Source organism: Triturus cristatus, chromosome 4_1, assembly GCF_964204655.1.
Source record: "Triturus cristatus chromosome 4_1, aTriCri1.1, whole genome shotgun sequence".
In the NCBI taxonomy this organism is placed as follows: Eukaryota; Metazoa; Chordata; class Amphibia; order Caudata; family Salamandridae; genus Triturus; species Triturus cristatus.
The window spans coordinates 1,240,269,627-1,240,413,805 of record NC_140585.1 but is presented as its reverse complement, the minus strand read 5'-3'; positions in this window follow the sequence as shown (position 1 = coordinate 1,240,413,805).

The following is a 144,179-nucleotide window of genomic DNA, read 5'->3' as shown; positions in this document are numbered from 1 at the left end:
ACCAAGCATAATTCTTTGACAATAACTAGATACTTCGGAATACTTGATATACTGCTAAACAGTACATATACACTGCTAAAACAGTGCAGACCGGATTTGTGTACCCAAACCCGTCTTGACCGGCACAACCTATGTGCACGTCAGAAATGCCTCCCCAGCAATGGTACTCACCGGGTAGCTTCGGAAACGGAAGGCCTCAGAAACTGGACTTGGACCGGACTGGACTCGACTCGACTCGTCGGAAACTGGACTCAACTTCGAACTGGTGGGCCTCTGTATACCTCGGATCTTGCTCTCTCAGCTAGGCTCTGGTCGGGATACTTCGCACTTCTCACCGCCTCGTCTGGGTGTTTGATCGCAGCCTCAGTCGCCCCCGCTTGACCGGAGGGAGATACAGGAAATCCTGCTGGTACGCGTTATTGTCCGTCCAGCTGTGGCAGGAGACCGGGCCTGCAACTCACCGCCGGCGCGTGAGATGAGAAAGTGTCCCTGTTCGGGCGCCATTCATGTGGTAAATAAAATTCCTTTACCGGGACTTAATTTGATACGGAAACATAATAAAATAGCTCAGTAAAATGAGAGGCAGAATCCGTGGTATCAGAGGTTCGGAATGGGCTTTATTCCAATGATCGATTATAATCGGTTGCTCCAAGTTCCGTCACCACGAAGGTTCAGGAAGTGAAGTACATACATTATTGACAAGAAATGACTTTTATAGAACATACATTACAATGAAGCGAATGCAGTAGGCGTAACAATTGATAAGGAAAATGACGATTCATATGCGTAACCGAAAATGGGTGTAATAAGGAGTAAAAAGGAACATAATTGGTTATGATGTCATATAAAGGTGGATCTATAAGATAATACTTGGCATAGATGCGCGCGCAGCAGCATGACGTGTGATTGACGTGCAACTAGGGGGTGAAGGGGACTTGACATTTAGCTCTACATGTGGAGACGAAAAGTCTGGGGGGTCAAGTCAACCTAATCCCAAATCATATCTAACATCCTATGTTTAAAGAACTATGTTATCCACAAAAGAAGGACTCTCGGACAGAATCTATTCTATACTGACTGTGCGTGCGTGTACAAGCGTCTAAGTGTCTACACTAAATGCGAGGGGGTAAGAATATTCCATGGTAACAGGACTATGAATTACTTGCATAAAGACAGAGAAGCCGAGCCCTTTGCTCGGTAGCTGGAAGAATGTTTACTTAAACTACTAGGCAGGAATGCATTGGCTGAGGGGGAAGCAGATAACTCGAAGGTGAAATACAGTTCTTGGCAGAGAATAGGCTGATGTCAGGCTTCGTGAGCCGCGCAGAGAATGAGACAAAGTTCATGGTCACAGATGCAGGCTCAGACTGGAGTTTTCAGAGGCAGAAGGCAAGAAGAGTTTGATGACAGAATCAGGGCCTACTTGCCTGGACTGTAAAATGGCATAAGTGAACCATATAAAGCCGGTGGCCTTTCATACTTAAGAATGGAATATCCGGCCTATTCATGGCGGATCTGACAAAGGACATGTTGACGGTGGACGCACATGTGTTTGCGTCTTCATAACTGGAACTGGAGGGAACATACATGTACTTGTGATTCATACATGGAACCGTTGGGGTCCAAGATAGGGGACATAACTGACCAGAAAAATCCATATTTCCACAGCGTTACTTGTGTTTTAAAATTTGAGTGTCACTTTGTGTAAATTGTGTTCTTAACTTACCTCACTTCGGCTAATTCCTGGGGCAGTAACCCATATCTTGTCAACCCGCGCAGCGGATCTTAACGCTGTCGCGGACTTTGACAAAACAAACATTTGCTGACGCCCTTGCCGGCGTGCACCGAGGCCACGCCCCTTTGAGGCCACGCCCCCCACCCAAGCTTAAAAGGCGCTGAGAACTAGCGCCTGTCCAGAACTGTACTCCTGAGGCGGAAGCCGGGAGCGTTACTTGTGTTTTAAAATTTGAGTGTCACTTTGTGTAAATTGTGTTCTTAACTTACCTCACTTCGGCTAATTCCTGGGGCAGTAACCCATATCTTGTCAACCCGCGCAGCGGATCTTAACGCTGTCGCGGACTTTGACAAAACAAACATTTGCTGACGCCATTGCCGGCGTGCACCGAGGCCACGCCCCTTCGAGGCCACGCCCCCCGCCCAAGCTTAAAAGGCGCTGAGAACTAGCGCCTGTCCAGAACTGTACTCCTGAGGCGGAAGCCGGGAGCGTTACTTGTGTTTTAAAATTTGAGTGTCACTTTGTGTAAATTGTGTTCTTAACTTACCTCACTTCGGCTAATTCCTGGGGCAGTAACCCATATCTTGTCAACCCGCGCAGCGGATCTTAACGCTGTCGCGGACTTTGACAAAACAATCATTTGCTGACGCCATTCCAGGCGTGCACCGAGGCCACGCCCCTTCGAGGCCACACCCCCCCCTAGCGCCTCCCCCACTATAAAATATGTGCAAGTGGCGGAAGCGCAGTGGACGAGCGCAGCGGGCGCGCCGTCAGCGCGCCGAAGGCGCGCCTAAGGCAAGCCCGTCTGCGCCCGTCCGCGCCTGGACGAGCCTAGGGTCAGACACCCTGGAGTTTTCTACTCAATCAAGGCTTTCATACTCCAGAGACTCCCTGTTTCAACTAAACCAGCCCCTCTAGCCTTCTTGTACTCATATCTTTAAAGGTGAGAGCTCTTGTGTCCATTGTCCTCATTGCCCATTTAAACTTACTCCAGCAATGACAAGTCAGGCCCCCCTGACAATCATTAATATGGCCTTGTTAAACTGCAGATCCCTGCCCAAACATGCTCAAGAAATCCATATGCTACTAGAGATTCTGTTTCTTACTGAAACATGGCTCGCTCCAGACTCAGACTCTGATGTTGTTCAGGCGCTTCCTCAGGGCTATCTTGTGCAACGCTTGGACCGAGTGAAGGGAAGGGGAGGAGGGATGGCGATTATTCACAAGGACCAATTTTCATGTAGATTTCATGACAGCCCCCTATTGGACTGTGAAAATGTACACTTTAGCATTCAATTGTCCCCATGTAACTCCCTTTCAGGAGTTCTCATCTACCGTCCACCAGGGGCCCTGGGACAATTCTGTAGCTCCCTCTTGGAATTCTCCACAGCTATGACCAGCACCTTACCCAATTTTCTAATCTTAGGAGATCTTAATATTAATTTCGCTAATAGCAATGACAACACCGTCTCAGAATTGCTTTTAGACCTGGCTACTCAGCACCTCCACCTACAGAGCGACCAACCTACGCATACTCTTGGACATTTACTTGATCCTATTTTATGTAACATTGCTGATCTTAAAATAAATGTCCCGATCCCTCTGCCTTGGTCGGATCACCTGCTTATCCCCTTTAGGTGGGAGATTCCGACCATCTCTTCTCCTAACCAACCTCCCGGCAGACCGGCTCGTCCCTGGGCCAAACTAGACACCGAAAAATGGAAGCAGGTCTTGGAATTTTCCAAACCAATCCATGAAACTGACCCCGTAATAGCGGATGCGGAGTTTTCTTCCTGGATCGAGAACTCTCTCAACACGATCCTCCTAAAAAAATCGTACCTTAAATCTCGCAAAAAAATTTCCTCTCCATGGTTTACCCAGGAGACTCGCCTTCTGAAAAAGCTCTGTAAAAGGGCGGAAAGAGTGTGGCGGAAAGATTTCGACCCTAATAGAAAGAGGGACTACAGACTGGCCATTCTTAATTATAAAAAAGCCCTGAAAAATGCTCAAACAGCCTTTTCCAGGAGAAAAGTAGTGCTGCAACTTGCTCGTCGAGGGAGACTTTCCGTATTGTAAAACAACTTTTAAAAACACCAGAGCCCATATGCTCGACTGACCTCTCGGACAACTATTGTAATGAGCTGGCCACTTATTTTGATCAAAAGATTCAAAATATTCTTCAACAACTGCCCCCGCTCACCCCCACGGACCCCTCATCCATGCCCCTAATGCAAGTCCAGAACCCGAATACGGGACTTGACACATTCACGCCCATCAGTAAGGATACCTTATCCCCCATCTTTCAATCACTTAAAAGTGGTTCACCGTCTGACCCCGCCCCAGTCAATATCTTAAAGCAGGTAGTATCCACCATTCTTGCGCCAATGGTAAACTTAATTAATGCCTCTCTAGCAGATGGAATAGTGCCCCCTATCTGGAAGAAGGCGAAGGTTAGGGCCCTACTTAAAAAACCCAATCTAGACCCCCTCAATCTATCCAATTTTAGGCCTATTTCTCTCCTTCCGTGTATCAGCAAGATGACAGAAAAATTCATCAATGCCCAGCTGTCTAATTATTTGGAATCGAACAAACTACTCAAACCTTCACAGACAGGCTTTCGCCCTGGCCAGGGTACTGAAACAGCGATGGTGACGGTTGTCAAAGAGGCCAGGAAGATCATGGATGCAGGAGGATCAGTGGCAGTGATCCTCCTGGACCTAAGCGCGGCCTTCGACACGGTCAACCACCAGATCCTGGCCCAGCGGCTTAGAGATCTTGGGATCACAGGTGTCGCCCTGTCCTGGTTGAAATCCTTTCTTCATTGCAGCTCATTCCAAGTGATAGAGGGTAGTTACATCTTCAAAGAGACCCCTATACGTTGTGGAGTGCCTCAGGGCTCGTCCTTGAGCCCCACGCTCTTCAAAGTTTATATGTCCCCTCTGGAAAAGATTGTCACACCATATGGTATCAAACTCCTGACGTATGCGGATGACACCCAGCTGGTTGTCTCTCTTAGTCAGCTTGAAAATCCTACCATCGACCTTTATTCCTGCCTGAGAGACATAGCCAGCTGGATGGACAGATCTCACTTGAAACTTAATAGTGACAAGACTGAGATTCTGGTAATGGGGAATCAGTCCCACTTTCGTTTGGACTTCCTCTGGCCCTCATGCATGGGCAGGCCTCCTACCCCCAAATCCGAGATTAAAAGCCTCGGACTATGGCTGGACCAAAATCTCACCATGCATACCCAAGCAAGGAAAACTGCCGGAGTCTGTTATGGTCTCTTGCGCTCTGCCCGGAAGATTTTACCATTGCTCCCTTTCCAATCGAGGAAACTCCTGATCCAAGGACTCATTCTGTCAAGGTTGGATTACGGAAACGCACTCTACCTTGGCGCACCGCGGAAAGTAACAACTAAACTCCAGGTAGTGCAGAATACGGCCGCACGGATTCTTACTAACACCAAGAGTCGTTGCTCGGCCAAGCCGGCCATTAGAGCGCTACACTGGCTGCCCGTCTTGGAAAGAGTGCAGTTTAAGGCGCTCTGTCTAACACACAAAATTCTCAACGGGAAAGCCCCCCCTATCCTCAAAGATCTGGTGACTCCTTACATCACCTCCAGATCCCTCCGATCTTCTGACGCCCACCTAACTCTGCCACCTAAGATCAAGAGAGCACGATCGGGAGGTCGTCGCTTCTCTTACTACGCCTCCAAACGGTGGAACTCCCTCCCCCCTGATCTCCGTGCACAACCTAATCTGCTAACATTCCGAAAATTTCTGAAGACCTGGCTGTTCCCGTAGGCTTCCCCTCTTGATTCCGCCTGTACGGCTGGGACGCTTACGGGCAGCCATGCGCTCTAGAAATCTTCTAACATAACATAACATAATGATGTTTTTTTCCAACAGGTGAAAGGCACTTCAATGGGTGCAATTTTTACCCCGAATCTAGCCATCCTCTGTATGGATTTTTTGGAAAGCACCCTCATTTTGACACCCACTAACCCCTTTTATTCTGGGGTCCAATTATGGCACCGATATATCGACGACATCTTTTTAATCTGGCATGATAATGAGGACATGCTTAAAAATTTCTTGCATTGGCTTAATAATAACTGCCTAGGTCTCCAGTTCACACTTTCCATTGATTCCTCTGCCATTCCTTTTCGTGATCTGGTCATATACCATTCCAATGGTGAACTCCTCACCAAACTATACAGAAAACCAACTGGACGCAATACATTATTGAGATATGAAAGTAACCACCCCAGGGCTCTGAGGGATTCTTTACCATACTCTCAATTTTTGCGAATCAGACGCAATTGTTTTTCTAAAGACGACTACTTCTTAAAGGCATCAGTCCTCTCAGAGAAATTAAAAACCCGTGGCTTCCCTAAACGACTTGTTCGAAATTCCTTGAAACGCGCATGGTATTGTCCAAGAGAAGTCTAGCTGTCACTCAAACCTAAAAAAGACATGAAAAGAATAGTTTGCGTAACCACCTTTTCTGTAATCTCCAACTCCATTCGTAAATCTATTCTTAAACACTGGCCCACATTAAATGTTGGTATACTTAATCTGGAACGGCCTCTGTTCGCTTTTCGCAAGAATCGCAACTTGAAAGACCATCCAGTGAGAGCTGCGATCCCTAAACCAGCACCCCCACTCACACTCAATGCACATTGGGGCTTAACACCTTTGACTGGTCACGCGAAATGTGGTAACTGTAATATGTGCGAATGTACAATGGAAGGTAAAACTTTTTCCTTTGACAACGTTGTTATCAATTCTAACGGTTTTTCTAACTGTAAAACGTGCAATGTAATTTATTTGATTCAATGCCCCTGCAACAAGAACTACGTTGGCCAGACTACTCAGAAAGTCAAAACGAGAATTGGACAGCATCGAAGCAGGATTCGCTGCAATGTCTTGAATGCGCCACTTGTCGAACATTTTAATCGTGTCGGCCATCAGGACAACGAGATCAAGTGGACAGTGTTAAGAACTATTAAGTTGCCACCGAGAGGCGCTGGCTTGGCACAAATCCTAAACAAAGAGGAGTTGAAGCTTATTATCCGCTTGGATACAATTCACAAGGGTCTTAACAAAAGTGAAGATTGGATGAACCTAATTTGAGAATTGTCACGAATGTCCTTGACTTTAATACCTGTTCAAGCACTAAGTTATTTGTCACTGACTTTTTTAGCTCTTACTGCATATTGCTTGATAGGTTTCGTTTAATTATGCGCTGAATTTTGGCATTTATAACCCTTTTGCTTCACTCCTACCGAACCCAATATGGCCGCCACACAACCTCACCTCGTACTAACATGTTATCGCACTATACATCTTGAACACGCCGTATTCTAGTCCCATCACGTGACCAAACACTGCTGCCTTAATCGGGCACTCGCGGATTTCTTCGTACCAGCGATCGCGCTAGTCACCATCACGTAGGTAAGGTCTTGTGCTACTATGCTCCAGCTCCTCCCGCCTTTGCTCTCAAACCACTGCCCTATTCAATTCTCCCCTCCCTTTAATTCTTTAGGCCACCCGCTTGGATCGACAAGCTGCCTCACATACGGACGCCTGAAACTCCCATCGGCGCCGTTCCCTGATTTTTGCTCTCAATTGGAGCCGGCTAATTCCGACACTGATCGGTAAGTTCACAGACATCCCGGGTGGAACCCTCCCCCTCACAACTCGTCAATCCCTATAACTTTTATTTAAATTCCTTCCTTAGAAGCCCGAACACGGACGCCTTGCCACTCCATTGGCGATTTCCTCTGACACTTTCCCTTCCTGGAGTTGTTTATTCCCTTCCTCTGGTGAGTCCTTGTTATCCCGCCCGATTCCTGGCCTCCAACCGGTCATCCATTCCCTACTTATCACCTCTCCTTCATCCCTAGGAACCCCTTCACCGTTCTCTCCGGGTTGCTCCACGCGGTAATTCGCGGCCAGCTCCTCGCCCTGCGAGGTTAGTATTATTCTTCATTGCGGTTGTTTTAATCATCACTCTAATTATCACTTGTCTTCTTTTTCACTCGGCTATTCCTGTTAGGCACCTTTACCACATAATCAATCAGTTTTGCAGCCATGTGCCTTCTTAACATGTTATGATACCTGCGCGCGCCCCTTCACATCACTCGTTTTTCAGAAATAAATTACTCCTTCCTCACTCTGGTTGGCTCCTACAATAGTTTTGCTACGTAAATTGACTATTCGTTGTCTTCTTCTTGGTCTTACAAGAATTCTAATGTAATCTCACTCCAGATGCGACTTGCAACTGCCAAATCGGCATTATTAAGGTTATTGTGTGGGACAGTGTCCTTTTCTTGTTCTTTTTAATCATCCTTAATTGCTGAGAAATGAATGTTTTCTTTTTCCTGCATTTTCTTCTATCTTCTCCAATTTTTTACAGGTAGTGCGCTCTCAGGCTTGTGATTTTGTTTTAGTCCTGATGATGATCTATGTATTCTTGTTATAGATCGAAACGTCATCGACTTGTTGAACAGCATGCATGTTAAACACATGAGTTAAGAATTGTGCATGACTGTTAACTTTCTTCAAAGCTTGCCCTTTCATTTTTTATCGGCGATAATCTTGCTTGATTAGCCTGAAAAAATGCTTTTCTTTTGAATAACTCTGTCTGTCCTTAATTGTTTTGTATGTTGTAGGTTCACAGGATTGTGGCCCACTCTAATTTGTCGGTTGTATATTTCTTAATTTTGTTTATCATTAAATCTACATGTCCGGCTGGACATTTGTATTAATATAGAGCCGATTCTGGTCTATATTTATTGTTCAATCAACCATTTTTGAAGGACCTTGTTGTTTTTCTAAAGCAGTATGTAATGCAGCAGTGTGTAATGCAGCAGTGTGAGCAGCAGTGTGGGGCGTGCGGTAGTGTGCTACATGCAGCAGTGTGCGGCGTGCAGCAGTGTGTGGCGTGCAGCAGTGTGTGGCGTGCAGCAGTGTGTGGCGTGGTTTGTAAACAACAAGAAAAGCGGACATCAAAGGAAGGGTGGGAGGGAACGAGCATATGGGGTGTGAGTTATAACGAAAGTTAATTGTTGTAAGAGGGGATGCAGGAAGTGAGGCCGAGCGCGCGCTGGCGAAAGCAGTCTGCTGCTTTCAAGTCCGATGCTAGATGCCAGCTTTGCGCTTGAATGCCTCACATGCACTGGCCACTGCATTCCTAAGGTCTTGTGCCCCTGCCTAAATCTCTCTGAATGCGTGAGACGGCGCACACGCAGGAAGTAGCTGGTGGCAAATGGAATGCGCGTGGTTGTGCGCGTGACCGCCACCCGATCCGCCTGGGAAGCCTTTGGGAGCATTTTCTGAAGCCCCTACATAAGTCTCGCTGAGCGATACCTTACGCGATAGCCAGGCGAGACCTAAAAACGGAAGGAAAGTTCTGCCTGGGCAAATAAAAAAAACTTCCTGATTCCTATAACTAAATGTGTGTCCGTAGCAAAACACAATCAACAGCCAGTGGTACTAACACAGCATTAATATATGATTTGGAACATTTTGAAATTAACAATTTGGGAAGGGATGGGGTGTCTCAAATAGAGATTCACAATAAACTCGAATTTGCCGCAGTGGTAAATAGGCCATCCTTTGAATTCCAATCCCCACAATGTACGATATCAGTGATAATATAGCTGGCAGTATTATCGCAGGCGATAATTCCACCGATGTGTGAAAGAACAAGCACATTTTAGAGCACTGCCAATCTTTAAACCAGGGCCAAGGTCCTAATGTAGAGGGGTGAGAAGGGTGAGTTGGAGAACCATAACTAGGATCTGCCCAAGGCAAGATGTTGGATTGATTGTTGGAGCCAGAGTCAGTAAGGAAGAATCCTGAATTCTGACAGGAGCGTTGGAGCATGGAAGATAAAGGCTGAAAGGATGCAGTTACCTAAAAGTGCCTGAAATATTCCTTGTCTGTAGGCTCGCTCCCATTGGCCACACATAGACTATATTTACAAGGTAGTGGCAGGACTGGATATTCAGAGCAAAGGGCACCCAACAGTATGCACATGGTTGTAAATCATGCATTTACAATGCCTAATTTGTACACAGTGGCATGCCTTCATCAATTTCCTTATGTAAAAATAAACTGACAGAATATATTTTCCTAGCCAAGGGCTGTTTGATTGTCTGGAGCATTCATAAAAAACAAGTTACTTACCTGTACACTGTGGTTTTCCAGTATTGATATCTTTCATACATTCACATGCTTGTATCTTCCCCGTCGTCATGGTGGGAGTCTCACGGTAAAATAAATTGATAGCAGTACAAAGAAAAAACTGCACCAGTAACATAGGAATGCCTTATACTTAGTAACCCAGTACCATCATTATATGGTCCAAATACCGACCAATGAGAAGCCAGCCCTGAGATCACAATCCCCAGCAGAGCCACCGTACCTCAGATTTCCAGCCCAAGTGTGAGCCAAGAGAATATCAAGAGGTAAAAGTGTTCTACCTTAGAAACGGGGAGGCGGGCGGGTCGCATGTGAATCTATAAAATATATCAATACTGGATAACCACAGTGTACAGGTAAGTAACTTGTTTTTTCTCCAGTATTGAATCTTTCATAGATTCACATGCTTGTATCAGAATAGAAAGCAGTATCTCCTCCATGAAAGGCGTTTCTCAGGTAGACACTCTGGTGCCAATTACGATCCGGTAAAAATGTCCCCGTCCGACTCGTATCCGGTCTTTTTACCGTACGAATCGTACAAGTGCCGTACAAACTGCCAAGTACGATTCGCATGGGAATAAGTCCATACGAATGTCATTGGGAATAATTCCCCACACGTCCTCGGGTCGTAAAATGTGTCCGACATGTCCCCGGACGATTCACCGTACAAATGTGAAAAGTGAAGTCCGACCGCGCAAGTACGATCCATCCCGTGCGTCCGATGTTACAACCGGATGGAAAAAACACCGTCCGCACCGAACTCCCATAGCAACCATGGAGACATGTGCCCGCATACGCGCCGACCCCCCCCAGCCCCCGTATGTACGCGCCGACCCCCCAGCCCCCGTATGTACGTGCCGACCCCCCCCAGCCCCCGTGAGTATGCGCCGACCCCCACCCCAGCCCCTGTATGTACGCGCCGAACCCCCCCAGCCCCCGTGAGTACGCGCCGACCCCCCGTGTATGAATGGAGCGTACCCCCCATGTATGAATGGAGCGTACCCCCCGTGTATGAATGGAGCGTACCACCCCCGGGGGTACGACTCGTACGTACACGGGGGGTACGCTCCATGCATACACGGGGGGGGTACGCTCCATTCATACACGGGGGGTACGCACCGTACATACACGGGGGTACGACTCGTACGTACACGGGGGTACGCTCCATTCATACACGGGGGGTATGCTCCATTCATACACGGGGGGTACGCTCCATTCATACACAAGGGGTACGCACCGTACATACACGGGGGTACGACTCGTACGTACACGGGGGGTACGCTCCATTCATACACGGGGGGTACGCTCCTACGCTCCATTCATACACGGGGGTTATGCTCCATTCATACACGGGGGGTACGCTCCATTCATACATGGGGGGGTACGCTCCATTCATACACGGGGGGTACGCACCGTACATACACGGGGGGGGTCGGCGCGTACATACACGGGGGGTCGGCGCGTACATACACGGGGGGGTCGGCGCATACATACACGGGGGTCGGCGCGTACATACACGGGGGGGTCGGCGCGTACATACACGGGGGGTCGGCGCGTACATACACGGGGGCTAGGGGGTCGGTACGGCATGTACTCACGGGGGCCGGGGGGGTACGGTGCGTACTCACGGGGGCTGGGGGGGGGTACGGCGCATACATACGGGGGCTGGGGGGGGTTCGGCACATACTCACGGGGGCTGGGGGGGTGTTCAGCGCTTACCGGGCCCCCAATTCCACTCGCATCGTGGCGTACTTCGCTTTTCCGGCACTTTTTGGGTGCCGTAAAAATATTGCCGTCCGGATCGCTGTTGGTTCGAATCGTACTTCCTGGTTCGTGAAACGCTGCCTGAGAGCGTCCCGACGTCACGTCGGCGCTTTCCCCGGATCACATTTGTATGTATCTTTTCGTCGGTCGGTGTTTTGTACGACTCGAACGGAAATGGTGTTTCCGTGCGAATCGTACTTGCATGTTTGTAATGTTTTACGACCGGGTACGAGTCGGACGGAAAAAAGTCTCCGTCCGACGGTTCGTACCCGGTTTTTACAGGATCGTAATTGGCACCTCTATGTCAAAAACATTAAATATCGTCTTTACACAATAGTACCAGAACTTATAGATAATATATTGGATTGTGTGTCTCAGCATGTACAATAGTGAATCGTACAATTTAAAAACATAAACATATTATGAGTCTTACGACCACCAAAAACATAAATGAAACATACCTTAAAGAAACAGTCGGCGCAGCACCGCTTGCCTTTGAATCTGTCTTCCACGCTGTGTCGAAACAGTAGTGTTTGGTAAATGTATGGACATGTGACCATGTTGCCGCTCTGCAAATGTCCGGTAGCGATACTCCCGCGAACAATGCGGCAGAAGTCGCCATTTTTCTTGTTGAGTGAGCTCGAACTGCCGAGTATAAAGGCCTTCCAGCCTTTTTGTGACAAAAAGTAATAGCCAAGGCTATCCATCAGAAAATACTCGATCTTGACAGAGCAAAACCTTTCCTAGGAGCAGCATACGCAATCAATAGTTGATTTGTATTTCTAAAGGATTTCGTCCTGTCTATATAGAATTTTAGACATCTTTTAATGTTCAATGTCTGAAGAGATCGTTCTGCTGCAGAAGATGGATCTTTAAAATATGTTGGTAAAACGATAGGTTCATTGAGATGAAAGGACATTGGAACTTTCGGAATGAATTTCGGATTTGTTCTGAGTATTACTCTGTCTGTTTTGAACTGTAAAAAGGGTTCTGCTGTAGAAAAAGCCTGAATCTCACTGACTCTTCTGGCTGACGTCAGTGCCAGGAGTACAGCCACTTTCCAGGAAACGAATTTCATGTCAGCTCTGTGAATTGGTTCGAAAGGTGGCTTCATCAGCTGTGACGGTCGTTTAATTGGAGGGAATTTTCTAAAAAGACCTTTCATGAATTCTTTAATCACTCTCTGCGACCAAAGCGACGTCTGAGATGGCCTTCTGCGATATCCTGAGATTGCCGCAAGCTGCACCTTCACCGATGCGTGAGATAGCCCTGCTTTGGCTAACGCCAGGAGATATGGAAGGATTTTTTATTTATTCTTTATTTTTATTTTAAAAGTTGTATATAGCGCTAGCTTAACCCGTAGGTATCAGAGCGCTTTACATACATACTGTAAAGAAAAATAGACGGAAATTGCATTACATAGTAGGCAGGCAGTAAGAAAGCAAAATCAGGGATAAAAAAAATACAGCATGGAAGATAAGGTGGTTAACACAGTCCGGTCACCAACTATCCTTGAATGTCAAGAGAGAGGAGTAAACTCGGATATTGAAGTCTAGGTTAGTTGACGTTGGTCAGGAAAGTATTTGTTAAGGAGATGGATTTTCAGGTCCCGTTTTAAACAGGAGAAGGAGGGGTTGCATCTGAGGACTCTAGGGAGAGCGTTCCACATCCTGGGAGCGTTGCCAAAGAACGATCGGTATTGTGTCGTTTTCTTTTTCAGTTTCGGAGGAATAAGAAGGAGTGAGTTGGAGCTTCTCAGCGTTCTGGATTGACCTGCTCTTACCAGTTTGTTGTTCAGGTAGTTAGGGGCCGGAGAGTGAAGGGTTTTGTGTGTGATGCATGCCAGTTTGTAAATACACCTCCCTTCCATGGGATGCCAGTTGAGGAAGTTGAGAGCTGGAGTGATGTGATCAAATCTTTTTACTCCAGATACGAGTCGAGCGGCAATGTTCAACACAGCCCTTAGAGGGGCTAGGTGAGCTTTTGGAGTCCCTGTTAGGATGGCGTTCCCGTAGTCGATTTTAGAGAGAACTAGGGATTGGACTACTGTCTTGAGGTCATCATGGGGAAGAAAAGGTTTCAATTTCTTGAGGTGTTTTAGAGAGAAAAGAGCACTTTTTGCAGATTTTTTGATGTGGACCTCCAAAGATAAGTTCTTGTCAAGGGTGATGCCTAGAGACTTAACTGAGTCAGATAGGACGATGGGGCAGTTTAGGGAGAGCAGATTATTGAGCCACTCTTGGATTGGACGATGGTTGTTTATGGAGAGAATAGGATTAGTTCTGTTTTATCTGGATTGAGTTTTAAGTGGTTAGCGTTGAACCAAGTTTGGATCTCGGTTAGAGTGGCATTGAGGTGTTGGATGTCGCTGGGAGACTTGATTTTGAAATAGATTTGGGTGTCATCAGCGTAAAGGTGGTAATTCACTCCAGCTTTTTTCCAAGATGATTGTGAGGGGCTCCATGAAAAGATTGAAGAGGGCCGGGGAGAGGATCGAGCCTTGCGGGACCCCAAGTATGACTTTTGTTGGCTTCGAAAGACAGGAGTTGATTTTAATTTGTTGCGAGCGGTGTTGAAGGAAGGAGATGAACCATTTTAGTACTGTGCCATTGATGCCGGAGCGCTTCGACAAGGTCTCCAGAAGCGCTGTGTCGAATGCCGCAGATAAGTCAATAAGAATGAGTCGGTAGGCATCACCTTCATCTAAAGCCTTGTGAATATCGTCAGAGACGTTGAGCATAGCTGTTTCCGTGCTACAGCCTTTCCTGAATCCTGATTGAAAGGTGTCGAAGAGGTTGAACTCATGAATGTGTTTGTTGAGTTGGTGGAGAACGCATTTCTCCAATGTTTTTGCAAGGAATGGGAGGTTGGAGATAGGTCTGAGGTTATTGAGATCATTAGGGTCGGCCCCTGGGTTTTTGAGAGTGGGTGTGATTTGTCCAAGTTGAAGGGAGTCTGGGACACAGCCTGAGGTGAGAGAGGCTTTGATGATTTTTGTCCATAAAGGGGAAATGGTGTGGTTAAGTTCTTTTATGATTGTAGATGGGATGGGGTCCATAGTGTGGGAGGAAGGTTTTAGGTTAGAAATTATACTGAAAACCTCATTTTCCGACATATGCTCAAAGTCGGACCAATGCGCATTGTTTTTTAGCAGGAGGCAGACCTGATTGTCCTTGGTAAGAACTCTTTCTGAATGATCAGGGGTGGTTAGAGTGGGGCAGGTTAAGAGGGAAGGAGGGTTTGAGGTTTGGATGAAGGATTGATCAATTTTCGAGACTTTATTAGTGAAGAAGGTGGCAATTCCTTCACAACGCTCATTGGTGGCTTTGATTTCTTGAGAGGGAGTGCAGTTAGTTTGGATTTTGACAATGTTGAAGAGTTCTCTCGGTCTGTTTTTCGCCAGATCTAGTTGGCTGTGGAAGAAAGATGCCTTTTCATTGAAATGTGTTTTTTGTATGCTTGCCGAGCAGATCTAAGTTGCGCTAGGTGTAAGGTCGAGGGGTTTAGTCTCCAAGACCTTTCCGTTTGTCTGAGTTGACACCTTTCCTCATTCAGATCCACGTTGAACCAGGGTTTAGATTTGGTTCGCCTCATTGGATTTGATCTGGAGATGATAGCAAGGGATGTACCACTTGATCCAGGAACCATTGACAAAACCTTTTCCACTTTGCGGCATATGTTTTGTTGGTAGACACTGCCCGAGAGTGAGAGAGAATATCGCAGCATTCCTGAGGGATATTTAGAGATTTAAATTCGTACTCATGAGGTTTCAGACTGATAAATTCAGTGAGTCCAATTGAGGATGAAACACCTGACCTTTGTTCACTGAAATCAGATCGTGCCTCAATGGAAATTGCACCCGGGGAGCCACCGACATCTGTAGGAGCTCCGAGAACCAGAACTGCCTTGGCCAAGCCGGGGCTATGAGGATCAAGTTAAAGACACACAATTGATGGACAGAATGCAGAACAAATCAAAACATTCACCCCCAGTCAAGAGATCTGGGTTAAATCCATCATTCTTTTGCTCACCATGCCACCCCAGTTTAGACCTGGCCATATGCAAATCAGTCTTGACCCTGTGCCTCATGGGAACAGTCCAGCCCGAACTGCCAAGCCAGGTCCTCCCTGGACCAGAAACAAGCATCCCAGGACCGGTTTCGGGGTTTGAGGATCAAGTGACATGGTTCCAATCTCATTTTCCTGAGAACCTTTGGGATCAAAGGTAAAGGGGGAAATGCATGCGCAAACATCCCTTTCCAGCGAAGGTGAAGAGCATTCCCCCATGAGCCTTGTTGAGGAAATCTGCTGGCAAACTGTTTGCATTTTTTGTTGGTTCGAGTAGCAAACAGGTCTAATCCTGGGGTGCCCCAGAGTTGAAATATTTGCAATATTTGACTTTGATCCAGTTCCCATTAGTGGCATAGGGCTGTCGATCTGCTTAGTGAATCTGCTCGCGTATTGCAAATCCCTGGGACATGTTGACCTTGTAGAGTGATATTGTGTCTTAGAAGCCACTGCCAGGCTTCTTGTGCTTGTGCAGACAAGGATTTCGATCTTGTCTCTCCTTGCTCTAGCAGATAAAACATAGTCGTTGTACTGTCCGTTCTGACTAGAACTGGGGAATTCTGAATTCTTGGAAGAAATGCTTGTAGGTCTAAAAACACTGCTTTGAGTTCTATCAGATTGATGTGCAACTTTGCTTCCTGGTTGCTCCGATGGCCTTGAATTTCCAGGTCCTGTAGATTTGCTCCCCATCCCTTTAGGGAGGCGTCTGTTGTCATCAAATAACTGGGAGATTGTGGTACGAAGAGAAGTCCTTCTGAAATGTTGTTTCTTATCCCCCACCATGACAGAGCTTTCTTTATCAGAGGATTGATGACTATTAGATCTTCGAACGATCCTTGATGTTGTACCCATTGAAGGTCGAAAATCTCTTGAAGAGGCCTCATGTGGGGACGGCAATTCGGGACTAAAGGGATGCTGGATGAAAGCATCCCCAGCATGGACTTGAATAGCCTTACTGAAGCGAACTTTCTTTTTCTCAACGGAGAAGTTGACTTCTAGATTTTCTGAATGCGCTACTCTGATGGATACGCCTTTGCTTCCCTTGTTTTCAACACAGCCCCCAGAAACTGAAGAGTCTGGTATGGGACTAAAGAGGATTTTTCTAGATTTATCTTTAGACCCAGAGATACAAAAAGGTTCATGCAACTTTCCAATGAGTCTTGAGTGTCCCGATACGAGGGGCCTTTGATCAGCCAATCGTCCAGATATGGATATACCTGGTGACCTTGCTGACGCGAATGTGCTGCCACTGGAGCCATGCACTTTGTGACTACTCTTGGCGCGGAGCTGAGTCCAAAGGGCAACACTCTGAACTGGTAGTGGCGCCCTGTCACCTCGAACCTGAGATACCGTTTGTGCTTGACATGTATTGGAATATGGAAGTATGCATCTAATAGATCTAAAGATGTCATATACTCTCCTCTGTTCAGCGTCAGCAGTATATCTTGCAGGGATAACATCCGGAAAGGCTGTTTCCTGATAAACTTGTTTAGACCTCGCAGATCCATCACCTGTCTCCACTTGGTAGTCTGTTTTTTCCATATCAGGAAAAAATGCGAGTAGAATCCTTTCCCTCATTGAAGATAAGGAACTTCTTCTATTGCCCCTTTTATGAGAAGAGAAAGAATTTCTGTCTTTAGGGCCGACAGGCGCTGCTGTTGTCTGGGAACCGGAGGTCGGTCCGGTGGTCTTTGGACGAAGTCTAGGGTGTGACCATGAATAATAATGTCCAACACCCATCTGTCTGATGTTATTGACAGCCATTGGTGGTGAAAACGAGAGAGGTAATGGGTCCGGTGAGGAGTGGCTAATATCAAGGTGGTTGGCGCCTTGAGATTGTCACTGTCTCCTATCAGACTCCCAAGGTTTTCCTCTTGCCGAGGGCTTTCTTCTGTTCATCTGTTGATACGAGGGACCAGATGAACGAAATTGTTGCGTATTGGAAAACCGACAATACCCCTGCTGTTGGTAAGGCTGGTCCCGATATGATTGAAAGGATGGTCTTTGCTGATAATGACCTTGTTTTCCTCTGCCTCGAAAGGACTGGAACCTGTTCTGTTGCAGAGACCCTAAGGCTCGAGCTGTATCTGTATTCTTTTTAATCCCTTGCAGGGCATCTTCCACATGCTTCCAGAAAAGGTTCTCCCCATCAAAAGGCATATTGACGATTTTTGCTTGCACCTCTGGCCTGAATGAGGTGGCCCTAAGACAGCCCTGCATGCGGAGTGCCACAGCTCCTGTCATGTGTCGAAAAGCCGTTGCAGATATATCCATGGCTATGTTGATCATCTCTGAGGCCGCTCAGACCCCATCTTGAAGGACCTGTACGGCCTCTTGTTTCTTGTCCTCTGGAAGATATGATAATAAGGGTGCCAGATCTGAACACATTTGTCTATCATATCGACTGACTATAACCAGCGCATTGGAGGCCTTCATAGACGCGACCGCCATGACCGCAAAACGTTTTCCTGCGCCATCCAGTTTTCTTCCCTCTTTGTCTGGGGGTGCTGAGAAGGCCGCAGCCGGGTTTCTTGAACGTCTTTGCGCCACCTACATCACAACAGAATCCGGTCTGGGATGACCAATTAGGCAAGCTGGGGATGATTCCGGGGCTTTATACTTCTTTAGAATTCTCGGAATTGAGGCTGAAATGGAGGCTGGATTCCTCATGATTTTTAAACCTTCTTCCCAAATATAATTGACGACAGGGATAGTCCGGATTGATTTCCTGGCAGAATCTTTGAAATCATATAAGAAACATTCTGTTTCTTTTACTGGAAGAGGGAGATCAAAACGTTTTGAGGCTCTTTCCATGAGTTCATGAAATTCCCCGATATCCTGCGGCGGGGAGTTATCTGGAGAAGGTGATGGGGAAGGAGATGATGTAGCTATATATTGGTCCCATTCATCTCCCACAGGTTCGTCCTGTGTTAATTCCCCTTCCTCTGGTTGGTCTTCTACCTCGCTTTCTACATAGTCGTCTCTGATGGTTATGACTTTCGGAGGTGGTATCTTTTGCAAGGTTTGAGGTGTCTGCACTTTCACAGCCTGAGAAGCGCCATGCGTTTTACTCGTGGTATCAGATGCGGGAGCATTGGCTTCCGGAAAGCGGCGAAAGTAATCTGAAAACATATGCCTTAAATCCGTTACCAAAGATATTGGCATGGAAATAGTTTCTTCCCTTGGGGGTACATCTTCATCCTCCTCATATTCATACGTATCTTGAAAAGATTCATATCTTTTCGTGCTTGTCAGAGGGTGATCCTTGAAAGAGAATTCTTCTTGCACCACTTCAGATTGTTCCTGGTACTCCTCCTCATCTGTATCTTGGCTTTTTATTTTAGGTTGAGATGGGCTGTAGGCAACTCCATAAGCATCATCTTCTTCGGACTCCTGCATCTCCAGTAAATTGGATGGAGTAAGCAGCGAAATTCTTGCCCACGACAAAACCTCTGCTGAGGGCTTTCCTGATTTTCTTCCTGTTGACGAGCCCTTTTAATAGATATAGACGTCACCGCTGTTGGAGACATTGGACACTTAAAAGTCGTCGTCGTCGACGGAGCGGTCGTCGACGGAGCGGCCGTCGACGAGGTCATCGTCAGAACCGTCGTCGACAAAGCTGTCGCCGTTGACAGCGTTACCGTCGACGATGCTGTCATCGTCGATGTCGTCTTCGTCGTCGTAAGCACCATTGACACTTTTACTTTCGTCAACGGATACAACTACGGAGCCTTCGTCTCTTTAGTTTTCTTGAGAGGAGTGTGATGCACTGAAGAGGCTGCAGACTCCTTTTCCTTAGATTTGGTAACTTTTGGTCTTTTAGAATCAGACTTGACTCAGAAGGCTTCACCTTCCTTTTTTGAGAGGAATGAGCCTTCTCCTCCTCAGGTTCTGAGTCAGACATGGCCTTCTTCTTTTGAAGCCATAAGAGCAAGCATGCCTCCCTGTCTCTCAGAGTTTTTGCAGGAAAAGTCCTACAATGCTTCCACTCCTTAGGGACATGCTTAGGATGAAGGTAGTATAGGCAATCCTTGTGGGGGTTCTCCGAAAACAGTCTGGCCTTCCCACAAGATTTACAAGGCCTGAACAGCTTCTTTTTATAGCAGTCAGACATTTTAAACTGAAGACAAAAAGGCAATACCTTAGTTCCAGAATAAACTGCTATGAAGTAACAGGTCAAGAGTTCACCAAGGAACAAACCTGAGCAGAGCTCAGGGAGACTCCTGCTCACATGACAGCGGTTGGAAATCTGAAGTATGGGGGCTCTGCTGGGGATTGTGATCTCAGGACTGGCTTCTCATTGGTCGGTATTTGGACCATATAATGATGGTACTGGGTCACTAAATATAAGGCATTCCTATGTTACTGGTGCAGTTTTTTTCTTTGTACTGCTATCTATTTATTTTACCGTGAGACTCCCACCATGACGATGGGGAAGATACAAGCATGTGAATCTATGAAAGATATAAATACTGGAGAATGGCAAAGAGCATAGGGCCTAGGACTAACATAGTCACCATACGTATGATTAGACTCCACAGCGAATACAATAGAAAGGGAGGAAGAAAAGACAGCAATGGGTAGAGCAGACTGGGACAAATTTGTTTCTCCGAACCTCTCCAACAATCTGTGCCTTGCTTCAGGAGGAAGACTCAAGAGACACATGGACACACAATCCTAAGGGGGTTGCAAAGCAGGTTATCTGCCTATTGATGGTACCTCATCATCGGAGGGAAGGGTTTACTGATCAGATGTAGAGTCTGTTCTTCTGTTTTGTCTTCTATCTAGTACTGGCTTAGGATGATTGATGATTAATTCTGCATGATAAAATGAAAGACAGCGATTCAATTTTGTACTTATGTATTCTGGATAAGTAATCACTAATGAAAGAATCAACATTCATTTTAACCTCAGCAGAATAAAACCAAGACTAACTAACCAACAGTATCAGGAAATCTTAATCGACAATTCCATATAATTAACCAGTATTTCAGATTTCCAAAAAAGGCAGAAATCCCCATGGATAGTCCAAAAAAGAAATAACAGCATTTCCCCAAAATATGATTTTAAAAACATAAAGACTGGTGGGAGAGGGCATACCCAGCCATGCTGAAGAAGATGACTGCCTGAGCACATAGCTCCTCTCCAGGAGACATGAAAAACATGACATCCTCCACTATCCAGCATCATCCCTTCTCCACATTAAGATTTATATGTACATCAAAAGTCTGGCCACCACTGGCGATGTCTTCTCAGTCGTCACAGAGTATCTGTGGCATATAAACAACTGTTTTTGCACTGCTGTCTGGAGCATAAGTCATTGGCTACCCCAAGATGGGCTATTGCTGCACGCTAGTTCTCCTGCTGCTGAGGGCAACACATGGGGACTCCACCAGAGTGGCTGGTCCTGTTGTCCACCTGATTGGTTTGCCCTCCCTTGACAAACTGGGCGTTAGGGGTTTGTTGCTGACAGACCTACTTAGGCACTGCCGGTGGGAGTGCTGCACTCAGTGTAAACGACCCCAGCAGGTGGCGGCTGCGCCGACTGCTGTGTAAGCGGGACTTTGGGCCTCCTCTGTACAGGGGACTTGCCCTTAGGCACATTCCCTTGTGGCAGACGGTAGGGTGCTTTGCCTGCTTCTCTCTCACCTTCTGCATTGGGTTATTCGGAGTGATACCGACCTGACACGCTTGTAACACCACTGTCCTGTGTGGATGTGCATAACATCTAAATGGAATTCTATGGTTATCCCATCGCCAGGCCTCTCTAATAAATGTGCTTTTCTGGCACCCATCTACTAATCCTTTGTGGATGAAAAATATTCAGGCTTTAATGTGACAATAGCTTATCTCTCTTGATACCGCATTCCATTCATAAGCTTACTGGGCCCTATATTTTGTGTGTCTGCGTTAGTAGGAGAGGAGATTTATATTCAGCCAAGGGATCCTATGTGCCCCATCAAGGATCAAACAGTCCCTCAAATTGGCTCTGTTAAACTCAGTTTGGCTGTTAATCCAGACAGAGAGCCATCTGTGTATGGGACAAAGGGCGAGAGCATCAGAAATACAGTCCAGACCGAAATCACCATGAGCTTTATATGCATACATTTAGCTTGATAGATATTTAACATAGTTCTCATCGGTTTGTTCCAAATAAGAAAACGCAGAAACCTACTGATTTCATATTCTTGCACAAAATGTCTTCTTGATTTTGTTGATTTGGAGTCTGCCACCACTATGAGTGGTTTCCTGAAGTTGGTACCAAGGTCCAGGGAGTTCATGAAGGTAACAAAAGATTCAAGTAGGTGCTGAAGACTGAGTAATGCTCTTGCTGTCAGGACAGTGTCATCAGCATAAAGAAGTGTCAAAATGGGTCTAGCACCCACTCGAGACAAATCCTTGGCTTCTCTGAGAAAGGTACAATTGGTTAATGAATAATGTAAATAAAAAGAGGGCCAATTTGCATATTTGTCCTACTCCCTCCCCTCTTGATCCCAACACTCTTAGTGCATTTGCCTACTGGACCATAGCTCACTGAGGAGGATATGTCTTTAGGCAAATCTTGTAAAAAATTGACAATATCAAGTCTACCCCCATAGAAATCAATATTAGTATATCCCAATTGACTGTATGGAAGGCAGATGTAAGGTCCATAAAGGCCATGTGTAAACTAGACTTCTTGGCCACAACATATTTATTTATAGGGATGTGTAGATTGAAGCACTGGTCAAGCATTCTAAGGCCGTACCTAAATCCATAATGCTAGTCACTGATTAGATGACTGTGTTCCACCAAAGCTGTATTTACACCCACCCTCCTGACCAATAGGAGAGATAGGCCTGTAGATGCAGGGGTCATTCTTGTCTCCCTTTTAAAGACTGAGATGACAATTAAGCGGGACCAGGAAAGGCCTATTTTTTCTCCTGCAGCAGTATCTAAAATCCGGGTAAGTAAAGGGCCCTAAAATTAAAATCCACTTTATACAGGTCAGTTGGCAACCCTGTCGGGGCCAGGGGCTTTATTTTTAAATAGCCATGCAAGAGCTTCAGCTACTTCCCCCAAATGAAAAATTATGTTGGAGGTATCCTGGGTAACAACTGCGTCCGGCTCCTATGGAGGTAGGTCTACTGAGTTAAAACGTTAGACCCAAACCGCCAGGGAAATCTGAGAGTACACAGTGTTTCTGTCAGCCTGAGTAAAAATTGGGCAATTCTCAATTTCTCAAATACAAAGACACCGGAAACTCAACAATCTTCAGTTGCCTCAGAGCCATTGATCACTGGATGACATGGATGCTTCTCAAATTGGAAACTATAGTCGGACCAGGTTCCCATAGGAAAAGCATTTTTTGACTTGGCTATAACTTTGGTGTCGTTTCACTAATCTTCATGAAGTTTTCCCCAAAAAAGTGTCAAGGTAGGTTCTGTGTGTCATAAAAAGTTTGGGGGTGATCCGTGCCGTGGGGACTGAAAAATTGGGGCGCAAAATAAGGGTGCATTTGTAACCGCTGAACACCAAATTTGGCAGGGGGGTAGATGCTGATTCAAGGAAGTGCCTTTTGATTATTTGTTGTAAATCCATTCAGCATTTTGCTATGGCTTGGTGGGAGCACTCTGTGGTTCCGTGAATTCTGAACCCGTTCAATTAAGGTCGTCATATCCTGATGATCTTGGTATCAGCGAACCGCGAATGACAAGTGCGGTATGCATGAGCATTTTCATCATTCTACACCAAGATTTTGACTGTGTATTGGACGATCTAGTCGGTACCCTTGGGTTTCATTTTGTGCACATCCGCCATTTTGTGGTTGCCCTCACCTAGGCAAATGATTAAGAAATGACTGGCCAAGCAAGCCTCCAGGGACGCATACCCCTTAGCTTGAGTGTGTGTTGACTTCTATTTGACCTGAGTCAACTGACCCTGTTGCCCGAGGCCAAAACTTGTTAAGCCAGGCCCTTGTTAAGCAGCTGGTCAGATAGTGATCAAAGAACAGGACATTATTGACCCTATGGTACACGCACACACCCCTCTATCTTGCCTCTCATCTGTTTCTGCTCTTTCCCTTTTATGGTCTTATGGGCTAATTATTGATTTGGGTTAAGGTCTTTTATGACGGGTTCGTCCAGCCTGTTCGAGCAAGAATGCTGGATTTTTACCCTGTCATTGATGATGGGCTGGTTAACTGAAAGTGGGTTTGTCGTTATCTGATGCCTCTGTAAATGTCATCCTCTGATTGGTCAAACCTGTAAGTAATTGATGCTAGCCAGGAACGTGGTTTGTGACATAAAAGACGATGCTCCACTCCTTTTGGTTGAGCAGTCTCCTGAGAACATACACCGTGTTGTACTTCTAGGATCTCTGTTACTGGCTGCAGCTAATGAATATGATCTCTGATGTCACCAGAAGAATCCCGTGTCTCTGTACTCTAAGACAGGTGAACCCGAAGACTGAGGGCGTGTCCCCTGTGCCGCTGGGATTAAATTCCCAGTTCTTCAGTTGGCGCCCAACGTCGGGCGACTTCAGCGGTACCGGTCCAAGTCTGAAGATCGTGAGGAGCTTCGTGTGAAAATTCTGGAGGGAGGCCTACCACTTCATCGACCCCTGTATGTCGTTGTGGTCCGAAAGTCTTTGCTGCGAAGTTCCCCGCATTCCGACGGCTACGAGGGACTGCTGCCCTGACTGTCGCCCTGTCTTGGAGCCCTTTGATGATTTGTAAAGCGAGACGATAGACGGGTCTTCTGGCGACGTCATCGATATTTCAGTTAGGTATGAGTGGAGCGTCTCCCAGTTTGTTTTGGTATCCTTCGGGATCGCTTTGATTTGGTATCCTTCGGGATCGCTTTGATTTGGTACCTGCAGGCCCCAAAGCCGAGGGACTAGTGTATTCATGAGGCTATCGTTTCTGATACTCCCTTGAAGTTTGAAGCTAGACTAGTGAGCGAAGATGCCTGGTCTTAGCAGACTTGGAAAGATATTTTGTTATGGTTGTAAAAAGGATTCCCGATTGGAGGACTCGTGTCCGGTGCCTCCGATCGGACCTCCGACCTATGAGCTCTATTTGAAACACGGCGTGGGCCCCATCACGTATAATGAGGTATGGATTAGGTATACTAGGAAAGATGGTGTCCTAAAGTGGCCCCAATATAGTAGCTACGACACGGAAATTTTAGATAATTTAGAAGTCAGACTCTTCAAAAAGAAAGCCCGGCCGGCAATGTTCGACTCCTTCCGCCTTTGGCGAAAGGAATCTAAACAAAAGGAAATTAAGTTAGCGATACGAAATAAACGTGCACAAGGTATGTCGATGGTGCAGGCTGCGATACAGTTTAGGGATAATGAGGAAGAGCAGGAAAGCGAACAGATGCTTAGGCAACGTAAATTAGCGGTAGACAAATGTTATCCAGTTTTGCCACCTCAACAGCAAGAAGAAAAGGAAGATCTTGTGAAAGATCCTTTAATGTCGCATCTATTAAGTTCGCCACCCCCTTATGCTCAGAGTGCTACCGCACCTCCGCAACTTGTAGTTGCGCAACCTCCGGTTGTTTTACCTCCAGCGGTTCCTCAACAGCCAGCTCTCCCTTTGCTGGCTACTACTATTGCTTCGGCGCAGCCTTCTCAAGGTCCGCCGTCTTTGCTACCTCCTTCGTCTACTACCTCTATACTTGTGTTGTCTGTCCCTTCTGTCACTATTCCGACGTCGGTTCCTTCTCATTCCGCTTTGTCCTCTGTTCTTTTGTCACCTTCTCCTTCTGCCCGACGGAGAATGACTGATGCGGTTGCTAGTTTTTTCTCTCCTCTAATGGGTTCATTAGGTATGTCTCCTGTTGTAGAGCGTAAGCAATTGCGTAGTCAATTGCCTGGTCCTGATGAACGGACAGTGCTGGATCACTTGGCACGTAAATGGGTTAACTATCCTTCACACTATGATCTGGAGAGTGTTACGAATGTTTTCCATCAATGGGAAGCACCGACCCAAAGATATGTATTTGATGTGATGTGTTCTTTTCTCCGTGAACAGTGGGAAGATAGTGAGGTAGGGCGGGCTCCGCCTGAGTTGTTCTGTGTGCAGTCCGAGTTCGCGAAAGGAACTATAGTGGGTCTCGATGTAAAAAGAGCAGTCGCGACATTGTTGTCATTTAGGAGTGATTTTCCTTCTAAGTCATTATTTGAGCCTGATTCTTCAGTGAGGAGAAAGGCACGTCAATATCCGATGCGTGAGGTTCCTCCCGTTTGGAGACCTGGTGATGCGAATGCTAATCCACCTGTTCTGGCACATTTCCAGCGCGTTTGGGTACATGTTCCATGGAAGCGTGCCGAAGTACTAGCTCTAAAGCAGACTCTGCCTGATCCACGTAAAAATCCTGCAGGGTTTTATAAGGAGCTATCTCAAACTGCGAGTTCCTGTATTATGAATTTGGCTGATAATGTTGTTCCACAGCCTATATGGAGTAAGATCCGTCATACGGATCATGTGCAGGAATTAGGTGATACATGGAATAATCTTAGAACTACAGATGAAAGACAAATAGGTGGTGCTAAACCCGAAAATGTGATTGCTGATCTCCCTGGTAGAATTATTGATTATATGAAGACTTTGATGCCTGTTACACGTGTGAATTGGGACAAATTGTCTGCGTGCAAGCAGAAGAAAGACGAAACTGTGTCCGACTTTTTCACTAGATTTGAAGAGACATTTGTAGACCACAGTGGTCAAGACATGAGTACAGAAGGTGGCCAAAGGTTGTTCGTTGACAAGTTTGTGCATAATTTGCTTCCCGAGTTGTGCAATAGGTTGAAGGATTCTGAAAGTGCTTGGGCTGTTTCTTCATCAGCGCAGATATTGGCTACTGCCCAGTACTATGAGAATAGACATAAAGATGAGATAGAGAAAGCGGACAAAAAGACTAAGGAATTGAAGACTAAGGTTCTTCTGCAGCAAGCATACCCGCCCCGCAATACCCAGCGTGATTATCAGCAACCACAACACTATCAGAGAAGCACGCAAATGCTCGAGTCTTCTCAACCGCGTTTCCCTGTAGGCCCCAATCAGTGTGCGTATTGCAAAGAAGAAGGTCACTTCAAGAATAATTGCCCGAGATTATTACAGCGCACGAATGGTGTTTCTGTTATGAGAGGTCGAGGTGTTCAACAAGCTCCGCGAGGTCGAGGACGTGGTGTGTCTCAGATTGCGCGTTCCTTGCCTCCGCATAATTCGATGAATTGTTTTGATCAACAGAATGGTGCGTCTGGTAGGATGGCTCAGTATTATGCGGACGATTATTACGTTGAAGGAGAGAGTATGGAAGGTAATGTTCGCTAGGACAGCCACAGACAAAGAAAGGGAGTTGTTTCAGTTCCAGTAGATCAGAGTGGACCTTATGTTGAAGTGATTGCATCAGGGGTGTCTGAACCTTTTCTGTTGGATACTGGTGCTGCGAAAAGTTCTATCATGCACACCAAACTCCCTGGCGCACCTTTGTCTGGCTTAACGAATGTTTCAGTAGGTTTTTCTGGCGCCCCGGTTAGCAATCCTATTTCTAGTCCTTTGCCTCTTTCTGTTGGACCTTGTGACTTCGAAGCACCCCTCATTCTGACGACAGGTTGTGGTGAGAACTTGTTGGGCTTGGACTTGTTGAAGAGATTGTATGCGACGCTTTATTGTTCTCCTTCAGGAGTACAGCTTACATTGGGAAAGAGAGTGATCTCTCCGATGTATTTGTCTAAAGACCGACTTCCAGCTGAATTGTCTTCTCTTCCTGATTCTCTTTGGGTTTCTGGTCCTAATGATGTGGGTCTTTTGGAGATTCCACCATATGTTGTGACATTGAAGGCGAATGCTAGATTACCACGCATTCCACAATATCGTATCTCAAGTGATGGTGAAAAAGCACTTTTGGCGATCATCTCTGATCTGATTGAGAAAGATGTGATTGAGGAAACGAGAGGTAATGTGTGCAATAGCCCGGTTTTGCTGGTTCTGAAACGAACTGATTTTTCTCAGCCTCCTGTATATAGGTTTGTGATCGATCTTCGCGAGGTGAATAAGATCGTTGTTCCACAATTCCCTGTTGTGCCTGATATCACCGCTCTACTGACTTTGATTCCGGCTACAGCCACGTGGTTTTCGGTGATTGATTTGAAGAATGCTTTCTTCAGCATCCCGATTGCCGCAGAGAGTAGAGATATTTTTGGCTTCTCTTTAGGAGGCCGAAGCTTCAGGTTTTAACGCGCTCCTCAAGGCTATTGTGAGAGTCCATCGATCTATAGTCAAGCTTTAAAGACGCAACTTGATTTGTTGGTTTTACCCAATGGCGCTGCCCTTATTCAGTATGTTGACGATCTTTTAGTCGCCGCTGAAAATGAAGAGACTTGTAGAGAGGCTACTCTGTCGTTGTTACGTCACTTGTCTGAATTCCACCATAAAGTTTCTCTGTCGAAGTTGCAGTATTGCCGACAAGAAGTTACCTACTTAGGTCACCTCTTATCGAAGGAGGGAAGAAGATTGACCCCAGAGAGAATCCAAGCGATTGCGAAAATGAGTGTGCCTATGACACAGAGAGAAGTGCGTGCATTTCTAGGTATCACATCGTACTGTAGACAGTGGATTGCTAATTTTTCATTGGTTGCAAAACCTTTGATAGCTCTTACTGTTAAGGATACCCCGAATCCTATTCCCTGGACTGACGAATGTCAGAAGAGTTTTTCAGAATTGCATGACGCCCTGTGTTCAGCTCCTGTGTTGGGTACCCCCGATTACAGTAAACATTTCACATTGTATGTCCACGAGAGAGAGGGATGTGCATTGTCAGTTTTGACTCAACAGTTTGGCGATAGGCAACGTCCATGTGCTTATTTTTCGTCGACTTTAGATCCGGTAGCAAGAGCGTTGCCGAGTTGCTTGAGAGCCACAGCGGCAGCGGCTGATTCAATCCGACAGTCTGCTGGTTTGGTGATGAACAATACACTGACTGTGATGGTTCCACATGCAGTGGATACCTTGTTGAACCGTACCAAGACACAGCACTTAACTAGTGCTCGGTTGTCAGGTTACGAATTGACCTTGTTAGCAAGTCATGTACATATAAAAAGATGCAACACGTTGAATCCAGCCACGTTGTTGCCGATTTCAACTGAGACAAATGATACAGAACAGCATGATTGTTTCCTCAGGACTGAGGAAGAAACGAAAGGGAGGATAGACCTTAGGGACACTCCCCTTGCAGAATGTGATGGCACTCTATGGGTTGATGATTCGTGTTTTAAACTTCCGAACGGTGATACGACTGTGGCATATGCGGTTACGACTTTGCATACGATTGTTGAAGCTGCTCGTATCCCACACAACTCTGCACAAGCGGCAGAATTGATTGCATTGTCAAGAGCGTGTGTGTTGTCGAGAGGGAAAAGAGTGACTGTGTACACTGACAGCCAGTATGCGTTCAGTGTTGCTTTTAGCTTTGGACGATTGTGGAGAGAACGTGGGTTTCTGACTTCGCATGGGACCAAGATCCAACATGGTCGATTGGTGAATGAACTTCTTGAATCTCTTACTTTGCCGTTGCAAGTTGCAATCGTGAAATGCAGTGCGCATAAGAAAGTCATGGGCGATGTTGGTCGTGGTAATGCGTTTGCAGATGAAGTCGCGAAAGAGACTGCGAGAGATGTGATGAGTCGAATGTATGTTGCGGGTCCAGCGAGATGGATTCCAGACAGGAGTATGTGTGAAGATACAATTGAGAGTGTGAAATCCATCCAAGCTGAAGCCACAGAGAAAGAGTTGAATGGAGAGAAAGCAAGGGTAAATTGGATTCGAATGGTTGTTGGGTTGAGTTGTCAGAGCATCAGCGATTGTTGTTGCCTGACGTGTATGTACTTCCAGTGGTTACCATGGCACATGGGATGGCTCATATTAGTGTGAAAGGGATTTGTAAGTCATTGGCCCCAGTATGGCAAAATGCTGGCATTCCTAAGTGTGCAGAGAATTTGGTCAAGAACTGTATGGTTTGTTTGATGTACAATCCTGGTAAAGGAACTCCAACTCCAGCTGGTCATTTTGCTCCCCCCACATATCCGTTTGAGGTTTTGCAGCTAGATTTCATCCACATGGAGAGGTGCAACAACCTGAAGTATGTCTTAGCGGTTGTTTGCTCTTTTTCTAGATGGGTGGAAGCCTACCCTCTGAAGGACAACACTGCCTTGTCCACAGCTAAAGCCCTTATTAAGGAATTTTTCCCTAGGTTTGGTTTGCCGAGAGTGGTCTGGAGTGACAATGGGAGTGAATTTGTGGGTCAAGTGATGAAGAGAGTGTGTGATGGGTTGGGTATCCGGCAGAAGTTCCACGCTGCCAATCATCCCCAGTCAGCTGGTCTAGTTGAGTGCTACAATGGCATGTTAAAATTGAAATTGGCCAAAATTCAAGCGAGCTCTGGTCTACAATGGCCTGATGCTTTGCCGTTAGCCCTTCTGTCCACAAGAATGACTGTGCATTCGCGAATGGGTCTGAGTCCTTATGAGGTTGTGTTCGGTCGCCCGGCAAATATTTGGGGAGTGCCGCGGCCGACAAAATTTAGTGAGATAGAACACCCTGTATTGCTTGACTACCTGTACGAATTGACGGCTAAATTGCGTGTTCTGCATCAACAGGTTCATGATACTTTGCCACAGGTTTCTGAAGATCCAGGGCACACCATTGAACCTGGCGCGTGGGTGCTCGTGAAGAACTTTCAGCGAACCCGGAACGAGCAGCCCCGCTGGATAGGACCGTATCTGGTGTTATTGTCCACCCGTTCTGCGGTACGAGTGCACGGTAAAAAGAACTGGATTCACGGCGTACATTGTAAGAGGGTCCCTTTGTCTCTGCCGTACAAGCAGTGGGTCCAAAGAGGACTTCCTGATTCTGAGACTGAGACCGTGCCTCGTTTTCTGCCTTTTAGCGATGCCCGTTTGATTGGAACAAACATTGAGCCAGAGAGCGACGAACTTCTCCAAGAAGTTGTACCTCCATCAAATCATTTGAACACTTTTGAACCTGAGTTACTCTTCCGAGAACAGACATTGCCTGGTAAAGAGCACTATAACTTGCGACCGAGAGTCGCGGGACGAATAACAAACTGAGTCCCTTCTTTGCTATTCTTTTATGGTTGGCTCCCCTCCGAGAAACTTTTTTTTTTGATTTTTGTTTTTCAAACCACCATCTGGGTTCAGCTGTAGGGTCGCGGTGCCAAGTCCTTGGAGTGCAAGCCAAAGACGTTAGGTCGACGGTTCTGGTTGGTCTCAGGGCGTTCCCTGGACCGACAGGCGCATTCCTTAGCACAGAACACCCATCCGCCGCGAGAGGCACGATTAGAGGATGGAGTTTTTTGAGATGGAGAGACCTACTGAAAGAATGAGCTTCAAGAGCAAAATGTGTATAATAATGAGTAGAAAACGTTTTTTGATATTATGTCTGTTTATACTGTTAAGTTTAATAATGTTTTTAATTGGATATGTGACATTCTCTTTTCAAGCGACATTCATGCCCACTACACAACCTATGCCTCCTCCTACTGTTTCTTCGCATTCTTTTCACCCTCTGCCTGAACATGAGTCCATTAGGAGAATGGAATTCACTAATAATTCCTTTCTTCAGCTCCTGCACCAACACCAGCTAGTAGTGAACACAACTAATTGTTGGGTGTGTGGCCTCATGCCCCATACTGCTGAAAAAGGTATTCCTTACCTGGTCCTGCCATTTAGCTACAATGGTTCTGTGTGGGCATACAGAACAATGTTAATTTATGCCCGTGAAGTTAACCCCCTACGTTCTCTGAAAGATAGCCCGAAGAATAGTGCTTTGGTCAAGGGAATAGTCGACATGATTAGAGGAATGAGCTCTTATGAGGCTATCACGAGAGATGAGACACTAGCGTATATTGGATGGAACGTCACTGGATATGGAGTTAGTCTGAGTGGGAACCAGCGAGCGAAGAGATCCTCCCCGATCTGGATAGTACCCCATCGGGGTCATTACTGTCTGCAAGGAAATGGCAAGAATCCTAGAGCTCAGCTAGGGAAGAGTGTTTGCACTGAGACATATGTTTTTGCGTCCCAGACTTCCCCATCGTTTTTAGCAGCTAAGGGTACCTACTTCATTTGCCATGACAGAGCATATACATGGTTGCCCCCTGATTTCTCGGGCACATGTTTTGTCTCGTTCTTGTTGCCTCCTACATTTACAGCTGAGGCAGATTACCACAAAACGAGAGTCGGTCGTTAGAGGTGTCTTCAGTAAGGAAGATACCGCAGGACAAGAATTGGGAGATTCCGTGAAGTGTTTTCTGCCGTTTTGGGGACCTATGGTTAACAGCAGGAACATACGGCAATTGACGAGAGTGGTTGAGTCCACCATAGTCGAAACTGCCGGCGCCCTTAGTAACTTGACTGCTGAGCTCCAGTCGGATCGCCTTATGACTCTTCAGAACAGAGTTGCGTTGGATGTCATACTTGCAGATAGAGGGGGGTCTGTAAATTGATCCAATCGAGCTGTTGTGTTTTCATCCCAGATAACGCTCCGACAGTTTTCCAAGCCATCTCCAAGTTACATAAGATCTCTGAGTCCATACATGTGGATGAAGGAGATTGGTCGTTTATGGAATGGTTCTGGGGATTGTTATCCACTTGGGGATGAAAGATCCTGATGGTCATTGTGATGGTATTAGCTACCCTCTTCCTGTTCTGTCTTTGTGTACAGTGTGCTCCCGTAATATGTGGCCTTTTTGCTACCTCGTGTTCGAGGAGACCTGTCCAGAGAGAGTTACTAAGTACCAGGATGATGTTACAGCAACATCTCAATGATCTGATGAACATAGACCTGGATTCAGAATGACGTGAGTTTAGGTTACTGCCTATGTAAGGGCAAAAGGAGGGTCTGTGGTTCCGTGAATTTTGAACCCGTTCGATTAAGGTCATCATATCCTGATGATCTTGGTATCAGCGAACCGCGAATGACAAGTGCGGTATGCATGAGCATTTTCATCATTCTACACCAAGATTTTGACTGTGTATTGGACGAACTAGTCGGTACCCTTGGGTTTCATTTTGTGCACATCCGCCATTTTGTGGTTTCCCTCACCTAGGCAAATGATTAAGAAATGACTGGCCAAGCAAGCCTCCAGGGACGCATACCCCTTAGCTTGAGTGCGTGTTGACTTCTATTTGACCTGAGTCAACTGACCCTGTTGCCCGAGGCCAAAACTTGTTAAGCCAGGCCCTTGTTAAGCAGCTGGTCAGATAGTGATCAAAGAACAGGACATTATTGACCCTATGGTACACGCACACACCCCTCTATCTTGCCTCTCATCTGTTTCTGCTCTTTCCCTTTTATGGCCTTATGGGCTAATTATTGATTTGGGTTAAGGTCTTTTATGACGGGTTCGTCCAGCCTGTTCGAGCAAGAATGCTGGATTTTTACCCTGTCATTGATGATGGGCTGGTTAACTGAAAGTGGGTTTGTTGTTATCTGATGCCTCTGTAAATGTCATCCTCTGATAGGTCAAACCTGTAAGTAATTGATGCTAGCCAGGAACGTGGTTTTTGACATAAAAGACGATGCTCCACTCCTTTTGGTTGAGCAGTCTCCTGAGAACATACACCGTGTTGTACTTCTAGGATCTCTGTTACTGGCGGCAGCTAAGAAATATGATCTCTGATGTCACCAGAAGAATCCCGTGTCTCTGTACTCTAAGACAGGTGAACCCGAAGACTGAGGGCGTGTCCCTGCGCCGCTGGGATTAAATTCCCGGTTCTTCAACACCTCCCGCCAAGCCATAGCAAACACTCTGCCTTCAGCAAGCAAGAGTAAAAATGCTCTCGCTTGCTGAAAGCACAGCAAGTGTTTTTTTTCTTGCCCACTGTCAAGCGAGCTTTAAAACAGACACATTACTTTGAGATCCAGGGAGCTGCATGTTAGCTCCCTGGTATGGTGCAGTTCCAAATCAATTTAATAGCATCCCAGGCATGGCAAGCAGGTTTACAAAACCCAACGCGTTTCAGTCAACTTTGACCTTGCTCACGGGTAACAGTTATTTTTCACTCTTCTATTTTTATACTGGTCACATGATATTACCATTTGCTTAGCCTTATGGTCCTTGTAGTGTAGCGACCATCGTAGGATTGTTATTAACCATTTTGTCAGGTGTCAATTCATGTGTTAAACACGTTTATATCTCCAATTGAAACAATATAAATATAGGTGCATGTACAAATACAGCCATTTAATAATCAAATCGTCATGTTGACTAATGTTAGTAATCAACTTGTACTTTGCTCCTTCGCCCTCTGGTGGGCCATGAATGAATATATCCATACATGGGGTTGATGGAAATCCTCATTAAACATATAACGTTAGCATTGGAACAAACTACAAAACAACTGAAGGAATTGGAAATAGAGCTGGATAAAGTGGAATTAAATGCAGAATTGCTCAAATTCAAACAAGATCTAGAACATCAAATTGAAAAACATGAAGAAGCCGTACAATTGCGCAAACAGAGCAAATTCCAAAGGGATAAAGAAGATTACGCGGAAGGACGAATCTTCACATACGCGAGAAAATATGATGTCCTAAAACAACAGGACAAACTGGATTTAGCGACCAATACATCCGGCAGTGCATCGTCCCTAACATCAACTGATTTGAGTGAAAATGAAGGAGAAACATCAGGAACACGCCCCAAATGTAATTTTAGATCCCAGAAGGCATTGCTCATTAGAGGGCGGGGAATTAATTATTCAAAGGTGTGTCAGCTTGTGAAACTCAGTGTTGAGCCTTTGAGAAAGGAGCAAGGAGCTCTGAAATGCATCAGGCTGGAACTTTAATTGGAATGCAGGTTGCAGTTTTTGTTGAAATAAAGGCTTTCACAAGCAAGCTGCTGTTCGAGTGCATCCTTGCTCTAGGGGCAACTTGTGGAACTGTGTTTATCTCGGCAGCCCAGCCGTGGAGGATTGCACCACCCTGACATTTAAGGGGGCCACGAGGTTGGAATCATGCCAGAACCTTAAAGTGGAACAGCAGCATTTTAAATTGAAAAACGAACTTGCACTCTGAGGCCCATTGGAGGGCTGAAAATCTGCAACAACCTGAGAGACACAGCACTCATTTGGGCAGGTATTTTTTGGCACACACTACAGATCCCAGAAGGCAATGCTCATTAGAGGGCGGGGAATTAATTATTCAAAGGTGTGTCAGCTTGTGAAACTCAGTGTTGAGCCTTTGAGAAAGGAGCAAGGAGCTCTGAAATGCATCAGGCTGGAACTTTAATTGGAATGCAGGTTGCAGTTTTTGTTGAAATAAAGGCTTTCACAAGCAAGCTGCTGTTCGAGTGCATCCTTGCTCTAGGGGCAACTTGTGGAACTATATATATATATATATATATATATATATATATATATATATATATATATATATATATATATATATTACCTACTGGCGGTCGCCAGTAGGTAGTTATAGTTAGGACCACGTTTCCATAGGAAAACCTCAACATTCTATTTTGAATAACTTTGGCGCCGGTCGACGAATCCTCGCAAATTTCTCAAAATAGGTGGGGCGCTACGCTCCGCTCCTACCCTGAAAGTCTCGGGGGGATTCGTCAAGCGGGGGCTGAGATAAAAGGGGGGTTCCAAAACGCGTTTTTCCCATGCATTTTTCCATAGGACCTTTAGAACGAGCTACAGCCCGAACGGCTGAACAGAATTACTAGAAATTTGGCAGAGAGGTAGTCCCTAGGTCAAGGAAGTGCCTTTTGTAGGTTTGGTGTAAATCTGTTCAGTAGATTCTGAGAAAATAGCCTTTAAATCAATATATATATCTGAGCCCGCTTACGGTACGCTTACCGTACGCTTACCGTACGCTTACCGTAAGCTTACGGTGGCGTGCGCGAGCGCGATTCTGATTGGCTCTTAGATCTTAGTAAACATTCGAATCGGCCGAAACCAGGAAGCGGCGTCCGCCATTTTGTCTCTCGCACTGAGTGTTGTTTATCAAACATGATGGCCAAAAACATGTTACGGGACTGTTTTGACAACTCCCTCCCACATAGTCATGTTGAGGGAGTCCCCAAACATCCCCCAAGAGCAAAAACGGTTTTATTTTTTTTTCTGCAATTTCGCGGGGTACGCTTACCGTACGCTTACCGTACGCTTACCGTACGCTTACGGTAAAAAAATAAAAATAAAAATAAAAAAAACACTATCCACACTTACCCCACCCCCTGTGCTTTTGGTGGCCGCAGGCCACCAAATGTGCAGGGCTTATTAATAGAGAAAAAAAACGTAATTTTGGCAACATGAAATTATAAAATCGAAATAAAAAAAACACTATCCACATTGACCTCACCCCCTGTGCTTTTGGTGGCCGAAGGCCACCAAATGTACAGGGCTTATTAAAGTTGATAAAAACCGTGCACGGAACGAACTGCGTTAAGTGGGCGCGCACGCCACAAATGGCGTAAAGTAACTTAGCATTTAAAAAACCGTACAAATTCACTGAAAAAACCATAGGTTTCACACACGTTATAGTTAGGAAATAGCATTTAAAAAACCTTGCTAATTCACTGAAAAAACCATAGGTTTCACACATGTTATAGTTAGCTGGACATTTTACTGATAAAAAACCAATGAAATTCCCCCGTTATAGTTACTGTAGGCAACTATAACTCACGCGACCGTAATCCTCTGCTGATGACATATGTGTCTTTATGAAAAAAAAATATTTGTAATATATGTATAGCTAAAATTTAATGGAAGAAGATATGGGCAAATAAGTGTCTAAATACAGTATTAGCATCAGCAGAGGATTGCGGTCGCGTGAGTTATAGTTGCCTACAGTAACTATAACGGGGGAATTTCATTGTTTTTTTATCAGTAAAATGTCCAGCTAACTATAACATGTGTGAAACCTATGGTTTTTTCAGTGAATATATATATATATATATATATATATATATATATATATATATATATATATATATATATATATATATATATGTGTGTGTGTGTTCGTGTATATTTTTTTCTCTATTGAGTGACTGGAGCAGTGCATCATTGGAATGCCTGAGAGAGACAGATGAGGATAGAAGGCAGGCTGGATCGCAGACAGTTGGTGAAAGGATGTATGGCTTTACAGACAAACCTTAATTTGAGCTGGTGATTTCCGGTGCTCAGCACCGGCACCTAATTGTCAACATCAGCACTTATGACAGCCTACCACCTGGTGGCGCTGTTTGTCTATTTTTGTGATGAGCACAACAGTTTGTTAATAATTCAAGATACATTACAATGACTAATAACTGCCACCCAAAGCTATAAGAATGGTTTGAGCTGCAGGTATTCGTCATGTTTATTGTATATTAAATGACTGAATTGTCTCACTTGCAGGAATGTGACGGCCAGTAGCTGTGTTGGTAATGTTACTGGCGAAACTGCATACTTTACGGGCTGATCTCTGTCACCGCATGATTCAATTCCAGACTAAACAGGCATTGCGGACACACTCCGTGTCCTCCTTAAAGTCAGATCTTGCTCCGGTCCCATTCTCCAGCGCCCGTTACCTTTACATGCTTACTTATTGCCTACATTCTCGACCTTCATCTAGATTTAGCCCTGGTTGGTTTCCTTATAAAACACATTAAACTACTTGAGGGTGATGAAGTCACTGCTATACTCTCGCAGTTCAGACTTATTAAGGTCAAGGATCATCAAAAGATTTTTGAGAGGTCATCTCACCCTTAACTGATCAAGGCATGCTTCATCATTTGACGACCTCTCACACTGGAATATGTACAATGTCAATCCAGGGGACTCAACCAAGGGAAGCTCTTCTTAGCCCTGGGAGTTCTTAGAAATCTAGTACATTTGGCAAGAAAAGAACATTAAAAATACCTAGAGGTATTCTAGAAAACCCTACTTTATTACAGAGTTCCTCTGGTATGGTTAAAATCATACAACACAGGTCATGGCGTGAAAAATAATGAATCACTTGACCTTAAAGGATACTGCAATTACCAGCATGTTTCAACCCCTTTGTAGCCTATACAGGTCTTTGGTCTTCTTCAGGGTAATATGAAACTCAACAGTGGTATATAATCACACCATGCAGGAAGGGTAATAACTAAAACCCTACCAGTCCATGAACTATATGCACAACCTAAAACACAACCAGAGTTAGAGTTAGGACAATGTTAGTTAATGATGATTCCTTACTTAAAAATGAATAACGATCAGGTAAAAATGGCTAGACTATAGGGCAAACACAAGGGTTGTCATCCATTATAGTTAAAAAAGGTCAAATCTCCTCAACACCCCACTCATATGTAACCTTACTTACATTGACACAATAATCAAGTAGGGCAATCTTGCTAGTGTCATAAAAACCATCCCAAGCCATAACCACTTGCAACAATTTTTTAGTAGTACCAAGATTTCTGTCAATTATTTCTTATTCGTTGTTAGGTTAGGAGGGCCATATATACAAACACCTCCTCCATAGTGGATCTTTTTTCATTCCTTCAAATTCGTGTTGCAACAATAGATGCAAACTGAATTTTTCTCACACTTACCTGAGTTTTATTATACTACAGGTTTCATGGCAGACTGTGGGGGCGTCACCATTGTAGTCACACACTGATGTTATAAAAGCTAGTTGTACACAAAAAGGCGAATGGCCCATGTATCCCCAATTACATTGGTAGCATTCTTTTTGTTAAACAGCAGTACTGTTTGAGGTATCAAATACACTCTCAAGCGGGCCAAAATGAATTGGGAAATCCTTTATGACCCAATCACCAAAACAGGGCGTGTGTAAATGTCGAAATCATGTAGCATGCTGTTAACCCTGAGGGTACGGCGTCCCTGCTTTCGGGTATACCCGATTTTACAATTTCATATTGTTACTGTTCTCTGGTCCCTCTAGGTGCTGCATATTAACATCAAAACAATAATAACAGACCCTGCGCGGACCTACGGGTGGGAATCATGATCTTCCCACCCAACACTCTGTGCTGCTTAATCGCACATGCAATATATATACATTGATACCCATGCACATGACTCATTCTTAACGGTATAGCCATCTCGTGACAAAACGCTGCCCACCGCAACATGCAGGCATTTTTCTCAGGCATTACTTGTGTCCTGATGATGATCCCATTATTATGTTAGGGATCGAAATGTCGTCGACCTCAGTACCTTGACACTGACTTGTTTATCTATTAACTGTAAAAATTGCAGTGGTGCAATTTATGTTTGTGGCCTAATTACTGATTGTATTTCGGCCACACGTTGTTATGCGTTCATATGAGTTGGAAACTCCTTTTCGTGTTGAATACTGTTCCGCTTCTCAAAGTTTCTTTATTTTTGATACATATAAAATTACAATTCCCATTGGGATTTCTATAACATAGATATCTTGGTATCTTTGCGTTCATTACTGTCTATGACTTATGTTGTGAGGGACCATTGTTCCTGTATAATTACTTGCACCTCAGTTCCCTTCCAGATTACTTGGGTTCTCTTGTCTCTTGAAAATATGGTAATGTTATTGGCAGTACTGGCGGGGCAATGGGTGGTGCAAGCTGCAATGAACTCCTGACAGGGGCCATGGCACTTATGTTTTTTTACAAATTATGCACACTTTACAACTTTCCTACAGCATGGCCTGGGCTGTCCGTATCCCTATCTGCCTCAATCTCGTGGCAGTATTATGGCGGGGCAATGGGTGGTGTAAGCTGCAATGAACTCCTGACAGGGGCCATGGCACTTGTAATTTTTACAAATTAAGCACACTTTATAGCTTTCCTACAGCATGGCCTGAGCTTTCCTTATCCCTATCTGCCTCAATCTCGTGGCAGTACCCATGCCTGCCAACTACTGACTGGAAGGTCTGCGCCTTCACTTTAAAATGGAGCTAGTTACACAGCCCGCGCAAGTGCGAGTAGTATGAATTTGGCAGGACATTGCGTGGGGCTGTAGCGTAAGCCTTGGGCTGCTTTGAATCCCCATTCTGGTCCTGCATGTGCGAATGTGACACTCTGCATGGTCATGTTGGTGCCTCTTGCTTTGTCAATCAATCAACTTCTCTGCACTGGGAGTGGGGAAGAAGCAACTGGGCAAAAGAGATGAACATGGTGCATGGCATAGCAGGGAAGAAGCACTCAAGGGAGACAAGGGGAAAACAAATTCCATCTTGTAAAGTATTTAAACAAAAACAAAAAAGTAGCACCTGGAAAAGCAAGTGTGGAAGGACATAGTAATGTGTCCATACTCCAGGGCGGGACAAACACAAGAAGAAGACGGAAAGTCCACTGTTAACAAATAGTAGCAAGCAAATGAGAGTGAGAATGTAGCCAAACAATGGTATCCAATGGTGGGCTATAAGTTCTTGGTGAGCCCACAATATGTCTTTCGCAACCAGACAGCTTGTTTTGTCTGGTGGGCTCGATCTAAAAATGAGTAACATCTGGCCTTCTTGTTAAACATCTGGTTCTCATGTAAAGCACTCTAATGAGCCTGGTTTAAGCTTGCACTATATAGAGCTATATCCCTGTGTGGCATACCACTATACCCTATCACAACTAGCCTGGTTTTCCCTCACCCAGATTATCCAGGTGCGGGAATGACAGGTCTATTAGTACTATCTGGAATATCTGGGTAGTAAACTCACATAAAGGTTGGGCTACAATAGCAACCGGGCCTCGAGCTCGGCTCCCACTGACTTTCTCTTTCAGCATATGGTCCACCTGCTAGCTCACTTTCTCCTTTGCCTTATACCAAACTCTCCGTATTCCTCCCAGCAACCCATGCTCTGCACCTGCCCTCCTACTTCCAATTACTTCTTGCTCATAGCAAGGGGTAAGTTTGAGAATTAATTTCCATAAAAAGGGAATTTCATGCTGTATTTCACCTGAACAAACTGGGGCTGCATGGTTATTCCTCAATCCATGGGGATAAACTTTAATTACATGGTACTGGTGGGGTGTTACCGCACAGTACTGGAGTTTATGGGTGTAATGTTTCTACTTGAACAGTATTATACAACATTTAGACGGGCCCCCAGAGAGCTAATCCTCTTGGCAACAACCCCAGCACACTTGTGTGGTGGAGTTATTCTCGGACAGACCTGGCTGCACCCTTGTGTTGACCGATTGTAGAGATACGCCCATCAACCACTTAGGGTGTATTTATCACCATTACGTTTTGGTGAGCAGGAAGTTCCAGGAGGCAGTTATGATTCAGATTGTGCATTAGTCAATCAAACAAGAGACTGCAGTTTAGGTGAAATAATTCTCCTGAGACAGCTTGTTCAGACCTGGGTATACTCTAACTGGAGACACTACTGAAGCATTTTCATTTGGGAATGAATGCGTGGGATCAGGAGCATGACATGAGAGCCAGGAGAGAAACAACTTGCCTTACTGAAAGCCATCCACTACAGTAAAAAACTCTTGCGTCTTGTATCACTCCAAAGAAAGAAACAGTTTGATTAGCTCCGAGTCCAGGTTGGCCCTCTCAGACTGCACTCATTTCGGTGGACCCAGCAAGGATTTCTTCCCTTTCAGGGAGAACCGAAGCTAGTGGTATCCATCAGTAGTTGTCTGTGGGTCGTCTAGGCCTGACATCTTAAATGGGCTACTACCACTGCCACACATTTGGGAAAACTGTTGGTACAGACTTCAATTTTCAAAGCAGCACATTGAAATGATGATGTGCGGAGACATCCATGAACTAAAGACAATGTATGTGACTGACAGGCTAGAATACACAAAGCACCACTTTTAAGGTCAAAAATGACCATAAAGTTCCCCTCTTTGACGAAGGAAATGACTAACTAAAAAGTGAGCATTTTCAATATCTCATTCATAATGCTTTTATTTGGTCCTGGCTTATTCAAGATGGCCTCGTATTGTCCACATCTTTCTTGTACACGACGAAGAACCTTGCATGGACTTCTTACCCTTGATCTCTAACATCGACTTTCATAATTGTGCCTTTCAGTAGCAGTGTTTGTTCCTCTGGAAGCAACAGGAAAAACTGCTGCCCCATCAGCTTATGCATTCCCAGTGATATCAGAATGAACTGCAGGATATGTGGCTTAGAGCTGACATGAAAGATGTGCCAGCCGACTGATGATAATTTTACTCTGTAACTGTGCTTTGTGTGCTCGAAATAAGAAGAAAAATATATGCCAGTTCTCACGACTGGCCTCCAGGAAATGGAACTGCTTACTTTGTTTTCTGATTACAGAAGTAATTTCGCAGTGTGCTATCTATCAGTCTTTATGATTTTTATGAACTTGGCCAAAAGCCACGGGTTCGGCTACCCAAGCATCTAAAGTATTTTTTTTCAGGAATTCCTGTTGTCCTGCCTCCCACAAAGATGCTATGTGCAGGTTCACCAAAGGGGTCCATTATGTGGACTCAGTAGAGTTTTGTGATTGAGGCAGTTGACCCAATTACCTACCACTAACCTTCCTTACTCCGAGTCCAGTTCTTCCTCGCAGCAGTACTTACATGTGAGTAATTTGTAGGAGTGCGAGGACCAGGTATGTCACTGGGGCCTGCGCAGCGCACTGTACAGATGCACACACAGTCTGGGTGTACTTCCAGCCGAAGGTCACGTGCAAACTCAGGCTCATTTATTTATACCCTCGGACCGCGCCCGGTCACGTGTGGTGATGCACTGATACATTTTTGTGTGTCGGCCGGGTGGCCTCCACATCCCTCCTTTCTTTTAGAATGAACAGAGCAAACAGGAAACAAAAGAAGAAGGAAGGAAAAGGAGGGAGAGAAAGAACAAAGAGCAAAAGTAAACATTGCAGATTAGGTGCATGCTCGGAAAGAGTCACTATCCTGGGCTTGTGGGTGCAACAGCCCATTAGCATGCAAAGTCTTTCGGCCTTTTACTAGGTGCTGGGTTGGGTTGGAGCAAACATTGTTGACTTCGGGTGGGCCTTCCCTGTGGGTTGCCAGTGGTGCCTTTGGGATATTCACCCCAAGCCTCAGACGCTACCGGATCAGTGGGGCAGGTTCCTGACTCATGTGGTCTGGGCGGTGTCGCCAAAGGCACAGGATCTGGGTTGACTTCCATGTGGATTCTCGCTGGCATGTTCTCAAGTTCTACGCTCTCCTCTGGGGGTGAGTGGTCAACGGTTGGTGTACCCCGTGCTTCTGGTTTAAACCATGACACGTTTCTCACCACTGTGTGTCTGCCTCGTTGTGCCGTGACCATAGTGCCATTTATTCGGGTGACAGTCCACACCTCGGGCTCGTAGGGCGTGCAAAGTTTCCAACCTGGGTGACGATCCTTGATGACCACCTTGGACCCCGCACGCACTGTCGGAGCTTTGGCTCACGGTCGCCTTCTTGTTAGTCATCTTCCACTTTTGCTGGGCTCTTTCGACATCCAAACATGGAGGCGCCCACTCTTGGTCCTCTGGAATCAGGTTTTGGGGTGACCACCTGAGCAGGAGCGAGGCCGGAGCGCACCCGGTTGTCGAGTTAGGAGTTTGCTGGTATGCAAGCAGGAATTGGTGTAGGCACGCCTCGGGTCTTGGTGTTGTTCCACTCCAATTTGGGGGCATATTTACAAGGGCTTTATCTCCGCTTTTTTGGCTTACAAAGCCAAAAAAGCAGAGATAAAACCAGCGCCCTATTTATAAGAGGGTGCTAACATGCATAATCGCATGTTAGCACCCTTTTTCCCAACACCTCACTTTGCATCTCCAATGAGATGCAAAGTGGGTGTTACTGGGCGTACCCAAGATGGACTACCTTGCAAATATCACTGATGTTTACATCGCGATATTTACAAGGCAGCCCACATGATTTTAGCACACATTAGATTTTGGCGAAAACTGACGTTTTTGCCAAAACCTAACGTCTGCTAAAATCCTGACTTAGCCATCCCTAACATAGGGGGTGGATTATGCTGATACGACCCTGTGGGTCGTATCAGCAAGGTTATCGCCCTTTTGTAGGGAACATCCCTGGAAAACCAGCGATGTTTCCTGCAAAAGGGTGATAACCTCGCTATCTCTAGAATTTTTATCGCCCTGGAGTAACACGTTGTTAATAACGCTACGATACACCTAGGCTCAGACCTACCACGGCCCTGCACAAGAAAAGCATTATTAGCAACCAGGCACATGGTTACTATGCTGGCCTTTGTATAAATAACTTTGTCCTGTCCCCTGTATATAATCCCTGAACAACTCTGTATATACTGCACAAATTGTTCACTCACTTGAGCACATATGTCACAAGAGCACCATACATTTTCACCCTTTATGTATTTGAATGAATTAATTCTGATATAAATGCAAAGTGGATATGCATTCAATGTCTTCCCGTGATTATTTACAATCGATGTATACATATGTATAGGCGTGGGCGATTTACATGTCTTATGAATAGTTTTATTGTGCGATACTTTGTACGTATATGAAATAACTCTTTGAACACCCTACAGAACCCATTTTTCTTGATAAACTTTAAACCCAGGTTCTGAGGGACACCGGGTCGCCCCTTTTTCTTTAAAAATCCTGATTTAGCCATCCCTAACATAGGGGGTGGATTATGCTGATACGACCCTGTGGGTCGTATCAGTAAGGTTATCGCCCTTTTGCAGGGAACATCGCTGGAAAACCAGTGATGTTCCCTGCAAAAGGGCGATAACCTCGCTATCTCTAGAATTTTTATCGCCCTGGAGTAACGCGTTGTTAATAACGCGCTACCAGGGCGATAAATACCAGAGATAGCCTGCGATAATGTAATTATCGCTAAGCACGGCCAGCGATGATTATCGCTGGCCGTTGTTAATATGCCCTGTGAAGAGCTCTATTCAGTGTCCTCATGAACTGCTCCACCTCGCCGTTAGCTTGAGGACACTGCGGTGTGATTCGGTGGTGTTCGATGGCTTTCCACTCCAGGAAATCGTGGATGTCTTGGCCCTTGAACGGGGGCCCATTTTCGGACTTCACTTCATCAGGCAGTCCGAACATGGCGAATGTTTTCTCCAGGGCTGGCTGAACTTGGGTGAACACCGTGGACAGCACCAGCTCAACTAGCGGGAAGTTCGAGAAGGAGTCCATGACGACCATGGTGTGCAGTCCCTCTGGGAAGCTCCCAAAGTCGATAAAGATTTTCTTCCATGGTGTGCGACACGGTTCCTTGATGATTACAGGCGCGGGGTTCGCCTCCGGTGATGGTACATGGGTGGCAGAGCTTGACTTCCTCCTCCACCATGTCGTCCATGTTGGGGAACTACACCTTCGCCCGTAGTCTGGCCTTGGTTTTGGCAGTGCCTTGATGTCCTTGATGTGCGAGCCCGGCCAGGCACTGGCACAGGTTTTTTGGAATGACAATCCATTGCCCCTGTAATATTAGACCGGACCCACCGACACTGAGTTCATTTCATCCCCTCCAGAGTTGATGTCGGGAGTTCTGTTCTTCTGTGGTGAGTAGGGAGATTCCATTGAGGAAACAATGTCATTGTCCCCTTTCCAGAGTCTCTTTTACTCTTATCAAGGTGTCATCTTTGTCCGTGGCGTCCCGAAGATCTTCTTCACGGCCACGGGGCATAAATTGTCTTCCACCATGTTTACGAAGGCCTTTATGTTGGTGGCTTCGTCCTGTGCCTGCTCACTGTTCTCCACCGTGGGCTGCTTTGACAGAAAATCGGCAGGGTTGTCCGCCCCGGGTCTTTACAGCAGTTAGAACGAGTAGGCCTGCAGCTGGATCGCCCTCCTCTCGATTCGTGGTTGTGCTAGATGTGAGATTCCGCTGAACAGCGGCAGGAGGGGTTTGTGGTCAGTTATCACCCGAAAAGGGTGGCCGCACAGGTACAAATGGAAGTGCTGGTACGCCCATCTTATGGCCAATGCCTCCCGCTCTATTTGAGCATATCTGGCTTCCGTCTGGGATAGCACTCAGCTGGTGTATTTCACAGGGTCACAGACTCCTTTGGTGTCCTCCTGCAGAAGGACTGCCCGAGCCCGACCGGGCTGGCGTCAACCACCAGTTCCGTCTTCTTCTTGGAGTGGAAGTATACCATGGTTGTTTGATCCAGGAGGGCTTTCTTGATGTTCTAAAACTCCGACTCTTCTCGGGTCGTCCGCTTCCATAGTGTGCCGGTCTTTGTCAGCTGTCGTAGTGTCTCCGATATGGTGGCGAGATTCGGGAAAAACCTCCCGCAATATGTCGCCATCCAGAGGAGGCTCCGTATTTCCGTGGGGTTTTGCAGTACAGGGGCGCTCCTGATGGCTTCAGCCTTGCGTGGGTTGACGCAGAGTCCGTCTCGTGAGAAGATATACCCGAAAAATGTCTATTGACCCTTGGTAGAATGTACACTTCTTCTTGTGGAGCGTGAGCCTGCAGTCTGACAGCCTCTGCAGGGTCGCCCTTAGCTGGACATGATGTTCCTCCAAGCTCTGGGCATATATATCAGGATGTCGTCACTCAAATTGATCACTCCGACCAGGCCTGAGAGGGTTTTCTTGATAGCGTTCTGAAACACCTCTGCAGCGGGGGACACACCGAAGCTGAGCCGGGTATACCGTCAGAGTCCGACATGCATGCAGAAAGTAGCGATGTACCTACTTTCTGGCGCCAACTCCAAATGGTGGTATCCGGAGTTCAGATCTAATTTTGAGAACCACTGTGACCCGTTCAGGCCCGCCACGATGTTGTCCATCATCTTGGTTAGGTGTCGTTCCCGCCGGATGGCCTGATTGGGGACCCTCATGTCAACGCACAGTCGAATGGCACCAGGTTGCTTCGGCTTTGGTGCCACGACCAGCGGGGACACCCACGGGGTGGGCCAGACACCTTCTCAATGACCCCTAAGTCTTCGAGGTTGTGCATTTCTTTTTCCACCAAGGGGCGGAGGAGAAAAGGGATACGTCAGTGCCGGAGTGCTCTCAGCTGGACTGCGTTGTCAATATGTAGCCTCACTTGGCGTCCTCAAAGCTTGCCTAAAGCTTGGAAGAGCTGAGGAAACTCACTTAGCATGTCCTCCACATGGGTGTCGTGAACCTGCTTGGCAAACAATACCAGCTCCAGGTTTTCTGTGGTGTGACACCCAAGCAGCATCCCTTTCTTCCCTTTCATCACATGGAATTTGGTTCTTACTGAGTGTTCCGGGCTCGAGACTTCGACCACCATCATCCTGCAGAGAGGCAACGGTTCCGTGCCTCCGTAGGTGTAAATTTTGGCGGAGTTGGGTGCCAGGCGTAGTTTGGGCGACAGCCGTTCAGACTGGTCTGAGTCCATCACGTTTACCAATGCGCATGTGTCTATCAGGGCGTTTACAGAGGTCCCATTGACCGTGATGTCGCACATTGGGGGTGGGCGCCTCTTGCGTCCTGGCCTTCCAGCGAACGAGATGACAAAGGTGTTGTCGTCATCTTCATAGTAAGCAGTGGCGCCGTGTCCTGGTGGTTCCTTGGGGTTGTTGTGTTCCTCGAGCATGAGGTGACGAAGGGTCATTGGGCGCCCTCTTGAAGCGCATCCTTGAGATTGCCCTCTACCACTGCCTGGTGTTGTGGCAGTGGTGGCTCTCCCATGGTGCGCAGCAACTGGTTCCTTTACGTGGCTGGTGTGACGCTGTGTGTAGTGCGTGGAGTATCGATGCGACCCAGTCCCCTGGAATGGTGGATCCACTCCCTGCTGGTATCCAACAAGTACACCTCCAGGATCTTGTGGCACTCCCCCTTAGGCCTTCTGGTTGACTTGCTAGCTGTTGGGCAGGTCCTCTTGCCGGTATTGCTCTGTTGTGGTGCGTGGTGCAGGCTGCCGGTGTCAGCCTGTAGGCACTGGGCTCAGGCTGCGGGTGGTTACCTCCCCACACTGCCACAGCTATTGGAATGTATCTTATCCCTTTCACTGAGGGTATCTGCATGACAGACCCAGCCTCGGCTTACTTGGTTAGTTCTCCCGTTATCAGCAGGGTGAGGTTCGCATCTGTTTCAGGCTACTGGATTCAGGCAGGAGAGGAGCCTTGTTGCAGCCCTCAGGCTCCGCCTCCGAGCTGTGGTGTGTGCACGGGCCGGGTCCCCGGGTATTTCAGCATACGACGAGGAGCTGTTCCGCTCCGACCCAGGGCACAGCACTGCACGGCCTCCGACGGTACAGCTTGCCGTTGTTTGCCACGGTGCACCTTTACAGTGAGTGTGGGCAAGGCAATGCCGGGCCGAAGTGCGTGCCGTCGTGCTGATTCTCCGGCGGCCGTTGGAACCAGATACAGCACACCTGACCAGCGTAGCAGCAGAGCAGGGAAGCTGCGAGGGTTTACACTCCCCTCGTCGCCAGTGTAGGAGTGCGAGGACCAGGTATGTCACTGGGGCCTATGCAGCACACTGTACAGATGCACACACAGTCTGGCTGTACTTCCAGACGAAGGTAACGTGCAACCTCAGGCTCATTTATTTATACCCTCGGACCGCACTAGGCCACGAGGGATGATGCATTGATACATTTTAGTGTATCAGCCGGGTGGCCTCTACATAATTCTCTTGGTCCCACAGACATCGCTTCCCTAGCCCACTTAAAAGAACTTCTACCAATTTGGCCATTACCCAGATGTTGATACAAGAAGCAACTTCATTGGGCTGAAATTCCTGTAATAAGCTAAATATGAAAATAAATCTAGAAAGAGTCAATAATCAATCAGATCTGGTAAATTAAGAAGGCAAGGTTCCAGCACTGTTACGAGGAAGGTTTGAACTCTGGTTACTTAAGTTTACCAGCAAGTAACCGGATCATTATCTCCTTGTCCGTCTTCCTTGTCCAGTCCTTACACATGATATAATAACCAATCAAACATATGATTGATTGATTTTCCTTGATTTCGAATGAAACAAAAGTGCCACAAAAAAGCCAATGCAACACACATGACTTTGTGTTATTTAAATGTCATGTACCGAAGCTAATATATGTGAACCAAAGTCTGCAGAAAGAACACTACCCACCTGCAGATAGTAATGCATCATGAATTTGCGAGACAATGACCATGTTGCAGTACCAGAAATGTTTTTTAGGAATGCGCACTTAAAAGGCACCCAAGATGTAGGCTGCGCTCTCTTGGTGGATCTGCCTTACACCTGTTTAGGAAGTTCTTAACTCGAGATTTTGTAGTACGTGCAATTGCTAGTTTTATTCATTTTGAGAGAGAAGAAAAAGAAGGTTAAAGAACTGTTCTTGAGACACTAAGGGACATATCAGCAACAACCGACGATAATTATCGCTAAGCGCACTTAGCGCTAGAATAATTATCGCCGGCTAGCGTGGATTTTTATCGCTGAGATAGCGTGCTATTAGCAACGCTTATCTCAATAGCGATAAAAATCCTCGCGCTAACTGCCTAATGTGAGATTATTCCCTGAAACAATCTCACGCAATGTGGCGTTAGCTTGTTGATAGGGCCCCACAAACGTAGCCATGATATCCACCTTCCATAGGATATCATGGCTAAGTCAGTCCTGAAGCAGGCGTAAGGAAAGTAGCGATAACAGGGGTTATCGCTACTTTTCTTGCCGCTATGCTTCATAGCGTGGGGCTTGATGATAGGAGAAATGTCGCTTAGCGACATTTCTCCTGTCATGTCAGGTCAGGAACGCCCACTTTGCATCTCATTAGAGATGCAAAGCTGGGCGTTAGGAATTCCTGCGCTAACGCAAGTTTTCACGCGTTAGCGTGAGCTTGCTAATTAGGCGATATAATTATCGCCGCTTTTCGGCCTGAAAACGGCCGCAAAAGCAGCGATAATTCTATCGCCTCGCCTTGCTGATATGCCCCCAAATGTTATGAATGCAATAAAAATCTGAGTAAAAGGGATGCTCTATCTAAGTAAATCGAGAGAACTCTATGAATGTCAAGTCTATGTAATTTGCCTTCATCATCTGTTGCCAGGTTGGGACACAGAACTTGCAGGGCAATATCGTCTGACCAGTAAAATTTGGAGGGGAACATAGGAGGAAAAAAAGGCTCGGTCTAAGGACTATTCTACCTGAAAAAAATCATAGAAAGGGAGGTGAGGAAAGTAACATCCTACTCACTCCTACCCTCATCCCAGAGCAAATGATGACCAAAAAACAGTTTGACTAAAAGGAGCATAAGATCTGAAGTAAACAAAGGCTCAGAATTAGGTGCCTGCAGCGCTTGTACGACCGTTGGCAGATCACACGAAGGCATGGGGCAGTGAATGACAAACATCTTGAGAAAAAAAAACCTTTTTAGTAAACAGGAGGCTGGAGTAGGAATAAAAAGATCATCTTTTCCCCTGAATGCATGGATGATGGCCCACAGGCTTCTAATGGTTGAAATTGCTAAACCTAAAAGGAAATCATCTCTCAAATCCTGAAATTTACTAGAATCACAAGAGAATGGGCAAAACATTCATTCCTACACTGGGACTCAAAATTACTCCAATAAGAGCTATAGGCCTTAAGAGTGGAAGGTTTTCTGGATTGCTGGATATTTTACACTACATCCACTGAACAGCCTTGAGTTAACCTTTCAAGCACTAAACCTCCAGATTCATCTGTTTGAGAGGCTCTTAGGATAGAAGAGGAAGTATCAGAAGAGAATGAATCAAATTGTCAAAAATCAAAGTGGGCGAACTGTTATCAGAAGCACAGATGTTGGTACCATGATCTTCTGGACCACCCTGGCACAATCATCAGCACATCTGCAATTTTCCTTAACATCCAGGGAATTAACTGGAAAGGAGGAAAAGAGTACAGGGGACCTAGAGGCCAATGGACTGAGAAAGCATCTATTGCCCTATCTTGAATGGAAGGAATCAGACTATAGACTGTGTTCGTCTCTGTGGCAAACATATCCATCCAAGGTAGAAGGAATCTCTTTGTGATCTTTTGGAGTAGTAAAGGACACAGGCACAGGGAGACTGAGGAGTGAAACCTCCAACAAAAAAAGGTCTGTAGGCCCATTCTCCTTCCCCGTCAGATAAACTGAATAGAGAGAGAGAGAGAGAGAGAGAGAGAGAGAGAGAGAGAGAGACAAGATTCATCTCTGCCCAGAGGCCTATCTGCTGGGAAAGGAAAAACAGAAATTGATACATTGATCCTAGGCGGTTTGTATAAAACATGACTACCTGATTGTCTGTCTATATACAAATTGCATGATTCTAAATTAAAGCAAAACAATGTAGAAGAGCTCTATGTAGTGCATTGAACTCCTTCCAATTGGAGGAGTTCCTTCTCTCTTGGGGGCTCCACTTGCCCTGTGCTATGAAATTGTTGAGCACTGCTCCCCAACTAGGGGGCATATCAACAAGGGCTTTATCTCTGCTTTTTTGTCTTTAAAAGCCAAAAAAGCAGAGATAAAACTAGCGCCCTATCAGCAACAGGGTGCTAACACGCCAAATCGCATGTTAGCACCCTTTTACTCTACGCTTCTCTTTGCATCTCTAATGAGACTAAAAGGGGGCGTTCCTGAGTAAAATAATAGGAGAAATGTTGCTAAGCGACATTTCTCCTATTATCAAGGATATCGCTTACCCTGTTAGAGATTAAAAAAATGCAGCGCTAACCGTGGTTAACGCTGCTTTTTTTACGTCTGGTATTTTTCTGACTTAGCCATGATATCCTATGTAAGGTGGATATCATGGCTAAGTATGTCTATCCATATCAGCAAGCTATCGCCAAACCTTGTGGGATTATCACTGTATTTCCAGCGATAATCTCACAATTGGCAGCTTGCGCTCTGAATTTTATCGCTTTGGAGATAAGCGTTGCTGATAGCACGCTATCTCCGCGATAAAATTCAGAGTTGGCCGGCTCCGTCCATCATCCCCTTTGGTATCGCTTTGTTCGCCCTAAGTTGGCAGGGTATGCCCAGGCGTGGGTCCCTTGCTCACTTTGCCACTGGATTCAAGATAGCCTGGCTGATGAGGGTTATGAACCCAAAACCGATCCCAGGATGCTTGTTTCCGGTCCAGGGAAGACATGGCTTGGCAGTTCGGGCTGGACTGTTCCCATGAGGCACAGGGTCAGACTGATTTGCATATGGCCATGTCTGAACTGGGGTGGTGGAGTGAGCTAAAGAATGATGATGGGTTAAACCCAGATCAGTTGACTGGGGGTGAGTGTTTGATTTGCTCAAACGCTCCGTCCATCATCCCCTTTGGTATCGCTTTGTTCGCCCTAAGTTGGCAGGGTATGCCCAGACGTGGGTCCCTTGCTCACTTTGCCTCTGGATTCAAGATAGCCTGGCTGATGAGGGTTATGAACCCGAAACCGGTCCCAGGATGCTTGTTTCTGGTCCAGGGAAGACATGGCTTGGCAGTTTGGGCTGGGTTGTTCCCATGAGTCACAGGGTCAGACTGATTTGCATATGGCCATGTCTGAACTGGGGTGATGAAGTGAGTTAACAAATGATGATGGATTAAACCCAGATCAGTTGACTGGGGGTGAGTGTTTGATTTGCTCAAACGCTCCGTCCATCATCCCCTTTGGTATTGCTTTGTACATATACCCACAGCACAGCTATATTTAACACATTTACTGGAAAGACAGGGTTGGCGCCTCTACAACAGAAATAGGTGCCAGCCTGTGTCCCAAACTGACTGCTCAGCAGGCAAGAAATGGAAAACAATTCTAAAGCGAGCCTCAAGGAGGTAAGATAAACATTAAATTAAAAATAAAGTATATAAGACCTTACCTGAAATGCTGAGAAGGTAAGATTCTTCAAGTGACAGAAACAAAAAACAGGAAGTGCCATCCAGAAAGTTCCTTCTTGTAGACACAACTGGGTAATGGCAGCCATATTAGGGGAAGTGTTTTTTAAGTGGACTGGGTAAGTGATGTCTGTGGGACCAAGAGAATTATTCATGTGTAAGGACTGAACAAGGAAGACAGATGAGGAGGTAATGTTTTGACTTTGCTGTCTTCCTGAACTATGGCCTATGTCTTTGAGAAAAAAATGTCTGTCTTCTGCGCTGAATGGTTCTTTCTCACTCACGTGCCACAAAACTGTTGAAAGTCTCATTTTAATGTTTGAATCACGTTGGCTGGATGAGACCCGAGTAAGGATGTTTTATTGAATCCAAATCGAAGCCTCCCATTTACACACGAATGGATGAGCAGGGGATCTCCACTAAACACACGCCTGGCTTCAAACTCAGCTGTGTCTGCCAACGGTCTAATTATCTAATTTGAAATCACCCAGCTTCCTAGCAGAAGGGCTTCTACTTCAAACTGTTTCCCATGGTAAATTTTCCAGGAACGTCTACATCTTGATCCTTCTGCTATGCTTAAGTCTACACTGAATGAAATAGCATTAGCTGCCCTGACACAGACTGCATCAGAAGTACATACATTTATTTTGCTGTTTTCTCTTTCTGGAGGGATGGTGATCCCTTGATTGCCACAATACCTTCTGCAAGAAAAGGCACTACCAGGGAGTCCGTTGACCACAGACTCTCAGAAACAGAAGGTCTAGTACATGGGCTCTATACATTTTCTTATTTGGTGTGTAAGCTGACGTGTTCCCATAGAGTAACAACAAAGCACAGTATCTGGTCTCCAGTAAGCCCTGCCCTGTAGGGTTAACCCCTTCAATGTTGTCTCACATGACTTTGACTGCAGTACTGAATTTTTAATTCATTGGCCTTTTGTACTCAAAAGATATGATAAAGACACTGGTAACAGGTAAGGATTCCTTAGTATGAAAGACATGTTGGGTCATATTATCAAGACAGCCGATAATATTTTTGCCGCTTTAGCGGCAGAAAACTGCAGCTAAAACAGCGACAATGGGCTTGATAATATGCTCTACGGAATTCCAATTGAAGCCCATGTTAGATGTCCTTCACGTCTAACATGGGCTTCAATTGGAATTCCATAGAGCATATTATCAAGCCCATTATCGCCGTTTTAGCGGTAGTTTTCTGCCGCTAAAGCGGCGATAATTTTATCGCCTGTCTTGATAATATGCCCTGTTGTTATGCATTCCATTGGGACGGTAATGTCCCCTGCATGGCGTACAGTCATTTTCCACTCACTTGGCTGCCCCCCTGCTAGTATCTGATATCCTGGTTTTTGATTTTGGTCTCATGTTAAACTAATCTAGTGTCTGCATTAAGGTCTAGGCATGTCTCTTTACAAGTATAAAGTCCTGGACCTGTCTCCTGACCTGAAGGGTTGCACGAAGCATGCCCTCATTTGTTTGACAATAGACTGCTGTCTCTGTCATGCAGTTAGCAGTGACAGAGTTTTGTAAATTACTAACTGTGACCCGAACATTTTATATGTGTCATTGGTTTGGAGACTTACTGGCACACTTCTGAAAATTACTGTTTATATACACTAAGACATATCCTAGTGCATGTGTGTGGCCTGTGGGTTACATGCATTGTATGTATGACTGAACCAGAGTAATAGAGGCCTGCAGTTTCCATTTGGAGAGCTTGTGGCCTATTTCTGTACACAAGATGGAGGTGAGGTGTTTTCCCAGACAATTCTGACATTCCTGAAGATGCAGGGAGGAGACCTAGACACTGAAGGGGGGGAGCGGAAACAGGGCTCCATTAAGAATTCTGTCAGGTACTTTTGCAGAGAGAAACTGCTGATTAGTTCTCCTGCGCACTTCTGTTTGCTAGATGGTGGGGCTGAATGGTGAGATTGCAATCTTTGTTGTTCAAGGTGAAAAGGGCCTTTAGGTGATACCTGCATTTTGTTTCTTTACTGATCACTGTTTAGCGTGGTTGTTCATAGCCAGAAGCAGAAAGCTCACACCTCTTTGTGCCTCGGTTGTGGGTACTCCAGGCTGGAGAGTACCCTGATGAGAGGAGTATCACTCCACACCAGTGGTTATTAACCTTTTTACTTTTGTGGACTACTGGAAGCTGGGGACCCTCACATTACAATTTGTATGGTTTGAACCTGAAAAAATACATAAAAACGTAGAAACAAATATACATCAAGCAAGGACGCAAAATATTAAATATTTATTTAGTTCGCAAACAAAAATATGCAAAAATCTAAATTGTAATTTTAATGAGAAGGTTGGAGCTTATATCTTAAATATGAATTGTTTTTCTAAACTCTACCATACCATTTTATCCCTTCTTCTCCCAATGCATGCATACTGTCTTTTTGACGGTGTTTACCAGTGCTTTAATTGAGGTCACCAATTGTCCATCCGAGATTCTGTTTGCTGTACTTTAGCAGCTCCCATGAATCAAGATAATGATAGCAACTTACTCTGTAGCCTTCAATTTCAAAGTCCTTTATATTTTAGTTGTGCATATCTATCTATCTATCTATCTATCTATCTATCTATCTATCTATCTATCTATCTATCTATCTATCTATCTATCTATCTATCTATCTATCTATCTATCTATCTATCTATCTATCTATCTATCTATCTATCTATCTATCTATCTATCTATCTATCTATCTATCTATCTATCTATCTATCTATCTATCTATCTATCTGTCTGTCTGTCTGTCTGTCTGTCTGTCTGTCTGTCTGTCTGTCTGTCTGTCTGTCTGTCTATCTATCTATCTATCTATCTATCTATCTATCTATCTAGTTATGTATAGCTGCTGAATTCCAGTGTTTTTTTTCCTGAAACAGTAGTTTTTTAAATTATTAGAACGCGTACATATAACTCCACTTTAACCTTAAAATCTTTCTACCTTACTTAAGTAAAACTCTATTTAACCTTTGGGTTTTCTACTGAATTTTTATGTTTTTGTAATGTAAAGTAAGGTTTTCCGATACAGCTGCGGCCAACCAACCCACCGCACTGTGCTCCCACCAGGCCCTGTGGCCTACCCCTGTGGGCGGCCAACCCTCAGCCGCACATAGCCTTTTGGTCGTGCAGGGTGTAGGGTTGGCTGCAGGGCCTAGCTTATGGCCAGGCCCTCACCCATCTCCCCATAGGAGGGCAACCCAAAGCAGGCAGAAAATTACATGATTTCTTTATTTTGCCGGTCTTGTGGGACTCCAGCAGGTGTACACAGGGTGAAGTGGCGGAGGGTGACTTTTCAAGGTGGTGATGCATAGATGCGTCATAAGCGCTTCCATCACAGACAAGAGGACTATTTAAACACAAACTTCTCACAAATTCAAAGAGCTGCCCTTTGTAGAAAAGCTCACACACACACTAAATTACTTTTACAAATTAGCCGATTAGAGTGCCAGTTTGTCAAGCAGGGGAGGTTTGTGACCCTGGCCTTTGTGTCCGGGGGCCTGCTCTGTATGAAAAACAATAAAACATGAGGGGAAGCAAACACCAGCCAGGTCGAACCAGCGGGTTAAGGGGAGTTTATGTATTACATTTCTAGTTAAAGTGCCTGCCCTGAAATAATAAAAATACATTAAAAATGTCCTGACCAATGCTTCTTCGTCCTCTGCTCCTGGCTAACCCAGTACCAGGCCAGGTTCCTAAGTCCCAGTGTAGGCATCCATTGCACACATCAGAGACTGGAGATCACATGACAGAAGTGTCCGCTGCTGGTGCCTGGTTTTACACCCTGTGGCACTTTGCACCATCCTTCTGTCATATAAGACACTTGTGAAGACCCGTCTGTAGCGGGCACTCTGCTATGAGCCTTTGGGGTGTTCGTTCATGTACATAGCGGATGCCCGCACATGGGGATCCTTTTACCACTGTGCCTCCACCCCTCTCAGGAGAAATGCATGGTGCGCACCCCTACAGGGGGTCTCCTGGTCAGAGACCTGCTCTCTCCCCCAGCAGCTCCGCTGTAGTGTTGTTGCCCTGCTAAGGTAGGTGTTCGATGCACTCCTCCACCCGCAGGCTCCTGCCTGCGCCTCATCCCTGGTGGTCCAGTGGGAGAGCCTTGCTCTTCTGCCAGTCCACTGTTGTCTGTATGCCCGTTATTGCCTTTTTGTCTGTCTGATTGTTTTGTACCTTGTATCTGTTTTTGCTGAATCCTGTTATTCTTTGCCTGTTTCTGTATTCCATTTATTTTTTGCCTGTTTTACCTGTGCCATTTGTCGCTGTCCTCCATGCCCATTTTTGCCACTCTTTTTCCAGATGCTGCTGCCCTGCGGCCCTTCCCCCCTGCTGTTTCCTGCTCCCGCCTCGCAGCTGTGCTCCCCTCCCCCTTCCCTATTTAATAGTAGCCTTTGCTCGGGTGTCCAAGCAAGACCTCTGTCCTCCTGGTCAGAGACCTGCTCTCTCCCCCAGCAGCTCCGCTGTAGTGCCGCTGCCACTGCCCTGCTAAGGTAGGTGTTTGAGGACCTCCTCCACCCTCAGGCTTCTGCCTGCGCCTCATCCCTGGTGGTCCGGTAGGAGAGCCTTGCTCTAGTGGTGGGCGGAATTTGCGTAATCTTGTTACGCAAATCTTCGCAAAAACTTCAAAAATCTCCGCGAACACGCGGAAATATCGCGAGGACGCGGAAGTGCTTGTCCCGCCTGTTCGTGATGTTTTTTGCATGATCGCGTTGGAAATGTGTCGACAACTTGTCCATGCGGTCGCTAATGGGCGCGGCCATCTTTACTTGTCCCGCCCGCTCGCGATGCTATTTCCTGTTCCGGGTCGCGCAATGCATGCTCGCACCCGTTCGAGATAAGTATTTCCTGTTCGGGAACGCGTATTACGTGTCCGCGATGCTTTTTGCGTGCTCGGGGGGAAAATATCTCGCAAACTTGCCCATGCGGTCGCAATGGGTGCGGCCATCTTGTTTTCTACTCTAATGCTATGGTTCTGGGGCCTGCTTTTCAATCCTCCCTCTATCTTTTCAATCCTTTGTTTCTGAAAACTTTTTAAAATCTTTTTTATGTATTATCTCTCTCTCTATTTTCCTGATCCTATATTTTTTGGTTTTGACTACTTTTTGCTATGCCCTGCTTTTTTCATTTCTTTTACTTACTTTTTTAATTTTTACCTTTTCTTTTCCGCCCCCCGCCTACCCCAGAACCATGGCAAAGGGCCACAGCAGGGCTCCTCATCACAGCCAGAGCCGCGACCGCCTTACTTGCGGAAGGTGGCGCCCACAAGGGGTGCAGGCACGGGCCTTATTTGGGGAGGTGGAGTTGGCCGCACTGGTTTTTTTTGTGCAGCGCCAGCTCCCCTAAACCCTGGCAGCAGGTGGCAGGCCTGGGTCCGGGTCCGGGCTCCGGGAGCGTCGGCAGTGGTGGGGAAAGGTGCACCAGGCAGTGTTTCGCTGCTCTGGTGTCCGGCGCAGCCAGAACCAGTTGACGCACCGGTGGTCCGATATCGTGGACCGGGAGCAGGACCTGCTGGACCTGCTAGGAGTGGAGGTCCCGGGTCTTGGTGAGTAGCTATCTAATTATTACTACTTTGTGTCTGTTCTTCTGCTCTGTGTTATATATTGCGAAATTATTTGCAACTTTGCATTTGCGCTCGTTTTGCGTGATAATGTAAGAGTTTATTTTAGAAAACTTAAGTTAGGTAATGCTAGAGTGACTCTAGTCCTTCCTTTGTCCTGTCACTAAGAGATAGGGGTGGATTGATACTTAGGATTAGTTACTTATTATGAGTTTGTAATTTTTTAGTGGTCTGCGTGACGCCCCCTCTGCTACGTCACGTGCTGCTGAGTGCTGCTAGTGGTTATCCCAGTCCTTAGTAGAACCTTTTGTAGTTTGTTCAGTGAGTGGTAATAGGCTTAGCACTAGCAGAACATCAGCATCAACCAACCAACAATTTGGTGTATGCAAAAATGCAGGCTTGTGTCCTCCATTTATGCATTTTTGAGGACTAAAAGAATTGAAAATGCTTACTTAATATATAATTGGCACGCCTGGAATAGGTGGGCTAGGTCAGGTGGTACGTACTACTTAGGCTTAGTTAGTATTCTGGAATCAGAATGGAACACTGGATTAGTGTTGATAAATAATAACTAGTCAGTCCGCGAATCCCCCGATACTACTTGTCGACCAGATTAGATAGGTCAATTTTATTGCAATTGTTGTTTACATAAATGTTTTTTTGACAGTCTTTTAAAACTATTTTATTTGTTTCACACCAATCATCAATGTTTGTCTCTTTCTTTCTTATATCTTTCATGATCCGCACCCAGGGGCAAGAAGACGGGGTTAGAGTCGGCGGGAGCAGTTCAACAACACCAAGGACAGGAGGACCAGAACGAGGGCTCTTCTGCTGGCCCCAGTAAGTCTTCCTGTTTTTAAAATTAATACATTTTATTCACTAACTTTTACTGCACCGTATTTTTTCTGAACTATTGTTTCCGTTTCCTATTGCTATTTTTTACCAACAATTATCCTTCGATCTAGACTATCTGTTTCTAAATTCTTGTTATCCCTGCCTCTAACTGCCTCTGCTATGACTCTCTGTACTACTACTATTAGTCTGTCTGTAGCTAAGCTTGCCCAGTTGGCCACTCTTTATTTTAAAGGTTTTAAATAAAACTCAGATTCACCAGTAGCTCTAGCCATTGAGTCCAGTCCTTTCGGTTGTCCTCTTGTACTCCTTCTAGCCTTCTTAATCTTGAGGCTTTATTAATCTTGATGTTTTTCGACAATTCCCACCAACAAAATGCCCAACCAGATTTTACTATTTTGATAGGATAGGACATACTACTACTGTTGTAGGGATTTTGCACATACAGAACTTTGCACAAGAAAATAGGATGTTGGTGATGGGAGGTTGGACCTTCCTCACACCTCAATCAGAACAGAACGCACCACATTCCCCTGCTCGACTAGTTATAGTAGTGTTTCATTACTATTTGCTCTCCCAACCCCCCCCAAGATACCCAATGAGTAGACAACCCAGAACATAACACTCCCGACCTCTCAGTCGTGGAAGCAATGCATATGCACACCCTTCCTTTCGCTCGCTCACTCGTGTACGTCCATCCACATCAAATACCACCGAGTCTATGTAAGTTCAAAAGTTTTATTTGCAACTGACAAACTCTGTACGTTGCTCTATAATGCAGCACCAACAGCAAAATGCATAAGATTAAAACTATACACATTGTTACACTTAGTTACACTTACAACAACTACAAGTCCATAGAACGAAGAAAAAAAAAAGCGAAATCATGATAACTGAACAGTGGTGGAAGCACCACCATCCCCTTTGTAGGAATATAGTTTATATAAAATTATAAATGAAGATCTCTGAGCAAATTCTGTGGACCCCTTACCTTAGAAGAACCTAGTACTGGTTACATCATAAGCTCTGCAAAGCTCTGGTTCGTAGAAGGGAATCTTCCGTCTGTTATGAGAAAAATTGAGCGCGTTAGTATATTGCAAGCATTTCTCAGTCGTGCCAAAAAGTGTAGCATTTTGGATAAGCAATATGGACTAACACCAGAACTCCATAACAAAGTATCTTGTTTTGTTTGACCTTGTACGCAGCGCTTAGACAGTAGCAGTATGAGCTCATGTGGGCTCAAAGGCGTCACTCTTTATACAACAAGCTGCGAGGTAAGGTAACAACGCGTATGCAAAAATAAAAGACACAAAGGTAAAATGTTTGCATGGCTCGGACTAACTAAGCAAAGACTAGAATGACCCTAGGGACCATATAACTACTAGTGTCTACTCTACTACTACCTGATTTGTACTAGTGATGTATGCTGTATATGTATGTATTACTATTAACTAATTTTTCAATCTTGCTAGTGAAAAATAGGGGGAGGTGTATATGACACCTAAAAAATGTGTAATGTTTTTTCAAGGCACACTACCAACCACCAGTGCCGGGGCCAGCGGCAAAGGCGACGCGGCTGCTGATGGAGGAGAGGATGAGGCAGCTGCAGGAGGATCTGCAGGGGGTGAGCCAGCAGCAGTGGCGGGCGGTGGTAAGTTAGATTCCTAATCCTTACTTATTGACATTACACTCACTGCAAGGGTGTACTGCATACTGTACAGTTGAGACTTACTAAGTAAAAAGTTGTGAACGGTTGAAGACTTAGCATTAGTAAAAGCATCAGCGGCGGAAGTGTTGAGTAACCAATGGCTTCTTCTATCTGATTTCAACTCAGCTGTGAAAGTTTTATGGAGAAGACTAAAAGTCAGATCAGATGACCTTGATGGATGGGTTGAACGAAAAGGGAAAGAAGAGTGGAAGGAAGAAGGACAGGCGAGATTTAATATTTATGACTGGCAGAGAAGGATACGTGGGATGCATGCATGCATAGGTGGCTGATAGGAATCAGATGCATGGTTGGTTGAATGCCTTAAACTCCCACAAATGCTAAAGTCCAAGAAAGTGGGAGGATAGATACATACCACAAATGTTATGTACTGTGCTTGCTAGTGCTACCGTGCCACTATGTGTAGAATTAATTTGTCTTACTGCTTTGCTAAGAGTATATTTTACAATAGTCTTGTTTTTTTCAACTTGATATATAGATACTCCTTCCAAGGGGAAACCTGACAGGAAGGAGTTGGCAGCCAAGGTCCGGCGCCGGAAGCTGGAGGCCATACAGAGTGAATACCGTCGGCTGGTTCTGGAAGAGGAGGAGGAGGAGGCAGCAGCAGCTGCAGCCTCCTTCAATGCCCCGGGCCCCAGCCACCGCCCTCCAGTGGTACGGCGCCACCGTCTGGCAGCTGCCCGCTGTCGCCCCTCCATCAGTGCTGCCCCCCCCCCGTGGATGCAAATGCTGCGCATTGAAGAACCGTGTTGCCCGCCTAGAGGAGCAAGTACGTGTCCTCCAGAGTCAATCTCACCGAACAGAAGACCCTGTTCGTTGCCCCTTTTTTATTTATTTTTTTGGTGGGTGGGAAGTGGGCGTTGGGTTTTCTCTTTTCATTGGACAATTGGACATTATGTTGGACTTTTTCTTTATGGACATTGGTTGGGGTTAGGGAGAGGGGTGGGTCAGGTGTTGTGGGATTTTTTTACATAGTTTATTTTTGTTAGGGTATTAAATAATATATTTCTACTTTACATACGATGTTGTTAATGTATTCTGGGTGGGGTTACTGTTTTACATCACACTGTTTCCTTGCTGGTGCAGGGCCGTCCACAGCCAGTGTTTGATTTTAATAATTGGCGGACTTTGTAAGACACAAACAGATAGATGCGGCACCCCTCACTGAGTGACTTGTCCTACTAGTACGGTTAGTCTCTTCTACTCTAGGCATTCTGCAACTGGACTCAAAGGGGTGTGTGAAATTGAAATAATGAAAACATGTCCATTATTAATTATGCCTCCCCCAAACTTCTCTTACCGTTGCTAGATGTTTAACTTAGGCACAGCGATGGCTGCATGGTGATGATGGGTTTCTTTCCTAACATGCCATGGTTGTGGTGGTAGTAGTAGTAGTAGTAGACACTGGCAGCAGCATTTGCAAAAAAAGAAAATGAGACAGTCAGTAGCCTGAGTGAGACTCTTCGAGAGGTAGTAGAATGAAGTACAGTACAGAACTTACTGCCAAACAATAATATGCAAAAATACAACAAAACATAATGGTGGTGGGGATAGCCTAGTAGTACACAGAGTTATAAACTCTAGTTGTGTCGAGTCACTTGACTAGGCCTACAGTACACTGGACACAAGCATAACTGTTAGTGCTGTGTAGGAGGATGACAACAAATCCATTAATCCAATCAATGCCAGCAATTAATGCTGATGTATTAGGTTCCTTTGGTAAAACAATTACCTCACAAATATACTGCTCATGGGTGGGCAAGCAGAAGAAGATGCCTGCCCTGCCTTGAAATTGAAGTACTGTTGCTTTTGCCACATCCGCCCCAGCAAGCGTTTGATAAATTATTGGTGTACATTTAATTTAGTCATACCTCAATAAGTCACACAGCCCGGGGAAAGAGGGTTAGGATTTGTTGAATGGTTGGGAAGGGGGGTTTGGGGAAAGGTTTGAGAAAGAAAAACAGTACGCATGGACAAACAACAAACAACAGAATCTTCGTAGACTACCATATCCATATCAATATGTTAAGGGAGAAAAAGGAAATGCATGCATGATGATGATAAGGAGACCCGGATTATATACAGTTTGTTTTCAGTGTGACCGGGCTTACTTTTACAGATAGCAAAGAAAATTTTAAAATATCTGTAGGGATGAATTATAAACAGAGAGCAAACCTAATGATAATAATAACAACAAGAACACACTGTTGTAATGATTGTAGACAAAAAAATGAATCGAATTATTTAAAAGATGCTGAAAGTTGATGCTGTTACTGTGTTATCCTGGTTAAATGGGGAGTTGAATCTCGGCATTCCTCTTGGTCCTCCCTTAAATGGATGCTCCGTCCATCAATCTTGGGTGACGCCACTGCCTGCCTGGTAGATGTAGATTCATTGGTAAGATAAGTGTGCATTGTTTTCCCAAGTATAGCACAGGGTAAGGCCTGGCCTGTAATTGTAGATGGAAAAATAAAAGGGATATTGAGAAACCAAGTTGAAAAAAATGCACAAGTTATGGTGTGGTGCAACAAGAACACTTTCCGAGGCGGCATGGATGCATCATCTTTGCTCTAGTCTGTTTCCAGCATTAACCTATAACACCAACAGGACAGAGCAGGCCCACGGTGACGGCACCCATTGCACATCCTCCATTTAGCGTAAATTTTTTGAAAGAGTTGGACAAAGCACATATCCAGCAACATAGCATTTTACAATTTAAGTGACTAAATCAATGTACCGCAGTCATCTCCGATCCGTGTACTGAGTGACTGTGAAGATACTATGTCACTGTGGTCATCATGATGGTGTTGTTCAACTCAGTCTGCAGTGTACCGAGTGAGTCCAGATTCCATATTCAAAAATGCAATGGATTGGCCAGCAGTAGAGGTACAATTTAGTTATTAAACAACAAGAGTGGAAATATTGACTTGAGTCACTGTTAGTGTGTAGAGTAAATACTTGTACACTTTGACTTCCCTTCATGCACAACAAAAACACAAACACCAATCACTCAGAGTCGGTGTCCAATGCATGCCATTCATGACCTGTTCCTTCTCATCTTAAGTGAAGTGGCTGTCTCTCTTGCCATCATCATCATGGTGTTGTCCTACTCAGTGTGCAGTGTACAGATTGAGTCCCCTTCCTATATTCAAAATGCAATGTATCGGCCAGCAGTAGAAGTACAAATTTGTTATTAAAAATTCAAGAAGGGAAAAAGTGACTTGAGTTACTTTTAGTGTGTAGATTATTACATAAAGTACACAATTAAGTAACTTCATGCACAACAAACAACAACAAAATCACTCAGTCAGCGTCCAATGCATGGCATCATTCATTACCTGGTCTTTCTCATCTTCAGTTAATGGGCAGTCTCTCTTGGATCAGAAAGGAGGATAGCTATAGTAGTCATCATCAATCATGTTCCACTTCTTTTGGAGGGACTAGGAAAGATTTTCTTTTTTCTTCTATTTTGCATCATCCAATCATCATCTGTCTTCTTGAGGGCAATGGATTTAGGGAGATTCAGGAGGATGGAGGAGCAGGATTCAGAGGCGTGTACTGTGAAATGCAGAGAGCTGAAACTTGTATATGGCAAAAAAACAATTAGAAGACGGTGGTGATGGATTTGTTGTGATTCGAAGTTTCTAACCAGAAAGACAGACACACAAATAAAAGCAAAAAAAGGGAGGAAGACAGTAAGAAGTGCAAGCCTAATTGTCAGGGAAGTATAGCTCGTCCTCAAACTCTGGGGGTTCAACCAGAAGTAGGTAATCATCATCTAACACACCACTTCTGTCACCTGAGCCGCTGTCCTCATCTTCCTCCCTTGATTCTTGTATTGTGTAATTCGGTGGTATAAAGTGCTGATTCATTTTGATCATGGTTAACCTCACCACGTTTTTGGGCGAGAGATTGGTCCTGCACACTGGTTACAATGGAACCAGCAGCACTGAAAACACGTTCAGAAGAGACACTTGCGACAGGGCAAGCCAGATAGTTGATCGCCAGCCTGCTGAGCAGTGGCCATTGGCCCCTTTTCCCATACTTATACCGCAATGGGTTTTGATCAATGTACACCTCTGTTGGGTCGTTTGGATAGGCCTGGACCATCCGCTCAATGTTCAGGGGTGCTAAACTTTTTTCGGGCTCTTTTCTCGTTGCATCAGCACTGGACTTACCAATGCCTTGCTGTAAATACCAATTGTGTAACGATTTTACTGGGCCTAATGATCCAGTTCTTGCTGTTGTCGATAGTGTTGGTGAGTGTTCTGAGCCAAACGCACTGCCCTCAGGCTCCGAAGTTGAGCTTGACGCCAGATGCCCTGCTGCAGTACTTGTTGTGGGTTTATCTAGCGGGCTTTTAATTAGCAGCCGTTAATTTTCCAACTTACTCGCTGACTCAGCTATCCAAGTTTTGTACTGGGCAACATCCATTTCTGAAAAAGGAATTAATGTCTTCAGTGCCCATTTTGTCCGTGGATCCAAAATTGTGGCACAAATGTAATGTTTTTGTGACAAAATCTTATTTTGCACCCTTGTATTGTCAGCTAAGCGACGGGCTAAGCTCTCCACCAACTCATATGCTTCTTTTTTCTCCCCTACACCTTTGTATGCTTCAGACACCTTCTTCAGCTGATACTCTAGCATTTGCGACAATGGGATAGCTTGGCCCATAGTACAGTCCTCCTTGCTGACTTCACGTGTGAAGACCTTGAAAGGAAGAAGCATCTCAGTCAGGCATTTAACTAGGCACCATTGGTCCATCTGAAGGGTCATGCCTTTCACAGTAGCATCCCCTCTTTGCATGACATATTCATTGATTGGCCTGTACTGCTCAAACAGACGGTCAAGCATGTAATAAGTTGAGTTCCAACGTGTTGCCACCTCCTGGATGAGTGCTTTGACTGGCATTCTATAGTCACGTTGAATGATTCTCAGCTGCTTCCGAGCTTTAAAAGAATGGCTGAAATAAGTGCATATTCTTCGGCAGGTGGTCAGTAAGTTGCTGACTATGGCTTCTTTTTTCAGAAAGTCTTGAACAATAATGTTAATGCAGTGCGCCAAACACAGAACCCTGAAATAGGAACCAAGCTCCATGGCCTTAAGTACATTGCTGCCATTATCTGTGGAAACAAAACCAACCTTAAGCCCTCTTGGGCGCTGCCATTCAAAAACCTTGCTGTGAAACTCTTCCAATATGTTTACAGCAGTATGAGATTTCTCCATGGCGAACATGGATACAGTTGCATGTTTCCGAGTAGCTTTAAAAATATCAGCTGTGTCAACAGCACCTACTTCAGATAGCTTATCTCTAACCCCCACAAAAGAGACCCAGTGTGCAGTGATGCACGTGTAATCAGTGGCTTGGCAACTGGTCCACATGTCTGTTGTCAGGTGGATATTGTGAACAGCACTCTGCTGCAAAGCTTGTCCAACCAATTCCAGCACATCATGATGTAGTGCTGGAACAGCAACTCTTGCGAAATAGGACCGGCTGGGAACCTTCCATTTAGGGCAGATGGTTGACACAAATTCAAGGAAACCCACCCCTTCCACAAATGAAAAAGGGAGAAGGTCCAGCGCTAACATTTCAGCCAGCTTCGCATTGTACAACCGTGCCGTTGGGTGGTTGTGTTGGTACTGCCCCTCCTACCTAAGCATGCTGTCAATGGTAGGATGGATTATTTTCCTTTGTGGTGCAGTTGTTTTCTTTAACCCAGTTAGGCTCAACGACACACTTTGTTTCATTGCAGTACTACTCGGTCGCCTTGGTGTCTCAGCCTGACTCTGACTCTTACTGCGGTGCCACTGAGATGTTGCTGAGGATGTGGGCGGTACCACTACATTACTGGGGACAGGGCTAGAAATGTCTCCCTCTTGTTCACCTTCCACCGCGATAATATCGTCCCCTGATTCTTCATGCCCAAAAACAATGGGTTGAGTCTTACTTTGTTCTAAGTGAAGTACGTGAGCCTCCCACACAATAGTGTGGTGTATTTTGAGATGACTTGTTTGGCCTCCGGTACCATAGTTTGTACCAAGCTTACCTCGCCTAACAGCATGTCGACAAATTGAGCATATAGCAATGTTCTCCTCCTTACTGCTAACCGAAAAGAAGTCCCAAACTGGGGAGGTGAACTTTCTGGTGCTGCTGGATGTGCCACTTTCAATACCAGATGAACTGGAGGGTGTGCTTGGAATGTGACTCTGTGCAGCTACACTGTGACTTCTACCACTACCTACTGAGGTGGTGGTTGGGCTGGATGTGGGTCCCTGCCTTTCCTTTTTAAATGAAAATATGGAAGCTGGAGGTCCATCTCCTTTGGGCCGGGAGTGATGTCCGGGATGACTGGCTCGTCATCATCATCATCCCCCTCTTGTACATCTACCTCCATAACTCTACGGCTTTCTGGAACCTTCCTTTTCACTAGCCTTGTCTTGTGGCGTGCATCACTCTCAGACTGAGCTGGTGGCTTCAAAGTGGCATCAAGATCATCAGAAGCGGGCCTTGAAGAAGAAGATGATGGACTAACCCTCCTTTTCCTTGCTGGGGGTCTGGAAGACAATGGATCTTCTGAAACAGTGGTTTGCTCCACTTTGTCTGCAGGAAGCTCGATTTCCTGAAATTCCCCTACTTCAGGAGGAACAAATACAATTGTTGGCTGTTGTTGTGGCTGTTCATGTGGCTGCTGCTGTTCTTGTGGCGGCTGCTGTTCTTGCGGCTGCTGCTGTTCTTGCGGCTGTTCTGTGGCTGCTGCTGTTCTTGCGGCTGTTCTTGCGGCTGCTGCTGTTCTTGAGGCTGCTGCTGTTCTTGCGGCTGCTGCTGTTCTTGTGGCTGCTGCTGTTCTTGCGGCTGCACACTTATCTGCTGAGTTTCCGCCTGCGTTGATTGTGTACTACTTTGCGATAATGACATTTCAACATCGCTGCTTGTTAGTAGACTGGCTACCTCTGCGAAACTTATGGGCTTGGGCCTAGGTTGGTGGGGTTGGCCCGCTGCTGCGGAGGTGCTGCTCCCAGCTTGGTTCCTGGACAACGCTGCTGCAGGCGTAATTTTTTTAGTCCCAAAAAACACATTTGCCGGCACACCAGTCGTGGTTAGTGCCTCTTCCTTTTTCTGTTCCTTCTTCTTCTCACCGGCAACTTTCTTGGTACTGGAGGACCTGGTACCTTTCTTTGGGGCCATCTTCTTCAGATGTCAGACAGGACGCAGGTGTACAAGTTGCAGAGATGTCTGTGGTCACACGTGGACGTGATGTGGTGCGCAGCAGGACTTCTGTCTGGCAGTACTATGGATGATGTTGATAGTTACCTCCTCCTCTCTCTTTTTGTGCACCTAAAAGCAAATAAGTAAGGCCTACAAATAAGCCAGGAGAAGAACATCAGTGAAATGTTGCATTTGTTGTTGTGGTTCAATTACTACTAGTACAAACAAACAAATAAAAGATATAGTGTAGCCATTTGTGAGACTTTGGCAACAAGGGCTATGGTATACTACTTACTGTGTACAGTGTACACACTACACTCTCAGGAAGGATAGGAAAGAATAAGAACAACAACCAAAATACAAATGTAATGGAAGGGAGCTGCTGCTGGCAAAGGGGATGGATGGAAGCAGTAAGCTAATAGGAAAACCATGCAGGCCTATATGGCAAAAGCAGCACACTAATAATAACTCCCACCAGAAAAGGCCACCAGCCACATGGACACTCACAAATCACAAGCAACAAGCAGGAGGCCTGGGAAACAATGAACTGACAAAATGCCTATAAAAGAAGCCAGGCAAAAGGTGCATGCTAAACCACACTGCTTTGCTTTTTTAATGCAATAAAATGCAAAAACGAAAATCCACAGGGCAAAACAAGGTCTGCAGGGTGCATGCCAACACACCAGACACACACAACAAAGGCATTTCTTTAACACACACCCAAAAACAGAAATACCCCTCAAAACACATTTTCCAACCCAATCCAATGCCATCCATGCCCTACATGATGTTTAAATTCAACAGAACACACATAAAGACTTGTTAAATGCACCTGTGGCTACCTGCTCTGAGGCTACTGGATGAAAGCAGGCCCGTGGGAAGACAAGGCCACACAAGCTAGCAGGCCTAGGCTTCAAAATGGTCACCAGCCACATGGCCAGGCCCACCCAACTACAAGAAACAGAAGACAGACAATGCAGGCCTGTTGCAAAAAACACACTGCCTGCCTTCAAAATGGCCGCCAGCTTCATAGCAAGGCCCACAACAACAAGCCTAGGCCACAAAGGAATACCATGCAGGCCTACATATGACAAAAGCAGCACACTAATAACTCCCACCAGAAAAGGCCACCAGCCACATGGACACTCATAAATCACAAGCAACAAGCAGGAGGCCTGGGAAACAATGAACTGACAAATGGCCTATAAAAGAAGCCAGGCAAAAGATGCATGCTAAACCACACTGCTTTGCCTTTTTAATTCAAAAAAATGCAAAAAACGAAAATCCACAGGGCAAAACAAGGTCTGCAGGGTGCACACCAACACACCAGGCACACACAACAAAGGCATTTCTTTAACACACGCCCAAAAACAGAAATACTCCCCAAAAACACATTTTTCAACTCAATCCAATCCCATCCATGCACTAAATGATGTTTAAATTCAACAGAACACACAGAAACACGTGTTTAATGCACCTGTGGCTACATGCTCTGAGCCTACTGGATGAAAGCAGGCCTGTGGGCAGACAAGGCCACACAAGTTTGCAGTCCTAGGTTTCAAAATGGCCACCAGCCACATGACCAGGCCCACCCAACTACAAGAAACACAAGGCAGACAATGCAGGCCTGTTGCAAAAAACACACTGCCTGCCTTCAAAATGGCCGCCAGCCTCATGGCCAGGCCCACAGCAAGTAGCCTAGGCCACAAAGGAATACCATGCAGGCCTATATATGGCAAAAGCAGCACACTAATACTTCCCACCAGAAAAGGCCACCAGCCACATGGACACTCACAAATCACAAGCAACAAGCAGGAGGCCTGGGAAACAATGAACTGACAAACGGCCTATAAAAGAAGCCAGGCAAAAGATGCATGCTAAACCACACTGCTTTGCCTTTTTAATGCAATAAAATGCAAAAACGAAAATCCACAGGGCAAAACAAGGTCTGCAGGGTGCATGCCAACACACCAGGCACACACAACAAAGGCATTTCTTTAACACACACCCAAAAACAGATATACCCCCTAAAACACATTTTCCAACTCAATCCAATGCCATCCATGCCCTACATGATGTTTAAATTCAACAGAACACACAGAAACACTTGTTAAATGCACCTGTGGCTACCTGCTCTGAGCCTACTGGATGAAAGCAGGCCCGTGGGCAGACAAGGCCACACAAGCTAGCAGGCCTAGGCTTCAAAATGGCCACCAGCCACATGGCCAGGCCCACCCAACTACGAGAATCAGAAGACAGACAATGCAGGCCTGTTGCAAAAAACACACTGCCTGCATTCAAAATGGCCGCCAGCTTCATGGCCAGGCCCACAACAAGAAGCCTAGGCCACAAAGGAATACCATGCAGGCCTATATATGGCAAAAGCAGCACACTTATAACTCCCACCAGAAAAGGCCACCAGCCACATGGGCACTCATAAATCACAAGCAACAAGCAGGAGGCCTGGGAAACAATGAACTGACAAAAGGCCTATAAAAGAAGCCAGGCAAAAGATGCATGCTAAACCACACAGCTTTGCTTTTTTAATTCAATAAAATGCAAAAACAAAATTCCACAGGGCAAAACAAGGTCTGCAGGGTGCACACCAACACACCAGGAACACACAACAAAGGCATTTCTTTAACACAGACCAAAAACAGAAATACCCCCCAAAAACACATTGTCCAACTCAATCCAATGCCATCCATGCCCTAAATGATGCTTAAATTCAACAGAACACACAGAAACACTTGTTTAATGCACCTGTGGCTACCTGCTCTGAGCCTACTGGATGAAAGCAGGCCTGTGGGCAGACAAGGCCACACAAGCTTGCAGTCCTAGGTTTCAAAATGGCCACCAGCCACATGGCCAGGCCCACCCAACTACAAGAAACAGAAGGCAGACAATGCAGGCCTGTTGCAAAAAACACACTGCCTGCCTTCAAAATGGCTGCCAGCCTCATGGCCAGGCCCACAGCACGTAGCCAGGCCACAAAGGAATACCATGCAGGCCTATATATGGCAAAAGCAGCACACTAATAATTCCCACCAGAAAAGGCAAGAAGCCACATGGACACTCACAAATCACAAGCAACAAGCAGGAGGCCTGGGTAACAATGAACTGACAAAAGGCCTATAAAAGAAGCCAGGCAAAAGATGCATGCTAAACCACACTGCTTTGCCTTTTTAATGCAATAAAATGCAAAAACGAAAATCCAAAGGGCAAAACAAGGTCTGCAGGGTGCACACCAACACACCAGGCACACACAACAAAGGCATTTCTTTAACACACACCCAAAAACAGAAACACCCCCCAAAAAACACATTTTCCAACTCAATCCAATGCCATCCATGCCCTAAATGATGTTTAAAAAACATTCAACACACACCAAAGAAACAGTTGCTTCATCATGCACCCACCCATGACTAGCTCTGGGCCTACAGGCTATCCCCAACAATTTAAAAAAAAGAATGATAAGTACCAAAATTTTAGTTGCAGCAACTGCAATGCCCCCAATCAAACAGACACAACACCAACTTACTTGTAAAATATCAAATTCAAAAGTCCTCAAATCCAATGATAATGATGCAGCAGACACAAAGAGTGATCCTTCCAGCTCAAATCCAAAGGCAGAATGAACAGGAGATGGACAAAGCACTGGGAGGAGCCTGCTGGACAGGAGCAGGAAGTTGGAGATTCTGTGGCACTTCCTCCCTCTCCCCCCAAAATAATTTTTGTTTAAAAGGACTCCTTGCACAAAAAAGGACAGCCAAATGTCAATATGAGGAGTTTTTTTCATCCAAATCATCATTTACAAAAGGTTTTATGCTGCTAGAGTTAATATTCTTCTCCAGATTGAAAATGTGGCGTGTTCGCGATCGCGAGCTTCACCACACTTCCGCCGGATGTCGATGGTGCGTCCAAAATGACATGTTCGAGATCTCATGCTCTCTGTCGCGGTGGAGATTGACGTGTTCGCGACCTCACGCTCTCTCTCGCGGTGGAAAATGACGTGTTCGCGATCTCAGACTCTCGCGGTGTCTGATGGCGAGGCGAATGACATGATCGAGATCACGTGGATAGCACGACCGCATATCAACATCTCGTGGAGCACGCGAACGGATTGGAAAACTCGTCGGCGAATGCGGGTATCCCGGTAAGGCTATCGCGTGCGCGAGAACGCATTTTCAAACCGCAAAAATGAAAGAAATCTTCGCAACGCTGCAAATCGCGGAAATTTTGGCATTTTCGCGCTCTACGCTGAACGCTAAAATGTCAAAATATCGCAAATTCTGCGAGCGGAACGGAATTTGAAGCCCACCCTTACCTTGCACTTCTGCCGGTCCACTGTTGTCTGTCTGCCCGTTATTGTCTTTTTGTCTGTCTTATTGTTTTGTACCGTGTATCTGTTTTTGCTGTATTCTGTTATTCTTTGCCTGTTTCTGTATTCTGTTTATTTTTTGCCTGTTTTACCCGTGCCCTTGTCTCTGTCCTCCATGCCTGTTTTTGCCGTCCTTTTTCCCACCGCTGCTACCTCTGCACCTGCCCCCTGCTGTTGCCCGCTTCCGCCTCCCAGCTGCGCTTCCCACCCCTCTTCCTATTTAATGCCGGCGGCTGCGCTGCTTGCGTGCCAAAGGCAAGTCTGTTTGCACCTGATCAGCGCCAGGGACCCTGGTTCTCAGACCACCCACCGCTATGACTCAGCTACCCTCTTCGCACTCAACCCCGGAAGGAACAACAACTGCCAGCTGGCTACACCGAACAGCACCCACGGCCAGTTCTCCTGCCAACACTGCCGTCAAACCTTCACCACCCCCGCACCCCCACGGCTGCCCCCCACGCCAGACATCAGCACCCCCAAAGCCCTGAGATGCATCTTCCTAAATGTGCACTCCTTGCACAGACATGCCGTAGAGATCTGGGACCGCCTCAACACCATCTCAATGTAACCGTAGGGAAACAGACCCAATATACCCTTGAGGGCTTGGGCAGACTAGATAAGGAGGTAAAATGCCAACAAGGGATTTTATTTCAAACAAAATCTATAGTTATTGGTTTTGAAAAGCTTACATAGCGGGTGAGTTCAAGAAAAATACCAACCCATATGTCAATTGACTGAACCAATCATCGAATATACAGAACACACACACAGGAAATCTTTTTGTGAAATAATCACAAATCTTTTTATATGTAAATTCAATTAAAAAGGAGTACAAGTGAACAATTGAATGGGCAATGGATCATGAAAAAGGAAAACTAGAATCTTATCCACATTTCATGAAGAAACATCTATTCCAGTGAAAACAACAGAGATGTATAATCAACTGTACATAATTAATGTTGTGGAAATAGATGACAGAGTCGACGTTTCGGTCTTAGATGGCATCAATCCGTCAGACCATCTTCAGGACAGTAGGCATTGCATAAAAAGGACCCTTTGTTGTTGTGATTAACGCGAAAAATCTTTATCGTAACGAGGTAGTTCACGCTGCTTCTGTAACAAATCCTGGTAAAGTTACTGGCGGTGAGTTCATGTAGAGGGGATAGTTCTTCCTCTTTTATTTTCGGAACTACGTGGTGACACTGCGAGGCAACACAATGGATATGGCACTCATATATGTCGAAAAGAGGAGATAGTTCTTCCTCATTTATTTTCTGAACTACGCAGCGACAATTTTTCGCCAGGAGGGAGGAAAGCTAACGTCAATCCACATGAAGGAAAACAAACCGTTTTCCTTCGTGTGGACTGACGTTAGCTTTCCTCTCTCCTGGCGAAAAATTGTCACCATTGTACCGGAGCTACAACGCATCATTAACGCCACCTTCGCAACCGGGACATTCCCCGACAACTGGAACCGAGCATGAATCAAGCCCCATCACCACAGACTCAGCTTCCACGAAGGAATGAAGGATGTCGCATCCTGGATGAGCAGTAGTTGCCTGAAGCTCAACTAGGAGAAGACAGAGGTCCGCGTCCTCGGGCCCTCCCACCTTGGCATGGGTCATCACCTGGTGGCCCACCGGTCTCGGCAGACCCCTCAACCCCACGGACCACCATGGGAACCTTGGCATAATACTCGCCTCCTCCCTCTCCGTGATCCGACAGATCAACGCTGTCACCTCCACCTGTTTCAACATCCTCTGCATCCTTCGGAAGACCTTCAAGTGGATTCCCCGAGTCAAGAAGGACTGTCACCCACACACTTATAACCATGAGACTGGACTACAGAAATGCCCTCTACGCTGGGATCGACAAGTCTCTGCTCCGCAAACTCCAGACCATACAGAACACCACAGCAAGACTTGTCCTCAGCATCCCTCAACACAAACACATCACCCAACACCTGCGAGACCTCCACTGGCTCCCCGTCGAGAAGAGAGTAACCTTCAAGATATTCACCCACGCCTTCAAATGCCTCCACAACACCATTCTCCAATATCTCAATGAAAGAATCTCCTTCCACGTACCCAGACGAAACCTCTGATCAGCCGACCTTGCCGAAACCCCGTGCATCCGCACAGCAAGAACAGGTGGAACATCCTTCTCCTACATCACGGCTAAGACCTGGAACGAGCTCCCGATCGACATCAGATGCACAACCCACTCTGCACATCTTCAGGAAGACCCTCAAGACCTGGCTCTTCAAACTGTCCGGAGCTGCACCTCCCCCCAGCGCCTTGAGACCCTCATGGGTGAGTAGTGCGCTTCAAAATGCCATGATTGATTGACATGGCCCCCAAGAGAGAGGGCCACAAGTGTCCCAGGGTCCCACCAGGCTCCAGATGGGGTGAAGTCACACACACCAGCTGTCTCCAGGGTGGGGGGCTGCTCTGTTCTCAGTGTGCTCCCGCCCCTATGCACAGAAATGCCGAGCGGTGATTTCAACCCCCTGGTCCGTCTTTTAACAGTGCTGGTCCTATGTCTGTGGATTTTTTTGTCACTGCATGCGCTACGTTCACCTAGTAAAGGGGGTGTCCAGTGCAGGCTAAATAGCATTATCTATAGGGCTAACGGCACAGAAAGTGGAGCGCCTGGTGCAGAGAGGCTTTAAGATGGCTTGGAGCATACCTGGGGGGATCAATCACAACTGTTTGAGAGTAACCCTGGGCGTAGTTCGCGAAGTAGCGCTACGCGTAGCTACGCAAAGTGCACTTTGCACTACGCGAGCTATGTGTAGCACTTCGCAAACTGCGTAGTACCCTGTTCGCACTGTGCAAGATGCCGTTTTCAATGATTGCACAGTGCGGACAAGCCTCCGGCACTGTGCAATCATTGAAAATGGCATCTTGCACAGTGCGAGCTGTATTTTTCTGCCACTGGAGTAGATTTTTACTCAAGCGGCAGCTTTCTCAACGCGGACTGGTAGTTTCTCATCGCGAGCGGTCGCAAACATACGCGACCACTCGCAATGAGAAACCTGACCTCCCCGCGTTGAGAATCTCGCCGGGAGGTTTATTTTCCACGCTCGCGATCGCCAACTTGACGTTGAGGACCGCGAGCAAGCAAAAAATGACCACTGCACTACGCTACGCTACGCATGTTTGCACTGTGCTACGTGCAATTTGTGTAGTGCGAAGTTGCGCAAACTACGCGTGCGTAGCGTAGTGCTTTGCCCAGGCTTATTTGAGAGGCAAGTGGGCATTCAAGTGGCCCTTCCACCAGTACATTCAGGATACCTCCCACCTCCTCAGGGTACTATATAGCTAATCAGCTTTGCTTACCTGCCAGGCGTTTTCTTTCGTCCAACGCACAAACATTAATTTGAAAAGCAGAGATAACAAAGGCCAGGCCAGTCTGCTCCGAGAGGCCTTTCTCCATGTTTCTTCTGGAATGCACGAGTCCTTTTGGAGCCTCAATCAACTCCCCTCAACGAATCCAGGTGCTGATCTCATGCTGCTGATAATGTTAGTAGCATGAAATCAGCACCAGTATAAATAGGAACAGGCTGCCTTGACGCTCCATCAGGCACTGGTGTTCTGTGTCTGCTCTCCACCCAGCTGTCTTAGGACCACTTAGTGGAGGAGTTTAAACTGTGCATGTCAGGCTGGCATTCGCAAGACAGCCGGCCAAAGTGACATGCGCAGTTTAAACGAGCAGCAACACTGCACCCTGCTGCCAATCAGAAGCTGTGGCCCCACCCAGCACTGTCACTCAGCTCGGAAAAAATGAGATATAACATGGTAATTAAATCTGTTTCATTACCATTTTATTTTGCATACTTGCTGCACGGTCAGCAGGGGGTGTTGCTCCTTCGCTCCAATGAAGGAACCGCCGCTGACAGGGTGGCTGCGCAGGCTCCCACTGGAATACTGCTAACTGTGTCGAACCAAGAATGTTTTTTTGTCCGCAGGTAGGATCCCTCTGGCACCCCCATCAGAAGAGCTAGGGGATCACAGTATACCTACCCTGCCCCTTATATCCTTTTTTTTACATTCTCTTTTAGACTCGGGACCAAACCCCCAAGTCCTGTAATGGCGGCTGGAACCTTTCTCTTCATGTTCCAGCCAGCCAATCACATTTCCTGTTCACGCAGGACCAGTATCAAAATACTTATTTTGACAGGAATCCCATAGCGGTAGATGTTGTTATCTTTTTAACCTTAATTTCTCTAAAACAGCAGAACAGAATCACACAAAACCATAAAAACACACATTCTGAGTAAAGGTTTAGCTTTCTGCAAAATTTGGTGTAATTCTGTTTAGTCATCTTCTCTGCATCACTGTTCAAAACTCCTGTTAGAAATGGTTGGGGGAAAAACGTATTTTGATAAACCCTTTTTCTTGACAGCTTACCCCAAAACTTTCTAGGACGGAGCAGAGGTGGATCAAATTTGTTTTGGGAATGTTTCGTGAAGATTCGTCAAATGGCGCAAAAATTATTAGCAACACAGATAATGCTCTTCCTATGGGAACTCTGATTTATGAATACCTACACAGCGGCAACAGCCACTGTGCAATATTTATATATAATTATTAAATTGCTGATGTTCGTTAATTATATTAATAGTTGCAGACCCCCTGAGTAACTGTTGTGGATCCCCAGGGGCCCAAAGACCACTGTTTTACACAAAGGCTGTATCTTACGAACAGCGTAGAGAGAACCATTGAAAAAAGAGCTGCTCCAAACTGGTTCTGAAAGTGCAGACAGAGAGTTTCCACATCCTTAGTCTGCTTTCACTATATAAAAGTGGGAGACATTTACCAAATTGTTGTTCCAGTTCTACGTTCTCTGACTAAGACAGGCTCTGGTCCACTGAGTACTCAAATAGACTGCTGTTCAACAACAGATAAGGTCTAGCTTCCCAGATGTGAGGGGATATCACCTAAAGTCTTGCCTGAAAGAATGTAGCTGTTCCCCTGACCTGAAGCAAAAGGATGCTAAATTAGTTGCTGAGAGAGGAAAGGAGCCTGCCAACACTGTAGGAGGTCTGACTGTCCGGGGACAGCCAGAAACAGCTTGACCCCAGTAGTGGGAGTGTCGGTCTGAACAGGAAGGTTGAGAAGAGCGGTCTGAGCCCTCGAGGTAACGTAAGCACAGTCTCTCCAAATGAGAAGTTCCAGTCATGAACTGTCATGCTGCTGCATCGATGAAGTGTACTCGAGTGGACTGTGCCAGCCATCACAAAACGTGCCTGGGTAGACAGTGCCACTGAATCAACAGATTGTACCACAGCATCAATGAACTGTGCTGCTGCAACAATGAAAATACAACAGATGGAGAGGAGTCGGGTAAGACACCATACGTCCCTTCACAAATTCAAAACAATTACAAGCAAGAGTATGGTGGCAATTAGAACAAAGAAATGAGTGTCCTGTGTACCCGAATAGTGGTTCAGTACAAAAATCCAGATATGGATATGTCTGAAATGTTGTCTCCTGTCTAGGGAAAGTCATCCTTTATGGAAGAGGAAATCTCACACACATAATAGTGTCATGCTGTATCATCAGCATCCTCTCACCACACTGGTAGGACAATACTACCAGGGTGGACTCAACCGCCTCGAAGACTGTACCGGAAGGAGGAAGTTCTCAAATAAATTCTACTGGACAAAGCAAAAAGGGGTATCCATATTAAGCTAAAAATACCTTGGTGTTCCTAGGTTATTACCTTTATTCAGCAGGACATGAGGTATGCCTAAAAACCAAACGTGGATGGGTATGTTGAGAGTAATGGCTCAAACCCATCTACTATCTGCCAACATGTTTCTGCCCATATTTATTAACCTAAACGGTCTGGGGCAGTCTTCAGGGCTAACAGCTGCATAAGATTAGATATTGTGACTCTCCTAGTCACTTAACACACAAAGCTAAAAAAGTGTGGGCTACATTTTGAACCCAGGTGAATCCTTCCCTGGATAAGGGTAACTAGAGCCTCTACATTTTTGGGAGATACTGGCATCCTGGTCACAGATGGGCAGTGTCCTTTGTAGTCACACATTTTTCAAAAGGTATTCCACTCGTCGATACCTGTAGTATACCCGCTCTGGACCCCTGGTACTTAAGGATTCCGAACTCTGCATGCCTGCCAAGAGTCCAAACGGTGGCCTCCACTATTGCCTGCTGGGGTCATGGTCTTAGTGGCGGAAATTCTACCAGAGTGTCTCATCCTGGAGGAGACAACGAGCTAAATGTGTGCTGCAGGTTCTCACTGGCTGCCCAGGAAGGAATAAGCAACTCCACTGTGCTGAGAAGCAACATTTGGGGACTGCGGAAGAAATTGACAGCACAAACTAGTTTTGCAGAGCAAGAAGGACTCTGGTCATCAGGGGAAAACGACTGCAGGCTTAATGGTTAAGACGTATTAGCCCTGCATGCCCCATGGCTGCCGCAATAGGATCTGCCACATTCCCTGAAAATCATGCCAGCCAACTAGCAACAAGGATCTTCCAAGTGATCCATTGGAACATCATCATATTTATCTAAAGGGAAAGTGTCCAGTTCAGGCTCAGTAGACTCGTAATACAAATTCCCAGGAACCTCCCACCAAGGTGGCAGCACATCTCTCTTTTTATGAGACAACAGCCCTGTATCTCTTGGTGCCATTCCATATATGCCAATATTTCTGATTGGGGTAGAGTGGGGTAGATTAAAGTGCAGTGCAGAGTAGATAGGGGTAGACTGGAGTGGGGTAGATTGGGGTTGGGTAGATTGGGTTTGAGGTAGATTGGGGAGGGGTAAATTGGAGTAGGAAAGATTGGGGTTGGGTACATTGGAATGGGGTGGATTGGGGTGGAGTTGGTTAGATTGGAGTGGAATGGGGTACATTTGAGTAGACTGTGGTAGACAGGAGTAGGTTAGATTAAAGTGGAGTGGCGTAGATTTGGGTGGAGTGTAGTGTGGTAGAGTGGAGGGGGAGTGCAGGGGGAGAACAGAGAAGCACAGAGGGGGGGGGAATTAAAAAAAAAACATAAGACTTACCTGAAGCTGCCAGCCGCCTCGTTGTTCCTCTGCCTCCTGCTCCCAGCAAACACTGGGACAGCACCATAGACTCCCTCTGCAATTCCCATGCTGCTCTCATGCTATTTAACCAAGCATGATAGCAGCGTGGGGATTGGACTGCGCGATCTGGTTTAATGCTCGGTCAGGTACAGTGTATACAGCTGAGTTGGAGAAACCTAGCTGCACATGTCTGTTTGGCTGCCCAAACAGACATGCACGCTTAGAAGTGCACATACTACTCCATTCCTTCTCCCTCCCATGCCCCGGCCTCGCCCCTACCTACACACGCAGGCTCAGCCAGCAGCTAAAAAATAAAACGATACTAAAATATCGTTTTATTTTTCAGCTGCTGCTCTGAGCCAGTGGCATGACGATCCTCTGCCATTGCGATGAGACATCACTGCCCTACTGTTCAGGCAGGACTTGAGGGACGAAAATAAATGAATATCCCAAAACTCAGGGTGGTGACCCATGAAGGAAAATCACGACACACATGAAGTGGACCCGGGAAGATCTGACATAACATGGAACACTACATTTAGCGGCATGGCAGGGGCGATGAGGGAGGGGGCAGGTGGTAGAGGAGGGTTCTCTTTATGTTGGATAGGGGCATTGGCCCTCTACTGTGACATGATAACTTACGTGCGTCAACTTCCTGTGTTAGGTTACACCAACCTATCTGCTATGTGCCACTGCAATGCATGAAACATTGCACACTCCTGATTTTAATTGCCTTTAGGCTGCTCTGTTCTATAATATGGAAAAAATTAAAATTTGTTTAATAAAAAAAAAAGAAAGCCAGAAATATGAGTTACAAACCACAAAGCCAGTGGTAAACAACGGACGAAATGCATTCCATGGTCAGTTTTCTGAATGTCCCCAACATTTCTTTAGCAAATGCTTCGACATAAAAAGAGGCTATCCTGTCATTCTATCTTGTAAAAAGCATTTAACAGACTATCATAAAATTGAACTGTTCGCAACTGTGACCACTAACTGGAAACCTATCTATAAAAAGCAGTGTTCCACCTCCCAGTAATTCCCGACTGAAACAATAATAAAGAAACGGAGCCAAACTCTTGGCAATACTGTTAAAATGTCATTGGACTGAGTAAGAGGAGGTATTGTGTCTATAAGGTGCCACAGTAATTTTTTTAATGGTAATATAAACACAAACTGGGGAAAAACTTGTTAACAGTTAGCAACTATGGAGCTACGGACTTGCACCAAAAAGGTATTATGACAAGAGCTGAATTGTATTTCAAAAAAACATCAAAACGAATTACCCATCGGAGTTTTTTAACCAAAACTTTCCAGATTTGTGAGCAGTGGATAATATACGAGAGACTGTCAATTATGAAAATATATATTGGATTATAAATACACGGAAATGCAACACTTTAATAAGAAAAGGCATCATTGCTGCTGAACGGATTTCCCCCCACAGAAAATGGCAGTGATTAGATTACGTTGCAACTTGTTAATGGGTTTCTTCCGTTAGGTCTGCTCTTTATTGATGAAGGTCACTTCCTCCAGGGACATCATCATCCAAATTAAGAATCCAGCATCTCTATTTGGGATGACTAACCATCTCCCAACTTCCTCTCACCTATAGTAAGCCCCGACTGTGTGAAACCTCCCATGTATCTGTTGGTATCTCAAATGCTTTCTGAAATTAATCCAGTGGCCAGCTACCGGCAAATGCGGGGACTACAAGGCTAGAGGTGCCAAGCTATTTAGCTATAGAACACCTTCTTTGAGGCATATCGACAGCTAAGGTGTTTTCCAGCCCAGAAGTGCCCTAAGAGGTTGACTCATTACGATATAAGGGGCATATCAACAACAACCGGCGATAATTATCTCTAAGCGCACTTAGCGCTAGGATAATTATCGCCGGCTAGCGTGAATTTTTATCGCTGAGATAGCGTGCTATTAGCAACGCTTATCTCAATAGCGATAAAAATCCTCACGCTAACAGGCTAACGTGAGATTATCTCTGGAAACCCAGCGATAATCTCACGTTACCTTGTTGATAGGGACAGGCAAATTTAGCCATGATATCCTCCTTCCATAGGATATCATGGCTAAGTCAGAAAAATACCAGACGTAAAAAAGCAGCGTTAACCGCGGTTAGCGCTGCTTTTTTTGTCTCTAACAGGGTTAGCGACATTCTTGATAATAGGAGAAATGTCGCTTAGCGACATTTTTCCTATTATTTTACTCTGGAACGCCCCCTTTACATCTCATTAGAGATGCAAGGGGAAGCGTAGAGTAAAAGGGTGCTAACATGCAAATTTGCATGTTAGCACCCTGTTGTTGATAGGGCGCTAGTTTTATCTCTCCTTTTTTGGCTTTTAAAGCCAAAAAAGCAGAGATAAAGCCCTTGTTGATATGCCCCTATGTACGTGAGGTTGCACGGCAAAGTCTATGTAAGCTAGAATAGTGGGTTGATCGGCCTGCTGCACTGAATATCGGATTTGCAGGTGCCCCTGCACTATTTGCAGGAAACAAATGAGGGAATTATGTACTACATGATGAGAGTGCATTAGCTTAACTGTAAATAATGTGCAGTTGTAAAAACGTTGTGTGAGGTGAGAGTCAAGTACAGAGCCCAGTGTTGAAGATTGAGTTTACTGCTCGTATCTGTGTTTTGCCTGCAGCTTCAGGGTTCTAGCAGTAGTACGGGATAGGAGTCGATTGTTCTCTTGCTGCTTAAATTATCTGTAAATTGCATATGATTGGCCTCCTTTCTTTAAGGAGTTTAAGGGATTAATGTGCCTGATGCAGTGTTCTGTTTGTAACCTACACACTTCCGTTGCTGAGTTAATTACATTACTTCTGTAATTAATGGAGTGGTCGAAGAGCTGAATGTAAGAAGCAAATAACATATACTTTCCATAGCTCAGAAGAGTTAATATAGCGCAGAGCAGTGATTTTCGAAATTGTTTTTACTTTGGTGTCCTTGGCAGTAGTTTACAAAACAGCTAATATTTTAGAGATATGTGTATTGTCGCTTCTCCACCCCAGTCTGACTTGGCTTCTCATTAAACAGTGCCCCAACTTCCAGGCCATCTTAATTAACCCTGGGCGTAGTGGGCGTAGTGGGGCTACGTGGAGCATCGCGTAGTGTGGCCAAATCTACGCACACTCCCATGCTCCGCGTAGCCCCACTACGCGCCGCCCGCCTCCCACCCGCCCTCATTTTAAAATAAGTTAAACTATGTTAAAAATAAGATAAAATGCCTTACCTGCGGTGCGGCGTCCCGGGGCTCCCTCTTCCTCGTTGCCGGCAACTTCTTTTTACAACTGCGCTTGCGCGGACGCCCGCGCATGCGCATTTCGCACGAGGCATTTCGTAAGGCATTTTATCTTATCTTTAACAAAGTTTAACTTATTTTAAAATGAGGGCGGGCGGGAGGCTGGCGGCGGGCGGCGGGCAGCTCTGCTTCGCCCTGGCGCGTGCGTAGCGCTGCCTGCTACACCTACTTCGTAAACCGCGAAGCAGGCAGCGCTACTTACACTACGTGGGCGGAGCAGAGCACTACGCCCGGGTTTAATCTTAATGCAGCAGAAATCTGATGTCTCCCCACCCACCCTTCAACAAACCTCCAAGCTCTGAAACTCACTACCAGCCAGTATTAGACACACCAGGAGATATACACTTCTGAAAGTTGAAAACTTGCCCATTTCCTAGATAACTATACAGCCAGCATCCTGAAAACAAAGCTCATAAAACAGTCACACCCATGAGCTCAGTCCTCAGCTTACAACCCACGAACTGTGTTGGACAGGCCACCTAAAGGGCTTGCTCCCTCCCCGCATGACAGGGCCCGAGCCCCGGCTCTCCAGGTGTTACCCACAGAAGCCACCCGCACCCCGTCTCATACGGGACTCCTGCCCCCGGACATCTCGGTATCATGGGGCCGAACCACTACCGGCTCCCTCGCCCGGCCCGGCCGCCATCTTGGACACTGCACCACGAGGCCGCGTGGCCTCAGCTCAACCCTAACCCTGGGCCCGGCCAGGCCCCGACATCCCGGCACCACCATCCACCCAGGAGGTGAACGGACCACTTGGCAGGTCAATGGGAGAAAGAAGTGTCGATGGCTCTCCCCCGCCAGGTGCCGATCGCCCCCCAGCTCCCCCGGGCGCTGGCTCCACCCCCCTGCTGGGTGTCTGGACTCCCTCATCCCGGACCTCCCAACCTCCAAGTGCGAGGGTCCGGACATCAAAGGGCGCCAGACCTATAACTGGGGCAGCTCCAGAGCAGGAAGTCAGTTGTATCTTGGAGTCGAGAGACACCGTGAAGAACTCATCCTTGACGGACTACTGGCGCTGCCGTAGCCCTGCCTTGCGAACTATCGTCCTGCCTGCTGGCGCTGCCGCAACCTTCTGCATCCTTCATCCTCGTCGGGACCTGCTGGCGCTGCCGTGGACCGTTGTAACTACCACCTTCACCGGGACCTGCTGGCGCTGCCGCGGACCATTGTAACTTCCACCGGCACCGGGACCTGCTGGCGCTGCCGCAAACCGTTGTAACTACCACCTTCAACGGGACCTGCTGGCGCTGCCGCGGCCCGTCCATCTAGAACGCCGAGCTCGAGGATTGTGAGCCATCCATCATATCATCGCATCTACCAGATTGGTAACAAGACTGTCCCGCTACCCCCTTTCCCAACCAAGAGACTAGAATTGAGGGGACCCCTGAGTCCTGACCTCCTTGTACCATTCTATCGTACCTAAAGAGTGCTTATAAAGAACGTTAAACCTTATCTTCGTGTGGTGTACATCTGTGGGGGGGAAGTTACTCGTCTGTACGATCGCTGGAGACGGCTCTCCCCGGAGACCTCTCCCCTTGTCCTCGGCCGACCCTCCCGGTCCATCTAACATTGGTGGCCAGCGGCGCGATCCGAATCAACGCGTAATCGTACAGAGAGTAGCTCACCCCATGACGAAACCACAATGACAACCAAAGAGAGTGGATCCACCGAGAAATTCCAGATGGAGAAATTGGAAGAGTACAGCCATCGTGAGTTGAAACAATTCTGCATTGAACTAGGCATTGCTACCACCAGTCTGAGTACCAAAGACGATTTCAAGCACGCCATTGAGTCATGGCCAGAAACCGGGGCCGCCAGACCCCTGGACCTAAACATTGCAGCATCAGAGAGGAACACCACGGCTCCCGAGGAGCGAAGAACGGGTCTCTCGCAGGAAGAGATCCAAGAGAGAGAAAAAAACAGACTACATGAGTTAGAAATGGCACGGCTCAAAATGGACGGTGAACTAAAATTAGCCGAACAAAAACTGAACCTAGAACATCTGCGGCTCCGAGAAGAACGGGAAGAAAAACAGAGGCAGAGAGAGCTCGAAGAAAAGAGATTAGCGTACGAACACGAGCGCAAACTGGCAGAAATAGACCTACGGAAGCAGAACAAAGAACTGGGGGTGCCCGAGCAACCGCGCACCCCAGGAGCGACAGAAAAGAAAGTACACATCCCCAAGGATGTCGTTCGAGAGTATGTCCGAGACGACGACATACAACAGTGGTTCAAGGCCTACGAGATCGCCATGACCTCCCACCGGATCGATCGAAGTGACTGGGGAGCCGGTCTATGGGGGAGGTTCGTCAATGAAGGCCGCGATGCCCTGTTACAGCTCCCAGACCATCTGATGACATCCTACGACCACATGAAGGCTGCCCTCCTCACCCGATATGGGCTCACACCCGAAATGTACCGCCAGAGGTTCCGAGACTGCACCCGGATCCCGGGTACAACTTGGGTGGAATATGTAAACTATTTCAGCCGAGCCTTCGAGGGGTGGATCAAGGGAAGCCACGTAACGACCTACGAGCAACTTTTTAATCTCATGGTGTGGGAGCACCTCTCTAACAACTGCTTCGTCGAGCTCCGGCAGCACCTCCTCGACAGTAAATTGACTGACCCACGGCAGCTCGCCGCCGAAGCTGTCCGGTGGGAAAGCACCCGAGTAGGCCGGAGGGGGCCGCACGAACAGAACCGGAACAACCAAGGTCAGCACCGTCCCCGAGGAGGAGGAGGAGGCCAGGGACGAGGAAGAGACACCGTCCCGGCCGCCCCCGCTGCCAGCACCACGCCCCCGGCCAGCCGGGGCAACCCCCCGATGCGCCCGGGGTTCCGAGCCAATATCACGTGTCACCGATGCCAGCGAGTCGGCCACTACGCCAATGACCCGAACTGTCCACAGAACCAAACTCCGAGACCCCGCCAGGTAGCTGCCGCCGCCCTGGGGGGAGAACAAATCTCCGAAGAACAGGAAGAATGCGAACAAGAACAACAAGAGTGGGAACCGGCCGCCATGATTCTAGCGTGCCTAGGGGGAAGAGACATGGTCCAGCGGGCTCCCCTACCCGCCAACACCAGAAAGTATAGTCAGTGGGTGAACATTAATGGACGCAGGGCCGAAGCCCTACGTGACACGGGGGCCAGTGTGACGGCCGTCCGCTGTCACCTGGTGACCCCAGAACAGATCCTGCCGAACATTCTCTGCCCCGTCCGTTCAGCCGACAATTCGGAGAGTCTATGTCGGATGGCCTGCGTCCCCTTCGAATGGGGAGGGGTCTCCGGCATGTTGAAGGTGACGGTCCGAGATGTTGCCCCCGTGGACTGTCTCCTGGGGAATGATCTTGAGAGTTCCCCGTGGGCCGCCGTAGAAAGAAGAGAGCACTTGGGGATGTTGGGCCTCCCGGACTGGGCGTGCGTAACCACCCGATCCATGGCCGCCCGTGCCATCCCCCGACACGAAGAACCAGAATGGCCAGCACCTCCTCCCCCGATCGCTCCAGTAGAGGACACCGACCATACCGACCCCGCAGAGCAAACCTCCGACGGGCTCGCTCAGCCCCAGGACCTTCCCGACCTGGCTCAGTGGCGTCAAGAAGGGGGGCCCACCCAGGAACAGTTCCGTCAAGACTCCGCCAGCAAGCCCTCGCCCAGAGCGCAGGGGACATCACCGGAGCCCATTGGATCTATTGGGACAACGACCTGTTGTACAGTGAACAGAGAATCGCGGAGTTAGGGGCCAGTCGAGTGCTGGTGGTACCCCTCCGTTTTAGAGACTTCTTGTTAAATTTGGCCCACGATGTCCCTCTGGCTGGACACCTGGGCCAGGACAAAACCTACAGTCGCCTGGTGACCCACTTTTTCTGGCCAAAGATGAGAAACGACGTCCTCAACCACTGCCGGTCCTGCCCCACGTGCCAGGCCAGCGGGAAGAGCGGCCGCAAACTTAAAGCACCTCTGCAACCCTTCCCAGTTGTCACCACCCCGTTCGAGAGGGTGGGAATAGACATTGTGGGGCCCCTGGACCCCCGTACAGCACAAGGACATCGGTTCATCCTGGTACTGGTGGACCACGCCACCCGCTACCCCGAGGCTGTTCCCCTGCGAACTGTAACAGCCCCGGTGGTCGGCCGGGCCTTAATGGGGATCTTCTCCCGGGTGGGCTTCCCCCGAGAAGTCGTCAGCGACAGAGGCACAAACTTTATCTCAAAATATATGAAGTCCCTCTGGCAACAGTGCGGGGTCACCTACCGATTCACGACCCCCTATCACCCTCAAGGAAACGGGCTAGTCGAGCGGTTCAACCGCACACTCAAGGGAATGATTGGGGGGTTGGAAGAGCCCCTCCGTCGCCAGTGGGATGTACTACTTCCGTGCCTCCTCTTCGCGTATCGAGAAGTCCCCCAGAAGTCCCTCGGCTTCAGCCCTTTCGAACTCTTGTACGGGCACCCGGTGCGAGGGCCCCTCAGCCTAATCAAAGAAGGTTCGGAGATGGCCCCGCTAAAGACCCCTCCAGACGTCTTCAAGTACCTCCTGACCCTACGCAATCAGACCAGGCGATTCAGAGAAATGGCGAAAGCGAACCTCGAGGCCAGTCAGGAGGACATGAAAAGATGGTACGATCAAAATGCCTCCTCCATCGAATTCGAACCTGGCCAACAAGTGTGGGTGATGTCCCCCACCGAACCATGTGCCTTGCAGGACAAGTGGACGGGGCCCTTCAAAGTGGTCGAACGCAAGAGCCCCGTCACCTATCTCATCGATATGGAATCTCCACGGAACCCCCTCCGGGTCCTCCACGCCAACAGACTCAAACCCCACTTTGTGCGCTCGGAGCTCAGCCTCCTGATGGCTACAGACAGTGGAGCGGAAGAAGACTCCGAGCCTCTCCCTGATCTCCTAAAGACTTGTGAGAAAGATGGTTCCGTGGACGGGGTCCGACTCTCAGATGCCCTCACCCCGGAACAGCGCCAAGGCTGCCGGGACCTCCTGCTGCAGTTTGCGACCCTGTTTTCCCTCACCCCAGGGGTCACCCCCTGGTGCTTGCACGACGTGGACACTGGGGACAGTCCCCCTATCAGACATCGGGCGTACCGCGTACCAGATCGGGTACGGGCCTGCATCCAAGAGGAGGTGTCAAAGATGCTCACGCTCGGGGTCATCGAGCCCTCGGACAGCCCCTGGGCCAGCCCGGTCGTGCTGGTCCCCAAAGCTGCTGCCCCCGGCACCACTCCTGAGCTCCGATTCTGCGTCGACTATCGGGGCTTGAATGCTGTCACCAGAACCGACGCTCATCCCATCCCCCGAGCGGATGAACTGATCGACCGCATGGGGGCTGCCCGCTACCTCAGCATCTTCGACCTGACAGCGGGCTACTGGCAGATCGGTCTCACACCCCGGGCTCAAGAACGATCCGCCTTTTCCACCCCCGATGGCCACTACCACTTCAAAGTCATGCCATTCGGCATGAAGAATGACCCCGCTACTTTTCAGCGACTGGTGAACCAGGTCTTGGCGGGACTCGAGGAGTTCAGCGCCGCCTACCTGGACGATATCGCTGTGTACAGCCGCCACTGGTCCGACCACCTCCACCACCTCCGAGAGGTCCTGCAGGCCCTCCAACGGGCCGGCCTCACAATCAAGGCCGGCAAGTGCCAAATTGGTCAGGGGTCCGTGACTTGTCTCGGACACCAGGTGGGAAGCGGTCTGGTGGCCCCTCTACAACTCAAGATCGCTGCCATCCAGTCCTGGCAGCCCCCAGTCACGCAGACCGAGGTCCGAGCCTTCTTGGGGCTCACCGGCTACTACCGGCGGTTCGTGAGGGACTATGGCAGCATTGTGGGGCCCCTCACGGAACTCACATCCAAAAACCACCCGAAGAAGGTCAACTGGACCCCAGACTGTCAAGCGGCCTTCGAGAAGCTGAAGACCGCCATGTGCACTGCTCCTGTGCTCCAGGCCCCCGACTACAGTCGGGAATTCATCGTACAAACAGATGCCTCCGACCATGGCATCGGGGCGGTCCTCTCCCAGTTGAACTCCGAGGGACTTGACCAACCCGTGGCCTTCATCAGCAGACGCCTCCTGGCCCGAGAACAGCGCTGGAGCACCATCGAGAGGGAGGCCTTCGCAGTGGTGTGGGCCCTCAAAAAGCTCCGGCCCTATCTCTTCGGTACCCACTTCAGGGTGCAAACAGATCATCGGCCCCTGCAGTGGCTAATGCAGATGCGGGGGGAAAACCCCAAACTATTGCGTTGGTCCATCTCCCTGCAGGGGATGGACTTCACTGTGGAACATCGACCTGGCCAAGACCACGCCAACGCGGATGGCCTGTCACGCTTTTTCCGCCTCGACGAGGAGAGTCCCCAAGAGGATGGGTGACTCTCCCCGCCTTCAGCTGGGGGGGACGCATGTTGGACAGGCCACCTAAAGGGCTTGCTCCCTCCCCGCATGACAGGGCCCGAGCCCCGGCTCTCCAGGTGTTACCCACAGAAGCCACCCGCACCCCGTCTCATACGGGACTCCTGCCCCCGGACATCTCGGTATCATGGGGCCGAACCACTACCGGCTCCCTCGTTCGGCCCGGCCGCCATCTTGGACACTGCACCACGAGGCCGCGTGGCCTCAGCTCAACCCTAACCCTGGGCCCGGCCAGGCCCCGACATCCCGGCACCACCATCCACCCAGGAGGTGAACGGACCACTTGGCAGGTCAATGGGAGAAAGAAGTGTTGATGGCTCTCCCCCGCCAGGTGCCGATCGCCCCCCAGCTCCCCCGGGCGCTGGCTCCACCCCCCTGCTGGGTGTCTGGACTCCCTCATCCCGGACCTCCCAACCTCCAAGTGCGAGGGTCCGGACATCAAAGGGCGCCAGACCTATAACTGGGGCAGCTCCAGAGCAGGAAGTCAGTTGTATCTTGGAGTCGAGAGACACCGTGAAGAACTCATCCTTGACGGACTACTGGCGCTGCCGTAGCCCTGCCTTGCGAACTATCGTCCTGCCTGCTGGCGCTGCCGCAACCTTCTGCATCCTTCATCCTCGTCGGGACCTGCTGGCGCTGCCGCGGACCGTTGTAACTACCACCTTCACCGGGACCTGCTGGCGCTGCCGCGGACCATTGTAACTTCCACCGGCACCGGGACCTGCTGGCGCTGCCGCGGACCGTTGTAACTACCACCTTCACCGGGACCTGCTGGCGCCGCCGCGGCCCGTCCATCTAGAACGCCGAGCTCGAGGATTGTGAGCCATCCATCATATCATCGCATCTACCAGATTGGTAACAAGACTGTCCCGCTACCCCCTTTCCCAACCAAGAGACTAGAATTGAGGGGACCCCTGAGTCCTGACCTCCTTGTACCATTCTATCGTACCTAAAGAGTGCTTATAAAGAACGTTAAACCTTATCTTCGTGTGGTGTACATCTGTGGGGGGGAAGTTACTCGTCTGTACGATCGCTGGAGGCGGCTCTCCCCGGAGACCTCTCCCCTTGTCCTCGGCCGACCCTCCCGGTCCGTCTAACAAACTGCAACCAGCTCAACCAGCAAACTGCTTTCATTATGACCTATGGTGCACCATTATATATGGTGGAATTATATACTTATGTTCTTCAATTTAAAATAGTTATGGCCCACAATAATACTAAAAGCAAATACACAGTAATCAGCAACAAATTGTGACTTATACCTATTAAATTCACATAAGACATATCTGCCAGGAGGGTTGTCCATCACCAGCACTGTGCATCCAAACATCACTAAATAAACAGACATGGAATGACAGAAGAGATCTGTCATACATTACTGGTCACTTTTGGAGGAATTTAATATAGTCCATTCACTGCAGGTACGAAATATCTCTACAAGCTGACCACTCAGAAATTAGATAATAAAAATGTCCACCCCTACAGATCTCTCCACTTCTCTCTTCCTCCAACCATGTAATCTCAGTACCACAACTAGCTACAATATCTCACATTGGAGATCCCAGTGCAGTAACCAGATAAGCATACTGTATAATATGGAATACCATAAAGGGGCTGCAGAGCTGTTCAAAACTACTAGCATGCTGAAAAGCATAAAACTGTGGATCTGTCTCGTACACTAGATCATACAACTTGCTGCACTGTATAACACGATAACCACATCTCTGTGGTTATCACGTATGACATGGAACACTTCCAACATAAGATCCCAAAAAGAGCATATTGAATCTGGAAATATTGGGTGTTATTTGAAGAAACCTGATTTCAGAACCACAATACTGCACAGGAACTTCATATGGAAACAAATGGCGGTCTATCCCACAAAGATATAGGGGCATATTATCAAGGGCTGGCGATGCAATTTTCGCAGCTTTAATGTCTGTTTTCAGGCAAAAAGCGGCGATAATTTCATTGCATTATTTACAAGGACACGTTAGCGCGTGTTTCAATGACTTAGCGCCCGTTTACGGCACGCCTCGCATTGCGTCATTAATGAGATGCAAAGGAGGCGTGCCTCACAAAACATCATGGAATAATGTCGCTAATGGGGCATCGCGATATTTATAACGAGGCCCCGTCCGGCGAAGCGATAATCATATTTGCGCTAACTCGGCATTAACGCTGCTTTCCAACGTCTGCAAAAATCATGACTTACGTATACATTACATGGGGGGTGGATTATGGTGGTACGACCACAGGGTCTTATCAGCAAGGTTATCGCAGTTTTTCATGCAACATCGCTGTTTTTTCAGCGATGTTGGCCCATTACCCCCGCTATAGCTCAAATATTTATCGCCATTGCGTTGTTAATACAGCGCTAGCATGGTGATAAATTCAAGCGATAAGAAAATTCGCGCCTAGCGCGGCCAGCGATAATCATCGCTGCCGCTTGATAATATGCCCCATTGTATTTTTTTAATTGTGTGAGGCCCATTGTTCGGGGTGCAGCCTGGGAATAAGGGTAAAGTTGACCATGTGGTTGCTCCATTACTCCTACTCTGCAGACTGTTTCACATTATGAATGTGCAGCTACCTTCCCTTAAAACAAAGATGTTCTGTTGCTACTAAGACGAAGCTTTGAACGCTGGCACGCCACAACATCAATGAGTAATAGTCAGCACATCCCTACTCTGCACTCAAGACTGCCCTTCAGAGTTCCATTCTTTAAAATAGTTCTGATTGGTTCGTGAGGAGGATGTTGAGAATGGAAACAAGCATTTGCAATGCAATCAGTCTCACGTTTGTGAAAGTTGGAGCTATTGGCATTGGAAGAGTGCATGGTTGAAGGGTGATCCTAATAGCAGGTATAGATGACCCCTAAGTGAGTCATTCACATGAAGACATGCATAGGTGTACTTGTGGTTAGGCATGTGTAACAGATATGGTCTTAGGTAAATATCTGGTGATGGGAGATGGAGGTTTACATGCATAACCGATGTGTACATTCAGGTGCTTTCAAATGAAGCCAGCATTAACGGTGCTTCCAATAGGTGTTGAGTGTTCTAAGAGTGAAAAGATCTGTTGTTAGATGGGATGTTTCTGAATTTGAATTGGATTGTGCCCGATCCCTGATTTGTGTCTTGGGGTAGTGCTGTGTGATACACACCTCCAGGAGCATTTGGGGTTATTAGGAATGGATACACTGCTCAAACTGACATTTTGGAAGAAAAATGTCATTTGAATTTTGTTATTCTAATATGATTTGTTTAGAGACAAATAAGCACAGTGCACGTGCACTGTGCAACATAAACAAAGAGTTCCCAACACAAAGGGAAAAGCACTATGGAGAAAAGATACCCCTTAATAAGGCAATACTCCAGGAGAGGAGTAAGACACGAGAAGGTGGGACATATATTCACAAGAAACCTTAGAGAAAAAACTTTTCGGAACGGCAGACACTTTAACCAATTGGCAGTGAGGGTGTGGCCAAAGCCCCTAGATGTGACTACAGCATGTATCGCAGAGCGGTGACTGTGCGCTGCTATGCTCAACCTAAAAAGCTTATGGGCTAGGAGTAATGTAGTGACCATAACAGAGAAACTGCAGTAGGTACAACTTGGATCTTTTACATCTGAAGCAAAAACCATAAGGTGAGGAGTTCATCGATGTAAGGAAATGTCTCTTTTTCCATGGTTAACCCAAAGATTTAGACTGATGCAACAGGGTTTTCAACTCTAATAGGGCTCAGAGGCCTTCTAACCAGATCTCGGTGCCAGAGTTCTAATCCTTTATAAAATATATGTTAAATTGGCTACCCTCAATTGGCATAAGTTACCTTACTTTTAAGCCCCTCGTACATGGTACCAAGGGTACCCAGGGCCTGTAAGCTAAAGTGTACACTCAGGGCTGCAGCACTGATTGTGTCAACCTGAGTGGGACACAACACAACATGGCTCCCAGCCTGCCACTGCAGACTGGAAGAGTTGTTTTAAAAATGCTAGTTCGAAATTGCCATTTAAACATATGGCAACCCCTCCCCCAAACCTCCCTTAATGGTATGAATAAAGCACCCCCAAAGAGGGCCTTCTGAGCCCTCAGGCAGAGTGCTATATATTATTAAGTCGGACATACATTTTCTCATTTCCTACAATAAAAAACGCAAATTGTTTTTTTGTACTGTGGAGGGGCTAGGAGCCCCACTGGCAAATACTGAGTGTCAGGCTGACACCTCAGCCCTGCTAACTTCTAAATTGGAATTGGTACTTCAAGGTATCAAATTAATTGTGGAACTAAACCAAATTAATGGCCAAGTCCAATTTAATGCTACTTTTCAAGAAAAGCAACTTTTAGAAAGTTGCCACTCTGTTGGCCAGTTTCTCTAGTGGCCATTCCCAGAGGCTGGCCACCAGACAGACTTCTGCCTTCTTGTGGAGGAGTGTGAATGACTCCCAATCACAGTAACAATAGAGGCCCACCGCAGAGAGAGGTGTTACCTCCCCCATTGCAGGAAGCCACACAGGGTGTTGGCTCAAAAGGTGAGCTTAAAAGGGCAAGCTTTTTATGGGCAAATGGCAAATGGTAACCACACTTGAGAGGGGCTGCTCCTTTCTTCAGGTAGATTGGTTGGCGGAGGGAACAGAGAATGGAAACCAGTTTCCAAACCGGCTTTCTCGTGGGCAAGTAGCCCTCAGGTAGCCACACCTCTAGCATAGGCTACCCTGTCCCCCACACCAAGAGAAGAGTTCAAACATTTTGAGTGTAGACAGAATAGTACACGCTGGGATAGTTAAGATGCCACACAAAGCCAGAAGATGTCATAAGAAAGGAAGGGACCCAATAATCAATTGGCTAGTGACCGCTTCATTCCCAAAGGGCATTAATAGGGCACCCCTGGCACCCAGACCTCAGATCACTTCTGGATGGGAGAGAGGACCTTAAAAGGACTACCCTGCTGACCCCTGGACATGGGAACAGAGGCTGCACCTATCACTGGACTGCAGCTGCTGCTCCTTGGGTTAGCAAAGAGAGAACTGTGCCTGTGGTGCCTGGCTTATGGAAAAGTCGCTCCAGAGCCTCAGACCAAAAAGGTGATCTCCAAGACTCAGTTGTCTGACTCCCTGTTCCAGTACCAGGGACATTAAAGCTGAAGCACTCCGTTCTGGCCAGTCAGTAGCCTCAATCAACAAATCACCTCTGACTGCCAACGGGCAGCCAAGGAGACCACTCCTTAATGCTCAAAAGTTGCATCAGAGTTTGCTGAACCCAAGAGAGTCATCAGAGTGCAGACTAGTCACCAAAGACGGACACTAGCCCTCTCCAGAGGAAACCGCTGGACTTGCTGTGACTGGAGACCAGCAGCCCAGTTGTAACTGGACTTCAGCTGGATCATAGAAAACTTTGAGGAAAATCAACGCCTGTGGCCCAAGTGCCCCCCCCCCTTAAACGTGGACCGAGGAATTACCCCAGGAAGCCCCTTATTGACCGCATAGCACCAACCGCCTCCTAGAGTATTCTCAGCATCCCGTATTCTCAGCATCCCGTATCCTCAGCATCAGGACCAATCTATTCAGATCTATGGCGGTCTTTGCATAAAGTGTGAAACTGGTCTTGAAACTGCTTTGATGACCAGATAAATGTCCTAATAATCTTTGTTGGCCCCTCCACTTTGGAACTGGTTGCCCAGTCTGGGCCAGAGTAGTCAAAAACAATTCTTTAAAAGTTTTAGAATGTTTCCAAACTGTACGGTTACCAATGTTTGAGCTTTTGAGTAAAAAGCTGACATTTACGTTATACTTAAAAATCCAGTGGATTTTGCTGCTTTGGGGGTCTAAAAATTCATTAAAATGTGATCTAATCTATTTTTATACATTGTGGTGGATCTCCAGCAATAACCCACAATAATCAATAACCAATTGATTAACCACTAACCTTGGGTTCTGGAATAGTGTGGCACTTACCCCAAAGCGCATTAATGCCTTGTCAGGGGTAGTAAATGCTATATAATTTAAATTACAATATAATATTATACAATATAAGTTCCTTGTCCATATGGGGTGGGAATGAAGATTTTCCCCTCAGTGAAGCAGCGATCAACAGAATAGATTAAACTGGGAAGTTTTTGGAGAACAAAACGGGCAACCTAATGGAAGCCTAATACTTAAAGGTATTGTCCATTGACTGCAACAGCTCGCTCATACAGGTGTCCAAAACCTGCTTTAGGAGCTCTGCAATCTGCTGATTGGGATCTGAATTCTTTAGATTCCTTAAATACTGCTGTCAGGATTCTGCACAGCACCACCATGAAGAAGACTAGACAAGTGGTGTCTAAACTGGGAGCTTTAGGTAACCTGGAATTGAGCAGGGAAACAACAGCACTGAGCCCTGATTTGATCTGTCTGTCTACATGCTGTAGAATTTGGCCCCAGAGCAAAGCTACCACGAACTGAAGCAGGACCTCAGACACTAAACCAGGCATCCCAGAACCAGTCTAAGGGAGTACAGATGGCAGCACCCTGGAGGAGCAATCCAGGTAGACTAGCATGACGATTAACAGCAGTTGAGCAACTCAGTAGTAACTCTGCCTAAAATACCTGAACCGGGCAGATATTTATCACACTCTAAGTTGACAGAACAAACCAGGTACTGGCATAAGGCTAGGTTCTGAACTTCTCCACTACTCAGGTGTCTCGTGATGAGTTCTTAGATAGGCCTGGGCGTAGTTCGCGAAGTAGCACTTCACGAAGCTAAGCAAAGTGAAGTTCGCACTACGCGAGCTATGCGTAGCACTTCGCGAACTGCGTAGTACCTTGTTCGCACTGTGCCAGATGTCGTTTTCAATGATTGCACAGTGCGGAAAAGCAACCGGCACTGTGCAATCATTGAAAATGGCATCTTGCACAGTGCGAGCTGTAGTTTTCTGCTGCTCGAGTAGATTTTTACTCGACCTTCAGCTTTCTCAACGCGAACTGGTAGTTTCTCATCGCGAGTGGTCGCGAGCATACGCGACCACTCGCAATGAGAAACCTGACCTCCTCGCGTTGGGAATCTCGCCGGGAGGTTTATTTTCCATGCTCGCGATCGCCAACTTGCAGTTGCTGATCGCGAACAAGGAAAAAGTCTCGCCGGGATGTCATTTTGCTTGCTCGCGGTCGCCAACTTGACGTTGAGGACCGCGAGCAAGCAAAAAATGACCGCAGCACTACGCAACACTACGCTACGCGTGTTCGCACTGTGCTACGTGCGGTTCGCGTAGTGCGAAGTAGCGCGAACTTCGCAAACTACGCGAGCGTAGCTTAGTGCTTTGCCCAGGCTTACTCTTAGATACTGTTGTGTTCTCCTCTCATTGTGGTCAAGCAACCAGTTTACTAAATCCACACTGAGGGCTTCCTCAATCTCGAAATTATTTTGAGCAATCCCTCACCTTCCAGACTATGGAGAGACAAAAGATTAATGTAGCTTCTTCTTAGCTTCATTTTACATGTCATTATTCGTCTGCATGTAGTTGCGAACTGAACGTTATAAACCAGCCTTCAGTGCATTCCACTAACACCTAACACTTCTGTCACAGTTCTACAGAGCCAAAAGGGTTCCATCATTTCTAACACACAACACACTATATCTACCCCTCTGTTAAATACAAAATTACATTCTTTAATGATATATATAGATAGATAGACATATACAAATAAATCTCCTCGAAAAATCTTCTTAATTGTTTGACCTGATCTTGTTCTTGGAAACTGGGAACTCTCATCACCAAAGTCCAGGATCTGTGTCTGGGGTGTAGAGGTAACAGCAGTCACTGATGTTTAAGATCCAGTCTTTACTTCAACAGTTAGATCTGATGAATGATTAGTTAAGGCCCTAAAGTGAGAAGAGTCTGGTAATAGACTTCCCAAGGTGCTGGGCAATCACCATGTGTCCCTTGTTAGACATCACTTGAAAAGGTACTGCATCGAATGGAGCATCTGATTTTCTTCCCTGCATTTGTCGAGCAAGCACCCGATCTCCTTTCTTAAAGATAATGTTCTTCGCACGTCGTCTTTGGTCAGCATATGTTTTCATCTTTTGTTTTTCAAGATTTCCTCATGAGTTGCTTTCTCATCTTTCTTTCTCTGATTGGTCCATTGAGGTAATTTGGTGTTGCATTGCTCTCCTGAACATCAGTGTCGTAGGACTTTCACCTGTGGTCGAGTGTGGTGTTGAACGATAGTCTCTCAAGGTAGAATTCAACACAGTTTTCAAATCGAGCTTCTCAAGACTAGCACACTGCTGTACTTTCTTTAGTGTACTCATAAAACGCTCAATAAGTCAGTTGGCCTGCAGCCACAAAGATGTGCTCTTCTGATTCTTTATATTTAAATGCACCAAAAAATCTTTAATCTCTGGACTATTGAAAGACGAGCCATTGTCAAACTTCACTATGGCTGGAACATCCCATTTTGCAAAGATGCTGTCTAGTCTTTCAATGACTCGTTCTTGAGTAGTAGATGAAAGATCTTCAATTAATGGAAATCATGAATACTCATCCATAATCACCAGCAGGTGATGTCCATTGTTGAGTGGACCAAAAGACAATTGCTATTTTCTCCCATGCATGCTTTGAGTGTTTTGACATGTTCAAGGTATGGGGAGTAGTTTTTGTAGAAAGGCTGTTGCATAGATGAAAGGCCTTTAATTCCTTTTCAACCCTGTCATCTAGATAAAGAAACCAGACTCTGTCTCAGAGAGATTGTTTTGAGGCAACAATTTCATGATGTTCTTCAAGGGCCACTTCAAATATTTTCTGTCGTAGACTCTCTGGAATCAGAATTCTTGACCCTCCTACGATAACTCCTTCCTGAGTTATGGACAGTTCATCCTTATCATTTTTGTATTTTTGATATTCACCATCACTGGTGAGCGGTCGAGTGAGTTGGTTCCATGACTGATGTGTAGTTAGGTCCTTCAGCTTTAACTTGTCCCTATCATGGCTCGTTGCAGTGATAACCTGGGCTAACGAAATGGCAGTTGGTGTGTTTGATTTTACAGCGAAATTGAGATAGGCCTCAGCCGTCTTGGAAGGAGTACCGTGACCTTGTATAGGTACTCTTGAAAAGTAGTCAGCAGGGTTCTGATTCTGTCCTTGACGATGCACAATAGTATAATTATACTCTTGTAACCACTGTCTCCATCGTTCAATGCGAGGAGGCATTTTGGCCTTTGGATTGCCAAATATTGTCAGTACAGCTCGATGATCAGATACTAGTGTAAAAGGCTTTCCATACAGGAATATATGAAAATGTTTGCAAGCCCATACTGCAGCTAAGCTTTCTTTTTCAGGTTGTGAGTAAGCACGTTCTGTTTGGGACATACTTCTATGTGCATATGCCACAATATGCCTTTGAGCATTCAAGTGTCCACTGTGCTAAGCAAGGATAGTGCCTAACGCGACTGGGCTAGCATCAACAACAACATTTGTAGGAAGTTTCAGATTGAAGTACCCATTTCCGTAGCATTCTCAAATGACTTGTTTGATTCTTTTAAATTTTCTCACATTCATGAACCCAATAAAATGAAGCTTTCATTTTTGCCAAGTCTCTCAATGGAGCCCTTACAGAGGCAAAGTCTTGTATGTATCTAGAACAGCAACTGGCCATGCAAGGAAACAAGCGCTCTATAGAAACATCTTGTGGGGTATCAGCATTTGACAGCACTTGTACTTTAGCAGGATCTGGTGTCATACACACATCAGAAAAGATATGGCCTGTAACCGCACTTAATTTTTGCCCTGTCATCAATAAAAGAGTTTAAAAAAAAAAGAAAATATATGGCCAATTTTTTTTACCTTTGTCTTATGGAACTCACACTTTCTGCATTCAAAGTCAAACCTACTTCAGCAAGTAAACAACATACTTGTGTAAGAGCGTTATCATGTTCTTTTTCTGTAGCTTTGAAAACCAATATGTCATACCTCTAATTGAATGCATTCATGACAGGCTGTATGAGACGTCGAGTGACGTCTTGAAAGAATTCGGCAGCAAACACTGCCAAACTCATCTGCTGACTGCCCACCAGATTAGGAATTTTCTCCTGGTCTGGCGGACTGTGCTTTGGCGGTTCCAAGCGTTGAGCCTTAGAAAGGCACCACAATGGAAACCCCAAAGCAAGTTCCTGCACGGCATGGACTGTTAAGTCCATGCTGTGTAGGAACTGGGAGTGCATGCATACATGGGGACATACCATACATGCATCCCCAAGGCCCTGAGGCAACATGAGGCCCTGCAGGCCCCCCTTAGTTTCTCACGACCAGACTTTTCATGGGGGGCACACCACCATGAAAACTGTGGCCGTGAGGAAACATGTGACATGCTTGGGGGTGTCGCAGCAGCACCACCAGCATATTGCTAGCCTGAGACCGCTGCAAGGCTGCCATGGATCGCGGATCCCTGATGGCAGCAGTGGTCCCATGGCGGTCCAACCACCCAGCTCGCAATACAGTGGGTGAATCGCCGGAGTGGCAGTAGTCGCACCGCCACCTTGGTTTAGTGGTCTATCTGACTGTGAAACTCATAATCAGGCCCTTAGTCTTTAGTGTCAAAACAAACCAACCTGTGTGGAAAAGGTAATGTATCTGCAATTTTCTTCAAGTTCTAACTGATGATAACTTTTATTTAAATCAAGGCGGGAGAAAACCTTTACACCATTTAATTATGTTATCATGTCAGTGAAGTGTGGACCTGGATGTTGTTCTTGTTCAATTGCCTTTTTTGCCTGACGCATGTCAATGCATATGCGTACAGGTCCTTCACTCTCCTTTTTAGGCACTACCACTATGGGAGAAACCCATGGCGTTGGACCAGTTGAATGTTCAATTATGTCGTGCTTAAGTAGCACTCCAAGTTCTTTTTCAACAGCTTCTTGCAAATGAGAAGCCCTTTGTCTATGTCTCTGAGCAGCAGGTCGGACATCCTCATTAAAATGAAACTTTACGTTCATAGTCTTAAGCTTTCCCAAACCATGAAATAACGAAGTGAACTGACTTGCTATTTCGTGGTGAGCATTCATGCTGTAATTCACAGAAATCAGTCCCATACCAGCTGCTGTGCTGAAACTGAGTAGATAGGCACTTGACACTGTGCCTTGAAGCACATGGATGGGTACTTGCACCTTAGTTTTCTTGTGTTTCTTTGTCGCTACAAATGAACCTTGACTTTTTAAGGGTGTTGATGCAGCCCATGTATATACTTTTTTTTGATGGCATAAGTTGTATTTCTCCACAGGGATAATATTAATTGATGCACCACTGTCAATGCTGAAAGGTATAGAACAACCATTTACTTTCAGTGTAATCTTTGGACAATGTTTGAATGACTTTGGTGATTTGGCATGTCAATCTTTTATGAACTGAGATTTTTCTTCACAAGCGGCCAACCCAACATGCACATGCTTTTCTGAGGCAATCATCGATATGGCAAAATAATTTTCATCACTTTCACTTGATACTGATACAGAAGAGCTGTTTGACGATGAGTTAGACGACAATCTACTTCGTTCAGTGTCGTTTTGTCTTAACTGATGTCACTGCTTGGCCTTGTGGGGGTCCTCGTACCGTGACACACTCGCATTCACAAAATGGTTTTCCTTCCCACAGCCTTTGCTTATCTGTCCAACAGTGGGACATCTGCATTCATGTGGAAACAAAAGTCCACATCTGAAACACAACCTCTTTTTACAGGTAGACTTCACCATGTCCTTCAGTCTTTTGTTTCGGCTTACTTTTCACACTCATGACAGATTCATTCTGGGCACCTCGGGCCTCCATGTTAGCAGCTTGTCTATCTGCATGCTCTTCAGCTCTGGCAGTGATTAACACTCGTTCCAGACTAAGAGTTTCTCTTAGTGGATGACTATGGAAGGCAGGGGTGGTCCTTAGGGAACAGGGTGGTGGTTAAACACATGGGACCTGAAAGAGGTTGCCAATGATCTCAGAACAGACTCGGACCTTTATTTTCAATAGAGCCAGGAGACAGTTGAGTCAGCGGTGGTCCTATGGGAGGCCTTTAAAACAGTGCTGAGATACAAGGAGCAAAATATCCTGGCCTGCAGAAACTGAAGGGAAGTTGCAGAGATAGGAAACCTGGAAAAGCAGATTATGGCCATTTAAGGTTCCCCGGAGCCCATATTGATCCCCAGGCTTTGTGTTCCCTGAGGTTCTCCTATGATGCATGAGACAAAGCAGGCAATTTGCTGGCCTGGCTTGGCAGGCGTGAAGCAGTATGCCATGGATTCACACCACAATAGATGAAAGGGGGCCCCCCCCACTCGACCGATGTTGCCATCTCAGAGGCCTTTGCTGTCTATTATGTCTTGTTCTATAAGGCCTGCCATTTGGCGGATGCCCCTAGTATAGCGGACTACCTGGCGGGATTGGACCTTCTGCTGGTCCCCTCCGAGGATTGGGTGGCACCTGCTACTGACATAACCCTATAAGAAGTCATGGCCACCACTGCCAAACTGAAAACGGGAAAGACACCAGACCCAAATTGCCTCCTGGTGGAGTTATATAAAAGATATTCGAACTTACTGGCTCCCCATATGCTTGATTTGTTTAAAGAGGCAAGGGACTGCGGAGCACTGCCTCCAGGTCTACAAAGTGCAACCATTGTCGTGATTCACAAACAGTGTAAGCCTGAAACCAGCTGCGGATCCTACGGGCCCATCTAACTACCAAACAAAGAGGTGAAGGTACTGGCTGCTATACTTGCTTCGTGATTTCTGACAGTGATCATCCCGCTCATCCACAGAGACCAGTCTGGCTTAATGCCACGGAGGTCCACAATGCTTAACCTTTGACGTCTCCACAAGTGGATGGCGGAAGTGGCCTTGAGAGAGGACCCCATATTTTCCTAGGATTAGATGCAGAAACAGCATTTGATGCCTAACACTGGCCTTTTTTTCACCATATGCTGTGCAATTTCAGTTTCAACCCCCGTTTTCTCCAAAAGATCTCCCTACTGTACCAGACCCCTATGGTGGCGGTCCAAGTGAATAGAATCCAGTCCTCTGCATTCTCAATAGAGGGTGGCACCCGACAGGGGTGCCCTCTGTTCCCCATGTTGTTCGCTCTCACCATCGAGCCACTGCGACAATGATTCTCTTACACCATGATATCGGGGGTTCAAGAATTCAGCGATGGCTAGGAAGGAGGAAAAAATCTCCCTAGGCCGACGACATCTTGCTGTATGTCACTGTAGCTGAGACCCCCCTACCTATGATCCTGAACACCTCAGTCGGTGATCAGCCATCCCTACACCCCGTTGGACCCCACCGGTCTCCCTCAGGTGCTCCAGGTGGTGACAGAGGGTTTCCAATATTTGGGTGTGATTGTGATGCCAAATTGGGAGCAAGGTTTCACCAGAAATTTCAGGAGAGTGGTTTGTGCTTTCCAGGAAAATGTGGATTGGTGGTGTGCACTCGCCCTCACATTACTAGGAAGTGCTGCCATGTTGAAAATGATTACACTCCCAAAGCTGCTAAACGCCATGCAAAATACCTACTAATTGGTCCCTGAGCTGTGTTTGTTATGCTAGAAATCGATTTACGCTCCCTGCTGTGGTGTTGTAAACACCCTAGAATAGCCCTCTCCACTCTCCAATGCAATCCCTACAATGGTGGTATTGCACTCCCAGGTGTTAGGGCTTACTAGCACACCTGGTGGAGGTAGATGACTGGCCGTTTGCCCCTCAAGACCATTCCACCTATAAGTTGGAATGCAACCATTTTATTAGCTGGGCCTATGTCCACTTTCTATTTGGGGGGAAAGGGACTTTAACAATTGCTGCCACTTAGGTAGTGCTAGAGGCCTCAGGGAGGCATGTTTTGGCTGGGCAGGCAAACTGACGTGTAAGACGCCACTCTAGGAGGGGGCATTGTTGAAAGAGATTGGGGAACTGATGGCCTTCGGTGCCTGGGACTTAATGGGGATCTCATGTGTAGAGGATCTCCGAAAGTGCTCTATGCATGCCAACCAATATCTGAAATATGTCCAGCTGTGGCATGCCTGGTGGCTTAGGGCTTTAAGATGCTGGACTTACCTGAATTCGCCTCATTGGAAGGATGGATACTGCAGGAGGAACTGTCTTTCAAGGCCATATCCGTCACATGCAAAACACTCAATAACAATATGCCAGACAGATTCCAGATTGAGGGAATCGTGGTGCCAGGAGGTGGGGGACCTAGAGGACGGAGACTGAGAGGCACCTTTGATGCACCCGAGGGAGGTGGAAATAAAATCTTGCCTGAGTTTAAAAATCCTTCACCAGGTGCACTATGACAGGGACTGGTTACCCCTGGATGGGAAAGGTGGCATCACCGGACTGTCTCCGATGTAGGGGCGAGAGAGGTTCCTACATCCATACGCTCTGGAACTGCCCTGCTATTCAGCCATATTGGGAGAACCAGGAGATGTTGACATACCCAGGTTGCAACTTCCTTTTTGCAATTTTGGGTTGGTAGTTGCCAAGCGAGATGTGATGCGACATTGGGGGCGCCTGAAGCCCTGACATTGCTGGAATGGAAAAGAGGAATTAACCTATATATTGCGACCAAAAGGGTCACATACAAAAGCAGGGCATGTCCGCGCAAAGTCCATATAGTGTGGCCAAATATATTCATCTTCATTTAGGAGCTGCGACTCCCTTGACATCATTGAACTATGGTGCTCCATGTGGGAGCGTTACTGTGTTCATTATTGTTATTTCTTGTGTATGTGGACATGTCATGCATTTGCCCTTTGTGCTTGACTGGGTGGGTGTGGATATGTGCTGCCCCCTTCATTGTTTTTGTATTCTATGGTCAGGTGCCTGTTCTGCGCCTTATAGCAATGTTCGCAGTGTTATTTATGAAATGCTGAAAAATCAAAAACCAAATAAAGATATTTCTAAAAAGAAAAAGAGGTTCTCGTAGCATTCGTCTGAATGAATCTGACAAGCATCTGTCAATAACTCCCAGACACAGCTTCTTCATCATTAAATTAATTGATCTCACAATATCTGATGAGTGTGTTGAGTCCATGGGGCATTAAGGACCCTACATTGGGGTAAGGTTTTGAACCGGTCTCACGACTCATGGTGAATTCATGTTTTAATATGTATTTCACATTTGCAGTGTCATGTGATTACCACACTCACATGCAAATATTGCATATGCATGATGTGTATGATGTTACCAATTCCCTATCTATGAAAAAAACACATGAAATATCCACTTAGATCAAATATTTACTTTTTTCACAGGTATTTGAGAACACCAGTGTAAGGTTATAGGTTGACATAGGTCGTCCTAACATAGTGGCAATATCTAAAGTCATACAGGCAAGACAGAAGACCGATTCTTGTCCTGAAGAATGCCGCGGACTCATTAGAGCCAATGGCAGAAACATGATGACGACAATAGTGATGATGGGGTAATAGTTCCCCTAATCCTCACATTCCAGCCTTTAATTCCAAGTAATATCCTATGATTAAATGTAATTTGGGGTAGAACATTGGTTTTTAAATCACTTTTTGCCCGGGCCCTCACTTAAATGATGAGAAGTGCCTCCCTGTCTTCAGGTGTAGTCCCACTCTCTATCAAATCGTGGTTATTAGAGAGTGAGAACTGCCTATGATGAAGCATGACACCTGGTGGTGTGTTTGAATGAACAATCCACACAAAGCAGTTAGCCACTCCAGCGCCTTTAGACCCTCACTCATGATTTGCTGCACGCCATAAATCCCTAATTGATGATTGATTGATTGATTGACCGATATGTAGATTTCTTTGCAAGGCTTTCATTGTTTTCAACTTCTTTACAGCAACTGGTGTAGCGCTTTGACTCCACATGCAATAAGCGTTGATTATGTACTTCGACTGCAATATACACTTGACATGCACGAGCAGTTTCCTTGGACCACAGCAAACTCTCTGGGAGAGCACGGTCGATCTTCGGGTTACTTCTCCCCTAACTTGTCACCAGTTGTATCGTCGTCCCCAGCCTGGGTACCTGCCAATAACTACGCCACACATGGAGCTTAGCTTTAGACATCTTTATTCATCTGCGTGTAACTGTAAACTCTACATTCTAAACCAACCTTCAGTGCATTCCGCTCTAACACTTACATGACAGTTCTACGTAGTCCATCAGGTGCCAAAAGGTTTCCATCATTCCTAACTTGCAAAACACTACACTTACCTTAATGAAGCCCTGCGTCAACAGGGACTACCCGGTGAAAGAATTTCACAAGTGTGACCGGTAGATTCCAACCTATAGCCATTTTAAACTGCCCTAGTGATCCTAACTCTAATTACAGGGCTTAAAGTGCCCCAGAGGTACAGAGACATTTTGACAACAACCACACACTACCAATCAGCACACCTATTAAGCTTGCCTAGCATCCTAAACCGTGTCCACATGATACTAGTCCACCACTTCACCTAGCCATTACTTTAGGTGATGGATCTTTCTTCTACACAATAATCTTAACTGGAAAACCTTGGGCAAAGAGAGGAACTGGAGCACTCAGGTACACAAAAAAACATTAATTGAATCGTCTCAAATTCAGTTTACTTGACCTATATTGGAATTTTGGCCCAAAACACTACGCTGCAGCAAAACCTACTGAGCTGCCTTGGAAATACCTGCCAGACTTTAAAGACAGTTGTGCTAGGTTGGTCAGGCACTTCTGCGCATATTGTATATCCCACAGTACATTGTGTCCTTTGACAGTTTACTGTTTGTAAATGGAAAAGTGGTCTTCCAGAGTAGAGAGTTTGTGACTTGAATGCTTCAGAGTGATTGCATAGCCTGAAAATATAGAAACATCCACTGAATCAAACTATAGACTGTAGCCTCTTTTTGTTTTATGTTTTACTACACCATGAAACACATATTTGAGGTGATAATATTTCTGAAACCATTGGGGTTAGCAGTGGCGACTCCTCCGCCAAGGTGGAAGAGGGTTGCCCAACAGACTTGAAGCTGTAAAAAAAGGAAAAAATTAAATGTTAATAATGTAATGTTATTATCATTTTATTTTGTCCTCCAGGTGCAGCAGTTTTGCGTGAGAGGGAGGAGCGGGCCTGCAGAGCAGTGGAGGAGTGTAGAACCCTCCTAAGTGCACAATGACTGTTTGGTCGGCCCTCTCGGGCCGCCCAAAACAGTAATGCGCACTTTCCCTGTTCTCCATGCAGTATGCATTGCAGCCTGTATGGAGAACATGCCCAGACTCCCAGTACCTGGCTGAGCGCCGAACCACGGCGCTCAGACCAATCAAAACACTGCATTGCAGCATTGTGATTGGTCAGGGGGGCCTGGGTGCTTACCAATCACAACACTGCATTGCAGCGTTGTGATTGGTCAGGGGAGCCTGGCTGTGTTTCCTGGAGAGCAGGAGTGGGGAGGTGGGACCAGCGGCAAGGTAAGTGTATTTTTTTTATTTAAAATTGTGACCCGCGTGCCTTCCCATCCCCCTCCCCGCACCACCACCCGCGAGCCGTGCTGGCTGCCACTGGGAGTTAGGCATTCTCATTTTTGCAGTTGCTTCTATTTTTTAAAGTGCACGCATAATGGTTTTCAAAGAAACACATATGACTGGAGTCTAATCTTCATTAAGTGTTTGGAGGGGGAAATGGCAGGCAGGAGCTAATATGTCGGAACCGTGGTGGTGGTGCTTGTTTTCTTCTGGTGTCCTAAGTCTGTCCTACTGCAACCCTGCAAACTGGGCCAAGTGTGCCTTTTTTCACACTTGACTCTAAGGGTAGTGAAGGAGAGCAGTCAAAGACTACTCAGAGAGATTGGGGCGTAGGGACAGAGATTCAGAACTCAAACAGTTAACCAACAAATGTAATAGCTCACTTTCCAGCCCAGTGCTTGTCTTAATAAAATTGTAATATTACAGCCCTAAAAAATACTAAGCACAGTAACGAGAGGTCTGCTACAGGATTCTACAGGGCTCTACCAAGTACGCCCATTATCGTAACCTTAACAGTGGTGTAACACAGGTCTCAAGTTGTTCACAATTTCTGTGTTCTAGCAGTGATAAAAGTTCACAGGCAAGACTTAGGCACTGGAGCGAGCTCTCTTCTAGGCTAAGTAAGCAACTACTATACTGGTAACTCATAGCTCAGTTTGTTCAGCATCTCGTGCAAATGAGTTCACAATGGCAATTGTTAATCTCCACAGCATGCAGACGTATCTTTTTGCATTCAAGATTCAATCTCTCAATCTTTTATTTCAGGCCTTGGGTTACCTGCTCGCTGTGGCATGATGGAGCGCGGAAACTGGTTGCACGTTTTTTGCAGTTATACAATCAACATCCACATGAATGGGCATGGGATCAAGGGCAGCGGCCCTGACTCTTGGATGTTGTCGCTGTTACTGAACAGCATAGCAGGCCTAGCCACAGTCAATCATATTCAGTATTTGCAGCATCTAGGCCGCAGAGTTGTCCTCTGCTACAGCAGTACGGTCTGGACCCACACATCGCGCTGAGGCAGCAGTAGAAGAGGTCCCTTGGGTCATGTTATATTGATGCCAGATGGCATTTTGTCACTTGAGGGTTGTCAGTGCCTCACAAAGTTCACCTCACGAATCGTGCAGGGAGACTGGGTGAGCTCTCACAGTTCGACTCAGTGCTGTTTACACTCTTGCTATAAGTCGGCTTCTTCAGGTGCTCCACAGGCTGGGAAATTGGGTAGGCTTCTCCTTCTGGATGTCTCGCCTCCTGTCAGGAGATGAACACTCCGCTCCTTTCTGAGCAGGCATGGAGGCTTATAGGCGCTAGGTAGTTCTTCAGCCAGTTGTACAGACTTCAGATGGAATTCACTCGCCACTGGGAGAATAGCTGTGATAATGGCACCTGCCCTGAGTCACAACAGCTCTTCAAGTATTGTGCTTGGTCAAGAACTTGGAACAGGAACACATTTGGATGATTGAGTCCCACCTTTATACTTTTGTTCTAGACCGTAGTGCTGATCCAGTGTTTAAAGTACAGTAACCAGTTACTGCAAAGTTTTTTTTCACTTTGCATTTTTCAGCTGCACTGTAGAAACCGTTTGTAGAAGGAAATGGCTCTAACAGCAGTTAGTGGTGAGTATCCAAAACATGGTCTCAATGAAGTGTAAAGGCTCTGCAGTCTGCACCAGGCTATCGTCACAATATTGAAGTAGCAATCAGAGAAAGATAAAGGAGAAGTTGCTAACTAGAAACTTCTTTAACCTTGACACCAGCATCTGCTGACATACCTCCACTAGCATCAACCAAATGGCAGTGCTAAGGAAAGACTAATCAGTAATCCACTGCTAAAATGTGGTAGAGGTCTGAAGAGTAGCCTTCTTGCCACCCTCCCATACTTTAGTGACTGGGCATCTTCCCTGCAGCTCCACAAATGCAGGTAATACAGTTCCAGAGTCTAAGGAAGCGTATTGCTTTTTCTCCATCTCGTGACATGTCATGCGAGGGGCAATGATGGTCATGATAAAGATGTTATAAGAGTTTTATAAAGCATGTGATTACCCATGGAGAGGGAGTCCTGGCATTTAAATGAGAATGGGTAGCCATGCCTACATCCTATTATTTCAATTAACTTCACAGTCAATCGCATCTTCTCTCTCGAAAATCCCTTCAGCACACTGGCACAAACAACAAACTTTTATCTGTGCCAACTGAAAGTAATTAAACACTTGTGGCCTCATTTATATGTTGGCAGCTGGGGTACTCTGGCACAAACACGGCAGATGTCTCGCCCTCTGTATTACAAGTGCATTATAGTGAAAGGCACTGACTTGTAATATAAGGGAAAGAGAATCCACCACCTTTGTAAAGAGTCCCTGTCCACCAACTCTAAAAAAAAGTCCTAACTCTAAAATGATCACTTAAACACTTCTGCTCAAGCTCTAGCTATATCCAGGCTAGAAGCAGCTAATTCCATACTAAATGGACTTCCAAGTAACACACTTCTACCGACCAACCATGCATTTCACAATGAGACTTCTTACTGACAAAAATTAAATATGACTACATTTCCCTAATCTTGAAGGATCTTTGCTGGTTTCTCCCAGAAGCTAGAATCAAATTCAAACTTTGTTGTTTGACATACAGAGCACGCCTCTTACTCTGGCCCAGATATATATCAGATCTTATGAAACTCTATAGTGGCCTAAAATAATCCAGAAGCAATGAACCCCGAAATTCCGAATTACGCAAACATAAAGGCAATCCTTCTCCAGAACTGAGCATCCAAATTGGAACGCCTTCCCAATTTGTTTAACAATGGCTCCTGAAATTATTTACTTCTGCAAAACACTCTCTAAAACTACCTATTCAAAAATTATCTTAACTAAGAGTTTTCATTGTAAGATGCCCAACCTTAGGGAACAAAGATCTCACAAGACTTTTGTGGGCGACTACCCAACGCAAGTAATAATCACAACCCCTTGTCAGGGTGAAACCTCAGAGTTACTAAATTAACCTAAGCTCAACCCCTGGTTACTACTGCACAAAACAGGCTTAACGTAGGGCAATGTGTAAATTATTTATTCAGTACGAAAACAATAATAAAGTCAAAACGCAAAACAATAAAAACTCAGAATTCATAAAATAGAGTAAAATGGAATGAATAACATTACTTCAAAATGACAAAAAATCCAACAGGGGAACAGGAGATATGATTTTTTTAAGGTTAGATAAGGAAATAGCACAAAAAAAGAACAAAGAGTCAATTATAGTTGATGGACATGGTATACTAGGACCTAGACACAATTCAAGGCTGACCACGATGTAGTGTGGATCAGATACACCAACCAGGTTCATCCTGGTGAAAGATTTTACCTTCTGACTTAGTCTTGTAAGTCCGAATCCACCACAGGAGTACAATTCCTAGCCCCCAGGACATCAGGGTGTCAAGCAGAGGCCAACCACAGTGCTCAGCCCTCCAGCAGTCCTTCACATGGTGGCAAATACTATACCCAACCCACTTTGTAAAATAATGAACAATGTGATCCTATCCGGATCTTACCCTCACAGCTGGAAACAAGCTATCATCAGGCCTCTTTTTAAAAAAATGAATCTGGATATTACGGACTGTAAGAACTATGGCCCAATCTCCCTGCTTCCCATCCCAGCAAAGATCCTGGAGATGCACCTTAATATCCACTTGATGGAAACTGCGGAAATGCAACACTGGTTTGATGACTCCCAGTTCGGCTTTAGGAAACATCATGGGACAGAGACTGCTCTAATCTCAGCCACGGACTGTATTAGGCGTCTAGTTGATGAAGAACAAGGGGTAGCGCTGATACTCCTGGACCTATCAGCAGCATTTGATACAATCTCTCCCACTCTGCTGCTGAATAGACTCCAAGGACTTGGTATCTCTCATCAAGCATTAGCTCTCTTATCCTCTTTATTTAAGGATAGATCCCAAATAGTGAAGCTACAGCACTTCTACTCAGAGGCTTTTTCTTTGCCATGTGGAGTACCGCAGGGCTCATCCTTGAGCCCTACGTTTTTTAATTTCTATGTAGCGCCCTTAGCGGCAATAATCCACTCCTTTGGAATGGAGGTAGTGACATATGCAGATGACACTCATATCATGGTGTCAATCCTCAAGAACTTATGATCAATAGCAGAGAAAGTTTCAAGCTGCATGACCAAAGTGGCAGAATAGGTGTCATGTAATTTTCTAAAAACTTAATGGGGACAAGACGGAAGTAATGATCTTCGGCCCAGGGATATCCAGCTGGAAGAGTAGCTGTTGGCCACACTCCATAGGAACCTGTCCAACCCTGGGAAAAAAGGCCAAGAACCTTGGAATATTGATGGACACTGAAATCGATTTTAATGCCTAAATAAATCGTACCACAGCAACCTGCACCTGGATTAGAAGGATGCTCATGAAAATTCTCCCATTCATCGAGCTTGTCTGCCATCAAGCGGGTCGCTCTTGCCCTGGTAATATCCAGACTTGATTACTGCAACTCATTGTACCTGCACTCAAATAAGAACATGCAGCATAGACTCCAGGTTATGCAGAATGCGTTGGAGAGACAGGTTCTGGACATACCCAGAGGGCAGTCCGAGGCAAAGGGACTGGAGACCCTACACTGGTTCACAATCAATAAATGCATTAGATTTAAATCTCTCTGCATGGTACACAAAGCCCCTTACTTTCCTCACCCTGCCAGATTGAAAACTATGTTTGGCCAGTATCTCCCAGGTAGACCCCTTCGTTCTTCTCTTCAACTACTGCTCATGGTACCGAGAACCAAAGGAAGAAAATGGGGTGACAGAGCATTTTCTACGCCTGCGAGCAAACTCTGGAACACCCTTCCACAAATCATAAGGGCCATTCCTCTTCTACTGCCTTCTGGAAGGTTCTTAAGACATGAATATTCTCCTTGTAGTTATGTTCTATTTATGGACTATGAGCTGGTCCTTTCGGATGGTGATCTATAGCGCCTTGACGCCTCTTGGTAATTGCTGCGCTTTACAAATTTACAATCAAATCCAGTCCAGGTCCAGTTGCCACTGGTCCGCTTCATACTCCCACGAAAAGGCTACTTGTCTGTAGCTTGTTTTCTTCCTGTAGCTTGACCAGCAAGTCAACCTTATGACCCTTGGAGTCCATTTCTTTGTCCTGGGTGCAAGAGGGAGCAGGTCCAGTCCTTTAGTGCTCTTCTAATTTTACAGGGTACCAAGAAACAATGTCTCAACAAGTAACATTTGGAAGACAATTATTCAAGAGTAAAGAATTATGAGAAAGGAAACAAAAGAAGGAAAACAACTCTCCGAATGATTATTGTGGTCAGTATTGGTCATATAGCAGGGACAACATTCATTTTCAGACAGCAACGTATCCTTAATGCAGGTGTAATCAAACAAGTGCACACATAGTGCTCGTGAAGAAGTGAATGGCACAAGTGAGGCACATGGTAAAGAGACAGCGAAGAAGGCGTAATTAAAATTGGTACATAACATGAACAATGATACTACAATTTGTGTGGAACATGTTAGGAGCCAAGGAAGCTGTTAATACACTGTGTTTGCTTGACGGCATTCCGACCTGTTATGGTTTCAAGTCATCATCAGGACGTGATTACACAAATCACTTGAAATTGCTGCAGAAAAGAAGGGGGGGGGGGAGAAAACAAAAATAGGGCATCATAGATGAGGGGTTGGGAGGTGGAACAGTAAGGGGATAGCGTAACCAGGGGATAGCTTCTTGGTGACGTATCGAAAAGGTGTCCAGGAAGGAAAAGAGGTCAAGTCAGGCCAGTCCGGCTAGGGATACATTAATCTTGCCCAGAGGAATCCTGCAAAAATGAGGGATAGTTAAGAGTGTGGCTCACAGGGAGGGTATGAGAAAGTAGAGGAAGGTGGGGGGTGGGCAAAGGAATTTATCAAAGTTGGTAGGGAACCAATGAGGAAGTCAGGAGCCGAATTGAGCAAAAAGCACAGGGAGAGCCTCTATGAATTTTCCACAAAGAAGGAACATCAGGGATTCAATCCACCCAAAATGGCAAGTATTGAAAGATAAAAATTTGCCGCTGCTAAGGGAAGGTGCAGTGGCATATGGACAAGCTAGCCAAGGAACCATCATGTAGAAGATTAAACCCAAGTGCAAACAATCACGAGCACTTGTTTGATTACACCAGCATTAAGGATACATCGCTGTCTGAAAATGAATGTTTTTCCTGCTATATGACCATTATAGACTGCAATAATTATTTGGAGTGTTGTTTTTCTTCCTTTGTTTCTTTTTTCATAATTCCTTTACGCTTGACTAATTGTCATCCAAACATTACCTGTTGAGACATTGTTTCTTGGTACCACATTCACCCAGATCTCAACTGCGTTGACAAGACATCTCCAGTTGTATTTCCCTTCTCATTTTACAGACAGCCCATCCAGTCCTCTTCTGATCTTTCAAAGGTCCAGGACGTCTTCTGAAGTGGGTGCGCAAAGGTGCCACATTTATGCCTGGCACTTGCTAGTTGGTAGGAATGACTCCTGGGCACACCCTAACCAATGTGATGAAAGTTCCCGGATCCAACCATACCCACTTTGGGCACTTTTAAGATGTCAAAAGTCTTCTGTCACTCTAAACTTGGACTATGAGGACTGGGGGTGAGGGTGGGGAGTGTATTAACATAATCCTAATGTCATCCATGACATGCATTTAAAATACACACTTGAGGAAAGTGTCTGGGAATAACATTTAGGCAGACTGGTACACAAGGGGGGCCTGTAGGTACCACATTCCTCCCAAAACAGGAAAAAGTTCTATTCAGTACTATTTATCCACAAGAAAATGCTATCACTTGATGTCAAGAACTCAGGACATGGTTCTATATCAATATAGAGGGCACACTTGGTGCAGTACCTCCACATCACAGACCAGTTTCTAGAACTTGAAATTACCATGGACAGTCCTGGGCCTCAGTGCACGATAGATTAGTATGTTAGATTGGCCAACAAAAATCCAGTTTCACAGGCAGTCGGGTCACTCGATACATTCATAACCATCCGTATACAATTTAGGAAACATTCCAGACCCACACCAGGGCAAACTATAACTTGCTTCCTAGCCATGTACTGCTTATGACTTCACATATTAGATCACTCATGGCATGTTCTATGACATCACTGATGACATGTCAAACACCATCATTGAGGACAATACTGATTACATTGTTCAATGAGTGAGCTAGTTTGTTTTATAGTTTACATATTGGCATGTAGCTACCATATTACTTTACTACCTCATTTTGTCCAGCCTGTGTCCGGGTACTGGGTGTAAGTGTTTGCAAAACGTATGTGCTTTTAATACATCATAGGTGTGTAGAGGTATTGAACAGGTTATAAATCTTTGTATTGAAGAGTAACTCTGAGTGCAGATGATAGTTGATGACTTGTGTCCAGTATGTCCCACACAAGGTTTTTGTCTCTGCAGCAAGAGACTCCAACAGGGCAAAGATTTACATAGTAGAAACAAAGTACTGTAAGCAGCCTTGGGTTATTAGACACAATTGTCTCAGCATGACAATTTCTACACAACATAGAAGTCTGTGTGCACGAGGTACTAACCCATGTACATGTGCTTGTTTAGCTTCAGAAGATGGTGCATCTGTTAAGTTTCCAGCAAGCACAGTATGAAGGCTGCAGGTACTATGACCTTTAGCACCTTCAAACATTGTTTATTTTAAAATGAAAAGTGTCTCTTTGGGCAAGTTGTGTACAGAGTGTACACTGTTCTTAGTAGATACTTTTAATACTCTTTGGTGTATTTCTCATGAGCGTGTCACTGTCTGCAAACAGTGTGGTACCGAGTAAACTCTCCATAGAGTAAACACTGTTTACAGTACCCACTTTTCTACCCATATCAACTTCATTTCTCAATGTAGGTTTGGTGACTGTGAGGGGTGATACAGATAAAAGATGTTGAGTATCTTGAGTAACTTAACTTTGTCTGAACAATTGTATACACATTGAACATCGTGTGCAATGAGGGTTTCCCACATATCTTTGGTTGACTGTTAATGTGAACTATGCTACCCATGAAGTGTATAGTATACAGTCAATGTTGTGCATATCACATACTTGCTACCCCTAAGGGAGTTGTATCTGTGATGGCATTAATAATGCTTCATATTATTTTGAGCTATTTTGTACTTACTTTCAGCACTCTACTGCCATGCTAATTGATACAGTAATGAGTACAAAAGTAGCTTGGATGATGTCACCAGTGATGTCATCAATTATGTAATTTGAGATATCTTCAATGATATCATAAATGATGTCATAGAAAATGTCATGAGTGATGTAATATGTAAGATCATAAGCAGTGCATGGGGGGTGCAAGTTATAGTTGGCTCTGCTAACTATAACTGGTGAATTATTTGTATTTTTTAGTTCAAAATGTTAATCTTGTCACTTACATATTCACCTAAATATAACATTACTTTAACCTTTGTTTTTTTAAGTGATTTTTTTTTTTTTTAAACATAAACAGATCTTTTTATCACACTTAACTATAACGTTACTTTGGGTGTGGCTTCGCCTGGCTGCAAGATGGCCGCACCTTGAGTGGGCTTTGCCGGGCAAAAATATCCTTCAAAATTTGGCAATCTAAGGGTGCACGAATCCACTGCAGCAGAGGATCCGCAGTTCTGGGATATGCTGAGGTGTTGGAAACAAGCAGAAATCCGCAACTAACCCCAGGTGGGCTGTGAAATCGCCCGCAACTGAGGGCAGAGCCGGCCCGACGGGTGCCTGCAGTGAGGGAGGCTGCCGCAATCGCATGCCATGAGGCAGCCGGGGCCTTGTATCTATTTGGACGAGACCTGGTGCTCCCGCCTGCCTGAAGAGCCAGACAGGTCGTGATAGCCATGGTCCTATCGCATCTAGATTACGCCAACGCAGCCTATCTCGGTATGCCACTCTACCTCACAAAAGGTTACAGATGGTACAGAATCAAGCGGCCAGACTGATTTACAAACAGCCCAGATGGCAACATGCCTCCCCCTCCTGAGGAAGCTACACTGGCTTCCTATTCCCCAACGCTGTGCATTCAAAATTGGCTGTCTGGTGTTTAAATCCCTGAATGGCCAGAGCCCTAAATTCATAGCCAGCCTTATATCATGGTACACCTGTGGCTCTCCCTGGACAGTGGTGACGCCGTGTAGTGCAGCGTGATCATGGACACTAAAGCACTCGCTGCCAACAGGCCGAGCAGACCATCTGCGTGGACCTTGTGAGTCCTACATTCAAGAGGCAGACCCCGGAGAAAGACATGAGGGCCCTCGCCTAAAGTGCACTTGGGCCAAACATCACCATTGAGTTAAGAGATATCGACCTCGGGGTGCAAGGTGTCTGAAGCTGACAAACCCCAATCAAAAAGTGCAGCAGAACTGGCACATCACTGTGTGAGATGAACTGGCCGCCACCCCCCACCACATCGCACCCAGTGGGCGTCTGACACCTGGATACTTCAACATTGAAGAGAGGGAAACTGGGCCTGAGCACCTGGTCTGCCATGCTGACCCCTGAACCCCAACTTTAAGCCCCCAATTTGTCTGTAATGCTGAAATCCAGAGACCAACCTGTGACTAGGGCACTGTTAATTGGCGCCGGAAGGGAGAGAACACATTGCCACTAAAAGCCTCCTCTTCGCAAGCTGTCTATTCTACCTTTGGGCGCTTCCAGATGCCATAAGAGAATCTGTGTTCCCCTCATACATTAAGCATAAAAGTGTGCAAACTGCTCGAACACTACCAACAGCAATGGGCAAACCTGATGCTAAGCAGCCCAAGCTTGCATTTGAGGGGCGCCGCCATACCAGGCAGGGCAAGCCCGCCCAAGATTCAGAAGGACAACAGACAGTCGAACCAGAAACACAGGATGAAGACATACACTCGTTTCTAATTGACGTTAAGTCCAGCCTAAAAACAATAAACTCTAAGCTAGACCAACTGGCAGTAAGTCTAGACCAGGTTAAACAACGCGTAGATGCGCACGATGAACGTCTCAACCATGTGGAAACAAGGATATGGGACACAGAGGACAGTTGGACAGTCGACAACCAGAAGATGCTAAAAATGGACAAAGTGCTAGAGGTTATAAAAGCCAAAAAGGAAGACTTAGAATCACGCTCCTGCAGAAATAACCTTGCATAATGGGAATCCTAGAATCCACAGCTATCGCTAAAATAGAAGACTACATTGAGAACCTGCTGCGTGAACTATTCAAAACTGACCTGTCTGCAGTTTTCATTGTGGAGTGGGCACATCGTACTCTTGAGCCGTGGCCGCCTCTAAGAGTACTAACCCACCCTATAATTGCCCAGATATTAAACTATCAAGACCGTGACATGATCCTCCACTGGGCCAGAGAACGCGGAGAAGTGCGCCATCAGGGTAACATCCTCTTATTTTATCCTGATTTCACCCAGGCAGTGCAAGTTGCAAGGTGGGACTTTATGCCTGTCAAACTATCACTCCAGCAACTGGGAGTGAGCTATGCCCTCTTATACCTGGCAACACTAAGAATTTCACTTGATGCTAACACACAATTCTTTACTGACTCTGTAGCTGTGATGAAACCCGTGAAACAAATAAGCAAAACCAAGTGCCTCGCATCTAAATCTCCCCGACCATCTGATGAAGGCTTCACTATCGACAATGATTGATCATACAGACACTTGTGCGGAAATTGCACCCCTCAATGAAGGGAACTATGCACAGGGCAGTTGCGTAGGCTCATCTAGGGTATTGGACCTGGACACTGCTAGCCGACAGCGGTCTAGAACACACCTTACTGCCCTTTGGATACTGCCCGGCCACCCTGGCCCGAGGGACAGGGCAGTCCGCCAGTGAACTCATGGCCCGTGGGATAATTCTTGCATATGTTGTGTTTGAGTTTTGGGAGGGAGGTGGGACAAGGAAGAGAAAGTTATATCAATCTGTTTGGGGGGTTGGAGTAGAGGGTAGGGGAATGTCTACAAGTTTGATTTCATGGTTGGGAATCTTGGGGAGGGTGGCAGGACGCACAGACTCTGGGATCTGCCTGGAAATCACACCATTCACACCCACGTTTGACCCAGATAAGCTGCTGCTACTGAAGATCCTAAGATAAACTGACAGACTAACACCATCAATCAAATGAGTATATTACTACAATGGTTAGCATTAAGTGTCTGACCTGGAATGTCAGGGGCCTAAATGACCACCGCAAGTCCCGGCTGGTGCATGCATACCTAACACGACACCAAATTGACATATGTTTCTTATAAGAAACGCACCTAACTAATAGTACCCTCTCAAGATTACAGGCCTGATGGTGGGATGAAACCCACTCCGCAGTATACTCTAACTACAGCCGGGGCATCTCTGTTCTGATTAGAAGAGGACAGCCATGGCACACTACACGAAGGGCAGGCACGTAATTGTAAACGGAACACTTAATAAACAACCGATGACGTTAGCTGCAGTGTATGGCCCAAACATTGACAGTTCAGATTTCTTCTTGCAACTCTGGAGACAGACAGCTAATTATGGAGTGGGGACGATACTATGGGGTGGGGATTTCAATGTGACATTAGAGTAGGAGCTGGACCGCTCTGGAGTGCAGAAGCAGAGCCCACGCACTGCTGTGGTTCTAAATACACTGATCGCAGATCACCTGTTGATTGACGCGTGGCGGCATACTCACCCGAACACATGGGAGGGTACGGGCTTCTCTTCTTATCACACTACATGGTCCCGATTAGACTATTGGCTTATTACCAGGGACGCACTTGTTAGAACTACACTGACCAAACACCTCCCACGCACGCTTTCTGATCAGGCACCAGTGCTGCTGACACTTCAGATCCCACAGACCATTCCACGTACTTTTACGTGGCGACTCCCCCCAAATGCATTGCACGATGCTGCTTTCAGAGAGGACATCCGTACATCAATCGAGGATTACTTTGTGTGCAACACCGGGTCAGTGCATTCGCCCTTCACGATCCGAGAAGCATTTAAAGTGGTCATACGCCCGGTCTGCATCGCGAAACAGTCCGGAGTTTTACGTGCACTGTGCCGCACACTTGCCACACTGGAAGCAGAAATCAAGGAATTAGAAAAGCAATACTGCATTCACCTGGGTGGGCCGCCAACCTAGAGTGTCACACAAAAGGTTAAGGCTGTCATCCGCACGTGGAGGATTGGGCGCTCCAGACATAAAGCTGTACGTGTTGTGTACCCAGGCACAGTTCCTGCACCACTGGCTACACCCCACCCTGTTCCGGCCGCAATTAGCAATTGAGCGCGATCGGGCCAGACCGTGGCCACTAAACCCTGCAATAGTCAAAAAATTAAAACCCCTAAAGCCAAAATTGACACAGTGGAGTGTGCGCACTGGGCATGGGATGGGCTCCATGAACAAGCTGGCCTTTCAACGCCATACGCACAGACTGCCTCCTTCGTCGACAACTCCGGGTTTCCTCCGCTGCAGGATAGAGAAGAGGCCAGACATGCAGATATGCACGGTATCTAAACATATGGGGGCAGATTTATGAGCCCCTTGCGCCACTTTTGCGTCACTTTTCCCATGTTAAAAGTGACGCAAAAGTGGCGCAAGGGGCTCATAAATCTGCCCCATGGTGACCTATACCCTGACTGCGAGTTCCTTCCTGGCTTAGTCAACACTGACACAAGTACGCCGTCACTCTTGGACATGCTACTATATTATCAAATCAGAGCCACCTGTTGCACATTGTATGACACTTTCCTTGCCCCTCCCCCATTTTTACTGCGCTGGTATACGTCCATACAGCTATCTCACAACGCAAACTTATCACTCGTCTTTACCCACTCACACAGGCAGCCTCGGCCACTGATACCTCGAAAGCCCGAATGTCTTGGGAACGGGACTTACACTTGGAAATTTCAGGGGCACAATGGTATTACTGCTGCGCTCAAACTGAATAACTATCCCCCAATTATCGTCTGAGAATGATACACTTTAATTACTTGAACAGGACATATCGCAAGGCTGAACAACTTCATAGAATAGGACTAACAACTGACTCCACATAAGTCCGATGCCACAGGCCGGAAGCCACTTTCTCACACTAAGCATGGTCCTGCCCTAAAGTAGCTCGGTATTGGGCTGAGGTGTGTGATACATTGAGCACCAATACAGCGGCGCCACTCCTGCTCGATCCCATGGTGTGCCTATTGGGATACGTGAAAAACGTCCTGAAGAGTTGCAGATGCCTCAAGGCGATGCTTCTGCTGCTAGCTAATCGCAGAGTAAAACCAATACACTGGGGGAGACGGCCGACAGCGTCCAAACAAGCCTGGATTGCAGACATTTCCTATTGCCAGGAACAACTAACTACATGTTGGGATCTGATGCCCGTTGCTACACGACCTAAAAATATTTGGGAACCTTTTATATCTTACCTTAGACAGGCAGATGTAGAAGGAATACATTCTCCTGACCCCGGCACAACCATTATGCAACCAAACACAAGACACGCTCCCTCATATCTTCGGGGACCCCCATTGTTGCAAACAGGAGTCTGCTATCACGAACAGGATGCGGGGTGGGTACCTTGAAGATACTTTTGATGTCTGTACCTTTGAATAGATATGTCTGCAGCTTATTGCACTGTATATGATGTGAAATGCGGAATTGTGGAATGTTTCAACGAGTGGCGAAGTTGGGAGGGGATGTAATGCTAATTGAAAAATCAATAAACTAGGGGTGGGCGGAATTTGCGAAAGCGACTTTCGCAAATTATCGCGAAAATGTTAAAAATCTCCGCAAACAAGCGGAAATATCGCGAAGATGCGGAAGTTTTTTTCCCGCCCGTTCGCGATATTTTTTGCATGGTTGCGGGTCGCTAACTTACCCCTGTGGTTGCTCGCGGGCACGGCCATCTTGTTTTCAGTTGTCTCGCGGTGCATGATCGCGAGAAAAAAGACGCGATCGCGCGACGCATGACGTAACTGGGGATAAGAGGGGACAGCCAATCGGTAGTACTCTGCTCACTGTTCTTTCTTCTGTAGTCTCCTTCTATTTTGTTAATCTTCCTTTATGTTTCAAGCTGAAAACGTTATCACAATCTTTTACTTATAACACTCAACTTTTTTTATTATTCATATTTTACCCTTCTTTACTGTTCTTACCTGTACTACTCTTGGCTATTGCCCCTCTTCTGTATTGTATGAGTGCAGAATTTGCCTGTAGTCAATATACTTATTTCTAATTTTTATTAATAGCATAACCTTGTTTCTTCTCTCGCAGGGAGTTCTAGCGACACAGTAGAGATGACCAGAAACAAGCAATTCCAATGGAGTTCCAGGAGGACTAAGGTAAGTGAACACTAGTTTCTACTCTCTTCTTCTCTTAACAGTCTCTAGTCTGTTCCTTGTTAATTAATTGACGGATTGCTACTCTAGTTTCAGAGCATTCTTAATTATTGCTCACTAGTTGGGTAATAGGATAACTACTGAAAACTGAAGTATAGCTGTTATTCACCAATCTCCCATTTACCTCGAGCACTCACTTGAATTTAGGCTGACCTCAATTATGTTAGCCAGCTGAGGAGTTTATTTTCTTTTTTTAAAAGACGCAGAATTTGGTTACGGTAAATCCAGTGTCTTTACTACACCTATATTACTAGACCTGCTCGGACAGCGAGACGCTTCTCCTAACAGACGTTACAAGACCTGCTCAGAGAGCAAGACGCTACACCTAACAGACTAAGCATGCACACATAACTAAACTTCTCACAAGATGCGTCTCGACATGCGCAAAATGAAATGACCTTGTCACAGAAATCAAACTTCAAGGAAGACCGACGGTACTAACACGACAACCGCCGCCTCTACCCTTCACTAAACTTTCACGATGGAGAACAGGTACAAAGCTTCTTCTTCATGAATTTGCTCAGTTGAAGTGCGCGTTGGAATGTTAGCGCGCGCTTCACATTACAATCGTGATTGGAATAAAACCACTAGAACGCTGTTGAGAAAAGCGAATTGGCAGACATCTTTGAATTCCAGCACTGCTAACTCGTGCTTCAGCTTTTCTTCTCTAAAGATTTTACACATCTCTTGGGGTGTTTGTAAGTTAGTATACTGGCCATTGTTGAGTTATGAAGGGGAAACCTCCTGGCGATCCTGACAAAGGGAGAACAATGGACTCTGTTCTCAGTCCAAGCGATGATAAGAAAAAACCCACTCGTCTTGGAATGTTACTACAGAAGAGATTGCGCTCCAATAAATCAACAAAACATTCTCCTCCATCAAGGATTTCACATAGTTTTTCAACGCACAATTGTAGAGAAGCACACTGTCCATCAGCTCAGAAAGTGGCCAGAATGTTGTTGCATACTACGAAATTGGAAGGGGTGGGGAAAACAGGAGGAGCTTGTAGGTGATCTGACACCTTTGCATACTCTACAGCAGTTAAAAGGTAGAATTGCCGACTCTGCCCACAGACCTCAGACCAGGAGACAACAAGAAAAAGCCCACTCATCTTGGACAGTCACTATAGAAGATTGGCATATGCTATAATCAAAGAACTACGAGTATGTCTTCACTTTTCATTGTTGTAGTTTATCATGTGACACGGAATGTATGCACAAGCTTAAATGGTGGCAATAGCTTTATTGGAGTTGTTGGTGAACAAGCCTGCTGGGCAGGCGAAACGCGTCTGACTCTTTTCAGCTGACATTAAAACAACTTTCCAAACGACACGGCGTCGACATTCCGTTTTGATGGAAATCGAATTATATTGTTGGACCGGGCTTCGGAGGTCCGTTAGCGCCAACGCGCCTTGCGTTCAGGAGGTGGTGGGTTGCAGAAGCAAGTTTGGAACCAGTATATATATATATATATATATATATATTCACTGAAAAAACCATAGGTTTCACACATGTTATAGTTAGCGGAAATTTTACTGATAAAAAACCAATGAAATTCCCCCGTTATAGTTAGTGCAGGAAACTATAACTCACGCGACCGCAATCCTCTGCTGATGCTAATACTGTATTTAGACACTTATTTGCCCATGTCTTCTTCCATAAATTTTTAGCTATACATATATTACAAATATTTTTTTTCCATAAAGACACATATGTCATCAGCAGAAGATTGCGGTCGCGTGAGTTATAGTTTCCTGCACTAACTATAACGGGGGAATTTCATTGGTTTTTTATCAGTAAAATTTCCGCTAACTATAACATGTGTGAAACCTATGGTTTTTTCAGTGAATTTGCAAGGTTTTTTAAATGCTAATTCCTAACTATAACGTGTGTGAAACCTATGGTTTTTTCAGTGAATTTGTACGTTTTTTTAAATGCTAAGTTACTTTACGCCATTCGTGGCGTGCGCGCCCACTTAACGCAGTTCGTTCCGTGCGCGCACGGTGCGCTTCGCGCACCGTGCGCGCACAGTGAGCATGCGGTGCGCTTCGCGCACCGCGCGCCCACTTTACGCAGTTAGTGCCGTGCACGCACGGTGGGCACGCGGTGCGCTACGCGCACCGCGTGCCCACGTTACGCTAGATGGTCCATGTACGCACGATACGCTTCGCGCACCGTGCGCACATGGAGGACATATTATGCGCTTCCTTGTGATAGGTAATCTGTTGAAATTTTTGGGGGAAATGCTGTGCTTTTATATGCCATGCACAAATGATGGCCTTCGGCCACCATTTGCACACGGGGTGGAGAGAGTGGGTTTTTTTTTTTTAAATAATTTTTTACCGTACGCGTACGGTAAACGTACGGTAAGCGTAATCGGCGAAATTTTCGAAAAATAAAAAATTACCGTTTTTTGCCTTGGGGGATCTTTGAAGACTCAACTAACATGGTTATGTGCATGGGCGCTGTCTAAACAGCCCCTTTATATGTTTTTTGCATTTGTTTATCAGCTCCCCCCTCAGAGTGCGAGAGAGAAAATGGCGGCCGCCGCTTCCTGGATTCGACCGATTCGAATGTTTACTAAGATCTAAGGGCCAATCAGAATCGCGCTCGCGCACGCCACCGTACGCGTATGGTAAGCGTACCGTAAGCGCACCGTAAGCTGGCTCAGATATATATATTGATTTAAAGGCTATTTTCTCAGAATCTACTGAACAGATTTACACCAAACCTACAAAAGGCACTTCCTTGACCTGAGGACTACCTCTCTGCCAAATTTCAAGTAATTCTGTTCAGCCGTTCGGGCTGTAGCTGTGTCTAAAGGTCCTATGGAAAAATGCATGGGAAAAACGCGTTTTGGGACCCCCCTTTTATCTCAGCCCCCGCTTGACGAATCCCCCCGAGACTTTCAGGGTAGGAGCGGAGCGTAGCGCCCCACCTATTTTGAAAAATTCGCGAGGATTCGTCAACCGGCGCCAAAGTTATTCAAAATAGAATGTTGCGGATTTCCTATGGAAACGTGGTCCTAACTATAACTACCTACTGGCGACCGCCAGTAGGTAATATATATATATATATATATATATATATATATATATATATATATATATATATATATATATATATATATATATATATACACACATACACAATCAAGGTCGTCTTGTAACATCTCAAGAGAACAAGCCTTAGCCCATACTTGCTTCAAACGTGAAATTTATTTTCATGGAGAAAGTCACCCAACGCGTTTCGAAGCGTCCGCTTCTTGTTCACGAGTAGTGGGCAAATGAAACACAATAAAGTTATATACAAAACCATGTGACATTCAAATTCATAAAAAGTGAAGACAGATTGCACACCCAATGTCTCAAAATTCATTAAGTAAATAAGGCTTTTCGCTTCAATCTGCTCTATTTAAACATCATAATTATTTGCTGAATAAACAATCGTTAAAAACAATGAAATTGGCAAGTGTGTTTGCGTCTTTAAAGAATATCGCAACTCATGGCGGAGGACTTCAAAACCCAAAATGCCACGCACAGGTTTCTTGCGTAATAACAAGTTGTACGGGCTGGAACAACATCACCCCGAACTGAATCAAAGGCATAAATAGTCGGAGTTGTGTCCCCAGCACAACACGATATTAGTCAATTACGAATAACATCAAATATAAGACTATACAGCCCCAGTGGGCAAATAGATAGCAATGTAAAAAAGATATATATCAAGCCCAAGTGGGCAGCAAAAACCGTGCTGGCATAAAAAATCATAATTAACAAAAAACTATCGAGCCCAATTGGGCAACGATAACATATCCTCCTCTAACAGACTTTTTACTCGTAGCGGCAAAATGTTAAGTCGGAGCTTGTTAAAAACTGTCCAGATTATAGATTATAGGGGGGAAAAGATCCTTTTTGGTAGTAGATGTAATTTGGTTGAGTAGTTTTAAAGTTATATGGCAGTAACACTTCGAGATATATTAGGCAGCGGGATACCGCAGTAATTTCTTAATATAATGCAGTACATGCCGTTGACAAAGCAGTATATGATTGGCTAAGGACAGCCTTTACAAAAGTAAAAGGCAGCTATGTCGCTTAGCCCAGACTTAGTCTGCGTAGTGGATTTTAATTTGAGATATAGTGCACTAGGTAAGTCTGTAAAGATAAGTAAAAGTAATTGCATTACCTTTTATATTTAAAGAAAACAGTTTACAGAGTGCCGCCGTACTTCATAGAAAGTACTGCTGTACTTCCAAAAATGTAAAAAAATAATTAGCAAAAAAAAATTCAACTACACTGTCTTGCACTATATTTCCCCTTAAAACTCAGCATGCACACTAAGGGCCTGATTATAACTATGACGGTCCCTAGGACCGCCGTACCTGTGGTGCCCACACTGTGGCACCGCCCGCAATGTTACCACTGCAGTGGTCGGACAGCCACAGGACTGCCGGTACCACCGGAATCAAGGATCCCACAGGGCCCGTGGACTTTCACTGGCAGGAATATGATGGCACTGCTAAGCATATTCCGAGTTGCCATTTCACGCCCTTTTCGTGGAGGTGAACCTGCCATGAAATGGGGGGCAGAATGGCAGTAAACTAGATTTTCACCTGGGGATGTATGCCGGTGGGCACATGTAATGTCTCCCTGGATTTGCACCCCCCTTCCTACACGGTGTGGCACATATGCCACACCTTGCAGGAAGATGCAATCAGTGCTCTGTCTGTGGCAGTCTGCATGATAGGCTCATTTTTTAGCCTAGCAGACCGCCGATGTCAGACCACCGCACAACTGCCCGCCAGACCAGGATTTAACTCCTAATCTGCGAGAGGTCAAACCACAGTGCTCTATAGGACCGGCAAAGTCGTAATGAGGCCCTAAGTGTAAACAATTTTTCGCCCTCAAAAAATTTAAAGCCAGCTATATTGTTTAGACCACACTTAGTCTGCGTTCTGAGTTTTCAAGGAAAACATAGTGTACTGCACTGTATTTTTCCTTTTTTAACATATTTCATTATAATTCTTTTCTGTAACTACTGCTGTACTTTCTAGGTATTAGTTCGTTAATCCATAAACATTTTTTTTAAATATACGAAGTAAAAAAACTACTTTTCCCTACCTTTGCAGACTTACCTAAACTACTACATTGCTTCCTATGCACTTATAATACAGTAGTACACTATATTTCTACTTAAAACCCAGAACGCAGACTAAGTGTGGTCTAAACAATATAGCTACTTTTTTATTTTGTAATGGCTTTCATTACCTAATCATATGCTGTTTTGTCATTGTGATATATCGCCGTATACGTTGAAATTACCACTGTATACCGCAGCACAATATATAACTTAGTTTTTGTGCTTTATACCTTTAACAGTATGAACCAATTTAGATCTACTAACTAAAAGGACCCTTTCCACCTCCAAAATGTATATTCCTGCCAAATGTAATTATTATATGTTCACCCATTTTCCTGCTACATCTGTTTAAACTACACACTTCAATACGACACACCACACCACTTTACAGTACAACACGCCACTCCATTTTATGACACGGCACTCCACTGACAGGCCACTCAACTCTACAACAGTACACTTTACTCTATGACACTCCACGACACTCAACTCTGACATGCCACTCCACTCTATGACACTCTACTCCACTCTAACACATGCCACTCCACTCTACACCACCACTTCACTATACGCCACTCCACTCTCCGTTATTCCACTCTATGCCACTTCACTCTACACCACACTAATGTACACCACTCCACTCTACGTTATTCCACTCTACACCACTCCACTCTACATTCCACTCTACGTCACTCCACTTAATGCCACTTCACTGTATGCCACTCCACTCTATGCTCTTCGACTATACGCCACTCCACTCTACACCACTCCACTGTACGATATTCAACTCTATGCCACTCTACTGTATGCCACTCCACTCTATGCCACTCCACTCATGCTATTCCATTCTATGCCACTCCACTTTAAGCTATTCCACACTACGCCACTCCACTCTATGCCCCTCCACTCTACACTAATTCACTCTACTTCACTTCACTCTACACCAATCCCCTATATGCTATTCCACTCTATGCTACTCCACTCTACGCCACTTCACTCTATGCCACTCCACTCTATGCCAATCAATTCTGCGCCACTCCATTCTATGCTATTCTGCTCTATGCCACTCCACTTTATGCTACTCCACTCTATGCCACTCTACTCTACACTATTTCACTCTACTTCATTCCACAATACACAACTCCTCTCTATGCCATTCAACTCTAAGTCACTCCACTCTATACCACTCCACTTTATACTATCCCACTCTACACCAATTGATTCTACACGTTACCCTACACCATTCCACTCCATTCTATGCTACTCCACTCCAATCTATGCTACTCCATTCTACGCCACTCCACTCTACGCCACTCCACTCTATGCTACTCTTCTCTACACCACTCCAATCTATGTCACTCCATTCTTTGCCATTTTATTGTATATCATTCTACTCTACACCAATCTCTGCTACCCCACTCAGCTCTATGCCACTCAACGTCACTCCACTCCTTGCTATTCTACGCTATGCCACTCCATTCTAAGTCACCCCACTGTACATTATTCCACTCTACGCCACTTCGCTCTGTGCTATTCCACTCTACTCCACTCTACTTCACTTCACTCTATGTTACTCCACTCTATGCCACTCCAATCAACACTATTTCACTCTACGCCACTCCACTCAACGCCATTCAACTCTAAGTCATTCCACTCTACACCTCTGCACTCTACATCACCCTACTCTATGCCACTCCACTCTACGCCACTCCACTCTATGCCGCTCCACTCTATATAAATCTACTCTAGGCTGATCCACTCTATGCACCTCCACTCAACACTATACCACTCCATTCTATGCCACTCCACACTACGCCACTCCACTCTAAGCTATTCCACTCTACACCTCTGCACTCTACATCACCCTACTCTATGCCACTCCACTCTACGCCACTCCACTCTATGCCGCTCCACTCTATATACCTCTACTCTAGGCTGATCCACTCTATGCCACTCTACCCTGAATCACCCCACTCTAAGCTTTTCAAGTCTTTGCCACTCCAGTCTCTGCCACTCTATAATAATAAACTCTACACCACTCCACTCTATGCTATTCCACTTTACTCCACTCTACTCCACTCTATGGTATTCCATTCTAAGCCACTCTACTCTATGCCACTCCACTCCACTTTCTGCAACTTCACTCTACGCTATTCCACTCTATGCCACCGCACTCTATGCACTTTATGACCCTCCACTCTATGACACGCCACCCCACTCTACGTCACTACACTTTACGCCACTCCACTCTTAGCTGTTCTATTCTACTCCATTCTACTGTACACCAATCTGCTCTATGTCACTGCACTTTGCACCAGCCCACTCTACCCTGTTCCACTCTACGCTACTCCATGCCATGCCACTTCACTCTATGACCCTCCACTCTACACACTTCACAGTATGTCACTCCATTCTTTTCTATTCCACTCTACACCACTCCACTCTACCCACTCCAGTCTATGCTGTGCCCTTCTATGCCACTCCAACCCACTATACTCTATTCCACTCTATACCACTGCACTGTACGCCACTCTACTCTATGCTATGCCACTTTACGTCACTCTACGCCACTCTGCTCCACGCTATTCCAATCTATGCCCCTCCACTATACGCCACTCCACTCTATACCACTCCACTCTACCCCTCTCCACTCAATGCCACTCCCCTCTATGCAACTCCACTCTACACCACTCCACTCTATGCTGTTCCACTCTATGCTAATACACTCTATGCCACTCCACTCTATGCCACTCCCCTCTATGCAACTCCACTCTATGCATTCCACATTAAGCCACGCCACTCAATGCTTTTCCACTCTAAGCCACTCCATTCTATGCTACTCCACTCTATGTCACTCCACTCTCTGAGGACATTTCCCATTTTTATTAATTTATGGGCCAAGTCTGTGCCTACATAACAAAGAGTGGTAATTGAGATTACTTACCTCACTCATGCTTGCAGAGCTCTGAAACTTCAGAACTCATCCTCATTGGTCCTGATGAAGGCTACACGACCCGTAGGGGAAAGACTGGGCCAAAACATGTTGGACGCTCACTAGATGTTGTGGATCACTAACATACCCACTTCAACACCACCATCTTTTTTAACCTTATAATGTTTCTGTTCAATTAACCACCATACAAAGGAAAATAGATAATTTTAACCTCTGTTCATAAATGTCGCTACCCAGCTGGTCTCCCTCCAGGTGGAGGACAGTAGATCACTTGAGAACAGAACTATCAAGTGAATCAAATCAAATCAGGTGTTTGTTAAGCGCGACTACTAACCCGTAAGGGTCTCAAGGCGCTGGGTGGTGTGGGGGGGGTTCGCAGGTTCCAGTCCATCAAGGAGGGAGTCTGTCAAAGAGCCATGTTTTGAGGTTTCTTGCGAAGATGGGGAGCGATGTTATCTGTCTGAGGTGGAGCGGAAGGTCGTTCCAGGCTCTGGCCGCGTGGAAGCAGAAGGAGCGGCCTCCCGATCTGGTCTTTCTGGTGCGGGGGACCACGACGTAGGAGAGCTGGGCTGATCGTAGGGTCCTGTGGGGTGCGTGGAATTTGAGTTGGCTACTCCAGTATGCTGGTCCTGTGTCGTGGAGGGCCTTGTGAGCATGGGTTAGCATCTTGAAGGTGACTCTAGCTTCGATGAGGAGCTAGTGGAGTGCGCGCAGTTGCTGGGAGATGTGGCAGTGTCTTGGCAGGTTGAGGACCAGTCTTGCCGTGGCGTTTTGGATGTTCCGTAGCTTGCGGGTGAGGTTTTTGTTTATTCCGACATACAGTGCGTTGCCGTAGTCGAGCCTGCTGGTGACCAGGGCATGAGTGACGGTCTCTGTGTTCGAGGGGGATCCATTTGAAGGTCTTATGTAGGAGGCGGAGGGTGTGGAAGCAGGAGGACGAGACGGAGTTGATCTGGCGGTCCATTTTGAGCTGAGTCCAGGATGATCCCCAGGTTGCGTGCGTGGTCCGTGGGGGTGGGCGGGCTTCCGAGGGCGGGGGGCCACCAGGTGTCGATCCAGGTGTCTGGATTTGGGCCCGTGATGAGTACTTCCGTTTTGTTGGTGTTTAGTTGTAGGCAGCTGTTTTTCATCCATTTGGTGACGGCTTCCATGCCTTCTCGAAAGTTGTGTCTGCCGGTGTTGGGTACGTTGGAGAGGGAGAGGATGAGTTGGGTGTCATCTGCATATAACACAATGTGAAAGGCCCTATGATTATACTATCCACTTAACCACATTGGCGGAGAAACAAGATATACCACACAACGTGGTTCTGTGGTTGAGGATCTCCAATCCAATCCCTATGAGACTCTGGTTTACTGACACAAGTGATTTATTCTTCTTTGATCTTAAAAATACCACCCAAAGAAAGCCTGGCAGACAGGGCTAAGATGAAAGGGGACCTGTGCACTTCAATGAGCTGCTTTGAAGTCACCCCTTTTTTGAAGGTACATTTGGGTATAAGTACTGGGGCTCTGACCCTACCAAGACAGTCCACTACTAGACCTGTGAAGAACTCTGCCAGGAGTAAGGACTGCTGTGCTACAAGGATTGCCACTCTGCTTGATTGACTGTTCTAAGGAACTGCTTCACTGCTGTGTTGAGCTGCCCTACTGTCTGCTGATCTCTGCCCTGCCGAGGACAAGGACTGGATCCATATCCTTGAACCCACAGTAACTTCAAGGGATTGATGGCTTGCCTCCTGTTTCTGAAGTCTGAGAGTCATCAACAACTTCTTGTAACTCTGCTGATGTACTCTGCCATCTGTGAGCCCTTCCTTGCCTGAGGTGCCACTCCAGTCCTGGGCCTCACAAGTGGGTTCTGCAGCTGTTTTGCTGAAAATTATCACATCATCACCACTGTGCCGATCGGAACTGATGCAGTGCCCTTTGACACCAACACAGTGCCGATCTGAAGACATCCCTGTGCAGCTCGATGATGACACAGGACCCGACAGCAAGGTTCAAGAATGACGCAGCGCTGATCCGAGGTCCCGACTGCTCGGCTTCGACACGTCTGCGTGAATTGGAACCGATGTATCGTACTCTCAATGACAACGCTTTGCTATATCCAATGTACTTTGTCAGCGTATGTGTGCTGTACAATGCTTCACATGTGCAAAGTTGGAAAAACAAGGAGAAAGAAAACATTTCTCCACGTTACACCTGCCACAAGGGGTCATAAGAGTTTGGCGCAAAACGCTGTCTACAAAGTTTAGTGGATAAGGCTTTGCATCAAAGCCTATGGGTGACTGCTTGGGAATGCCAATGAACCACCCATGGAATGCTCCCTTGATGCAAAGTAGCACAAACTAGAGCATAGCCAACTTGGTGTTACTTTGGGGAACTCTTCAAAGAAAATACTGGTTAGCCTTGGAAAGTAAATCCCACCCCAACTCTTTGCACCAGGCTTGCATTACTTTTGTGACGCAAACCTGGCAGCAAGCATTAGTTATTCTGGTTTCTCAATTAGACTCTTATGTTCTTATTCTCCTGATATCTTTCCAAAACTCTCCATCTGCATATCGCATGCCTCATCTGTTTCTTCCTCTGTCCCTCTTTCCACTCTCTCCTGTAGATACTTCTTTCTTACTAAAAATTAGATGAACATGTATTTTGAACCCCTTTATGACCCCCTGACAGGCACTATGAAAAATTCGCTCTGCCTTTGGCCTGAACGCCACAGCTCTTAATCATGGTCAGTTATAAATACCCACCCACAATCTGAACTCACACAGGGGCATATTATCAAGGACGGTGTTAAAATTAGCGCCGCTTTAGCGGCAGGAAACTGCCGCTAAAGGGGCGATATTGGGCTTGATAATATGCCACAGAGAATTCCAATAGAAGCCCAGGTTCACACCAGAACATTGGCTTCTATTGGAATTCTCTGCGGCATATTATCAAGCCCATTATCGCTGCTTTTAGAGGCAGTTTCCTGCCGCTAAAGCGGGGATAATTTTAACGCCGTCCTTGATAATATGCCCCACAGTTATATAGAAGCAGTTCTTTTCACGCTATGTCGTACATGTGAATAATATGTTGCATGCAAACAACTATAGAAACACAACAACCTGAGAAAATCAAATACTCTTAGGGAAATCAAGAGTAAGTAAAATGTAAAATATGAATAGAAGCAATATTACAGTTCCCAGTATTTCCAGGCTGAGAGGCTAGTATCTGTTTTTGCTGGGTGCAGCTGTCATCTAGTAGTGCAGCGTGGGGAAGAGGCCACAAAAATGTCAGAAGAGGGGGGAGGAGCCTAGCGCGCAACCAAGATGGCCGCGTAGGTGCGAGGCTCCCGAGGACCTCCGCGACCTCCTACATATATCCTGACAATATCCTGTCCTAGATGAGGGGACTGTGTTGGTGAGCCCGAGCTGAGGTGGCACCCGCTTTCCGCTTCCAAATTGGACCTCGAACTCCGGCGGTAGCGCCGTTTGAGATTTCCGGCCTTCTCCACGCCGGACCCCGGATTGGAGTTGTGGGGTGATCCGGAGGCAAAGTCAACAACAGCGGCGGGCTGGGCGCGGCGGCTCGCGTACCCCGCACTTTCACTTTCGCTTTTGCACCCTCCTTGCTGTTTCGGCGCGGTTGGGCTACGGGGCACTGTGAGGTAGTGTGGCCCCGTTGGGGTGCCCTGCCGGCCCGCCGGCTGTGACTTGCCCCGTGGCCCTGTGGTGACCCCCCCCCCCCGGATCCTGTGAACCGGCTTGCCCACTCTTTACGACGTGCCTGGCACGGCCGTGGGACTGGAACCATGTCCACAAAGCAAGATGGAGATCGGGCAAAGGTGAAATCGACTCGACGTGGCGCAGTCCCCCAGTCCAACAGCATGGACCGCTACACCCTCCAGAAGGGATCTCCCGAGGTGCCGCGTAAGTCCCCTGAGGGCCCGACTGATGCTCCTGCTCTGCCCGCGGACCTGACCCTGCGAGACGTGATGGGCGCCATCGCTGAGATGAAGGCCTCGGTGGACCAGCGCTTTGATACACTGGCGCAGAAAATCGACTCGGTCCTTGTGGATGTTGGCCTGGTAAGGGCCGATTTATCCAAGACTAATGACCGGGTTGATTCGTTGGCCCACACCACATCGGGCCTCACGACGGATGTGGCAGCCCTCCAAAAGGAGGTGCGCCGGCTTGGCCAGGCGAGCGCGCTGATGGATCGTCGCCTGGAGGATTCTGAGGGTCGGGCCCGGAGGAACAATGTCCGTATTCTCGGGGTGCCTGAGGGACGGGAGGAGGCGGCGGCGGATCTATTCGTGGAAGACTTGATTCTCACCCATCTCCAGATCCCGGGGACTGAGTAAATTCTTCGCGGTGGAGCGGGCCCACAGGGTTCCCGAGGCCTCTCATCGCCCGGATTTTCAACTTCCGAGACAGAGACGCTATCCTGCAATCCTCCAGATTACAGGGGCCGGTCAGACTCGACAATATGGATATAAATTTTTATCCCGACTTCACCCCAGCGGTCCAAAAGCAGAGACTAAGCTTTCTCGGAGTCAAACGTCGTCTACGGGACCTAAATCTCAAGTACGCTATGCTTTTCCCGGCTAAGCTGCGGGTGGAGTTGGATGGCCGTGCGCACTTCTTTGATCGTCCCGAAGCAGCCGGGAACTGGTTGGATACTTTGCCTGGGGATCGGGGTCGGGGGGGTGGGGGGGGAGCGGTGGGGGGAGAGGGCCCGCCGGATCAGGACTGAGGGCCTAATATTATGCCTCGCTCTGGACAAAATTGATGTCACTTTAGACTGTTCACCTGTTTGAGTAAGTCTCCTCCTGTGGAGGTCGTGTAGGGTCTCTTGGGGGTTCTCCCTCCTCCTCTGGGGGTTTAGTTAGTTTCACCATCTATGGGGCGACAGGCACACTGCACTTTGGGGGGGCTGTTTGGGCTCATGCAGGGGTGCAGGGAGGGGGGAGTTCTGTTGGGGGGGGGGGAGTTGGGGTGGGGTGTTGTTGTTCGTTTTTACCACAAGGCAAACCCTTTTCTGTATCGTTTTCAAGGTGCTCTCCGGCGGACGATTGATGGCTCCTGTGGGTTATGGGGGGTAGGGAGTTGACTTTGTTGTCTTGGAACGTTAATGGACTGGGGGATAGGATCAAGCGAGGTGTGGTCCTGCAGTATTTGAAACGAATTTCACCCTGCAGGAGACACACCTTATTGGAAACTCTTTCTGTGCCATGAATCGGCGTGGCTATCGTTTGGTGGCCCACTCGGGTTTCACGTCGGGCTCACGGGGGGTGGGCATTATGGTGAAGAACTCGCTCCCGTTGGAAATTGATGAGGTGCGCCATGATGATAGGGGGCGCTATGCTGTTTTAGTGGGGAGAATGGAAGGCAAAGTGGTGGTTTTTGTATCGGTATACGTCCCACCGGGGTTGCAGGCGACCACTTTTGCAGACCTGGGGCGCCTCCTCCTGGGCCTTCCGGGGGGACTCCTGGTGGTTGGGGGGGACTTCAATGCGGTGGTTTCTGGGACTCTGGATCGTCACCCCCCTAGGGACCTCCCCCGGGCCCAGGCGTGGCTACCTGGCCTCTTGGATACACTGGGATTGGTGGACTGCTGGCGCTTAAAACATCCCACGCAGCAGCAGTACACTTTCCACTCGGGGGCACATGGTAGCCTCTCACGGCTTGATCATGTCCTTGTCCCGGCGGCCTATGCTGGGAGTGTGGGGGAGGTGCGCCATCTTGCGCGGGGTATCTCAGATCACTCCCCGCTCCTGTTCCATTTTGATGTCCTTCCGAGGGGTGAGGGCAGGGTAGTTCCCATCAATGCCTGGTACCTGCGCGACCCCACCATTCGCGCTGCTGTGGTTAAATCCCTGCAGCGATACTTTGATGAGAATGTGGGGTCCATCCCTTCGGCTATCTCCTTGTGGGAAGCCTTCAAGACAGTTCTCAGAGGAGAGGCCCTGTCCCTCATTTCACATGCCCGGAGGCGCGAGCGGGAGGAGGTTACCCGGGTGGAGGCCGAAATCGCTGAATTGGAGGGTGATTTAGAGAGCGGAGTGACGGATGCTGCACTGCATGTCCTACAACTTAAGCAGGCGGCCTACAGGGCCCTCGTTACGGAGGCGGCCAGGGGCCTCAGTAGGGAGCAGCAGGGGCGACTGTATGATGTGGGTGATAAGGCGGGCAAACTGATAGCGTGGTTGGATAAAAAGGAGAGAGTGAATCGTGTGGTCCCGCTGATTGAGAGGACGGATGGTGTGAGTGTCACCGAGCCGGAAGAAATTGTCTCCTGTTTCGCGGATTATTTCCGCGAGGTGTATTCTCCGGTCTCTCCTTGCTCGGAGGAGGACTCCCATTCCCTGCTTAGGGATATCGCGCTGCCCTCCCTCTCGGAGGAGGACAGGGTGTCGCTGGATGCCGCTCCTACATCCGACGAAATTGCCCTCGCCATACGTTCGGTTGCCTCTGGCAAGGCCATGGGCCCAAATGGCATCCCTATCGAGTTATATAAGCTGCGACCAGATGTATTGGCGCCCCACCTCCGCGCGATGTTCCTGACGGCCCACTCGCTGGGCTCCCTCCCACCGGACCAGCGTCTGGCTACTATCGTGGTGATCCACAAGGAGGGGAGGCCTCGGGACCGGGTCACATCCTACCGGCCTATCTCGCTTTTGAATGCGGAGCCCAAAATTCTCGCCAAGGTGCTGGCCAATCGGCTGGTCGGCGTGGTGGGCGACCTGGTTCACCAAGACCAGTCCGGCTTTATCCCCCATCGCAATACAGCCCTTAATCTGCGGCGCTTGCACGGGGTGCTCGCACGTGTCCCATTCGTGCGGGAGCCGGCCATTTTGGCGTCCTTAGACGCGACTATGGCGTTTGACACGCTTGAGTGGCCATACATTTGGGCGATGCTGGCGAAATTTGGATTCGGCCCGGGCTTCATCAGTTGGGTCAAATTGTTGTATTCGGGCCCATTGGCGCAGGTGGTGGTGAATGGAAGAGTTTCGGCCCCATTTGAGCTGGGCCGGGGCACGCGACAGGGCTGTCCCTTGTCGCCGCTCCTGTTTGCGCTGGCCTTGGAGCCCCTGGCGGAGTGGCTGCGGTGGCACCCCTCCATCCGTGGACTCCGTTGGACCCCCGAATATGAGGACCGTGTGTCCCTATACGCTGACGACATCCTTTTGTACCTAGCCTCCCCACGTAAGTCACTCATAGTCCTGGTTGATGTTTTACGTTCATTTGGCCGGAACTCAGGCCTTGTCATCAACTGGGCTAAATCATGCGTGTATGTGCTCTCTGGGGAGGCTCCTGTCCTTCCGCGGGGTTGTCCGATTCAGATTGCCTCTCAGGGGTTTCGATACCTGGGTGTCTACATTACTCTGGACCCAGAGGCTCGCTACGAGCGGAACTTGCTTCCCCCTCTCCAGCGCTTGAAGGAGGACGTCGTGCGCTGGCGGCGCCTGCCGCTTTCGCCGCTCGGCCGGGCGGCGTTGTTTAAGATGATGTCGTTGCCACGTTTCTTATACGCTCTCCAGAACACTATGGACCCAGTCCCGGCGCGCTACTTCCGTGAGGTGGAGAGTTTACAGCGCCGCCTGTTCTGGGACGGGAGGCCGCGCATTGCCCTGGCGAAGTTGACGCTCCCATGGTATGACGGGGGGATCGCCCTCCCGGACATTAAACGGTATTACTGGGCCTCCCAGCTAGCTGCAATTAACCATGGCCTCTATGGGCCCGCCTTGAACCCGGCGTTTGAGATGGACAAGATGCTACTGCCCGGTGGCGACTACAATCGAGCGCTCTACTCTGGCGCGCCCGATGCTCGCTTGACGGGACCTACGCGTGTCATGGTCAGAGTATGGCATGCGGCTAATGCAGCTATGGGGTGGAAGGACCGTTTGACCCGGGCGTCACCGCTGTATGCGTCTGAGAAGCTGGGCTCTCTCTGGACCTCGAAGGGCTTCGCGAAATGGGACATGATAGGCATCAGTAAAGTGGGGGATCTCTGGTCGAGGGGAGGATTTAAAACATTCGAGATACTGCAGACGGAGTTTCAGTTGCAGGGTAGTGAATACTTTCGATACCTGCAGATCCGTCATGCACTGGGCTCCGTCTTCCCAGACGTCGCCTCCATCCCGGAGTCTTCCCCCCTGGAGGATAGAGTGCTAGATGGCCACGTTCCAGATAGTACGATCTCCCTTATTTATAAAAAACTGATTAATGATCGATCGGGCTTGCTGATTGGCCTTCGCGAGGCTTGGGTTGCCGACGGTCTGGAATTGGACGATGAGGACTGGATCTCCGCGGTGGCCTCTCCGAAGGAGGTGGCTATACCGGCTCGCCTTCGCTTCGTCCAGCTCAAAATACTCCACCGGGTCTACATGACGGGGCCAAGGCTTCAGCGCATGGGCTACACTGTGGATGGTTTGTGCAAGCGTGGTTGTGGTGCCGTGGCGACCTTCCTGCACATTTTATGGGAATGCCCGAAGGTGGAGTGATTCTGGCGCGGTGTGCACGAGGTCCTGCGAGTGGTTACGCGTGTTGCGCTGCTGCCGGAAGCGAGGAGATGCCTGTTGAATGTGTGGGAACCAACTGACTACTCGGCTCCGCAAACGTGGTGGGTGACTCTGGGATATATGATTGCGAAGCGTGACATTGCGCAACTGTGGGGATCCCAGAACCCCCCGACGGTGTCGGCCTGGAAAGAGCACATGGATTGGTGCATGTTTCGAGAAAAGGTGGTGTATGTGGCGAGAGGTAAGCCTGCGACATGGGTGAAAGTGTGGGGCCCCTGGAACGCCTACCGTGGGAGTATTTGCGCGCCACCGTTGCTGCCTGCTGCCTCACCAGCCCCGTCCCCTTAGCTGACCCCTTCCCCTAGCCCCGGGCACAGGTCCCCCCAGTCCTCGCTCTGTTTCCCTTCCCCTCTTTGGACTCCTCTAATAGTTGGGGTTCCCCTTTGGGGAGCACGTGCTGTCACTTTCGACTGTAGGGTAGCCTTGTGGGTGTGGTTTTTTTGTTGTTTGTATAAAATGAAACCGTACTGTGACGTATTATGGCTGTGGCCCATGATGTTGATGACTCCTTCTTATGCTCCTTTGTAATGCCAAGTGTTCTCTGTACGTATGCCATATGTTTCTGCCATTCCTAGCGGCCGGCCGGAAGGTTGTGGGCCCATAATTGTATATTCTTGAGATTTGTAATAAACGGTTTAAAAAAAAAAAAAAAAAAAATGTCAGAAGAACCCCCGGCCCCATCAAGCACCACTGGTCCACTGGTAACTTGGACCTCTAAGGAATCATGGGTGACAATTTTTATACCTGATTTTAATTTGGCCTTATGTACAGGACATTCTACTTTTCCTGGCAGCGTGCATGCGAGGTGACTGCTTTCAGAACAAGATGGACTCTTAAGACCCAACTATGCCTCCATGGCTCCATTATGTTTGTGTCCTACTGCGCTGCGGGGACAAAATTGTGCAATGCTGAAATTGGCTTCCATCCTTTAATTTTAGTTGATGTATTCTGTGTTGCAGTAGTCTGCTGATACGAAATGTAAATACTTTGATTTGAAATAATAGCCACCAAATATGGATATATGCATGCAGGTGCATGTTTTGTATAAATAAATCCGTGTGTAAATATGTTTACAACTTTATGTAAATGTGTTCGTGTGTAAATATGTTTGCAACTTTAGAACTTAAAACTTTAAAAATATACGTTTATGTTGTGATAATATACAGATATATATGTTTTATTTTTGTGTGAGTTAAGAGTGGAGGAAAAGTTATATTCTGTGATGCAGTATTCTGCTGAAATGTGTATGCCATGTCGTTATTAGAATGTGGAGCTAAGACTGTTATGCTACGAAGCCTCAGAGGAATTAGCTGATTGGGAAACTGTTGATGGATGGCAGCGCTGTGGAGTTGTCTTCCATAAACATATTCGTATATGAATCTGCATTTGGACTTCTTCAATGTAGAAGGTAACATAACGGTAGCCTCTACCAAGAAACGTTTGGCTACTGGCACTGTCATGCGCCGTTAACATTGCCTTTTATAACCCGGATCCGTCCTCCAGTTTGGCGTCGCAGAATATTGTCTCCATGTCCCTGCAGCTCCATGTGCCGGGTCTGCGCCTGGGGCCTGCCGGGCATCCTGGTCCATGCAGTAGGTGCTCTGCCTCGTCCTCAGAGACACACGGGCCCAAGGTGAGGCCCGGCTCCGACGCCTTCGCCGTGATCACCTCACCTGACTCTGGAGCCAGTACCTTGGCAGGATGCCTTCCCTTCACCCCTCACCCGAGGCACCTCCAGGCGCCACCCTCAGCCGGATCCTGCTTGCTATTGTCACCTGTTAAACCTGTTCAAAGTTTGTATGCGCTGTATCCCAGCTTCAACTCACTCTGGGCTCTCTCCTCGGCCTCCCCTGACCTTTCTATCTGTCTTCTCCAATAATGATTAATTCCAATCTGAAAATGCCTTTAAATCATTTATTTTCTTGAAATATGCAAACCCCTACTTGTTTTCAAAAGCCCAATGAATAAAGAGCGATTTGTGAATCTAATCCTGTCAATCTCACGAAGAATATATTTTATTAGTAGCAGTCCTTTTTTGATTCACACACTTCGCATGTGTGCTATACAATGCTTCACACATGCAAAGTAGGAAAAATAAGGAGAAATGAAAACATTTCTCTACGTTAGCAAATTCCTATCTACAAATGTTACAGCTGCTTGAAACTTCCATGTAATGAAACATTGCTATTGTTATGTTATGTTATGTTATGTTAACCGGGGTTTTATAAAGCGCACAGCTACTCTACTGAGGTGTCGATTCCGATCCGGTAAAAAAAAATACCGTACGACTCGCATCCGTATTTTTTTACGTACGAGTCGCACAAGAACCGTACAAACTGGCAAGTACGAATGGGACGTGAAAAATAACTACGAATAGTGTTGGGAAAAGTCTACGAGCGTGCGTCGGAAAGTGACCACGTCCGAATATCGTCTGGAAAAGTGTACGAAAGTGATCCGGACAGTTCCACTTACAAATCGTAAAACACAAGTCCGAGCGTGCAAGTACGATCCCGACCGCCCGTCCGAAAACCCAATCGCACGGAAAAAGGCCCGTACGGAGCCAACGCTGAAGCACACAAGTACACGGGTAAATTCATGCCCGTGTACGAGCCGCACAGCCCCCCCCAATACGTCTGCACCGTACACCACCCTGTCCGCACTGTACCCCCAGCCCCCCCACCGCATTAACTTGCCGTACACCAACACCGAACCCCAGCACCCTCACACACCATCGTGAATGTATGGTGCCTACCTACGCGAAAATCACACATACAGAACCAGGACAGTGGAAAACAGCACAAGGAGGTCCAAAGCGACTCGCACAAACACACAAAACACGTTCACACTAAAAAACACAACTCAATGACTGACCTGCCACATCCAAACTGGCCAACAGAGGCCCCAAACACAACCACCTCTTATAACACACCCACCAAAATTCAAACACAGCCACACCCAACAATGGACCAATAAAAAGGGCCCACACACACAAACCATGAGCCCTTGCAACAGACCTACTGCGGACAGAGCTAACACACAAACCACCCCACAAAACTCATACCTTTGCTACCCCGCCACTCACACACCTTCACACAACCTCCCCCACAAACATCCCCCTCTTCACAGTCACACACACACACATTCACACCCACACACCCACAAACGCCCACACACCACACCATGCCCACAGACAAGTATCCAAAGTTCACTACGGCAGAGCTGGAGCTCCTCGTCGACGAAGTCATCAGAGTCGAGCCACAGCTGTTTGGAACAATGGTCAGACAGACCAGCATATCTGAAAAATCTGCCATATGGCAGAGGATCGTCGACAAGGTGAATGCTGTTGCACCCGTTCGAAGGACCAGGCATGAATGCCAAGCCAGGTGGTACGATCTGCGCACGGCGGTCAAGAGGAAGATGAATGAAGAACATGCCCAGGCCAACATCACTGCAGGTGGGCCGCCCCGCAGACGCGTACAGTACCAACCCTGGAAGGAGAAGGTGATGGCCATGCTACCGCCGGTGGGAGTACACGGAGTGGACGGAGTCGCAGAGCCTGGTGAGTACACAAACAACTCATGTAACTTGGGGGAATGGCATCCACACCCCAACCACCAGAGGCGCAACTATAGCAAAATTTCGGGGGAGGCTAAGAAAAATTGCCGTGGGGGGATGAATCTTGTAAGCCATAGGCAGAGTGGAGCTGCAGGGGCTGTCAAAGGGGTGAAACAACCGCGAGGCCTCATTAACACGCAAATGGCCTCTGAAAGACCTGTGAAGTGTTCGGGTGCGGCTGTGAGTGCACCGGGAAGCTGTCTCATCCCGAGCTGCCACACACGACGGGGTGGGGCTGAAGCCCTGTGAGTCCAATGGGTGTTGCGCGCCTGCCAACCACAACAAATGCACGCACCCACCCCCAAGCACTCACCGCACACAACCACACTCAATAACCATGGCCATGCCACGAACGTCACCATTCACCCTTCACAAATCAAGGCAAGGCCATGTCCAAGGCCACAACAACCACAAACACAAGACAGGATGTCCGGGAGGCTGGGAGGGTGGGCCCCACACAACACATTGTGAAAATGTCCCAGCCCATATGGCATAGGGACATACCCATGCACAATGCACAGGGACTGGCAAACTACTAACAAGGTCGCTGACACTGGGCCCTGCTGTATGCCGCACAAGGCCCTCCTGGGACCACTGTACACTCAAACACCAAATCCACAAGCACAGGCATCCAGCACAGGAACCCACACACACTGTCATGCCAGCGCACACCATGAGGGGACACACACATCACCTGGGAGACCCAATGACGACTCACACAACACCACACCACAGCACGCCAGGTCACCCCCCACCCCCCACAAGCACACACCCCCGGGGCAGGCAACGGATACACCCACTCCCACAATGGACATGTGACACAACAAGACCAATCCGGAGCCAAGTAAGCACCAGAGCCAGGCGGGCAACTACAGCCAACTTCCGGGGGGGGGGGGGGGCAGTAAAAGATTGGGGGGGGCAAATCAACCAGCCCTAGGCAGAGTGGCTGTAAGAATGGGTGAAAACACAACAAAAGCCGAATGTTCGAGTAAATGGTCTACCATACACCTGTGAAGTTCTCGGCTCCGGATGCAATTAGACAGACGCCAGCCCGCGAGGCTGTCTCAGCCGGGCTGACACACATGACGGGGGGGGGGCACAAGCCCGGTTAGCCCAATGGGTGTTGCGCGCCTGATCAGAGCCAACTATCTACAGGCCACACACTCAGGAGAACATCCCAATCTGTCCCCCACAACATACCCATCCCCAAGTGGACACTGAGAGGAATGCCAGGGACATCCAAAAACCTGGGGGAACTGTGTCAACTTGAATATGTATGAAACATGGATGTGGCATGAAACAGCATTAACATTGTCCCTCTCTCACACACAGGGCGACGTCGACGATCTCCCCCCAACACTGGGGTGGAAGATTCACAGTCCCAGGAACCGCGTGACGACAATCCCACCGGCAGCGACGACTCTCACCACTCCGTGGATGACCCCGACCAACCTGGCCCCTCAGGTGTACAAGCTCCTGCAGCACCTGCGTCAGGTACATCTGTGCCAACCACCACCCCCATTCCCGCCACATCCCAGGACACACCCAGGATCCCTGCTCGCACTGAACAACACAGCCAGTCTGACCGGCAGGGACAACGTTCTGCGGGCACCCAGGAGGAGGCAGACAACCCTGCCGATGCCATCCCTCAGGGGTCCTGTAGACCCGATGTGCCCACAACGGCAGGCCAGGCACGTGTGGGCAGGGGTGGTGGGAGTGGAGGCAGGCGGAGGCGCAAACCTGACCAGCCAGCTCAGGACCCCGGTGTGGCTCACCTATGCAACATCCTGGACTCATACCAGCGTGACACCAGAGGCATCGACCAGGTCGTGGTCATACTTTCCGGGATGCAGGGGACCCTCGATGAGATCAAGAACCTGCAGGTCGAGCATCATGCCAGTCACCAACAACAACAAGGACGGATAGAGGCAAGACTGGCTGAGCTCCTGGCGGTGCACAGGGACGTGAGCCAATCACTCCGTCAGATCGCCCAAAGTCTGGCAAACCCTCCCTGTGCCACCAGGCGGAGACCAGCACCAGACACAGGGAGGGAGGAGGAGGAGGATTCATCTGACGGAGCGTCCCTAGCATCATCAAGGCCTGCATCTGAGGGTCCCCGGAGGAAAGTGGGTCGTCCACGTAAGAGACCGTGAGAGTCAGCGGACCATCCCCATCTCCCAGGTCACCTGGCCTGGCACCTGGCCCTCGGGCGCAACAGCAGCACCTCACCCAATGACATTCTCTGCCACATGGACTTGCTGGTCCCAGTCTGACCAATGATGACCAACACTGTGGTCTGGACTCTGATGACTTCCAATGCCAAGGATGCCTTCTCCCCCAGTGAACTTTGGATTCTATTCCCCCGGTAGTGCACCTTAGCACATCTACCAAAAGACGCACCCCGCCAAAAATAAAGTCACATTGTTCTGCACATGAGATGTTGCTGTCATTTTGCACTATTCTACGACATATGTGTGTGGAAATGTCTAACTGTGCGTGAGTGTTGAACCAACTCCAGCCATCCATCCCCTGGGAACAGAGTCTGGTACAGTACACACATGGGTCACAAGTATCAGTCAATGTAGGCATGGAGCACAACACTCACCTGTGATGGCCTCTGGCTGCTGAGGGGGGGCTTGCTAAACTGTGCGGACAGACCTATTTGGGAGATCATCATCAAGGCGTAGAGGTCATGGCCCATGTGGAGGAACCCGGGGAGGGAGTCCCAGGGATTTGTGGCCAGGTGGGAGAACTATGTCCTGTATGCTGGAGTACGGTGGATGAGAAGAACGGGGGCCAGGGAAAGGTTGGATGCATGGAGATGGACCAACGGGATCTAGGATGACAGACGTACAAGGTTGGTGTGGGGTCGGGTTTGTGGACTGCCTCCTGAGTGTGGGTG